General features: G+C 45.5%; 5 protein-coding genes and 2 pseudogenes across 16 annotated transcripts; 2 read left to right on the forward strand and 5 right to left on the reverse strand.

Annotated features, from left to right (window-relative positions):
• Positions 1–898: 898 nt before the first annotated feature.
• On the reverse strand, positions 899–6,881 carry CBD108 (beta-defensin 108B). Its single transcript, XM_038560518.1, has 2 exons — positions 6,551–6,881; positions 899–1,200 (listed from the first exon to the last, which is right to left on the reverse strand). The coding sequence occupies exons 1-2, from the start codon at positions 6,606–6,608 to the stop codon at positions 1,040–1,042; spliced, it is 219 nt and encodes a 72-aa protein (XP_038416446.1). The 5' UTR covers positions 6,609–6,881; the 3' UTR covers positions 899–1,039.
• Positions 6,882–7,682: 801 nt separating this feature from the next.
• Positions 7,683–17,453, reverse strand: LOC119877108 (annotated as a pseudogene).
• A 95-nt stretch (positions 17,454–17,548) lies between these two features.
• LOC482938 (zinc finger protein 705A) lies at positions 17,549–46,275 on the forward strand. Of its 3 annotated transcripts, XM_038560520.1 has the most exons (9): positions 17,550–17,738; positions 29,012–29,293; positions 29,550–29,620; positions 30,158–30,163; positions 41,127–41,213; positions 42,952–43,078; positions 43,767–43,862; positions 44,380–44,462; positions 44,835–46,275. In XM_038560520.1, exons 5-9 carry the CDS (start codon positions 41,202–41,204, stop codon positions 45,483–45,485), a joined length of 969 nt encoding a protein of 322 aa, XP_038416448.1. In that variant the 5' UTR covers positions 17,550–17,738; positions 29,012–29,293; positions 29,550–29,620; positions 30,158–30,163; positions 41,127–41,201; the 3' UTR covers positions 45,486–46,275. The 3 variants fall into 3 exon arrangements, with proteins under 3 accessions (XP_038416449.1, XP_038416448.1, XP_038416447.1); XM_038560521.1 differs by lacking the exon at positions 30,158–30,163 and having other exon boundaries at positions 17,549–17,738; positions 44,838–46,275; XM_038560519.1 differs by lacking the exon at positions 30,158–30,163.
• A 15,681-nt stretch (positions 46,276–61,956) lies between these two features.
• LOC100686569 (proteasome subunit alpha type-6-like) lies at positions 61,957–62,936 on the reverse strand. The gene is given in 2 exon segments (XM_038559240.1): positions 61,957–62,523; positions 62,526–62,936. Coding segments are annotated over 2 exon segments (738 nt in total). The 5' UTR covers positions 62,866–62,936; the 3' UTR covers positions 61,957–62,125.
• Positions 62,937–71,100: 8,164 nt separating this feature from the next.
• LOC102153584 (zinc finger protein 705A-like) lies at positions 71,101–91,312 on the reverse strand. 10 transcript variants are annotated; one of them, XM_038560524.1, is made up of 7 exons: positions 91,239–91,293; positions 87,475–87,505; positions 84,244–84,329; positions 82,855–82,981; positions 82,050–82,145; positions 79,730–79,826; positions 71,101–71,250 (listed from the first exon to the last, which is right to left on the reverse strand). In XM_038560524.1, the coding sequence occupies exons 3-7, from the start codon at positions 84,253–84,255 to the stop codon at positions 71,211–71,213; spliced, it is 372 nt and encodes a 123-aa protein (XP_038416452.1). In that variant the 5' UTR covers positions 84,256–84,329; positions 87,475–87,505; positions 91,239–91,293; the 3' UTR covers positions 71,101–71,210. The 10 variants fall into 10 exon arrangements, with proteins under 10 accessions (XP_038416452.1, XP_038416456.1, XP_038416457.1 ...); XM_038560528.1 differs by lacking the exons at positions 87,475–87,505; positions 91,239–91,293 and adding exons at positions 81,704–81,771; positions 90,754–90,848 and having other exon boundaries at positions 79,752–79,826; XM_038560529.1 differs by lacking the exons at positions 87,475–87,505; positions 91,239–91,293 and adding exons at positions 81,704–81,771; positions 90,754–90,848.
• A 26,001-nt stretch (positions 91,313–117,313) lies between these two features.
• Positions 117,314–118,921, reverse strand: LOC119877067 (ubiquitin carboxyl-terminal hydrolase 17-like protein 6). Its single transcript, XM_038559203.1, has one exon. The coding sequence runs from the start codon at positions 118,919–118,921 to the stop codon at positions 117,314–117,316; it is 1,608 nt and encodes a 535-aa protein (XP_038415131.1).
• A 20,042-nt stretch (positions 118,922–138,963) lies between these two features.
• Positions 138,964–140,571, forward strand: LOC119877068 (annotated as a pseudogene).
• The last annotated feature ends 3,058 nt before the right edge of the window (positions 140,572–143,629 follow it).

The raw sequence follows: 143,629 nt of genomic DNA on the forward strand, positions 1-143,629 counted from the left end.
ACACTTATATCACATTTTCTTCAGCCATCCGTCCCTGGAACCTGTGAATAATGTCACCTCCTATGGCAAAGTAGTTTGAGGTGGAAGGTGGAATTGAGGATGCTAATCAGCTGATCGTAAAATAGGGATAATATCTTGGATTACCCAGGTGGGCCCAATGTAATGACAAGGCTCCTAAAAAAATGGAAGAGAGAGGCAGAATGTAAGTTTTGAATGTGAGGATGTGAGAAGGATGCAAGCCTGTTAAATGGGTGAAGCATGATTGCCTGTGATAGTTCCCATTGCTGTCCCAACCATGGAGGAAGGGAACCATAGAGCTTCCAGAAAGGAATTAAGTCCTGCTGATATCTTGATCTTAACCCATTGAGATCCATGTCATTGGATCTTTGGTTAAATTCTAACCTACAGAACTATTCAAATAATGAACTGTCTTGCTTTAAGTCACAAAATCTGTGGTGATTTGTTACAGCAGGCATTGGAAGCCATGCAGTGCTTTACAGGATGTAAGGAAAAGCCAAAAGACCATGCCCAGTGAAAGGTGGTAACTTGAGAAATTCCATAGATCTCAGCCAGGAATACAAGGATGGGCCAGAGTGCTACCTTCAGAAAGGATGTAGAAGAGACTATTTGGTATCTGGGTGGGTGTTGCTCTGTCTACAAATTCAGATTTCTGGTAGAGTCTGACTGGTGTGGGGAAATCCAATTGTGTGAGTTCCTGGACATCGCCCCTTTGTCAGGGAGGGAGACCCCACAAGGCTGCAAGGAATGAGGTAGTGCATTTTCCCGTTGGAAGGCCATTAGTGTCCTCAGATGAAGTGGCTGGGGGAGCTTGTCCAGACCCAGTAGAAAGATGGGAACCAAACAGTAATGGAGTGAAAATGACTTTTTAAAATAGGTCTTGTGTTTGCTAGTTTTGCTTTATTATTTATTCAGGTCTCAATAGGAATCCCTTTGAGAAGACAGAAAAAGAGACGGAGAGAGAGCACACAGAATAGAGAATAAAACATCTAAAGAAACACAAAGCTTCAAAAAGAGTTGATCATTCCTTGGGTGTAGTAGGCTCGATGATGGACTCGAACACCATGGGCCGGCAGCATGCGTGGCCATTTAAACACCTCCCGGCTTGGATTTCCGTTTCCAGGCAAAACTCCTGGCAAGAGCCATTTGGATGCGCACAGATCTCCTTGAATCTGCCCCTGGCTACACGGAAAAGAGGGTTATTGTAACTATGTCTCCGTAAATTTTTATTGAATTACTGGGTAGGAGGAGTGTCTGGAAACAATCTTGGGCAGATTTTGTCATTGTTGTTGTTATTTAATTCCTTAAACCAACACTTAAAAAAATATGCCTTCACTCCAAATTTGGATTTGGGGCATTCTTTTTTTTAAAAAAGATTTATTTATTCATGATATATATATGATATATATATGATATATATATATCATATATATATGTAGAGAGAGAGAGAGACACAGGCAGAGTGGGAGAAGCAGGCTCCATGCCGGGAACCCGACACGGGACTCAATCCCGGGACCCCAGGATCGTGCCCTGGGCCAAAGGTAGGTGCCAAACTGCTGAGCCACCCGGGGATCCCCGGATTTGGGGCATTCTTGAAAATCAGGCACTATCTGGGGCATCTGGGTAAGAAAGCCTCCACCGGGATGACCTGCCTCCTTCAGGTCTCTGGGGACTGTGCTGATGCCAGTCTTTCCTCCTCATCTCCTATCACTGATGGCAGAGATAGGTTTTCTTCAGTTTCAGTCTTGTGCTGCTAATTTTCCTAAAGCAGAAGAAACTTTTTAGAGAAATCTTTCTGTGTATACCTTTGAAAAGTGGAAGAAAATAGAGATCTAAAAAGCGAAGATGCTTCAGGGAAATTGTTAGTGAGGTTATCTTCCTGGAGGCAGACAACACTCCCACATATAAAATATGAAGAAAGTGTCCCAGTCACGTCAGATACTTCACTCACCCCTTGCCCGTCTGAACTGGCCTTTCAGGTTGCAAGCCTGCTCTCAAAAGTGGTTCTTCGTAAGGGCTAAACAAATATAGCTGTTAAAAACGTCGAATAATATTTGATTTGTGTTTTACTGCTTACTGTTGTGGGGTGAGCTACATACGATGGGGTGCTCAGTTTCAAAAGGGGGGCACACTTTCAAGTCGTCTTCATATGTAATAAAGTGGACCTTTTCCATGACAACTTCTTAAGCTCTTGGCTGACATTAAGAGAAGTACCCACAACCAGCACTTCTAGGTGTTTGTATTGGGAAACACAAAGGCCAATTCTTTTTTTAAAGATTTTATTTAGCTATTTGACAAAGAGAGAGTGAGAGAACACAAGCAGGGGGAGGGGCAGAGGGAGAAGGAGAAGCAGGCTCCCCATGGAGCAGGGAGCCGGAATGCAGGGCTTCATTCCAGGACCCTGAGATCATGACCTGAGCCAAAGGCAGATGCTTAGCTGACAGCGTCACCCAGTTGTCCCATAAAGGCCAGTTCTTGAAGACCTTCAGATCAGTAGAGGGCATTATATAAATTCAGTAAATGCCTATTGAATGGATTGAACTGAAATTCAAATGCATTCAGTTGAATTCAACTTTTCAAGATTCACAAGGCCATTGTTTAATAGATGTGAGGATCTACATCAGATTTTTACCCAAAATGTGAACTGGGAAATAATTTTAAGGGTACCTTTTTTTTCCCTTGGGTTTTCTTTAAGGATTTATTTGTTTGTTTGTTTGTTTGCTTATTTATTTATTTATTTATTTATTTATTTATTTATTTAATTATTTATTTATTTATTTATTGTGAGAGACAAAGAGAGCATGAGTGAGGGGAGTTGCAGGGGTAGAGGGAGAGAATATCTAGCAGACTCCCTGCTGAGCCCAGAGCCCAACTCAGGGCTTGATCTCATGACTCTGAGATCCTGACCTGAGCCAAGAGTCAGAGGCTAAACTGACTGAGCGCCCCCAGGTGTTTCTGTTTCAAGTCAATGATCATCCTAAGTGTTGAGCACTATGCAGAAAGGAGCTGCAATCTAAGTTTTTCAATCCCTAGACTGTACATCTCTCCATTTTATCTATAAATTAACTCAACTACTATATACACAGGCCCCATTACTGTGGCTAAAACTGGCCCATTGGCACTAGGATCATAGGAAAGGAGTATATTATAGAGGATGAACCAGTGACATGAGTTGTCTTATGTGATAAATCACTGTTGAACACCCCATCATTCTTGGACTTCTTCCATTCTCTGATGGTGTGGTTTCCTGTTTGACCTCACTTTTTAATGATGAGTTCTCTGGGCACAAGAATCACAGCTTATTCTTCCCTGTACATACCAGAACCTGACTGAAGCCTTGGTACATAATGGGCATTCAGTCAGTGAGTGGAAAATCATGAAGACACGGCTCCTGCTCATCCTGTAACATGTTTGTATGGGAATTGGCTGTTACTGTCAGTGCACATGTCTTGGCATTAGGTGTGCAATTTTGCTGCAGTCGACTACTGAGCATTAAATTTTTACATCACAAAGGAGCTTTGTAAAGGATGACACACCATCACTCGGGTGTAAGAATCCAAGTCCTATTCAGGGCATTTTTCTTACTTTTCATTTTTATTAGTTCTTTGCTAGTGAATCGTTTATATTGCGCAATGTCGTATCTAGCTCTTTGCTTCCAAAACATAAGCTGGAGTTACAATGAACATAAGAGATGATCCGATCTCATGAATTATCCTACAGATGAGGAAATGAGGCAAGGGGAAAGGGAGCAACTTATCCAAGCTCACCTAATGCTTTTGTGATGGAGGGGAATGGGAGACGTCTGTGGCCTCAGTTCCATTGAATCCCCCCCCTCTTGTTCCCACTCTGTATCCCCCTCTGTTACCCTGGCTTCCAAAAGAAAAGCTTTAGTCCCACTGCAAATGACACCTAAGGGCAGCAGGAAAAGCCACCACACCCCCTTGCCCCACCACATAGACGTGTCCTATAGTCCCGTATTCCAGTACAGTGGATTACTGGAAATGTTTTTTGCCTCTTGCTTTTCTAACCATCACATTACTTTCCCTTACTTTGGTTCAGTGACAGTGAAAACAATAACAACAACAACAAAAATGAATCCATTTTCAAAGTTTGGAAGACTTGGTTAAAAGCATTCATTTCCTGACGAGAAGGACTTTCCTCCGTCCAACCCATATGGTTAGTGAGGATACCACTTAGTAGGTACTTATCAGAAGGGTCTTTAGCAAAGCCATGTAGACACTTATCTTTTAAGTTGAAGTCACCAGGGGCTCCTGGATGGCTCAGTTGGCTAAGTATCTGCCTTTGGCTCACTTCATGATCTCAGGGTCCTAGGATCGAGCCCTGAGTTGGGCTCCCTGCTCAGTGGGAAGCCTGCTTCTCCCATCCTTCTGTTGCTCCCCAGCTTGTGCTCATGCGCTGTCTCTGTCAAATAAATGAATATAACCTTTAAAAAAAAAATGAAGTCACCAGCTTACGTGCTCCTTTTAATATCATTGGATATGGCATCACCTTTCACCGCTCTCTAGAGTCAGAAAAAAGGAAGCAGCACAATGGAGCCTTAGGGTGGAGGTGAAGACCATGCCCTGAGTGACAGGTAGCTCATTCTGTCAGCTTGGGGGAGGCACTCACTTTTCAGGGCTTTGATTTTTCCTCTGTAGAATATGAAAAATAGACTAGATCATCAAGACCTTTTTGAATCTTATCAACAACAGTGAATGATTTTATGGTATCTGACCTCTCATAGCTTCTGTGCTCATTGAAACAAAGATAAATGTTCTTTTTGTTTTGTTAAAAAATACTCTTGCATTTGTTTAAAAAATACTTATTCTTCTCTTTAAATAAGAGAAAGCATTTTGAAGTTCATTCATAAGGGGCTCAGTGAGGCTCCTACATATTAGCTCTTCCCAGCGGCATGGGGTCGCTTAACCTCAGCCCTGAAGTACAGTCCCAGACTGTTGTTCACCCTAAAACTCTTGTGAGTGTGGGTTAGTGGGTATACAGAATATTACTAAAGGAAAGATGTGGATGAAAGCCTTGATAGACAGCTTCAAACACTCTCAGTATTGAGCTGCCCCATGATTTTCCTCCAGACCCCCTATGCCTCCACAGCTTAGGGCCTGAAGCATTCAAACATTGCATTGCTTTGGGCTTTTGTCTTTCTTTTTGGTCATGTCTTATTCCTCTCCTAAATCTCACTTAGGAAATCTCTCCTTCATCGGTGCCAGGGCTCTCTTTTGGGGACGTGGCGACTCTCCCCTGAGCAGTACAGTAACCAAGCTTGGGAGTCAAGGGCCATCACAGCTTTCTTTGTATGCCTGCTTCCTGGTAAGGGCGTCCCTGACTGTGGGTGTCTAACTGCACTCGTTTCCCACGCCTAGACTCTCCACACCGGAAACTCTTCCCCCCCTGCTTCCACCAGATTAGGTCTCCAGAAGTCAAATTGTAAGCAACTCCCCAGTTGCACCCTCCCCACAAATCTGAAGTATGCCCTACCCATGAGCAGCAAGCAATCCTTTAAGATCCAGAGTTAGCTAGACAGTTGGGATTCACCAAGAACAGGCAGGCCCCCCACTATATTTTCTGGTGGAAATTTTGGGAAGCATCCTTTTGCAAACACCATAAAGCATAGCAACCACAGTTCCTTCACCTATACGAGGACGGTCCACTTCCATACATCTATGCCTGCTTTTTAATAATCCCTTCCTCATCCCTGAGGCCCTGAATTCTCAAGAACAGAGAAGAAGACATTCTACATGATGTAGAGCAAGAAGATGCTTCTTCCTCCTTGCCCCACATGTCCCAAGTTCTGCAAATGTAATGACCCATTCTGGGTGTCTTGTTACTCCCCTGGGTGAAAGTGAGGAGGGCCCCACCCATTGCACATCTGTGCAGGTCACCCTACTACACCTGTTTGACCCCTGTCTGCATGCTGACCGCAGGAGGACACACTCTGCTACCGGGTCATTTCTGACGTCTGTGTTTAAGTTCTACTGTAGAAGACTAAAATGTTGCAAAGAATGAAGAAAAGCCAGGGGCTGCGATGGAGCCTTGAAGGGCAGAGTCCAGCGCAGGAGACCAACGGTCCAAAGGAGCAAAGGATTGGGCATGTTGTAGACTGGAGTAAGCCTTACAAGGAGGTCCCCTTGCCAGTCCCTCTGCTGGGGACCCTCCAGCTCTGGCATGGCTCTTATGCCAGTACCTTGAAGACTAACTTTTTCTACAATAAGTGGAGGATGTTGGAAACCAAGATTTACTAGAAAAATGCCCCATTTGCTTTTGGTTATCTAGATCTGGACACTGCAGGTCCGCTTGCCTAAATCCATCTTGGGTGAGGGAGCAAACACCTGTGACCTCACTTCACCCCCCGCCGAGAGCCCCGCGGGAGCTGCTCACTGATGAGCCAGGCATCCGCAGGGCTGGGCCCCAGGCCTCCGACTTCCTAGGGCCTCCTGCTGGGGCCGGCTCCTCCGGGTGGCCCGGAAGGTCTCGGGCCCGCACTCTACCAGGGCTTGGGCAGAGCTGCTCCGGTTACCTGCAAGGACTCGGCTCAGAAAGAAGAGCAGGGCGAGGAGCAGGCCCGCCGGCCTCATGGCTGCAGGAGGAGGAGCTCGGCTGCTCTGCAGAGGCAGACACGGCTTCCCGGCCGCTCTGGGGGCTGTCGCCGGGCTCGTCTGGGTGCCAGGTGCCCTTTGTCCCTCATTAGGGATGTTCGGGAACAGCGTGTGTCCTACGCACACACCGTGGCCTCCAGGAGGAAACCGAGGCCCCTGCTCTGTGGGCGCCAGTTCGGGCCAGGAGAGCGAGCCAAATGGGAACGAGAGCTGCGGCCCCTCCGGCCGCGCATCAGAGCGCACGGCCCGCGCTACCTGGATCGGGCACGGGAAAGCAGCCCGTCCGGTTAGTGGCCACACCTGTAGGGGCGCCCTCCCAGGCTTTACGGGTCACTGGGCACCACGTCCCCCCCCCCCCCCGCCCCCGGCGCCCTCTGGAGCCAAGGAGCAGCTTCCGTGGGCGGGGGGAGGGGAGAGCATCCCTGTGCGGCCTCCGCCTCTGCGAACGTTCGGGAGTCCCCCGGGGGGTGCAGCACCCACTGGCTCCTGCCCGCGCGGACGGCGCTACGCGGCCTCGGGCGCCCCCCTGAGACTTGGGGCGCTCCTCTGCATCACCTCGGGGCCCGGGGAGGCCGGACCCGCCGATGCCTCCTTGCCGGGGGCGGGGGGGAGTGGTCCCAGGCCCTCCGGAGCTTCCGCGAAACCTTCCAAGTCACCCTCGCACTGCGGCAGCTGCCGCTGCTGCCAAAGGAGGCGCACGGCGGGGCGCCCGGGGCGCAGGGGTCCCGGAGACGGCCACGGCCCTGCCAGCGCGCAACCAGGGCGGCCGCTGCCTGAAGGGCACCGGGAGGGCGAGGGGCCGCCAGAGCCACGCAGGGTTTCGGAGCCCCAAGGCCCGGAGGCCCCGCGCGGCCGGCCGGGGAGCAAGAGGACCGCTTTGGGGACCCCTGGGCCCGAGCCCCGCCCGCCGTCCCCCGCCCCACTGAGGCTGCTGCGTGTGCTGCGGCGGGCAGGCCGGGCTGCAGCCTCCGCTCGATGCTCTTCTCCTTAAGGGGTCCCTGCGCCGGACTCTGTTTGCCAGCACCCCCCCCAACCCCAAGGGTCACCCTCCTGTGGCTCACGTTTGCAACCATGGGACACACCGCATGGTGCGTCCTGCGACTCCGACCCCAGCCCACCCCCAGCTGCTCGGTGCTTTTCCTTCACTCAGAGGGAAGTGTCTAACCCAAGTGTCACCGCAAAGATGAAAGCCATGGAGGCAAAGCTGAAAATGATGTTTTTTTTTTTTTTTTTTTGCATTTCAAAGAATTTATTTTACAATAGAAAAGTAGACCTTTGAACCAGCCAAGTTCAAAGTTAGAAGAAGGGACAACTTCAGTTCTGGATAATGCACCTGGATTTCATTCAGAACCACTGACCATGTGAGCAACCTCCCAGCTGGTCTCTGCGGAGGGTGGTCCCTCAATTTCAACACCTTTTCCGGTGACTGTGGCAATTTGAAACCGGTTATGGGGCGGGCACCTCGATAATACAGCACTCGCAAGCGGCGGTCCCCTAGCCCTCGGGCCTCAGTCTGGCTCAGGACTGGCTGCTTCTCCAGAACTTCTCGCAGCAGAGGCTGAGCCAAGTATGTACCATAACCCGTGGCCAGCGAAGGGGCCTCAGAAGCTACAGCCAAGCCTGTCCACATAACCGAGGAGGCTCTCTCTGTCAGCGTAGCCCCCAGGGACCCTGGTGTTCCACGGGGGCTTCATCTTGGAGCAACGGCTGTCCATGGCCCTCTAGGGCTATAGCTGTGTCCGTCTCCCAACAGCTCATCAATCACCATCCGGCCACATGTACATCTTATGTATATAAGCTCCATTTCCTTAGCTTAATATTACTTATCCTTATTAAAATCGCCAATATTTCTGTTATTCTGTTCATTAGCATGGTAGTTTTGATTGCCATTCATCATTAACCTTTATGATCACCTTTCTAACCTTGGATCATTTCTGGGGCGGTCATGCAACACTGAGCAGAGGTTCCCTATTTATAAAGGCTGCAAGATTTACTGAAGGGGATTACAGACACACATCTACAAGCTGCTCCCCTGTTCTCATTCTACTGCCAGGGTGTCCTTGTCCCAGCTGAGCCTCTGAAGAATGCAGAAAAACCCTCGAGGACCCAGTAACCAGATTTGCGAGCCTGTAAGCCCCAATGAGGGTCTCCTTGGCACCTCAAAGTCACCACAAAATTCTCTAAATCCCCTCAGGGGCACAGGATCCGTGACTGCAAGCAATAGCGAGTCACGGGGTGACAACCATGGCATTCCTGAGACTCTTCTGCAGGCACAGAGGGTATCTGGCAGGACGACTCTGGAGCTGCTGAGCTCCTGAAAATGTACAAGTGCCCCTCAGGGTGCCAGCAACCTCTTGTTCTGGCGGTGAAGACCCATCACAAAATTCTAAGTCTCCTCAAGGTCCTGGGTGCGGCCCTACTGTCCTGGCAAGGCTAGACAAGCATGTGCCTCCTTAGAATTTGGTATCGGCTCAGAGCCCAGAAGCTGCCATTGCCAACACCCGAGGCACTCAGTGTGTCCTCGGCCTGCCTGAGCCTCTGGAAACATTCTAAGTACCTTCAGGTGTTCTGGAAATGCTGGTCCTGCACAGGAAGGCATGCAGCTCCTGACCATTCAGCATGAGCAAGGGCAGTGTTGAGTGGGGCAGGGAGTCCTTGAACCACTCGTGGTGGCCTGTCGCCCCCTGCTGGACCAGGAACCACCGCTGTGGACACCTTCCTATAGCCCCCTAGGCTGAGTTGCCCCTGCCGACCCCCAAACGAGACCCCCAGGGTTCTGTGGGGGGAAAGCTGGCAGAAGGGCATCCAGGCAGCGATGGCTGAGGCGATGCTGGGGCTGAAAGCAGGTACAGCTGAGGCTTCTACAAAGGGGGTGTCGATCTGGATCTGGAGTCCTGCCTTCCCTGTGTGGAGCCCAGCCACACCACCCAGGGGGTGAAACTTCTGAAATCCGGTGGGTGTGGAATGATGGGCAGACTCAGGACTAAAGTCCCTCCATCTCCTTTACAACATCCACCTGGAGTTTGTGCAAGCGTTCTCACATTCACCTTTGTCCTCCTCCTCCTCTGGTCTCTATTCTCCTCTGCTGCTACTTTCAGCCTTAATTGTTTTTTTCTTTATGCAGACCTTGGACCCTGGCATCAAAATATCCCATTAGGCAAGAATTGGTCCCTTGCCAATCATGTGTTTCATGAGTACAGGGGATTCCCCATTAGCTAACTTTATTACTATAAACATTATGTTATCATTTGTTAGTCATTATTACAAATATTTTCTTAGTAATAATATTCATCTTTCTTTTTAAAGATTTTATTTATTCATTCATTTATTTATTTATTTACTTATTTACTTATTTGAGAGAGACACAGTGTGAGAGAAAGAGTACTAACAGGATGGAGGCAGAGGGAGAAGCAGGTCCCCACTGAGCAGGGAGCCCACCATGGGGCTCGATCCCAGGACCCTGAAATCATGACCTGAGCTGAAGGCAGACACTCAACTGACTGAACCACCCAGGTTCCCTCATCCCTTTTTCTTATTATGGATTATTCTTCTGCTGTTGACTTATACATCACTGTGGGCTTCCCGCAGGACTTAGAAAGCCCTGCGGTGGCTCAGGTGGGCAGATGGACATTTCTGTGCCTTCCAGCATGGTAACAGGATTTCTGGGCCACTGAAGGCACTGGGGATGTTTCCAGCAGCTCTGGTGATCTTAAGACGTCCTCATTACGCCTGGGTTTTTGTCAGTGCTGTCTCCCTGGCTCTGAGCTGAGGGAAGTGGAAGATACTAAGGCTGCCGGGACGCTGTAACTTAGAACATTTCTATAAGGTCCAGTTGCCCCTATGCCTCCAGTTTGGGCAGTGGCAATCCCTGGCCTCCAAAATGACCGAAACTAGTGAGACAGGCTGCTGTGGCACCTTCCGCGGGCAGTCATCACAGGTTTCTGTGTCCTCACAGCATCACTGAAACACTTTGGTTTTACCCCTGTCCTTCACTGGCAGACAGCAAGAGGGGTTACCAGACCCCTACGGTGCCTCAGAATATTTTTAAGTGGATCTGACTGGCCAAAGGTGTCCTTGTTAGGACTTGCAGGCTGCCAAAAGCCATCGCTAGGCCCCTAAAGGGACATGTAAATTTTTCCAAAGTCTCATCAAGAGGGCATAGGGTGCCTTTCTAGGTGTGACTTCATTACCTCAGGTCAAGGCCGTGGAATCATTCAGGAGCTCCTCCTGTGAAAGGACAATCGCTGGTACAACAGGATCCTCACAGCAGCTGTGCACCTGCGTCTGTTGGTGACACTCACAGTCATCTCTGGCAACCAGACACCCTTCATGATACAGAAAATATATTCGTTGCTGTAAAAGAGAACCTCCATCATAATGGTAATGACAGTGGTCACAATAAAAACTGGTGAATATCAACAAGAATGATGATCATTGTCTATTGACGCTATTGGCAATGATACTAAACCTATGGACTTGGGACAGAGAACAGATTCCCCTTAGTGAATAACAGGTACAAGTATTGGGCCTCATGGGGTAGTTTAGAGTCCCAGAAGGCAAAGATGAAGAGCCAGAATGATAAGAAAATCCGCTTGGAGGTGGGCATGTGTAAACACAAGGACTCCTGAGTGAGCCTCGCATTACAAGGCTTACGGGGAACCTTTAAGGTACCCCTAGTCCTGGGTCTCCATGCCAGCCAATACCTGGTAGCTTTCAGGAGAGGAGACAGCTGGCTGTTGTGGCAGGGTTCCTCCCAACAAGGGAGGTCTCCAGACTCAGCACCTGGCACCCAGAAGCACAGATTATGACAAAGAAGCAGCCGCCAGTATTGTGTCATCCCAAACCATCTGGCTGCTCTTCTACTGTCTGCACTTCCAGGACCTTCAGGACTGATGTATCTGGGTACTTGTATCTCCTCCAAGAGCTGCTGGAGGGGGTCACCCTTCATTCTCTCCTACCTGTGAGAGTGGAAATGGCTGAAACCAGTGGTTCCCAGGCTTCCTAGAAGATTCTGTGTTTGCTCCAACAGGCCAGTCACCCTTTCAGTGCCTTTTCGTGTTACTCCAGCTATCCCTGGACATTGGAGAAGACTTAGGAAATTTCTAGAAGCTCAGGAATTCTGGGAGGCTGTGTGCATCTTTTGCCATGGGTTCTTGAACAGATTTTGAAAATTCTGCAGAGGCTCTGGTGAGTAGGGAGGCCCTTTCCTGCCATGCCAGTGACAAAGCAGGGGCTCCTGGTTGCTGAGCTGATTTTTAAAGAAACCGTAAATCTCAGTTGGTAACAAAAGCCATTCAAGAGCCATTGCTGCCAGTGGGAGGGGTTTGTAATCCTGAGTTTACTTAGAAAATCTTTAGGTGGCCAGTTGGTGCAAGGAAGTCTTCTCTGGGGGCTGCAGGTGTGCATATAGAGTTTCTGGCATTTGGGGGAGGTGTCTAATACTTTCCAGAGCCTAAGATAAGACCAGGGTGTCCTTTCCAAGTCTCCCCTGCTGGTATGAGTAGGTCCCTGCATCCAGAGGAAGCTTGGAATAGTTCAGGAGACCCATCCTTTGAATTAGCATCAGGCGGTACACAGGGAGCCCGGAGGTCCTGGGTGTGTGCATGTCTTCGGGTTCCCTTTGGATAGTCTTCAGTAGACTGGATAGACTTCACAAACTGAGAAACTTTATACAACATCATATATCAACAATCACACAAAAGATCCGTGATAGGAACCATAATAATAGTGAATGACAACAGTAACAGTCACAATGATGATCTTAACGACACAAATATTAATCACTTTCATGAAGATAATATTAAAGTAAAGCGATGGAGATTGAGAATGGATTTCTCGGAGTATACAACAATGTACCGACATAGAGGTTCACGGTATAGTTTGGAGACAGAGTCCTAGGACTGCACCATGAAATGTGGTCTGTGATGGCAAGGGAAGGCAGTAGCGGGGAAAAGAAAAGAAGCCACATGAGGCTACCAGTGAAAGTAGGGCCCTGTGTGCCAGCTCTGGAACACACGGCTACCAAGCATTGGTAAGAGACACTGGTCCAGGTCCTGCCTACCACAGGCACTCAGAAGCTTTCAGTAGTTCTGTCACATGGATGGCTGGGTAGGGCTCCCAACCAGGAATTAGTGACCAGACCCCTGCTGTCCCCTCCAGCCTCAGAAGCCCCGCCTACACAGGGCATGGAGCCCCCAGCTCTACGTCAGATCTCACCTCCTGGCTAGCCTTCTGCCATTTAGTTTCCCTGAAACCCATTATGTTAACAGTATCATCATACCATGCGTTCACCAAAGCCTGTTGGAAGGCATGATCCTTGGTACTACCTCACTAGCAGGGGGCCAAACAGGCCAGCACCTGCGGTTCTAGGACTACCATACAGGACATAGAAAATTCTGAGTTTGCTCAGACTGGCAGAGAGCCCTCTCTGGGACTTGCAGTTGAGCTCCAGGCCTGCATGCCTAAGGTACTTAGAAAATTTCCAGAGGTTCATGCAGTCCTAGGACACAAATGCATACAGTGGTGGCCCTGAGAGCTCAAAAATGAACTTAGAAAAATCTGCAGTTTCTGGAAGAAGGTAAAGAACACTGCTGCCCATTCAGAGAGAAAGGAATGGTTTCATTGCCTGAAAGAGATTCCTACATCAAAGTTCTTGAGTCGGAGGAACATGTGGAAAAAAGACACACCAAACGAATAGGCCTTAGACCAAGGGAAATTCCTCCAGAAAAGTACTGGCCAAAGCCTGAATCCATCCTCAGGAGACTAGAATCCCCTCTGCTTTTCAATGCTGTCATGATTTGCTAGTCAAAATACAGAATAGGAAATCCTGAACAGGAAAACCACCTGCTCAGCCATTCAACCAGGGATATCCCTGCTCAGGTGGAAATGCACATTGGCAAAGTCCCATGTCTGGGAGAGTGCCAGGGGTTAACAAGAGGAATAATAAGAAGGGTTAAGAGGTCTCTGGATGTATCCCAGTAATCTCTGTACAAGTGTTTATACATGAACATGCACACACATATCATTCATGGATGATGAAGACAGATTTATTTTTGCATACACTCATGCCAGTAGGTAGTCGAGACAACATTCCAGGGTGAACCCATATACAGGAAATATTTTGTGACATGGTCTGGAGTAGGCTAGGCATGTGGGGGAGGGGGAACTGTCTTTCTGCGTGTGTTCATGGGACATTGTACTCAGTGTGCATTAGTGTACACTGGGCTTTGGGTTGTAGGCCTCTATTGCAAGATTTCTGGAGAGGACTGAGCCTATTGCTGGGTCTGAGGACTTGCCAGTTGTGGTGTCTGGAAAGTTAGGTGATGATGGGCATGGGATGTTTGTTTTTGCAATAGGAGACCCATGTTCAGCGACTTTGAAGACTTCAGTGTGGAATATATTCCCATGATATGACAGGTAGGGGTTTTGTTTTCATGTTTTCTACTGGTATTGAGTTAATTTAAGTTAAATTTTTGGCAGGTTGTCAAAGTAAGTTCAGCAGCCTGTTTTTAAGGAGCAATGGGCTGGGCCAGCTACATAGCTTTTAGCATGTTTATTACACACCTGTGGTTTGGATGGAGGGTATATGGGATAAGTATGTGCATCCGGGACTGCAGGCATATGTATATTTTGCCTGGCCTTGGTTAGATTTGGGATTTTGTATTTGGAGACGAGTCTGTTTGGAGACGAGTCTGTTTATTTGCATCCAGAAATAAGAGTGTTTGTGTTCTACATGCAGATGGTATTGAATTCATAGACTTCCGTGGTTAGAAAGAACGTAGATAAATTGTGCTTTAGAAAATTATTACAGGTCAATAGATCCTCTGCCTTAATAATGGAGGTTTTTATGGAGATATCAATGCATCAGGAATTTTTTCCTGTGTTCTAGGCTACACAATATTAATATCTTATAAAATTGCCTCAAATGCCACTAACAAAAAAATTATCTGCTACCTTTCATTAAATGAATAGCAAAGATGATTACTGAGGGCTCCCCTCTGACATATACACTTACTGTCCCTGCTGGTACACGTGCTGTCAGGGGCATCCCAAGGGACCAGGAACACATTGTGCTGGCCAGGATGGCCCAGAGAGGGCATCCTTGGCCCTCCAGAATCACTACACTTTTCCAAATATATTCATGGATGTAGGAACTGCTCTTGTCCTCCTGAAAAGGCTGGAGAGGGTGAACATGCAGTCAGAAGCTTCCTCACAATTATCTACATCAGCTTAGAGCCCAGCGCTCCTCAGAAAGCTTTAAGACATAAGGACTTCAGAGTCTATGAGGATGAGGGGCTGGCTCCTAGGAGGCTGGAATGAGGGAGCTGTCATGAACCCGGAGCTCCACCATTCATTGTCAGATCTCAGGAAGACCATTTGGAAGGACTGGCCTGGAACATGGCTGGAGAGTGCATTTTCATCACAAACACATGGTCTGTGTGCCTCTGGGTTGTGCTTTCTTCACTTTCAACATGCATGTTTAGAGTATTAATATATATATCCACACAGGAACTTATTTTTACCATGAAAAAAATGAGATAAATGATGTTTGAGCATTCCAAAGATCTCAGCAGAATTTCAGGACAAAAGGCTAAGAAAAAGTCTCAACACCAGGGGACACCATAATTACAAACTTCACACTTTCTACCCCCTCGTGTGGTCAACTCCCCAGGAAGGGGAATCAGAATCTCCAAGCTCAAGCTCCTTCATTCCACCCTCCTAAACCCAAGAGAGAAACTGCTTCATTCCCCAATAGCTCCCAGGTTTGGCTCACAGCACAAATCTGCTCTCAACTGGAGGCTCCTTCAGATGTCAGGATATTCAGGGCCCTCAATAGTCACATGTACAGGAACCAGAGACCCCCCCGCCCCCCAAGGTGGGAGGGCATCATCCCAGGGATGATGGAGACACAGGTTCTCTTACACACATGCATTCCACTCTAGAGGGGCCGTCTACCCATCAGGCCATCAGAGTGACCCTATTCCAAATGCCATCCTATAGTCAATGATTATTTTTGGCTGCATCAGTTCCTGAAAAAGCAACTCGTTCTTCAGTTAAGGCATTTTCCTATGGAATGACTGGAAAATACCTTTTCATTGTAATAATAACAAAAACATAGATAGAAATAATTAGGGATCCCTGGGTGGCTCAGCAGTTTAGTTCCTGCCTTCGGCCCAGGGCGTGATCCTGGAGACCCAGGATCGAGTCCCACATCCAGCTCCCTGCATGGAGCCTGCATCTCCCTCTACCTGTGTCTGCCTCTCTCTCTCTGTCTTCCATGAATAAATAAATATTAAAAAAAATTATACTCCAATACACACTTTCTTTTCACTCTTCAGCTTTCATTGGACCTAATTCTCAGCCAGGCAAACATGGTTTAGAGATGTGGGCAGACCTTAGTCTACTAAGACGCCATCTTATCTTACGAGCTCGTTTTTTCGTAGAGAACTTCCAAACAATACACATCCTCCATGCACTCCATTATCACATCAGTCGACTTTCAGCCCCCTAAGCATGCTATGTGCAAACGCTTAAGATTTGATGGAGAAGGTGGGTTGGAGGCTGGATGGTTTACACTGGCAGGACTGTATCACTTGACTTCTACCTAAAGAGAGAGGCGAGAGGTTCAGGTACCTGGATTCCTTGACCCCAAATCATATACAGCCCTCCTTAATGTGTGTCCAGCTCCCCACAGATCGGAGACAAGCGAGGTGAGATCACCCAGGTTAAGTGATCTCTGCGCTGAGAGACCCAGAGGCCCTGTGGGAAAGGCTCCCCCCCCACTCCCTCCACAAGAACCGCACAGCGTTTAGTGCTCTCTGCCTACGAGAACATTCCCTTTCCAGAATTTACCTCCATGGGTCCCGACATTCAATATTTACAAGCAAATGTGAAAGTCGGAGAAATCTGTGTTAGGTTATTGGAAAACCAGAAGACGACTTCTTTTGGATTCATCTTTGAGAAAATTCTGCTGCATGAATAGTTGTGATTTAGTCTTGCCGAGTCTCCTCCAGCAGGAACTTGAGAATCTACAAAGGAGAGAGAAAAGGAGATTTTTTTTTTCCACTCACACATTCCCCGTTAATATTTATTAAGGGTATACGAGATGCGACTGAAATTTGAAAATCCAGTGCTTTTTAGTGTTCTTGTCAGAGAACACACACGGAAGGAATGAAAACCCAAGACTTCTCCCACACTTGACACAAAACATTCGGAAACAGAAAACAAAAACAGAAGATTAAATAAAAATCTGACTTTTTCGGGCAGCCCGGGTGGCTCAGCGGTTTAGCACCACCTTGGGCCCAGGGGGCGTGATCCTGGGGACCCGGGATCGAGTCCCAAGTCGGGCTCCTTGCATGGAGCCTGCCTCTCTCTCTCTCTCTGTCTGTGCCTGTCATGAATGAATAAATAAAATATTCAAAAAAATCTGACTTTTTTCAAAACTAAAAACGCTCGTTCAGGTGGCTCCCGAATAAAGATAGCGAAAAACGTGAAATTTAGTAACTCGGGCACCTGGCGATGTCAGGCACGTCCTTCTCAAAGGCACGTGAACGTCTCCATCTTCCGCAGATGTTGTGCCTCGGCGGTCCGTCCTCACCGCCCCAGCCGGGGCCGCCCAGGCCAGTTCGGAGTCCACACTCGCCCCACAGAAAAGGGCACCAGCATTTCACGTGGGGGATGCAGGCATCCCGACGCCCCCATCTCCGCACCGAGGTCCCCGCGCCCCCCGCACCCGCAGGTCACCCCGCACACCCACCTGGACGCTAAAGCGCCGCGCCGGGCTCTGCGTGCGGAAGTAGGTAGGCGCAGACCGGAAGCGCCCCGGGGGGGCGTGGCGAAGGCACGCGCACGCGCAGCACACCCCTCTCCGCCCAGGCCCCGCCCCACCCGAGCTCGCCGTTTCCGGCCGACCCGGAAGCAGATTTCCCGGACGGAAGGGCGTCCTCGCTGGAGGCTCAGCGCTTGTGGCTGCAGCTCGCACGTGGATGCCCCCAGCGTTGCGTCCTCCACGCCCGGAGCGCGGGGCCTCGCGAGCCTTCCAGCCCCCCCAGCTCCGCCCGCCCCGCCCGCGGGGAGCCCCGCCCAGCCCTGGGTCCGCGTCTGCTTCCGGTAAGCTGGTTCCCAGGCCGGCCGCGCCCCGGGACCCCTCCCTCCGCGCCCCTCCTCGGGGAGCCCCGGTGACACCCCCGCCCCCCGCCCCGCCGGCTGTGCCTGCCCGCCTGCGCTCGCGTTCCTGACGAGCCCCCGAAAAGTGTGCACTTCCTGGGCAGGGGCATCTTCGGGGGGGCAGGGGGAGACCAGGGAGACCCCGGGACACTGGGCGGGGGGGCGGGGGGAGATCCGTTTAGGGAAGCGGGTCGGATGGGCCTGGACCGAGCAAGACGGTGTGTGTGACCCGGGCTGGAAGCCCTGTAAGAAAAGTGACTAAAGGGATGCGCAGGGCCGGGGTGGGGGGGGACCCCAAATTCATTTATTTTATTTTATTTTTGGAGTTTTGTTTTTGATTTCCAACTCCCCACTCCCTTTTTTAAAACGCTCTGTGTCCGATCCCGACGATGAGGTCCCCGGGGTTTTGCAGCCTGTTGTCCTGGACACCCCCTTCGGTGCTCCTGTCAGCAGCAGCGGGCCACTCTCGTCCGTGCGGCCTCGGTGAAGATGCTGCTACTCACTCCTCTTTAAATCAACAGCGGGAATTTAGTGTAAGCAGCTAGTCCACATCATCATCTTCCTCCCCTGCTGACGTCCTGCCCTAAGCGGACAGTGCAGTGTGTTTCCGTTCCCTTTGCCCTCCCCTCCCCGCCCCCGAGTGACCGAGGGGGAGCTCGAGTGCCCGGGGGGACTCTGGAGAGCGAGCCCATCCGTTCATCACTGAGGAAGTTACTCAGGTGGTTCCACTGCTGACCTTCTTTCATGTTCTCCAGTCCTACTAATTAGGTCTTCTTAATCTCATGTTTTGTTTTTGTTTTTGATAGTTTAATAGGATGTTCTGGAAAAGAAGAATAAAATATTTGAGATTGTGATTAAAAAAAAAAAAAGCATGAATGAGAAGCGCTCTTGCTCAGGAGTATGAGACACACGCTCTGTCGTTTGTGGGGTAGGGGTGTGGAGGGCAAACCCTGCCACGGGATCCCCTGTAGGCCCAGCCATCTCTGCGAAGATGGTGCTGTTCCCTCTACTGGCTTCACCTGCCCACCTCGACACACGCAGGGAGCCACAAGGCAGCTTGACATCTGGAAAGGATCCAGATGTTTTAAAGCAAGCATGGAACAAAAGCATCCCCCAGTAAGAGGAGGAGGCAGGAGGTGCTGTGACTCTGGGAAGGGAGCCTGGAGGGGGAGTCAGAGTGCTGTCTGCGCTTAGGGCTCCCCGAATGGAAGGCAGTCTGAGCAGCTCGGGGGCAGGAGGAGTGAAGTGTCTGTTCCGACTCTGTGCTCAGCAGGTCCCAGCAGAGACCGTGGGGTCCCTTCCAGAGGTCAGTCCACTTCATACACTCACTGCACCCCCAGATGCGTGGGCTCGCCTACAATAGGAGAGCGTTCTGAAACAACAGGCAGAAAAACCCACCTGTTGATTTTCACGTAGGTGTTGGATGTCCGAGTCCGCACTGTCGGTGAACAGCAGAGGACTGCCCTCCCCACGTGGCAAATTCCTCCCTGTGTGTGTGGCTGCAGTACAGGAAAGTGTTAGGTTGATTCCGAGCCCCTAAAGTCATCTCCACACTCAGGAGTGACTTGTCAAGACTGAGCTTGCCTGAGAAAGCAGCTTTTTGTGTGTCCTTTTTAATTTCTTGATTCTTCTTTCGAGACTTCATTGATTTCTGTCAATGTTTTGATTTCTGTCAATGATTTCTCTCAATTTCTGTCAATGTTTTGTTGTTTCATTACTTAATCTTCTAATCTTCTTTTAACTTTTACTAATTATCTTCTTGATCTGTAAAATTTGAATTGTCAGTTTCCTCTTGCTTCCTTTTACTCAAGGAAGTTCAACAGTTTATAAAGTTTATAAAGTTCAACAGTTGGTTCCTTCATTTCCAAGCCCTCTCTGATAAGTATACTTAAAGTTTATACATGTTTTTAAAGATCTATTTATTTGAGGGAACATGCATGCACTTGTGAGGGGAGAGGGGAGGGGCAGAGGGAGAGGAGAGAATCTAAAGCAGACTCTGCGGAATGCAGAGCCTGACTTGGAGCTCAGTCTCACAACCTGGAGATCATGACCTAAGCCTAAATCAAGACTCGGATGTTTAATTGACTGAGCCACCCAAGCAGGTGTTACTCAAGTTTGTACATTTTTTCGAGGTAATAGGCGTGGCCTTATCCCATGATTTTGACAGCTGTTTTTTCTAGAGGGTCGGACAGTCATAGGACATCCTTCCTGAGTCTGCCCTCTCAGCACAGACCTGTCAGAACAGGACATAGAACGTTCAGGAGACTTGTCCTTCAATTTATGTCAGCAAGAATGATGCCCATGAACTAATGGCGACCCCGCTCCCAAAAAAAGACTAGAGTGGGATGAGCTAGAGTGAGATGCGGAGAAATGCTGAAAGGACCCCACCTTCCCCCTGGATTAAAGGAGACAAGAAGGCAGCAGCTAGACATAAAAGTAGCCCAGTAACGCTTTCTTTCCTTTTTTTTTAATTCAAATTTCATATTGGAAAATAACAGCATAACATTTAAGTGCTAAGAGAATGGATCAAATGGAGGATAAAGTTGTTAGTTTATAAGTAATAACAAAATTCATGATATGGCAGGAAATGACAGGACCCAAACATAACGTTAGAGATTAAAAAAAAAAAAAAAAAACCTAGCTGAGATTAACAATAATTCCTCACCTGTTATGGGAAAGATGGCATAAACATGGGATGTGAGTCCAGGAATACTTTCATGGTTAAAAGCATCTACCTCCAAAATTACCTACCTCATTTGTGAAATAAGTTACCAACCATCTGATGAATTTAGAGGAAAGACAAGTCTATGGAAATTCATCTGTCATAGCAAAGGTTTGAAATAGCATTTATTTTACATGGAAGTTAGAATCGACATACAAAACCTAATAGAATTGCCAGGTATTTTTGAGAAATGACCAGAATGACTTGAGATACTGTGTTCCTTATTGGAATTATTTCAAGACCTAGAATTTTTTTTTTTAAGCCAGAAGATTTTATTTCTGCAGCCTCAGAAATGTCTAATTCAGTTGTGAATGAGATGCTGATGAAGCTATTTACTACACTGTGTTGTGTTAACATTTTATTTATTACCCATTAGCCAAAAAAATAAAGTATAAGGTTGACTTTCTATTTTAATAAATTATTTTTAAATTTACACTTTTAGTTAACATACTGTGCAATATTGGTTTCTCAAGTAGAATTCAGTGCTTCTTTACTAACATATAACACCCAGTGCTCATCATAACAAGTAACCTCCTTAATACTCATCACCCATCTAATCCATCCCTCACCCACTTCCCTCCATCAACCCTTTCTTCTCTATTGTTGAGCCTCTTATGGCTTGTTTCCCTCTCCTTTTTTTCCTTCCCATATGTTCATCTCTTTCTTAAATTCCACATATGAGTGAGATTATATGGCATTTATTTTTCTCTGATTTCATTTAGCATAATACATTCTAGTTCCATCCACCTTGTTGCAAGTGGCAAGATTCCTTGTTTTTTTTTTCTTTCTTTTTTGATAGCTGAGAAGTATTCCATTGTGTGTGTGTGTGTAATATATATATATTGTGTGTGTGTGTGTGTGTGTATATATATATATATATTACACATCTTTATCCACTCATCAGTTGATGGACATTTGTGCTCTCTCCAGTTTGGCTATTGTTGATAATGCTGCTGTAAACATTGGTGTGCATGTCCCCCTTCAGATCTGTAGTTTTGTATCCTTTGGGTAAATACCTAGTAGTGCAATTGCTGGATCATGAGGTAGTTCCATTTTTAACTTTATGAGGAACTGCCTCCATATTGTTCTCTAGAGTGGCTGTACCAGTTGGCATTCCCATCAACGTGCAAGCAGGTTCCTCTTTCTCCACATTCTCACCAATACCTGTTTCTTGTGTTGTTAATTTTAGCCACTCTGACAGATGTGAGGTGGTATTTCATGGTGGTTTTGATTTGTATTTCCCTGATGGTGAGTGATGTTGAGCATCTTTTCATATGTCTGTTAGCCATCTGGATGTCTTCTTTGGAAAAGTGTCTATTCATGTCTTCTGCCCATTTCTAAACTCAGTTGTTTTTTGGGTGTTAAGTTTGATACGGTTTTTGTAGATTTTGGATACTAACCCTTTATCCAATAGGTTGTTTGCAAATAATTTTCTTCCATTCTATATGCTTTTTTTAAGTTTTGTTGATTGTTATCTTCACTCTGCAGAAGCTTTTTATCTTGATGAAGTCCCAATAGTTCATTTTTGCTTTTCTTTCCCTTGTCTGTAATGACGTGTCTAAGTAAGAAGTTGCTGTGGCTGAGGTCAGAGGTTTCTGCCTGTGATCTTCTCGAAGAATTTGATGGTTTCCTGTCTCACATCAAGGTCTTTCATCCATGAAGAATTTGATGGTTTCCTGTCTCATATCAAGGTCTTTCATCCACTTTGAATTTATTTTTGTGTACAGTGTAAAAAGTGGCCCAGCAGTTTCATTCTTCTGTATGTTGCTACTTTCCCCAATACCATTTATTGAAGAGACTGTCTTTTTTACATTGGGTATTCTTTCTGCTTTGTAGAAGACGAGGTGACCATACAGTTGTGGGTCGACTTCTGGGTTCTCTCTTCTGTTCCATTGATCTGTGTGTCTGTTTTTGTGCCACGGCCATTACTGTGTTGATGATTACGGCTTTGTTATATAGCCTGAAAGCCACAATTCTAATGCCTCCAGCTTTGTTTCTCTTTTTCACAATTGCATTGGCTATTCAAGGTCTTTTGTGGTTCCATACAAATTTTAGGTTTGTTCTAACTCTGTAAAAAATGTTTGTGGTATTTTGATAGGGATTACATTAAATGTGTAGGTTGCTTTGGGTAGTATAGACATTTTAACAATGTTTGCTCTTCCAGTCTATGAGCATGTGCTCTTCCAATCCATGAGCATGGAATGTTTTTAAATTTTTTTGTGTCTCCCTCAATTTCTTTCATAAATGTTTTGTAGTTTTTAGGGTACAGATCTTTTACTTCTTTATTTAGATTTATTCTTAGGTATTCTGTTTTTGGTGCAATTGTAAATGCGATAGATTCCCTGATACCTTTTCCTGCTGTTTTGTTACTGGTGTATAGAAAGGCAACAGATTTCTGCACATTATTTTATAATCTGTGACTTTGCTGAATTCATGTATGAGTTGTAACATTGTGTGTGTGTGTGTGTGTGTGTGTGTGGTGGAGTCTTTCAGATTTTCTACATAGAGTATCACGTCCTCTGCAAATAGTGAAAGTTTGATTTCTTCCTTGCCAATTTGGATACCTTTTATTTCTTTTTATTTTCTGATTGCTGAGGCTATTACTTTCTTGCCAGTTTGAATACCTTTTATTTTTTGTTGTTGTTGCTGTCTGATTGCTGAGGCTACGATTTCCAATACTTTGTTAAATAGTAATGGTGAAACTGGACATCCTTGTCCTTTTCCTGGGAAACACCCCCAGTTTTTCCCCATTGAGAATGATGCTGTGGGTCTTTCGTATATGGCCTTTATGATGTTGAGGTATGTCTCAGCTGCTCCTTTGTTGAGGGATTTTAACAGAAATTGTCAAGTGCTTGATTTTGTCAAGTGCTTTTTCTGCATCTATTGACAGGATCATATGGTTTTTATCCTTTCCTTTATTAATATAGGGTATCAAGGGTATCACATTGATTTGCAAATATTGAACACCGCCTGCAGTCCAGGAATAAATCCCACTTGATCATGGTAAATAATTCTTTTAATGTACTGTTGAATTCAGTGTTAGTATTTTAGTGAGAATTTTTGTATCTTCATCAGTCATATTGGCCTGTAATTTTCCTTTTTAGTGGGATCTTTCTCTGGTTTTGGAGTCAAAGTAAGGCTGGCTTAGCTGGGTGTGTTCAGAAGTTTTCCTTCCATTTCTATTTTTTGGAACAGTTTGTAAAGGATAGGTATTAATTTTCTTTAGATATCTGGTAAATTCTTCTGGGAATCCATCCAGCCCTGGCCTTTTGTTGGGAAATTTTTTATTACTGATTCAATTTCTTTTCTGGTTCTGGGCCTATTCAAATTTCCTGTTTCTTCCTATTTCAGTTTTGTTAGTTTGTACGTTTCTGTGAAGTTATTCAGTTCTAGGTTACCCAGTTTGTTAGCATATGATCTTTCATACTATTCTGTTTGTATTTCTGTGGTGTTGGTTGTGACCTCTCCTCTCATTCATGGTTTTATCTTTTTGAGTCATTTTTCTTTTTGATAAGTCTAGACAGAGGTTTGAAGAACCAGCTCTTAGCTTCCTTGAGCCATTCTGGGCTTTTTTGTTTGTTTCTATATATCACTTTCAATCTGCAGGTGTCTTTAGGTCTAAAATGAGTCTCTTGTAGGAGCATATAGATGGGTCTTCTTCTTCTTCTTTTTTTTTTAATCCATTCTGATACCCGGTGTCTTTTGATTGATACATTCAATCCATTTACATTCAGAGTGATTATTGAGCGTTATGAATTTAGTGTCATTGTGTTACCAGTAGAGTTAGGGTTTCTAGTGATGTTCTGTGGTCCTTTATAGTCTTTGTTGCTTTTAGTCTTTTTTTTTTTTTTTCCTCCATTCAGAGAGTCCCCCTTAAAATTTCTTGCAGGGCTGGGTTGGTGGTTAGGAACTCCTTTCGTTGTTGTCTGGAAAACTCTGCCTTTCCTTCTATTCTGAATGACAGCCTTGCTGGATAAAGAATTCTTGGCTGCATATTTGTCCATTTATGTCCTTCCACTCCATTCTGGCCTACTAGTTCCTGTGGACAGATCCCTATGAACATGATCTATCTTGCCTTATAAGTTAAAGACCTTTCTTCTCTTGCTGCTTTTAGAATTCTGTCCTTGTCTGTGTATTTTGTGAATTCGACTATGATATGCTTTGATGATGGCTGGCTTTTGAATTTAATAGGAATTATCTGTAATTCTTGGATTTTGATGTCTGTGTCCTTCCCCAGATGAGACATTTTCAGCTATAATTTGTTCAAATAAGCCTTCTGATCCTTTATCTCTCTCTTGATCTTCTGGGATTCCTGTGATACAAATGTTATTATGTTTTAATAAGTTGCTGAGTTCCCTAAGTCTGCCTTCATGGTCCATTACCTTTCTTTACCTCCCCTTTCCAGCTTCATTATTTTCCATAATTTGATTTTCTGTATCAATGACTCACTCCTCTGCTTCATCCATCTTCCTTTTATGGCCTCCATTTGTGTTTGCATTTCAGTTATAGCATTTTAAATTTTGACCTGACTAGACTTTTTTTTTTTTTTTTTGTCCTGGCAATAAGGGATTCTCTAGTGTCTTCTATGTTTTCTTCAAGTTGAGCTACTTTCCTTATAATTGTTTTAAATTCGAGTTTAGATGTCTTACATATATATATATATATATATATATATATATATATATATATATATATAGATTAAATCCCTGGCTGTGAGTTCTTCTCGTGTTCTTTCTTTTGGGGTAAATTCTTCCAGCTTGTCATTTTGTCCAGAACAGAAAAGAAGAAAGAGAAAAAAGAATAGTAATAATTTAAAAAAAAGAAAAGAAAAAGAAAAACAAAACAAAGACCTAGATCATGGGCATGTTTTATTTTACTTGTGAAAAGAATCTAGATCCCAAAATAAAAAACAAAAAGTATACAAAAAAGTAGATATATTAAACTAAGAATTAAGGGGTGCCTGGGTGGCTTGGTTGGTTAAGTGTTTGCCTTCTGCTTAGGTCCTGGGATTGAGCCCCACATCAGGCTCCCTGTTCAGCAGGGAGTCTGCTTCTTTCTCTCCCTTGTGTGCACTCTCTCACTCTCTCTCTCAAATAAAATCTCAAGAAAAATAAGAATGAAAATAAAAATAAAAGCAGGAATTGGAAGATACAAGAAAATGAAAAAATAAATGTAAAAAGGCAGCTTGAGCCCCTTCCCCCTGGAGCTGAAGCTCTGCAACTCTCCATGATCAGTAAGTACAGTGGGACCTAGTAGAGGGTGCCATCCTCTGGGGGCAGGACGAGGTGTAGGGCTTCCCGCCTCCACTCTGTGGCGCTGTTTTGCTGCCTGAAGACTTTCAGCACTGATGGGCGGGATGCAGCTGGTGGTGCCCTGCTCTGTAGCCTCGGAGATGAAAGTCCAGGCCCCTGCTCTTCAGGGAGCCCTCCCAGAAGAGCAAGCAGTCCCCCTAGATGTGACCCCATTTCCATCTGAACCCTGGTTCCTGCATCCGATCCCTTTCATCTCAGGCATGTGAGCCAGTTTCCAAAGTCTAAATTGCAAGGACTCACTGTGGACCCTCGTTGGGGGCGGGGGGGGGGGGGTGCCCTTAGGTCCCAGGAAAGCGGTGGCATGAGCACCTGTAGCAGAAAGCGGGCGCTAGGACCCGCTGCTCTCGGCCAGCTCCCCGGCTCCTGTGTCTGCAGCAGCGCCGCACCTTGGCACCACCCCTTCTTCCAGCGACCCAGGGGATCTCAGACCACCCTGTCACTCCTGGGATTCCGCCCTCGCTCTGCCACCCGAGCACCTTCAAGCCAGGAGTGTCTCCACAGTGGCAGATTTCCAAAAGTTCTGATTTTGCCCCTACTGCTTCTAACACTTTGCAGGAGCCTCAGCGGGCAGGCTCTCTCCCTGCGCCGCATCCACAGCTGCACCTCTACCAAGCAACCTCTGCACCTCCTGCCTTCCAATAGGGCGTTTCTTTGCTGCTTGTAGACTTGCAGTTTTTGTTCTCTCAGACCTTTGATTGAGTTATTGGGTGTTCAGAATGATTTGAGAATTATCTCGCTGTGTTCCAGGGAGGAGGCAAGCTCAGGGTCCTCCTACTTCTCTGCCATCTTAACTCCTCCTCCAGTTAACTAATAAATTCTTGATGTATTATTGAAAGTACTCTGTCCAGTGCCCTAACACTCCTTTCTCCACACTAGTAACATAATTTATGCTTGTTGCATCATAATGTGTATTGCAGATTTTCATGCTTATTCAGCTTCCATCTTCTTGAGGTAGATGTTTACACCATTTATTTTAATCTTTAATCAAATACTTAAGATAAAATTTTCCATGAATATTGCTTTAAGTTTGTACCATTGGTACTTTTATATATTAAAAATTGTTCATAATGTACATTTAAAAAAATTGTTAATTTTATTTTAAAAGAGAAACTTTCCATTTAATTTTCAGTTGGCATTACATGTCTTCTGTGGTTGTCGTTATTTTCCAGTCTTATTTTATTGTGTATAGGGACTTTGCAGATTCCTTTTTTAAAAACGTGAGGTTTTCCTCCATCCTTGCACAAACCTTTTGTATGCAGGGGACCATGTGTGCTATAAAGGTATGATGCTTTCATATATAAAATTTACAGTAATTATAAACTTCATTCTATTTTCACCTTTTCTGAATAGCTTTGGATGTTAAAGATTACGAAAGGTTGGATTTGAAAGCTTTTTTCATTTATAGTATTAATTTGAAAGACAGATTTGGTTTTATACTTACTTCATATTTAAAGCTTATACTGGTACTCCGTGCCTTTGCTTTCCAATTTGTGTATTGCTAAAAAGGTAGGAGGCAAGAAGGCAAGACTATTTTGTTTATGCTACCTTGTAAACTATCTCCCTAGCACCTGGAATGGCCCATCACTGGTGTTGGGATTCTAGGAAGCTCACTTAATAACATCATTTTTCCAGATTGCAGTTCTGAAAGGGAAGGAAAGACAAGTGAATTGGTATAGATATCAGTCATTTTTTCATAGTATGGGTCCTTTTTTGTCCTTGGCACAGAGACTGTGTTAAGTTAAATTATTAACTGTTAGTTAAATTATTGCTAATTCATCTATGAGTTATATACTTACACACAGATTTTCTCTAAATGCATCTCTTGTGCTAGTTGAGGAAGAATTCACTTGGTTATAAGATTAAGGGTCACAGTTGGTTTCTCTGAAGATTTTGTAGGCTTTCTCCATGATCACATTTTGTACAGTGAATATTGTCTCATATCTCACTTGAGTTTTTATAATGATCCTCAAATCATTCTTCGTCTTTGAATTACAGACTCTTTGGGGGTAGTTTTGTTTTGTATTGCTTTATATATGTTTTTTCTAAACTGGGTTTCCACAAACTCACAAATTCCTTTTTGTATTACTTAATACTTCTTTATTATTGTTATACAATTTCCTTTGTAATCTTTACCAGTAACATGGATTTTATAGGTTGTGGGCTTATCTTTCACAGCTTTCAATAGTTATTACTTAATCCTCTTTTCTTTTGCTCATTTTAAGCCTGTCAGCAACATTGAGTGATTTTTAGCAGTATCTCTTTTCCTCTCTTGTACCTCTTGTACCTCCCAATATGGTCTCTTTTAGATGGTTTTTATATTATTTTTGGAAGTTCTGAGGCTTTGCCAAGTTGTTTTCCCTTCTTTCTATGTAATTGCTTTCATCCTTTTGATTCTGCTTTGAAGTCCTATTTTTAAGGTTTTTAATAATGTGTTGTCTGTCCGTTACTAAAAGTATTGGATACTTTTTAAAGTTTTTCTCCAAGGCAAAGGATTCTTTGAATATTAATATTCAATTACTTTTTCACTCCTACCTTTTCCTTTTACTGTTATTTTTTTCATGCCATTTTCATCGAATTGAATTCTCCTTAAACCCCATGAATTCATGGTGATAATTTGCAGAGAAATACGTGTCCGGGTCGTGCTATAGCAAGAACTCTTCCTGGCTCAAAATAATGACTGTTTAACACAGGACTTTTGGAAAGTTTGTGGGCCTAGTTGGGATTTTCCATAATTTAAGAATTATCAGCTGAGAAGCTACTTTTTATTTGTGGTTTGCATCCACTCATGACCTTCTTTGATTCCCACCACTTGAAACCATGGATAAAACAATGATACCTAGGTAAAGTCTTCCTTCCCACTCATAAGAATTTCCTGTTTCATATGTGTGGGGTTCCCTGGATATCTGTATATTTCCTTCGAAGAACAATTCTAAAGATTAAACATAATTTTACATTTCAATCCAAATTTACCTTGAAGGCAAAACCTAACATAAATCCCATGGCCAGTGCAGTAGTAGTTTCCCTAGATCCTCCTCTCTCCTTGGATTCTCCCATATGTTCTGGATAATCAGCTGGTAAACCATATTTATAGAGTATCTTTTGGGCATTGTGAAATGTCTTGGATATTGGCTACCTGTCCCCAGTTATCAGATCCTTGCATTAAAATGTGGTTTTTCTTTCAGATCTAAATCAAAGCTCTGTCCTCTCTACTGGGTGACTCATAGGAAAATAAAAGGATACAGTGCCCAGAATCCAGCTGTCACCTCTCCTGACATTTAAACAACTCTCCAGTTCCTCAGACCCCTAAACGCCTCCAAGAACGCAAAAGATTCAATTTTTTCATCACAGTACATGCATACAGTGGGCAAAAAGCAAAGCTTGGTAATCACCTTGGCATTGCCTAGCTCTGTGATGCTGAAGACATTCTCATTTCTATGCATTACAGAAGAGATTCAGACTTCCAGGTATGGACCAATGTTCTCACTATTCTGAAGGGCTCCCTCAAAGCTCAGGGAGGAGGCAGGTGAGGGGTATAAAGCCAGAGGGACCAGTCCAAGTGCCCTAAAAAGAAAAATACTGGTATAAGAGCTGAGGGTACAGTTGGAGCAGGGTATCCACCCACTTTCTGGCCTTGTAGCCATGGAGGAAGATAGGAAGGGGTCAGAGGTGAAATAGCGTTCATTAGTTTTGGAGATGAATATCCGTTTTCTTCCTCTGCAGAGTTTGTAAGCTTTGGAAGATGCTAGTTGAGCATTCTGCACTATGGAGACATGTACCTGACACCTTACAGGGTATGTATAGACTCTATTCTGGAAAATGTTTGAGAGTATCTGCTTTATATAGCAGTTCTTACACAGAACCTATTCTGGGCTCCTCAGAGGGTGTATATATGATGGCTCAGTGGAGCTCTGATATTGTTCATGAGCCCTGAATATCAAATCAAGTTGAAGGTGGTTGATTTTAGTCCTTTGATCATCAGAAATGTTTGGCTGTTGGAGAGAGAGGTCCCTGTTTTAAGGCATATCTTGTGGTGATACGTGGGATCAGGGTTCCAGTCATTGAGTGTGGGATGCTACTAAGCTGAGGCATAAATAGTTCTGAAATCATTCCAGCTTTAATTAAGTTGAGAAGATGTGCTCCCATCTGACTAAACTGTAATTCCATGTTGCATATTTGAGGAAACTCCCAGTCACCAAACTCCCCCGATTCCCGACATATCTGAAACTATACAACTCTAAAATTTCGAAGTCATGGATCTTTGAGGAAAGTGACTTCTCTTCATTATTCTTCCAACACAACCTTGGCTTGGACCCTGTTCCTGCCCTCAGTGACAGGTAGGTGGTGACTTTATCCAGGCCGAAGGCTCTGCATTTCTTTCCTGGAAGTGGTAGACATTTCCTTAAGTGTCAGATAAGGGGCTCATGATGGTCCTCTCAGAAGTTGATGGATTTCAGAACTCCTTCTCAGCAGATGGATTCCTAAGGGCAGTAGTTCAGCATCTTCAGGAGCTTTAGAAACTCAGTATGAGAGCAAATCGTCACAACTCAAGTATTGTCTCAATTAGAAAGGATGAATTCACTGCAGCCATCGGAGCCAAATATTCTTCCCACTGCTGAAGACTTCAATTCTACTTCATATACCTTCTGTTTGCTTCAGATGCCCAGACCCCAAACCCTCAAGCCCCTGGCATTCCATACCCCTGTGTCAGAAGAGAAGATGCCAAGAGCCTTCTGCAGGAAGTTCTGTGGTTCCCTTCAGTTCCAGCCCAAATTCATCCACTGAGGGGTAGAAGTGAAGCCACAAAATGACTCAGTCCCATTTCTTACCACCCTTACTTAACATACCCTGCATCCTTCTTATCCTTTTTCTCTTCTTGCCAAATGGTTACCCTCTGGGGTTCCTATTTTTCAGAGGCATTCAGAACCATGAGAAGATATAACTTATCATAAACTGTGGTCAGGGAAACAGGCTTTTGAGCCAGATAAATATGAGCCAGTAGTTCAAACAATGCATTATATGCTCTCTGGGTTTTGTCAGGTCACGTGAATCCTATCCAAGTTGGTTTCCTAAGAGGAAGAGTGAAGATGATAATGGCGAACTTGTAGGGGCTTCTGAATAAATGGCAAGAAGTAAATACCTATCACCTAATATGTGATCAATATGATGATGTATTTGGGCAGATAGTTTCTTAGATCACCCATGAGTTATCCATAGACTTTGTATAGAGCAAGGCTGGAAGATGTAACTGAGTTCATGAGAATCCTTAGGCTTATAGTCTTGGAATGGACATCTCTGCTGGAATGGGAGTTCTCAGTTAGGGACCACAGCGCTTTTTCATGTTAAAAACACTTTTCAAACAAATGTGTATGGTTTAGAAATCATAAAGCATGTTATTTTTAAGATAATGTTCTCCATGGAGGCAAGAAACCACATTCGGTGGTCCTGTTGGAAAGAGTCAGTGGCCTCTGTGCAGTAGTTAACGGACCTCTGAAACAAAGTCTAGATTTATACCATTTCCTGATTTCTTTGTATACTCTGTCAAAATTCAAGCTATCAAGGGCTTACCATCCAGTTTACAAAACTCTTGGATATTTTATAAGCAACTCTTAGAAGCCAGTGCATGCCAGGTCAAGCATAACTACTGGAGGGACTGAGGAATGTATTAAAATTAGTAACTCTCAGGATGCCTGGGTGGCTCAGCGGTTAAGTGTCTGCCTTCGGGTCAGGGAGTGATCCTGGAATCCTAGGATCGGGATTGAGTCCCACATCAGGCTCCCTGCATGGAGCCTGCTTCTTCCTCTGCCATATGTCTCTACCTCTCTCTCTCTCTCTCTCTCTCTCATGAATAAATAAAATCTTTAAAAAAAAATAAAATTAGTAACTCTCCTTTGTTGCCCCAGGGTAGGAGTATTGTGTGAGGTGGATTCAGCACATTTAAAGTTCATAGAATTTTGCCTGGTGTACATTAAAGCTCCAGTTAAGATTTATTGGTTGATAAACTTCCCAAGTGACTTGAAATATCTGGAATATGTGAGGGCCGATGCCCTCAATTTTCTTAATATGGTGTATATATGTGTATATATATATAGTGTATATATGTGTGTACACACACACACATACATATATGTATATTAAAGTATATTAAACTATTAAGGAATTACTGTAGCAGTGATATTGGCACAATAACTTATTTATTGAAATAACAGCAAGAACAAAATTCACATCTACTTAATTTAACCAGGGAAATTTGCTTTTCATAGAACTAACAGCCACAAAAGAACAGCATACCCATATAGATTTATGTTTTAAGTTTGGTTTCAGTAAAATTGTTTTTAAAAGTTATATTTGTATTGAGCTCTCTAGAGAATGTTCAAGCTTTTATATTTTCTTTTCTATAGAAAATGCTTTCAAGAGGAAAAGTCATCACTGTGTAATAATAAATCCTTAAATATTTCTGAATCTAAGAACAAAGCCCAAGATTTCCATGGTAAAACATTCAGGAGAATGTGCTCATGTTTTTCCAGCATTCCCTCTATAGCTGTCCCAGGTAGACCTGCCTCATCATTTGTACAGAGGAGCTCCACAGAACAGGGGGATAGGAGTCTCCTGTCACACTGTTGTATGACAGGGGACTGTCTGTGAACATGAATGTCAGAGAATTCATCAGCCTGTGCAAGCAAGATACCTCCACCAATCACCTAACCACTTTCTGAGGATCCTTGATTGACACCAGCCCTAGGACAGCTCTAGATCCCAGGAAGACCTCTGACCTTAAGTCCCTTAAGGTGTGTTCTGTAGAGGTTGATACTTAAATCAGTTTGCACACCAAATCCAATTCCATTGAATTGGAAGAGGGGAAAAAAAAAACAACCCACAACCCCCAAATTCTCAAAAGAGGACTTGATCCCAGCTCAAAAGGGGACCCTTGGATCCTGAACCTGCACTCTGGAGGCCTTCATTGTTAAACTGTTGGGGTTATAGTACAGAAAGTAGTTCCTTCCCTTTGTGTTTAGAAAGGGTAGTTTGCTTCTGGTAGAAGGGTGAGCAAGAATAGTGCCATCAGAGCACTAAGGTTTGGCCCTGCATTGATATATCTAAAACAGAGGGCTTTGTTTATATGGTAAATTACTCTTTCACTGCTTTTTTACATTCACTGAGTCTCTCTGTATGCCATACCATTTAAGGGGGACTCTAGTACAGTGATGAACCAAGACAGGTGTTACTCTTGCTCTCCTAAGTTCACACAGCTGTGGGGGTGGGGCAGTCAAGCTACCAGTTGCAGGGAGGTATCCTAAGTGTCCTGCTGGGAAAATGGGAAGGTTTGGCACCAACATTAGATTAAATGGTCAGGGAAGGTGATATGATATGTAAACAGATTCTTAAAACAGTACAGAAGTTTGAGAATGCCAAGTTGGGGGTGGGAGGGAGGGTCTAGTAGAAGGACTGTGCACAGGCCAGACAGTACAGCAACTGGCACACAGCCCACAGATAAGGCAAGTTCATAACACCTATGATTTCAGTTCAACCAAGGAGGAGTGAGTGATACTGAGGTGGTGAATCTGGCCATGTCTGATGGGGACCTGAGCCCATATTAAGAATTTGTCTTGAGCTTATTAGCTAGTCTATCACACTTTCCAGGGTTCTACTCCACATCACAATCCCTGGCCAGGTCCAATACTTGTCAAAAATGCAGACTCCTGGTGTCCATCCCAGACCAAAGGGAAGGACTGCTTGCTGGATCATCTTTCTGATTTCCACATTCTTCAGGGGATTCACCCCGTGAGGACTGTAACAGGTGTGAGTCAGGAGCCCCATAAGTTTGGTGCTGATGTTGACCTATTGTCTTCCTTATTGTAGCGCTGTGGCTATTTTCTTTAATTGTGGCCAAATATTGTATCCTGGAAATGTCAGCACTTTTAGTGTAGAATATAAGGTAACTTTTTTTAACTGCTTCCTCTGTGTTAACAGTTCACTGTTATTTACTGGGTTATATGTCTACAGAAGATCCATTTATCCAAAACACTATGAAAGACAGACACACATGTAAAACAACAGATTTATCCCAAACCCTCTGACCCTCATACTTCTGCCTTTGCTTAGCTGCAGTTTGCCTTTATTGCCCTAGATATAAGTAATGACAACAGTGATTCAAGTGTGAAAACTATACTCATGAACCCATTTTTGTCTCTCCACAGTCCGATGAAGGAGTCAGGGCCATCTCTCAATTTGTACATTACCCAGCATATAGGGGAGCCTGGCTGGGGCCCCAGCAGGCTGAGACCAGAGGCTTGGCCCTTGACGTCTGAACCATATGGCTCCAAGAGGACCTCGTTCAACATTATTTTGGCCTTAGGGCACCACCATTTGATGATAATGATAATGACAGCGATGATGATAGGATGACAATGCTTTCTAAATCAAATGCTTGTATTTAAAGTATACTGAAGTATTTCAAAAACAATTTGTTCTTTTATATCTAAATCTCCATTTATCTTAAGATATGTCCTAACTCTTTGAAAATTTTATTTTCAAAAACAAAGCACATCCTATTTATAGAGAAACCAGTAATGAAACTACATTTTTATTCTAGGAAGCCTTACTATTTTGAAGCTTGTAAGGTTTTACCTTCAGCATCATTCAGCTAAGTCTGATGAAAAGACCTATGCTAAGTTGTTTTTCTATTTCTTGCTAGTAAAATGTACACACTCTAGATACCTGAGTATATATTTTAAGTATAAATGTTTCTATTTATTTGGAGTCACCCTGATGCTTACAGTCTGAGGTATCAGATTTTGAAACTGTTTCTAGAATTTTAAAGTGAAAAATGATGGTACTCTCCAAAATTCTTTATTTCAGAACATGACAATAGATTCTTAACATAGGTTCAGGATCAAAACAGCATATACCCTCTAAACTCAGACTGTTGACTCCAAGGGTTTTTTTGATCAAGACAGTAACAAACTTTTTTCCCTTTGACATGCTCTGATTTTTGTTGTTTGTGGGGAGTGTGTGTGTGTGTGTGTGTGTGTGTGTGTGTGCAGTGTCCAGCAGTATCAGTCCTGCCTGAGACAGGAAAATTACATTCCTGGTTCTGTATGAGAAGGGTGTATAAAGCAACAAGAAACATTATCCCTCATTTTGTTTTAAATTACATACTAATGTTAATTGTTCTCAGAACTGGATTTTCTTCCTCAAAATTAAAAGTTTTTTTCTTTTGGATTTAATGAAGTATTGCTAGCTGAAGCCAGTTTGACATGGTGAGAGAGATGTCAGGCTGATGAAAGGTGTGCAGCCTGATTTAAAACCAAACCCTGAACCCTTTTAAAGAACAATAAAATGTATTTTACATGCTCTTAAAAAAAAAAAAAAAACTCATCTGAAAAATAAAGAGCAGGAGGGGTGCCTGGGTGGCTCACTCAGCTAAGGGACTAACCCCTGATTCCAGCTCAGATCCTGATCTCAGGGCCATGAAATTGAGCTCTGTGTCAGGCTCTGTGCTTAGCATGGGATCCTCTTGGGCCTCTCTCTCCCTCTCCTCCTTCCCCACTCCCCTGTTTGCTTGCTCACTGAAATAAAAAATAAAATATAAAATAAATAAAATAAAATAAAATAAAATAAATAAAATAAAAAATAAAATAAATAAAATAAAATAATAAAATTAAATAGGATAGAGCTCTTGCTTTAGCTTTTCTTTTTCTTCTTTTTTTTTTTTTTTTGAAGACTATTTATTTGGCAGAGAAAGTACAAGCAGGGGGAGCAGGAGAGGGAGAAGTGGACTCCCTGCTGAGTAGGGAGCCTGATGTGGGGCTCCATCCCAGGATCCTGGGATCATAACCCGAGCAGAAGGCTGACGCTTAACTGACTGAGCCACCCAGGTGCCCCTTGCTTTAGCGTCTCTCCAGTGTTTCTCATAACAACCAAAGTCCACCATTAAATGGTGAGGCCTCTTGGAAAAGAGATGAAAGTTGCTTTTGACACCTCTGAAAGGATGAAGAATTAAAGGATATAATATATTAGTTAAAGAAACAACTAGATCAATGAAGCACAATAGGGAGCTCAGAAGTATACCTACACAAATACGGATACTTGACAAGGGCAAAAGTAATAAAATATTTTCAACAATGAGGGGGGCAGGTAACAACTGGAAATACATATACAAAACAAAATTGAATCTAGACACAGACCTTATACTCCTAAAAAATTAACTAAATACATAACAGATCTAGACTATAAAACTCTTAGAAGAAAACATCTAGGTGACCTTGAGTTTAGCAATGACTTTTTAGCTGCAACACCAAAGGCAAGATCATCAAAGAAGTAACTGATAAGCTGACCTTGATTAAAATTAAAAACCTATGCTTTGCAAAAAATACTGTCAAGAAAATGAGAAGACAAGCCATAAGCTGAGAGAAAATATTTGCAAAACACCCATCTGATAAAGGACTTATTCGTAATATGTAAAATATTTTAAAACTCAACAATAAGACCAGCTGCATTAAAAAATGGGCAAGACATCTAAACAACCAGCTCACCAAAGAAGATACACAGATATAAAAGAATCATGAAAATATGCTCAACATCATACATCATCAGGGAAATACACAAAAATAAAAAATGAAATATCACTATATGCCATTAGAATGGGGAAAATCCAAAATACTGAGAGTGCCAAATGCTGGTAAGAATGTAGAGCACCAGGAACTCTAACCACTGCTGGTTGGAATGTAAACTGGTACAGCCACTTTGGAAGATTGTTTGGAAGGTTTTTACAAAATTGAACCTGTTCTTACCATGTGGTCTAGCAATCACACTTCTTGCTATTTATCCGCATGAGTTGAATACATATGTCCACATGAAAACCTGCATGTGAATATTTTATAGCAGCCTTATTCATAATTGCCAAGATGTGGAATCAACCAAAATGTCCTTCAGGGGGTGATGAATAAATAAACCATGGTATATCCAAACAATGGTATATTACTCAGTGGTAAAAAGAAATGAGCTATCAGACCACTGAAAACACATGGAGGAGCCTTAACCGCCTGTTACTAAGTAGAAGAAGCCAATCTGAAAATTACATATTATGTGACATTAACTATGACGCCAGGAAAACAATCAGTGGTGGCCAGGGGTTGAGGGGGTAGGCAGAGATGAATAGGTAGACCAGAGGATTTTTAGGTCAATTTTGAAAATACTCTGCTGATACCATAACAGTGGATACATGCCATCATACATTTTCTAAAGCCACTACAAGGTGTAGGTAGCATCATGAGTAAACGCTAACATTAACTAAGGACTTGGGGGAGATAATGATGTAGCAGTGAAAGTTCATCAGTTGTAATAAGTGTACCACTCTGGTGTGGGACTGATAGGGGAGGCCGTTCTTTGTGGAGACAGGAGGTCTATAGGAACTGTCTGTATTTTCTGTTCAGTTTGTGATGAACCTAAAACGACTCTAAAAAGTATCATTAGAGAAGAAGAAAGCGCATCATCTGTTTTCCTTAATTGCATCTCTATGATTTACTTAATTAGAAAAGATTTTTTAAGGCTTGCCTCAATTAGGTTTATATTGACTGGCATCCAGATTGACCAGAGTATGTTTTGTATGTGACTAATGAGGTTATCAACTACTTATAAAGATAGATCACTATCAGAAGGGTGATTTATCTGGAGTGAGAAAGAAACTCTGAGGTCCTTTGTGTGGTGGCTGCATCTTCAAAGAGTTGGCTTCCTTAGCTTTTCCATCTATTTGGGTGTGGGTAAGTACTGGGTAGAATTTTTAGCAGGAAAGACAGACTCCTGCATCTCAGGGAGGAATTTATAATCAGAAAGTGATGGTGTATCTGGCTGCAGGCACATGGGGCAGGTTTCCTTACTGTGGACATAGAATTTCTCTGTATTTATCATTCAAATGTAATGGTCACAAGGAAACTTGCTGAACTCTACCATTCATAGGTAGATTTTTCTGCATTTAAACCATTGAAATGACAGCACAAATAAATAAATAACCAATTCCGTGACTAGCCTGAAAGGATGTAATTCTATTTAAGTCAAGACAGAGAGCAAGAGAAACACATACTTTGGTTGGAGTTTAATAAAGTATATCTGTAATGGAGATTTAAACTGGAACTGGAGTAGAAGGAATGGGAAGATGGGGTGGGAAGTTTGTGGATGGGGGTGGAAACAATGATAATAATGCCCGGGTTAAAAATAATAGCAGTGTGCTTGTTGGCTTGGTAAAGGCATTTAAAATATCAATACTCAGAGGGAGCCAGCCATTGACTAAGATTCAGACAAAGGAATAATTTCTGTAGTTGGAGGAATGGAGTCACTGTCCTGAGAAACACTTCATTTTAGGTGTAAGTTTGCAAGCAGAAATATCACTCAGAAATGGAAATCCACACAAGAAACTGGATACTTTCAATTTAGAGACAGCAATAGTATAAACTGGAGCAACTGAAGAAATGTGTGAGCCTGCCAGAATATGGTATAAAAAAGCAAAGGAGCTCCCACTAAGTCTTGAGATACTCCAATAGGATTGAGGAATTTTTTGCAGAGGACATGGGAGAAGGAATGATTATGGAGGGAAGAAGTTCTGAAAAGGAGGTAAAGGTTTAACCTCTCTGTGTTTCCATGTAGGGATTTATTTCTGGAGAGACCATTAGTGATGTTAACAGTATGTATTTATAAAATAATCAGTGGTGGTCACTGTAGGTCAAAGGCAGAGGAGGATGTGAGCAAAGGACTACTGCACTTCTGGTTTGAATTTGAAGGGAGGAACTTAGGAATTTGAAGGTCAGGAACTGGGGATAAAATAGACCCTGAGGAAATTTGTGCTTCAAGTTACAAGAGATATAATGAACTTAAATGATGCAGGGGATTGATTGTGGAAAGATGGACAGGTTTTTGGGAAAGGAGATTTAATTTATAAATAGTAATGCAGTTCTCAACAAAACAGGAGAGAAATGAATTCACTTGGGAGACTCTGGATTTAGAGGTAGCATGACTTCTTTTTGATGGGAGAAAAGGAGGAACCAATGGATATGAATGTAGGAGTATCTGTAGATATTATCTGATGAAAAATTGAGTTAGTGTGTCACCTTATGTAATTCATCTCTCTCATAGACTGAATTTTGTGTTCTCAAAAGTCAAATGTTGAAGTCCCAACCCTTAGCGTGTATTTGGAGGGTGGGCCTTAAAACATAACTAAGGTGAGGTCATTAATCCAGTTGGCCCTAATCCAGTTTGACTAGTGTCTTTGCAAGAAGAGAGAATTAATGGCAGACACATGCAGGGGGGTTGCCATCTACAAGCTAAGTGGGGAGACCTTAGAAGAAACCAGCACTGGCAACATCTTCCTCTCATATCCAGCGGCCAGAATTGTGAGAATATACATTTCTGTTGGTTAAGCCCCTCAGTGAGTGGAACTTTGTTATAGTAGCTTGGCAAACTAGCACAGTATGTGTAGTAGGGAATAATCTTGTCATTTGAAAGATGAAAATATGTAGATGCAAAGGGCATGGAGAAGATTTGAAGTATTTATGGAGCGTGGAGGTACGATTTAGAGCTGCTAGACACATTTGGAAACCCCTTGGAGTAGCAGTTCTGTTTTTAGACAGGGGTCAACTTCTTAGCCATGTGTGCCAAATGCAGTCACAGAAAAGGCAGGTACGTGGAGTCACCTGCTGTTGAGATCTTGATGGGGAAATGTGGTTAACAGTCCAGGGAACATAAAAAGTGCTGGTTCTGGTAAGTGCCTGTTGAAATGACTAAGTGTGGATTAAACTGGGCAGGAAAAATGAAGAGGAGGAAAGCCTGATGTTTGAGAACTGGTCAGTATATAGAGCTTTCCATGTACAGAAAACTGAGTATGGGGTATAATTTCTGTGAAAAACTTAAAGGAGAAGAAGTTGTAATAATAGTAGGGCTTCTGATTAAGACAGATGTGCTGGGATATTCCAGGTAAAACCTAGGTGTGGTGCTTAATTTTAAGCTTAAGGAATTTGAGCATGGGAGATAGGCGGAGCAAAATTAAAATACAGATAGGTCATTTTCTATGTAACTTGGTTATTAAAAATTTTTGAACCACTTTTGTTCGTTTGTTATACTGGTAAATAAAATCACCAGATTTATTGTGAGGATTAAACAAATGAATACATGTAAATATCCACACAGTCACATTTGATACAAATGTCTTTTTTTCCTTTTTTCTGGACCTCAGGTACAAATGGGTGAGTTAATCCTACTTTTGTTTATGACCCATTATCATCATTTTCCCATGAAATACATTTAACTACTGGTATTTTAGGGGAGAATTTACAGTTTATAAATGCTTTATCACTGTGTGTCTCACACACATTTGTGTGTATATATGTAAATTTGCATGTACATATACATATGTGTTTGTGTATAATGAAATGCAGGGTTAGTGCAGGTAATAAAGATTAATATATAACAGGATTTCAAGGACTTCAGTTACCACTTTACTAAAATAATCTAGAGCAACTAGATTTCTTCCTGAACCACAGCCATTCTGAATTATCTGGCTGTTGTTGAAACATATCAAGTTTTATATGAAACTTGTTCATTTCTGAAGAATACCAGAGATGGTTTCAAGGTTTTTGGATATTTTAATGAGTAATAGAGGATAGTAAGTGACAGGAATATTATGATTCATATACTCCTGAACATTATGATGCAGGGGATTTTTAAGGACTAGACTTGCAGAATGAGTGCCACCAATACCTTCAAATGGAATAAATCCTTGAATTGCTTAACCTTATCATAAAACAGACTTTTTAGTTTTTTGGCATCAAGTCCATAGGGGACAGATCTGAGAATTGAGGGAGAGCAGGAAAGGAGTGTGGCTCCAGAAGGCTGTGGATGCTGGGGAACCACTGCTTGGATATGAGAAGGAAATCTGAGAACATCCACAGTATTTACCTACTGATGGAAACTAAAATCAACATGTGGCATGAGTCTGGGATTTCTATGCTTTGGAATCAGGGAGGGAATTAAAACTGGGTGCTGTGGGCTGATTAACCTATTTAACTCAATACCTTCAATGTTCTTACTTATAAAATACATTTATTTGTATGTTTTTTATTAGCAACTATAGGCCTAGTCTTCTTTTGACCATGGAAGAGGAAGCGAGTCCTCTGCATTTCTTGTAAACTGCACTGCATGTTTGTTGGTTAGGCTGGAGGTCACATCCAGTGAAGGTCTGGGGCTTCGTGACAAGTAAGACGGAAATTGTGCATAGGACTGGAATCTCATGGCATCTCTCTCCATCCTCAGCTTTGCCTGCTTAGTGCTCGGACTGTTTGTGAGTGAAAAAACAGAGAAAGCCACCTGACAACTGAGTTACTGACAATGCAGCCATTGGTGAGTAGCCTCTTTCTGTTGAAAAAGCACCCTAGTGCCATCAGATGGGGGAGTTTTTCCTATTGGCCTGAATGTTCAAGCGCAGTCAGGAAGTCTTCTGGGATTTAAGCTCCAGTGAGATGTCCCCAGGACTCTGGAATGGTTATAATGAGTCAGGAACTCCTCAATAACTAATAACCTTCCTAATATCACATTAATTTATTCCTAATTTTAAGCTTCCATTAAGCTTACGTATTTACAGAAAAGAAGTTGTTTGCCTTCCCTCAGTCCATATCCTTATTGGGAAATAATTCACCCATTAATCATGGTGTTGGCTCTAATGGTCCTTTCATAGAGGGCTGTGGTGAACAGATGAGCAAGGCGAACACTGGTCCAATAGGGAGGGGCATTCCCGTGTTACAGGTGCTGGGTAAGGGCTGTGGAGTATTGAAGGAAGCACAAGAGAAGTTGAGACCACAGAACACATGAGAAATCATTTATATTTTTTCCATTTTAAAGTTTTGATAGAATAAATTTGCACTTTTAAAAAATTCTTTAAAAGATAACTAAATTTTCATTATCATTCTTACCCCCAGTCATACGTTTTACCTTTTTGTAATTAACCTTCTTTTCATATTTGATAACTCCAATTACTGTATAGGGAATATTAACTCCATAATTGTGGTTATATATTCAGGAGGACATATAATAAAATTGAAGATCCTGTAGAAACCTTTTAAGAACTACATAAACCAAAACAAGTCAAGAGACTTCTGTTCCCTATAGCAAAGGAAGGAGACAGGTGATAACTGGTGTTTTAAAGTCCCAGAGAAAAGTAGGAGTTGGTGTCCTCATAACACGGAATAGTCATGCTAGGGCTGCTCTCATTACAGCCATCTCAGAGTTTCCTGGCCTGTGCTGCTGAACCTTCTGTTCTGACCTTATACCTTGTGAATATCTGAGTCTGCAGAGTTGAGCAACCCTACACTGTATATACCAAGTTTTGTATGAAACTTGTTCATTTCTGAAGAATGTTAGACATGGTTTCAACGTTCTTGGGAAGGAACAGACAAATGGCTGGTATTTAATACATGTTTACTTAGATAGGAAGAACTGCATGCATTAGTTCATCAGGTCTTTCAATACTCCTTATAGGTTATTAAAGGTTCATCTACAGGAATGGTGTCATGGTTTAAAAATGGCAAGTCATGGTTGTTATTTGCCTGATGATGAGTCTGTAAAGTTACTTGAAATTAATCAGAAAGGGAGTTTTAGTTATGAATTTTCAAATGCCAATTTTATAATCACATGTCTGAAATCAGAATTAACCAGTTTTTGTTTTAGACTTTCTTTTTATTTTATGTATTTATCTTGTAAGTAGGCCCCACAGCCAACATGGGGCCTAAAACTCATGACCCAGAGATTAGGAGTTACATATTCTACTGACTAAGCCAGCCAGGTGCCCCCATAATTAATCTGTTTTAAAAAAAAAAAAATTACAGGTTATATTATATCACACTTCATGTGATATTCCCTTATAATAAAGTTTTATTAATTCAGACTGTATCTCTGTGATGTATTTAAAAGGCAGATGCCAGTTTAGCACCGAGAATGAATCGACAGGAACCCCAGATTCAGTTTGGTCTTTCTACAAACCTAGCTCCTCCACCCTCTTCCTCAGTGCTGTCATCTTAACCCTCCTACACTGGACATTGGTAGGGAATGCTTTGTCTAAAACAGAATATCCATGATGTTTTAGGAATCAGTGACATTTGAAGATGTAGCTATAGACTTCTCCAAGGAAGAGTGGGCCCTGTTGGACATGTCCCAGCGAAAGCTGTTCAGAGATGTAATGCTGGAAAATATACGTCATCTGGTCTCTCTGGGTGAGTCTGCCAACATGTATACATATACGGATGGGTGGGTGGGCGGGCACGTAGCCAGTTAACAAGTATCTGGAACAACTTCTGCATACCCACTCCACTCTAGCCTGAACCTTTCATAGACCTTACCTGAAAGAAGGTTGTTTCTTTATATTTTACTACATCTAGCTTGTCACCCCATTAGAATATAATTTTAACCACAATTCAATGTCTTTGTTGCTACTCAGTCTCTCACACTCAGAGCAGAACTGGGAACTCAATAATAAAATGATTAAACATTTTCTGAATTATTATTCTGCTCTAGTTGCTATGCCAAGGGTTGAAACCAGACTAGTGACAATAACAGAACTTTGATTATTCTTGTAGAGCTTATTTGGTGTCTCTTAGAAAGTAATATTCAGCCCACTATGGAGAAATTTAATTTCTCCATTTCTGAAAAGACTGAGGATTCTGCATTGTGTCTGTGAATTTGGGCTTAGACATCAGCATCCAGAGGTCCTCACTATTTGGGATACACTATGTGGATTTCAGTTTTTTTCATTCAAGCTATTGTTGCCTGTACTGAACTTCAGTATTTTCCTCATTCCTCCTCAGTACCCTGTCCTGGGCTTGATGATTATAGTTTTTGTGAAGAAGAGGACTTTTCTTAGTGCAGAATTTAAAAATCCCTGTACCTTTTTTCAATGAACAGGGTATCAGCATTGCAAATCAGATGTAGTTTTCCAGTTGGAGCAAGGAGAAGAGCTGTGGAGTGAAGGAACTGGATTTCTCCAAGGCCAGAGTCCAGGTGAGCAGCAGGGGCCTGTGCTTCAGTATGAGGAGGTATCTACTTGGTAGTATGCTCTTGGAAATATCAACTGATGATTTTGTCAAATGAGTGATATTTTCTAAAATTTAGAGGATGGACACTGGGGCAAAATTATTCAGATGTTGTCATTATTCCTTGCATGTGTCAATGATGATTCATGTTTCCTCTCGCCAATGTCTTTTTTGGCTTTAGGAAAAGCATAGTCATGTACTTAATGAAGTTAAACTTTCAGGCAGTAACTCCTGCCCTAGTATTCTCCTTTGAAGGTTTACCTTCTCTTTCCTTATCCAACTTACCTTCGTTATAATATTGTCATAATTCAATCCTGAAAATCTTTGTCAATTAGGATTCCTAGAATATTCCTTAATTTGATATATTTACTCCATCAAAGTGCCAATTTTTAAAACATACTCATGTGGGTCTTGGTGCTTTTCAACATTTCATTCCCCTAATGCCATTCTAAATATTTTGTTTGTTTTTTTTCCAATTATCTTAGGCAGAGAAAGTGCCCTTAAAGAACAAGAAATGGTAGCCACACAACATATCAGCAGAAAGGACACATCTACAATCATACCAGCAGTAAGTTTCATGGGTAGTAACCCTGGTCATCCAAATGAAAAACCTAGAAATAGGATGTTAGTAATTGAGCACAACAGCGGCACTAAATGGCTGAGCCACCCAGGCTGCCTAACCTATATCTTAAAAGTAAAAGACAACTGCATAAACACTGATTATATGCCTAGTCTTTGAAACATATTGAAGTCTTCAAAATTAATCTTTAAGCTCTGTAGTTCAAATACTACAAAAGATAAAAATCTTATGCAAGTAATATGGGGGAAGATTTCAATTGGAGACTATCACTGAATGATTAGTTTAGGATTCCTATGTAGACAAATGAACATATGGATATATAGGCCAAGCTTTAACAACCTTTCATCTCTTTCCCAAAAGCAGAAATCTCATACTCCAGAGGATCCCTTTGAATACAGTGATTTGGAAGAAGATTTTACTCATAGCTTCATGTTGACTCAACATTTGTTAACTCACACAGAAAAGACACCTTTTATCAGTAAACAGTGTCCAAAATCTCTTAGTGACCAGTCATACCTTAATCACCATAAGCAAATTCACACTAGAGGTAAATCGTGTGAGTGCCACCTGTGTGGAAAAGCCTTTAGTAATTGCTCGAGCCTTAGGAGACACGAGATGACTCACACTGGAGAGAAACCGTATGAATGCCATATCTGTGGGAATGCCTTTATTCAAAGCTCTGACCTTAGAAAACACAATCTAACTCACACTGGAGAGAAACCATATGAATGTCACCTGTGTGGAAAAGCCTTCAGCCAGTCCTCCAACCTCAGACAGCACGAGAGAACACACACTGGAGAGCAACCATACGAATGTCATCTGTGTGGGAAAGCCTTCAGTAAATGTTCTGCCCTTCGACGCCATGAGAGAACTCACACTGGAGAAAAACCTTATGAATGTCATCTATGTGGGAAATCCTTCAGTCAGTGTTCTGCTCTGAGACGACATGAGGGAACGCACAATGGAGAGAAAATTATGAATGCCTTCAGTAAATATTCCGACCTTAGGTAACATGATATTATAAGCCTAAGGAATGTGGAAGAGACTTCAACCATAGCTTTAACACTTAAACACACCAAGGACTTGCACATTGAAGAAATTGTCTGTAATCAATGTAGAAGATCCTTCAGTCATTCTTACTCATTTGACATACACAAACTTACACAGAAGAAATTCCTTTACGTGTGACATTTATGCAGCAAAAGCATCCATCAGTGGTCTGACCATAGGTAACATGAGAGAACTCACTCTGTCAATATAAGGAATGGAGAGGTCTTCAGCACCAGCTCTCACCTTTAAACACACTATTGGGCCTGCACGGGGGAGAACCCCTAGATCTATAATCACTGTGAACAGTATGCCACAAGCACCAGGTGTAGTGTACACAGAAAACCCCAGTGAAGTCTGAATAAACACTAACACAGGATGTAAGGATGAATATTCTTGAGGAATAACCATTCATACTGCGGTGAAAAATCCTCAGAAACCCTTTGTTCATAAAGAAGCACTTGGGGCTGTACAAATCACTCAGTGTCAGTGATCACTCATTTCTCAGCCAATACTGAAGTTCTTATATGAAGAGATGGCAGTTGTGAAATCATTGTAGAGAATTCACATTAGAAAACCAAGTCTAGGGAAGAATCTCTAAAATTAGAGCCTCTAACTTTCAATTTAGCCAACAATTCAAGATTTTGAGAAAAATAACTATTCATGGGGAAAATGTGGCATATAAATGCAAAAAAAAAGTGATTCAAGCATATTGAATACAGAATTTTATAAGAAATAAAACTTTTTCAATACATTATTACTTGTAAATATTTAAACAATAAACCCTACTGCTGATAAATCTGTTGTTGAGGTTCTAGTTTTTTTTATACAGTCGTAAACACATGGGTTTGAGCCTGCATTCCTTGGTACGTGGATTAAGATGCAACAAGACTCTTGAGTCTCCCCTTTCTCCAATAGCCCTTTCCACACAGCTCAGCTCCCTCACTCCAATTTCCCACCAACATTAGTAGAGTCCTTCTGCACCTGGGTGGTGGTACAACAGAGACCTCCCCCCCCAACTGACAGGTTTCTCACTGTGCTATGACCCTCCTTGCAGGACCATGAGGCCAGTATCCCAGACATCTTGGTGTATATCATGAGGTTGTCTCCAGCCCTACTGGGCCCCTGGGCAACTTTGGTCTTCCCAGACCAAGAACATTACTTGGAGTTTTTCCATGAAGGTTCTGTGGGGGCAGAAGTTCATCCCACAATCACATCTTACATCTTAACTCAAGTGATTCCTGAATCACACACCTACCTGGTCCCCAAAAAGAGCCACTGCTGTGCACCCCCATAGCAGTCGTGCAAAGAAAATTCTAGAATGATAAAATCCCCTCACCTATCAGAAACCATATAAGCCCTTATCATTAACCTAATGTAGTCTTCTCCAAACAATGAAAATTCTCAAAAAGGCAGTCTTCCTGGCTTTGGTCCCAGGGCATGGAAATGGATTACTCTTCACCAAATCCCAATACCGGACCTAGACCTCAAGGAAAGAGGTTCTCTAGAGACAACTTGGCTAATTCATTCTCTTCCCAAACTGGCACAATCCCAGAATCTTAGCCTGAGGCCAATAAAATGAGCACATCTCTGGGTGGAACTGATATTTAAAGAAAATCTCCACAGTGATTCCACTGTGTAGGCAGGGTAAGTCAGGTCATGTGTGAGGACAATGAGCAATCAATATCCAGCGTCTTGGCGCCCTGGCTGGAGAGGCAGGCTCTGTGATCAGTCAGGGACACAGGGAGGTGTGAACAAGGGTTTAAGGGAACATATGAGTGATTAGAAGTTCAGACCCTGGGAAAAACACCATGGGTTCTAATTTGCACTGTCACAAGCCGATGAGATGTCATTAGTGAACCTTTTTGTGACTCATTTTCCTTAGTTCTAAAGTGGAAGTAGGCTTAGTGCCTTCATCATAACTCTTATGATGAAGAGTTTTTTCATTTTTTTTAAATCCCCCCCCCAAAAAAAATTCTGGAAATGAGTGGCACTGCATACACCAAGCTGTTATTACAGGTAATAGGTACTTTGTGTTTACAAGTAGTATTTTACAAATTAACTTGAGATGTGAATATACCACTGTCTTATTTTTACATTGAAATATTTCACAATCATCCTTAAAAATATAACCAGGATGTATTATAATATGTACTCTGCTTACAATATGTAATTTACTCCCATGCCACAGTTGATTTAATGTAGACTCCTGGGCCTCAACTAAACTTGAGACCCATCTGATAGCTCAGCCAGAAATCATACCCTCTGCTTCAGTGTGTCTCCTGGACTGAGGGGGCTGGTCCTGGAGCCTGCTGGGGGCGGGGTCTGTGCTAGTACCGTAGCCACTAAGATTGATGTAGACCCCCCTTCTCAGAAGAGGCCCTGTCCCAGGGGGTTTCATCTCCACCCACCCAGGGATGTGAATGTGCTGGGCAGCTATACTAAGATCAAGGGATTTTACAGCAGATAAAGGAAAATTCTAGGACTATAAGGGGACAGAATCACAACTAGCTTTGTTTGGGTGGCACACTGACAACATACCTGTACAGGGAAGTCCGCACAAGTTGACTCCTTCCAGAGGCAACAACTAAATGAAGTCTCTGTCACAGATGGGGAGTCTCTGGGTCAGAAGTACAGGGGGAGAGGGGGTTGGCTGGCAGCAGCTTGGAGACTTGTACAGTCTATAGTTTACATTTATGGCTAACACTGTGTGCAATGTCAGGGTATGCACAGCACGCAGGCCATAAACAGTTAAATATCTGCTAATTCGAGCTGTTTAAAACAATTCAGTGTAAAAATTTGAGTTTGGCACTGGCAGGCTTTTAAGGACTGGTCTGTAAAGATTAAGGCCTAGTCTGCTGTAAAGAAGTAAAAAATACAAAGTAAAAATACTGCGGCTCATTTATCAACTACCTGATAATTTCAATAGACTTTTCTTCATATTCCTTGGTTATTTCCTTAATCTGCTCAGATCCAATGTTGCAATCTTATTTTTCATTTCAGTTGTACTCTTCAGTTCCAGAATTTCTATATGATTCCATTTTATAATTTCAATCTCTTTACCGAAACTCTCCATTTGGTGAAACACTGTTCTTCTGGTTTCCTTCAATTATTTGAGCATCACTGAGATGCTAGTTTTTTAATTTTTTAATTTTTTACAAGATTTTATTTATTTAGTCATGAGAGACACACAGAGAGAGAGAGAAGCAGAGACACAGGCAGAGGGAGAAGCAGGCTCCATGCAGGGAGCCCGACGTGGGACTCCATCCCGGGTCTCCAACCAGGACCAGGCCCTGGGCCAAAGGCAGCACTTAAAACGCTGGGCCACCCGGCTGCCCAAGACACTAGTTTTAAAGCCTTTGTCTAGTAAGTCCAAAGTCTGTGCTTCCTCAGAGACCATGTCTTTCAATTTTCATTTCCCAAGAGTGGGGTATACTTTCTTGTTTCTTTATACAGCTCATCATTTTTTGTTGAATACTGGATATTTTAAATATTATACTGTGTCTCTGGAAATCAGATCCTCCTGCCTCCCCAGGGTTTGTTGCTACGTTATGAGGGCTGTCCTTGTTGAGTGACATTTCTCAGCTGTTTGTAATGGCTCTTTGTTGTGTGTGGCCCTGAAGTCTCTTCTGTTAGCCTAGTGGTCACCTTGTGATTTCAGAGAGAGCTCCTTAAATGCCGGGAGACAAACTACCACAAAGCACTCTGCTAGTCACTGCAGACGCCCCTGCGCCGGCGCTGTGCTCCACAGGGCGCAGGCAGGGAGTTAACGGTCTTCCCTTCCATTGCTGTTGCTCTGGTGCTGAAGGCAAACTCATGTGGTCCTCTCAAGGGTTTTCTAAGAATATGTCCAGCCACGGACATCAGCATGGCCCATGGATTGCCCAGTGCACAGGAGATTTTCAGTGTCCTTCATCCCTTGATTATGTCCCAGCATCTTCCTTCCCAGGTGTTTCGGTCTGCCTGCCTCTGGCCTCTCTGGTTGGCCCCTTGCCCAGACAGGTGTGGCTAGCATGTTCACTGACATGCTCTTGGCAGTGTCACCCAGGAGCTCCTAAAAGCTCTGAGGCAGTTGAAACAAAGGAAAGACCCTGAGTCTGCACCTCTTGGAGTCTCTGAGGTCAGAACACACAACCACAATTCTCTGCAAACAATGTAAGTGTTACATGGGCACCAGCACGCTGCACCTGCACCAGAACTGGGCCAGGGTCACGGCTTCCACAAAGCTGGGGAGTGTGGCATGGTAGGTGGGTAGGCAAAACACCGCGGTGCTGTTTACTGAAATTAAGCAGCTCTTTTTTTCCATTAAGCATACCCCCAATTATCTAAACTATCTATAGCTCATTCTCCAACTTATTCTTGCGATTTTTGTTTTCCTAGTTCAGTTCTGTTTTTCCTCTCATTTGAAGATTTTGACTTAAAACTCTTTAAAAAGCTCCCTGCTCAGTGGGGAACCTGCTTCTCCTACTGCTCTGCTTAGTTGTGCTCACTCTCTCTCTCTTTCTCTATCAAATAAATAAATAATGTTTTGAAAGAAATAAAAATAATAAATTAGATCATGTCCAGTTTGTTCTTTTGTATCAATAAATAATTCTTCTATTTTCTGACATTTCATATTTTGATTGTTTATATGAACATACCTTATAATCTAATGCATTTGTTTGTAATGAATGACTTTTACTATATGATAGTTTTGCTCTTACATATTCCAGTCATTCCAAGTTACTTAGCCCCTTCCTTCCTCTACCTACATTTTTAATGAAACTATTCTGTAACATTATTTTATCTTGGGATTCATCTACCTCCCAAGCGATTATTTTCAAATTTAAATTCATTAAGATTTACTATTTTTGCTATAAAACTCCATGGCATTTGACAAATGCATATTGGCCACCACTCAAGTATCATACAGAATGTTTCACTTATTCAATCTTCTCCTTTCACAGACCCCTGGTAGCTACTGATCTATTTAGCATTTCTATAGTTTTGCATCTTTTCCTAGATCATAAAGAGATAATATATTACGTATCATTTCAGACTGGCTTCTTCTACTTAGAAATATTCATGTAACATTCATCCATGTCTTCATGTGGCTTCATAGTTTAGTGTTTTCCATTGGTGGATAGTATTCCATGCCATGGTTATAAATTTTGGTTTTGGTTATATGGTCACCTACTGAAGGACATCTTGGTTCCTTCCAGTTTGGGGCCATGACGATAAAGCTACTATAAATATCCATGTGCTGCTTTTGGTGTAGCCATAAGTTTTTGGTCCAGATGGGTAAATATGTAGAAGTACAACTATTACAGGTATAATGAGACTATGTTTCCATTGTAAGAAACCTGCCAGACTCCTTTCTAAAGTGTCTGAGGCCTCTTCATTCCCATTAGAGGTCCTGGTGGTTCTTCATGCTGGTCAGCAAAATGTTTTGTCTTTTTTTTCTAAATGTTAGCCCCACCCTAATGTGCAGTAGTAAGTGGTATCTCATTTAATTTGCCTTTTCCTAATAGCAAGTGATGCCAAGGGTCATTTTGTATGTTAATCTGCTATGTATCTTCTACGGTGGTGTTTCTCTTCAGAGCTCTACTTATTTTTACCTTTTTTAACTTTCTTGTTAGGTTTTATGAGTCTTTACCATATTTTCCATACAGCTCCTTTTTTTCTGATATCCCTCCTGCCAACACCCTATTGTCTGCAGAAGTCTTTTTATTCTCTTAACAGAATCTCCTGCAGAGTAACATTTTAATTTTAATTTTGATGGAATTCACCATACCAATTTCTCTTTCATGGATCATGTTTTCGATGGTGTATATACAAAAGCTTACCTCTATACCCAAATTCAAGAAGACAATTTCTTATTTTTCTAGAATTTTTTTAAGTTTTGCATTTTTAAGTTTATGAAAGTAAGTTTTGATGTGTGGTGAAATTTGTGTGTTCATTTTCCCACATGGTCAAACAGCTGCTGCACTTGTTCCTGAACAGACTATCTATCCTTCACTGCACTACCTTTGCTCTGAAGGCAGAGGTCAGCTGATTTGGTCTATTTTTTAGGCTGTCAATTATGCTCCATTTATCTTTGTGTCTATTCTATCACCAATGCCATGCGCTATTCACTATATATAGCTTTGGGTTAATTTTTGGAGTTAGGAAGAGGGTGGGGGATCTTCAGCTTGTTCTTCCTAACTGTACCTTAGAAAGAGTTTTGAAAATCTACAAAATACCATGCTGGGATTTCTTTTCTTTTCTTTTTATTATTTTTAAAAGATTTTATTTGTTCATGAGAGACATAGAGAGAGGCAGAGAAACAGGCAAGGCAAAGGGAGAAGCAGGCTCCCCATGGGGTGCCTAATGCGGGACTCGATCCCAGGACCCTGGGATCATGACCTGAGCCAAAGGCAGACTCTCAACCACTGAGCCACCCACGTGTCCCCTTGCTGGGATTTTTATTCAGATGGCACTGAATCTACTGATACATCTGGGAAGACGTGTCATCTTAACAGCACTATAGCATACTTAACAATACTCGCCTATCATGAATAAGGAATAGCTCTCCATTTAGTAGGACTGTCTCTGATAACCTTCCACAATGTTTGTTTTCTGCATGCAAATGTGCACCTATTTTGTTACATTTAAAGTCTAAGGTTTCCACTTTTGCCTGTAGTCAGAATAAAAGATTATCAGGGGATTTAAAATTCCTTGGCAAAATAAAAGTGGCATCTGCCCAAAGAAAATTTTCTCCACTATTCACAAGAACCCACAGAGATGGCAAAGCAACTGTGAAACTGCATCATTACCGAGCCTGCTGTCAGCACACTCATGCACTCAGAACTTCACACCATCCCTCTGAACAGACTTGTTTTCAGACTCCCTTTTTCCGCAGCTGATAACCTTCTGTATTTTATAATCCGAGGACAGACCTTGTGTGACTTGGATGCCCAACAAGATGAATCTCTTCAAGACTCCCTCCTCTAACAAAGGCATTTCCCTTTAATGAAGCAAATAATTTAGACAGTCTTTATCTCAAACGGCCTCAAGCTACCAACATTCTCTCTGATTATTTACACTTAAAATAATTTCACGAGTTTTAATGCACCTACTGTGCAACATTTCAGTGCCCCCCCTTGCATTCACGTGGTAGGACACATGAGGTTAAGACATTAAGGAACATGTGTGCCCCAGGCCCAGGGTCTGCAAGTGGGTGGGGACTGTGTGCCCCAGGCCCAGGGTCTGCAGGAGGGTAGGGACTGTGTGCCCCAGGCCCGGTGTCTGTAGGGGGGTTGGGACTGCGTGCCCCTGGCCCACCGCCTGCAGAAGGGTTGGGACTCCGTGCCCCAGGCCCAGTGTCTGTAAGGAGGTCAGAACTGCGTGCCCCCTGCCCGCCTGTCACAGGGGGTCGGGACTGTGTGCCCCCTGCCCACCTGTAGCAGGGGGGTTGGGACTGCGTGCCCCCGGCCCAGCACTTGCAGGGGGTTGGGACTGGTGCCCCCGGCCAACCACCTGCAGGGGGATCAGGACTGCGTGCCCCTGCCCACGTGTCGCAAGTGGGTCCGACTGCGTGCGTGCCCCCCCCCGCCCACCGCCTGCAGGGGGGTTGGGGCTGAGTGCCCCTGGCCCACCTGTTGCAGGGGGGTTGGAACCGCGTGCCCCCTGCCTGTCACAGGGGGTCGGGACTGCGTGCCCCCGCCCACGTGTCGCAGGGGGGTCGGACCGCGTGCACCCTGCCCAGCACCTGCAGGGGGGTCGGACCGCATGCACCCTGCCCAGCACCTGCAGGGAGGTCGGACTGCGTGCCTCCTGCCCACCTGTCACAGGGGGTCGGGACTGCGTGCCCCCGCCCACGTGTCGCAGGGGGGTCGGACCGCGTGCACCCGGCCCAGCACCTGCAGGGAGTTGGGACTGGTGCCCCCGGCCAACCACCTGCAGGGGGGTCAGGACTGTGTGCCCCTGCCCACGTGTCGCAAGTGGGTCCGACTGCGTGCCCCCCGCCCACCGCCTGCAGGGGGGTTGGGGCTGAGTGCCCCTGGCCCACCTGTTGCAGGGGGGTCGGAACCGCGTGCTCCCTGCCCGCCTGCAACAGGGGGTCGGGACTGCGAGCCCCCGCCCATGTGTCGCAGGGGGTCGGACCGCGTGCACCCTGCCCAGCACCTGCAGGGGGGTCGGACTGCACCGGGCCCAGCACCTGCAGGGGGGTCGGACCGCGTGCACCCGGCCCAGCACCTGCAGGGGGGTCGGACTGCACCGGGCCCAGCACCTGCAGGGGGGTCGGACCGCGTGCACCCGGCCCAGCACCTGCAGGGGGGTCGGACTGCACCGGGCCCAGCACCTGCAGGGGGGTCGGACCGCGTGCACCCGGCCCAGCACCTGCAGGGGTCGGGACCGCGCGCCCCCGCCCGCCGCCCGTACGCGTCCGTGCCCTGCCGCAGCCGGCTCCCCAGACCCCACGCCGACTGCACGACCTCTCGGGGCCCTGCACGACGGGCGCCGCCCCCGACCCGGCCCGACGCCGCACGGGAGGGCGAGGGAGCACGTGCAGCTCCCTCCCTGCGGACGAAGGCCCGCCCCCGGCGGCCGGCAGCCCGTCCCGCAGTCGGGGCGCTCGCCGACGTCACCCACCGCAGGCGCGGCCCGTCCTGGTCCGCAGGGTGTCCTCCCCGCCGTCGGTCCGTCCGTCCGGAGCGAAGGCGGCCGCAGCTCTCATGCAGACGCGGCGTCGGGACGAGGGCGCGACGCGCATGCGCACCATGTGGGCCTGGGCGGCGGGGCGGCGCGCCCCCTGCCGGCCGCCGGGTGCAGCGCAGGGAGCTCGCGCTCCTCCCACGGGCGCCCCCCACCGGGGGGGCCTCCTGAATCACCCCAATTCAGTATCAAGATTTTTTTTTTAAAAAAAAAGATTGTATGAGTTTATTCATGAGAAACACAGGCAGAGGGAGAAGCAGGCTCCCTGCGGGGAGCCCGATGTCAGCATCCAGATTTATCAGTGCCACAATTTTGGAAATTTTCTAGGGGTAGAGCTTCCTGTAAAAAATAAATGAATGGATGAATAAAAATTGGAAACTCTAACTGACGTAGAACCGACTCTCCCATATACTGATGGAAAAGGATGGAGATCATATGAAGCAAAGTATAAGGCAACTATACAAAATCAACTGTTTACATACATGAAAGCAGTGAATGATTGGAAATTAAGATCTTAAAAATATCATTTACAGTAACACCAAGGAAGTGAGATCCTTAGAGATTCAATTTAACAAAACATGTAGAAAATCCGCATGTGGAAAAATAGGAAACCCTGGAAGGATAAACAGGATTTCAGTAAATGTAGAGACAGCCCATGTTGGTGACAGGCAAATTCAATATTGCTAACAGCGATATGTGCATGGATGATGGGGTAGAAATGAGTGCTGGTGCTCATGGTCAGTGTAGAGATAGAAACGATGCTTGGTTGCTTTGTGTGGTTCTGAGAGATTGGGTCTAAGGTTAGTCCCTGGGTGTCCAGCCGAGCCATGATGTAAGATCAGAGACCTGAGGAAAAGGAAATTTTATTTGAGAGAGAAGCCAATGGCTTCGCTTTGAGATATATTTCATGTTAGAGGCCTGTACCACATGCAAGTAGAAATTATACCTCACAAAGGAGATCTACACATGAGCTTTTGGACTTTTCTGTCATCGAGGTGACCACGGAAGAAATCAAAGAAATGCATGAGATTGCTAAGACAGTGCATGGTGAAAAGGCAAAACAAAGGCCAGTCTTGAGATGCTTCCCCTCCATCATTTGAGGAGCACCTCGTGAAACATGCTGGGAAGGAGTGACCATGGTCAGGAGCCTGGGGGGTCCTAGGAAGGTGAACTAATCCATATAGAGGTCATGGTCCAGTTTTCTTTGATGCCAAGGAAGATGAAGACCTAGAAATGATGGACTTAATTATGGGTAGCCACGATCTTATGAAGATTTATTAACAGAGAGACCGTCATTAATATGGAGAGATCTGTTATTAGGGAGGAAACCACTGGTGATGGTAATTAGGATGAGGGTCATGTCGGAAAGCTGCTTTCAGTCCTGTTATGACGGGAAGGGAAGAGATGCGGCTGGAACGGCAGGAAAGATGCACCGAAGCGATTGCCTTTCAAGGTGAAAGGTACTTTAGTGCGTTCAAGTGACAATAGCGATGGAGCAGAGGGGACATTAGCAATGGAGTCTTGATTCATCATCAGTGACCTAAGGTCTGAGAAAGTTAAAGAGCAACAAAGCCACGTGGTGAAACGTTGGACTTAGCTAAGGTAAATATGACTGTTCGGGGTAAAAACCAAAATTAAATGGAGGCATATTTGCACATTTTAAAAGTGAGCAAAATTTTGTTTCCCAGATTACCCATGTCACCTGTGTGACCCAACGAGGGGAGCCTAAGAACCATGACCCTCAGAAGGCCCAGAAGTCTGAAATAATCACGGAGCATGGAATAAACGACTCTTCTCGTTGCTGTGCTAGGAGGGCCAGATGTATTTTAAAGTGAGTCAGAGATGTGTGAGTGCAGCGTGAAGCCAGAACCCACGCGGTCACCTGGGTTGGTGTCAGATGGGGCCGTGGCGGGGGGAGCAGGGTCACTACAATCTGGGTCTGGGAATCCTTCAGCAGGTGCAGAGAAAGGTCAGAGGCCCAGGGTCATGCCGGGGCTTGGTCAGATAGGAGGTGAGTAACTGGGGGGGGGGGTGGGGTGGGGCGCCTGGGTGGCTCAGGTTAAGCTCCGTGGGGGTCCCACTTTCTCCCAGGGCCCTCCAGGATCCAGCCCCCAGCCCCACGCCCGCCCCCAGCAGCCTCAGGCTGGGGTGGCCCCGGGGTGTGCTGCAGGCCGGGTGCTCACTGCTCCTCGTGGTGGTGGTGGTGGTGGTGATGATGATGATGATGATGATGAGCGCAGTAGGAGGAAAGCGTGTTAAAGTCCACAACAGATGGAGAGCAGCCTTGGAAAGTCCACGAGCAGACAAATCCACTTGCTCAAGGATGAATAACTTAATCGAGCGGACTGTTAACTTGACTTGTTGTGTCTTGTTTCTCCTTATGAAATTCATAAGGAAAACTTCAGCTTTTCTCCAGGTTGGCATGTGCCAGTGAGTCACCAGGTCCCACTATTTAGACAAATGTAGTACAATCATCTATCACGATGGGGAACAGCCAGCGGCTTCCCTCCATCTAAGGCGCCCCTGCGCCTCATCCTGCGTTTGGCCGCCTTCTCTTGGGCTTCTGAGTGAACTTGCAGCTTGTGCACAATGAACTCCTGCTCGTTATTACTCGGGGATTCGCGGGGCTTAGTTCTATTGTTACTTCATTGTTCACATATCTAGGTATTATTGTATTTTATTGTACTAAATGCATATAACACAAAACGTTTTTATTATCCTCTCCTTTGTCTCCCGTTAAGATGCATTGATATTGGAAATAATTTTTACAATCTCTGTATTTTTTAAAGATTTTATTTATTTATTCATGAGAGAGGCAGAGACCCAGGCAGAGGGAGAAGCAGGCTCCCTGCGGGGAGCCCCATGTGGGACTCGATCCCAGGACCCCGGGGTCACACCCTGAGCCGAAGACAGATGCTCAACTGCTGAGCCACCCAGGCGTCCCCCAGTCTCTGTGTTTTGATCTAAATGTGTTCCTTCTCTCCTCTCTGTGCTTATATTTGTTCCTCTAACCATTAGCCCATGAGCTCACGAAATGCTATTTTTCTCCGACACATGCTAATTCTGTCATTTTCTTCACTCACCCCCACGCCCCCCACGTGGTGACTCCTTCAGGGAGTCCCTGGGAGGGGCCAGCAGGGTCCTCCTTTCTCCCACACCCCCAGGAACCAGGGGCTGGTAACGGTTCTCATCAGCCACCTGGAGCCAGAACCAAGGCGTCTTTCTGCCACCTGCTGGCCGTGGAGTCAGTAAGCACCGGGTGTGAGGGCTTTCGTTTGTCCTAATAATGGTAACCGTGGTGGAGTGACATCTGTTCAAAGTCAAAAGCAATTGGACGCCAGTGTTGAAAATTCCTGAGCGACAGCACCAGTTTCATCAAACACGCAAAGCTTGTTTACCGTATTTTCAAATACCAGCTGACTCTCTGGGTCATGTCCTTTTCTGCTTCTGAAAATCGTAAAGGAAAACTTCAAGTGTTTCTCAAGGTTCATATAAGGAATCAGTAACCGATTCCACATCAGGGAAGAAAGTCCTTATAACCAGTCACTGTGAAGGATAAAGTGTCATCCTTCTCCCAGTAGGTAAGCTGCATATCCCTGAGCACATCCCATGTCTGGAGGGCTTCAGGCTCAGACAGCTTTTCACGTGTGCAGAGTAAATTTCTACTAATTATTACTCAGCGATTCATCGGAGGTATGTCTGTTATTGCTTAATTTTTCACATATATTTATTATTTTTACTGTGTGCTCTATTACAGCTTCTTAACGTGGGTTCCTTACTCACTCCTTTGTGGCCTGCCCAGCTGCATTGCTATATGCCATTATTTTTATGGTCTTTGCGATTTATCACAAACCCTTTCCTGAATCCTCTTTGTCCTGATTTTTAGTCTTCCCGCTAGTCCACAATCCCATGGGAAATGCTATTTGATTCCAAAGAATCATGACTCTTATTTTTTTAAGATTTTATTTATGTATTTGAGGGATAGAGCAGAGTGAGAGTGAGCATGAGTGGGGGACACAGAGGGAGGGGGAGAAGCAGGCTCCCTGATGGGCAGGAAGCCTGATCCAGGACTTGATCCCAGGACCCCAGGATCATGACCTGAGCCGAAGGCAGATGCTCAACCGACTGAGCCACGCAGCCTCCCCAAGGGTCATACTTCCTGTGTGCCTTTTGCGCTCACCCCCCTCCCATGTGGTGACCTCCTCAGTGAATCCCCAGGAGGGACCAACTGCCCCCCTGTCCTCCTGTCAGATTCCAGCCTCCGACAGTCATTCTGATCAGCTCCCTGGAGCCCAAACCAGCAGTTGTTACTGTCACACGGGCCACACGCCAGGTGTGAAAGCATTTGTGTTCCTCTTGAGCGTGATAATAATGACGGAGCAATGAAATTCTGTCAAAGTAGTAATTGAAGTCTCAAAGAAATGGGGGCCAGCTTTGAAACTTCTCTGAGCAGGGAAAAACCAATTTTAGTAATTGGTTTAAAACCAATTTTAGTAATTGAAGCAAATTCAGATTTGCTTCTTTCTGAGATTCACAGGCCCCGTGTCATATTCTGTGTGTGCCTCTGTCGGTCATAGGCAACACTTGAACGGATTCCCAAGGTGGATGGAGACCAGGCAACCTGGATCCCATTCTTTGTCATTAGAGAATTCTAATATTACCACCAATCACCGTGAAGAGTAAACTGTCACTGCTTTGCCAATATATAGGCTGCTTATTAACAACAGGGTCCCTGAACCTCATCCCTTGTTTGATTTGGGTCTTCCTGGGTCACGCATTGTGTCTCTAGCATGGGCACAATCAAGTTTTACTGAGGACTCTTCGGTTATTCATTGGCTTTACTTTTGTTATTGCTGAATTTTTGACATATTTATGTATCGTGTTGTGTACTATTATACTAAAGGTATATGGCATGATTTTAAAAAATCACTTTTTCTCATTTGTTATGATGCATTTTTATAGGATCTTTGCAGTTTATGATAGGCCCTCCCCCCTCCCCCTTACCTGATTTTTATTCCCACCCCTACTAGCCGGTAAGGCTGTGCAAAATGCCATCCCACTCCAAAGACTCACGCTCCTTGCGTGCCTTTCCTCACCCTCTCTCCCTCCCCACAATGTGGTGGCTCCTTCCCTGAGTGCTTGTGCGGTGCCAGCAGCTGCTGCCCTTATACTGCGGGGCTCTGGTTCCTGCCAGACCTCCAGGTACTGGTCACCATCCTGGGCATCAGCCCCTTGGAGCCCAAACCCCGGGTCACAGCGCCACCTGCTGGCCCTGGGGCGCATCGGATGGGAGGGCTGCTGTGTTCACCTGCGGAGTCCTTCATTCTTTTATTATGATAATGATGTTAGTACTAAAGCCTGTTAACCTCGACACCAAAGGACACGGTGAGCTGGGGGCGCCTGGGTGGCTGAGTCGGTGAAGCCTCTGCCTTAGGCTCAGGTCATGACCCCGGGGTCCTGGGGTCCAGCCCCTGGTTAGGCTCCTTGCTCAGCTGGAGACCCTGCTTCTCCCTCCCCCTCTGCCTCTGCTGCTCCCCACCCCGCCTGTGCTCTGTCTCTCACTTTCTCTCTCTGTCAAAAAAAAAAAAAAAAAAAAAAGAATTCCCTGAGCAGATAAATAGTTTAGTGGAATAACCTAAACATCATTTAGCATAGTTTGTAAGGCGAATTCAAATAATTTCTTTCTTTCTTTCTTTCTTTCTTTCTTTCTTTCTTTCTTTCTTTCTTTCTTTCTTTCTTCTTTCTCTCTTTCTTTCTTTTTCTTTCTTTCTTCTTTCTTTCTTCTTTCTTTCTTCTTTCTTTCTTTCTTTCTTTCTTTCTTCTTTCTTCTTTTCTTCTTTTTTTTGTATGCCTCTGGAAATAAAAAACAAAACTAAAAGGTGACCAGTAAGAAATTCCCAACCATTTGAGAAAATTCTAATAGAATAACTAATCACCGTGAAAAGTAAGCAGCCTCGGCCTTCCCGCTGTATAACCTGGTTAAACACAATACACCCCCAAGCCTCGATCCCCATGTGGTTGCTATGCTCCTGGGCCACTGTCTTTTTGGCGCGTGTACAATGAACTTTATCTAATTAGTACTTCACTGATTTGTTGGCTTTCCTTTTCCTTCTCTTATCGATGAATTTCTGATTTAGTAATATTTTAATAGTATTATATTGAAGGTACACAACATGCCTTCTTATTACTCACTATGCTTCTTTACCTGCTAAGAAACAGGGTTATAGGCTGTCTTTTTTTCTTTTTTTAGGATTTTATTTACCTGAGAGAGAAAAGAGAGAGCAGGAGCTGGGAGAGGAGCAGAGGGAGAGGAAGAAGCATGTGGGACTCCATCCCAGGACCCCGGGATCATGACCTGAGCCGAAGGCAGATGCTTTACTGACTGAGACCCCAGGCACCCCTGAAATTTTATTTAAATAACCCCTAGTCATGTTTTTATTTAATAATAACAAAAAAATAAAGAAACGTTTTTAAAAATTCCCTTAGTTTAGAGCACAATTCCTAGTTTGGCCCCAGGAGGGCAGTAGAACAAAACTAAGACCGCTTTCCACGAAGTCTTCAACTGATTAAGATTTTCACGTCATTGTTTCTCCTTTACCAGGAGAGTGGAGTGTTTAATTGTGACGTTAGTGTCTGATCGTATTATAAGCTTGGCACCTCCGCAGGAGTCTTATTTGGAGGGTGTCTGTGGGAGACGAAGAGGTGCGGAGCCTCTCTGAACGCTCCCAGTACAGAAGTCCCCTGAAATGGCACGTGGTCGGGGGGAGGGACATTAGGAAGCCCTGGTCCCGGCCACCTGGAGGAGGAAAATCGGGATCTGAGGAGTCAGGATCTTGAGGAAATCCCTGGGGTCCGAGCTCTGGGCTTCCACAGTCCCCTGGCGCTGCCCCCCCAGCTGCGGCCTCTGCCCGGGGCCATGCAGACACCCCCGGCAAGGAGGCGGAGGGCAGTGCTGTCCTCTGGACACTGGCCCAACCTGGACACATGGGTCTGCAGGTTGGGGGCAGAGCGCCCACCACAGGTCTGGGCACAGTGAGTGGCTGCAGGGCCAGAGGTGTTTGGGACAGTGCACACCCCTCGAGTGTCTGAGGATACAATTTATCACCAGATTCATCAAAGGCCCGTTAGGCCTAAACTCAGTTGAGGTGCAGCTTAAGGCAAATGGTGCCCCGGCTGAGCAGAGAGGAGCCTTGCCTAGTGGGGATCAGCCGAGGTCTTGTCTCAGTGTTCAGTTGTCCTGGAGACAGGGGGGCTCATGTCCCCAGATCTGAAACTGCTGAGACCCCACCGAAGAGGGAGAAGGACTCATGTGCTTGTTTCTGCCCCATGACTTAAGACACTGGTGTCTTCTCCTTCCTCCTCTTGGGACATTCTTTTTGGGGATCCCTGGGACACCATGTAAGAAGCCTGAGCACTCGGAGACCAGCCCCAGGGAGAAACCGTGTGCAGGAGTCACCAGAGTGGCAGAGCCATTGAACTCTGCCACTCCCAAGGCACCAAAGACAGCAGCTGGGTGAAGGCATCCTGGACTTCTGAAAGCTGCCCAGACGTCCCCGAGTACCAGTGAGTCTCCCCAGTTCAGACCCACGAGCGCAGTCGGCCAGGCGAACCTCTCTGTTCTTAGAAGTATCCTCGGTGAGGTGGGTGATTGAACACAGCCAGCGTTTGTCAAATACACAGAGACGGATGTGCAAATTACAACCCACAATATCATAGGACATTCTATGGGCAATTTGATGTCAAAATAAGATTATGTACATTTTTTTTCCAAAAGCACTGTTTTTATTTATACAGAGTCCTAACCACTTCACAGTGGCAGGAGGAGTGGGAGAGGTTCCTTTTTCAATCCAGGGGCCTCCATGATGTTGGTCTGTTGCTACCAGACACAGGCAAGTGGCGTCATGGATTTGGTAAACTAACTACAATGTTTAGTCTCTCTCTGCTAGGGCAACAAGGTGAGCGTCAATCTCTGCTTCTGAAAGAATCCTGAATTTAGGATTTTCAACTGTAACTACTCCAACTTCTATTTCTGAAGGTTTGAAATCAATTGATAGAACAGTTGATAGGCATGTAATTGCAGTTTCCACTGTCTGTTCAAATGTCCAATCAAATTTATTCTTCACTTTTTTTTCAAGGAAGCTGGTTGACTCCGTTTGTTTAACTCCTGCTGCAGTGGCTTTAAACCCACAGTAGTAACCTGCAGGATCACACTTGTACACCTGAGGGCCTTGTTCTTCATCTATACCAATTAAAATCATACAACAACCGAGAGGCCTCATTTCAGCATTCTGTGTGTAGACCTGAGAAATATCAGCAATTCTTTTGCCAGCATGTCCACAGGAATCTCATACCCATACTTGTATTTCCAATTAGCTGCCTCATAGCGTGCCCTCTGTACCTGGGATCTGCTGTCAGCTGTCATTCCTGTCATCACACAGCCAATGTTTTCAGTTATCTTGAATAAGTGAGTCACTGTGCTGGAATCCAATAATTTGTCAGGTACTTTCTTCTGTGTGACAATTACTGCACAGTCTTTCCCTCTGACAGCTACCGATGTAAGGCCACCCTGGTTAATAGCCTTAAAAGCATATTCTACTCGGTAGAGCCGGCCCTCAGGTGAAAAAATGGTAATGTGACGGTCAAACCCAGCGCTGGAACCACGGGACATGTTGGCGAACCCACTACTTCAAGCACTGTCTCTGAGCCCCGTAGCTCCCACACCAGGCGTACAAATCCCCCCAGAAGTTCTATGTGCATTTTTTAATGTCCCCTATTTTGGGGGACTCCAGCATTACACATTTAATTTGCAAAGACTCTCTAACAATATAATGAAAAAAAAAAAACCTAGGAACAACAACAACAAAAAGATGTGCAAATTACATCTGATTATTTGTGTCAAAGCGGCATTTGTATCACGGACACTTTAGTATTAGAAATAAATCTTATTAAAAGATATGGGAGATGGCTTAATACCAAGCTCCTATAGAAATTAATATATATTCACAGAGATAGACTCATGGGTGTCTGTGTCGATCATCTGGTTAGAACATTTCCATAAATTGTCATGAGAATTGTTTGCCGATGATCATGTCTTAGCAGTTGGAATGAGAAGTCAAGTGGCATGAGGAAATGTCAATGTTGGCATTACGCTCATTTCACAGTAATGTTTCTGATAAGAGAGCGTCTTTGTCCTACTTACCACCTGGAGCAGGAATTGGGGAAGAGCCATAGAGGAAAGGAGGCTCTGGCAGGTCCATCTTCCCCTGAATGTGGTCCCCTGACTGCCCAACCACGCCCCATCAGAGAAGCAGAGGGAACACCAACGGTCCTTGCATGATGCAAGACCCTAGAACCCCAGACCCCTTGGTAAAGCGGCTCCGTTCCTGGCTTGACAGGACCATCTCATGTTAACTAAGGGATTAAATACATAAGGAACCGTTGGCACCAACATCTTCCCTCCATCCTGTAACAAAACCCCAGGACTGATGCCCCTCACCCCATATGTCTCCATATTTTAACAGCCAGACATCTGAGGCTCCATGGTCAGTCGCAGACATGAAGACTCATCTCCACAAATGTATGTGGCCCTAATCTGAGCCACCTCCCATCCTGCCTGCCACCTTGGCCTCCGTGCCTTCTTATCTCCTCCTACGAGCAGTTATGGAGGGCTTCTGTGTGAGAGACGTGACAATTACTGTCATTTCCCTTTTACCAGCAGAACTATGTAATCTCAAGGGTTTGCAGTCCCTGTTGCAGTAGTCAACAAATTATAATATATTTAATGGATCCATTAAATGAAATGGAAAGTAGCTAGAACTTGAATAAAAACTTGAGGGAACGCCTGGGGGGGCTCAGAGGTTGAGCATCTGCCTTTGGTTTGGGGCATAATCCCAGGTCCAAGGACTGAGTCCCACACTGGGCTCCCTGCAGGGAGCCTGCTTCTCCCTCTGCCTATGTGTCTGCCTCTCTTTCTGCATTTCTCATGAATAAATAAAATCTTAAAAAAAAATAAAAACTTGAAACAAAAAATCACATCTGATTATAAATTGACTTAAAATTCATTTGCAATTGCCAAAAAGTATATACGTTTGGTAAGTCGGTATTATGATGGATGTGGCAGTTTTCTATTTTGGGGACACTGAATTGTGTCAAATTAATTGTTGGAGAATTGCTTGTAGACAATGTATTGTGTTGAGTAGTCAGGATGGAGGTGGCCTTCTAGAGCCTGAGTATAGATGCAATTCATCCCTCTATGATATTACTGCGAACTACATTTATTCTTACTACCAAATTTGTAACGTGCAGAAACTAGAAGCAAATAATACAAAGCTATGTATGTTGACGCATATGTAGGTATAGTATGGGATTTCACTGGCCCAAAGGACTGTTTCCTGACACCCTTGGAATCAAGGAAGCTTGTCTCTGGTTGTATTAAATTCTACTTCAGCATCATTTAGTGATATTTTTTTTCTGGTACCAATTTTCCCCCAGAAAACTGGTTTCCACCATGTGTATGTATTATTGGTACAGGAAGACTCAGCTCTGGGCTCTGTTGCACTGTATTTAGTGCTTGGATCTGCGGATAATTAATGGATCTTTCTATGCCTTTTTTCTTTACCAAAGAAAGTAGGAAAAGGATGAGGTCATTGGCCTTAAACTTATTTTTCAAAGAGACTGTGCTCTTAAAGGAGGTGAATATCAATAGTCGAGCTCACAAAGGTGGGTCTATGTGGTCACCGCAGGCCCTGTGTTGGTCACCCACTGGAAGATGTTCTCTTCCTGCAGCCATATTTTGTCACTTTTAAAACTGTATCTTTTTTTTTTTAACATTTTGAAAAGATTTATTTATTTCAGGGGTGAGAGGAGATAGGCAGAGAGAGGGAGAGAGATGGAGAAAGACAAACTGGAGCAGATTCCCCACTGAGCGCAGAGCCTGATGCAGGGCTCAATCTCATGACCCTGAGATCACAACTTGAGCTGAAACCAAGAGTCGGGCACTCAACTGACTGCGCCACCCAGGTGGTCCTCAACTATATATGTACACGCAGTGATTACATATAAATTGGGTCACAGACATGTTTATTCATTTGTTATCTAATATCATCCTGAATTGATCAAATACAGTCAGAAAACCGCTTGGCAAAGTTGGCAAAAAATCAAGTTTGTTTTTTAAAAATTCTATGCATATATTATATATGTATTTTTTCTAGTTGCCTTTCCTGATTCTACTCAGTCATTGTTTAAATAACTGAGACACCTTCATGCTAAACCTAAATTATGAGTTCTTGTCTTTGTGATAATGAAATAATAGGTAACATTTTCAAGGTGTAGAGTGACATGTGGCATCTCTAAATGTCACGCTTCACTTGGAAAGTTATTTGCCATAAAAAATCCATTTTAAACTATGCTTTAAAAATTTCTTTTATTCAGATAGTAACAGAATGTCTTGAAGATCTTCATTGTTTGGAGGAGAAAAGAAGAATGAATCTAAAAAGGGTTAAAAATGAAAGGAACAGACAAATTGGATTACAGATTTTCCTGTTTTCAACAATTTCTTCCCATAGGATTTTAAAAATGCACTGTAAACATAAATGTAATAAAAATATTTGGGTATTCATAGGGACCCTGGGTTATCACTTATTAAAACCCAGGAGTATGCGAAGAAGTAAGTTTTTAATCATCTTCACTCTTTCTTGGTATTTATTTGGCCTCCACCAATGGCCACGTGTTCAGTCAACACATACAACCATCTGGTCTCAAAGTCTCCTCGTTAGGACAATGCCTGAGTCAACAATGCACAGACCCAACACAGGAAAAGGATTTCTGCGTTAAAGAAATGATGATGTGGGTGAGAGAAAAGGGAGAGCGGTGCAGAGACCTAAGTCAAGTGTGGAAGCCAGAAACAGAATGGGGAGACCACAGGCTCTCTTCCCCAGCAATGAGGCAGGATCTCCAGTTACTGAGCGACTACAGTCTAGCAGAGAAATTACTGAAAAAATTCAGAGAAATTCCTTATTTCGGGAAGAACATTATTCCTTATTTCGGGAAGAACAACAAAACAGAAGTAATTCCTTATTTCGGGAAGAACAATAAAACAGAAAATACTAACCTTTTAACCATCAAACCTTTTTGAAAGTACTAATTTCACAATAAATTTTATCAAATCCCTTAAAACTGCCTTTTACCAGGGTGGGCTTTTATCCAACACGAACAATCACACTGCTCCTTGGTAGAAGAGGAGGCAGCCAGGAAAAGACCCTGGTTCACCTCTGGAGGCCCAGGTAGGGGAGAAAAGCCAGGGGGGAGGCTGCTTCAGTGCCTGGCTCCTGTTCATATGGATGTGCATCTGGAGACACTGGGGCCAGTTCTGTGGGTCCTCCTGGTCCCCTGACAATCTTCAGGGCCGTCAGAGTGTGCAGCTGGCTAGATCTACTTTATATCCAGAGACCCGACAGCCCTGCCTCATACCGCTTGGGAATTCTTTCAAGCATTCTGAAAACTTGTTTCCACTTCTTCAAAAAATTTTTGTTGAAATTGAGACACTTGATGTACGTTTGCAACCTGAATCCACCGCAACTCGCGACCAGTTTAAGCAGCAGACGTGACCAGTACCTGCCACTCGACCCCTGGGCACCCCATTGGTCTATATCACCCCAAAGGTAGCCCTTCCCACCACTTCTGAGAGCACGGATTAATTCTGTCTGTTAAGTTTGGAATTCGCAGAGCATGTGCCCTTTTGTGTGTGGCTTCACGTTATGTCCGTTAAATTTGTTCTAATCACTGGTTGATTTGTAGATGAATTCACATTGCTGCTTCATACTCTGCTGACTGTTCACATTTGCATACCCATTTTTTCTTAGCGGGCATGATGTGAATATTGTAGCGAATATTCTTGTGCATGTCTTTTGGAGACCATATGGAAGAAGTTTTGTTGGAACTGAACCAGGAATAAATATGCTAAATCATAAGGACACGCTTATGTAGATCTTTAAACTTCCAAACCACTTGCCCACACGGTCCCACAGCACACACTCTGTCTCAGATGAGCGCCCCAACACTTGCACCAAACACTATGCTATCAAATTTAAGTGGTTTGTTGGATTGATTGATTGATGGACAGATTTTGTTATTGGAGTTAACAGGACACAGCACCTCTCAGTTGTCTGGAGGCGGACATAAACCATGACTTCTTTGCTGGGTTGTAGGTCAGGGCTTCTCTGACCTTCACTGTGGAAAGGGGATCTCACGCTTTCTCAGGGTGCCCCACCCCTTTGTCCTTCACAAACAATAGATATCCTCCATCCATGTGTCCTTCAATTTGTAGATAAGTCTTTTCTCTCTCCTGTTTTTTAATAACTGTGGTAAAATATGTATAACAAAACTTACCATCTTGATCATTTTTAAGTGTATAATTCAGTGGCAATGCCGCCGAAGTACATTCACACTGTTGGGCAACCATCACCACTCTCCAATTCCAGAACTTTATCATCATCCCAGACTCCCAAAGGCCCCCTGCCTCCGGGAACCTCTAGTCTACTTTCCGCGTCTGTGAATTTGACTACTTACCTCGGGTAAGTGGAATCATACAGTATTCCTCCTTCCATGGTTGGCTGACTTCACTTAGCGAAATGTCTTCAAGGTTTACCCAGGTTCTAACTAACTTAGGTCAGAATTTCATCTCTTTTGGGGGCTGCATAGTTTTCCACTGCACGTACATACATTTTGTTTATCCATTCATCCGTGGTTGACAGACATTTGGGTTGTTTCTACCTTTTAGCTGCAGACAATGTTGCTATGAACGTTGCTGTGTAAGTGTCTGAGTCCCCGCTTTCAATTATTTGGGGTATATACCTAGGAGTGGAATTGTTGGGCTCATGTGTTAATTCCACATTTAATCTTTTGAGGAAAAATAAAACAAAAAACAAACAAAAAAAACCTTTTGAGGACTGCTGAACTGCTTTCCACTGGGGAAGTGTCATACCATTTTACAACCCCATGGGCAATGCCCATATCCTCAACAGCATTTATTATTTGTTTAACATTAGCCATCCTAATGGGTGTCAAGTGGTATCTCACAGTCGTTTTAATTTGCACGTCACTCAGGACTAGTGATGTTGAGCATTTCTTCAGTTATTGGCTGTTTGTACATCTTCTTTGGAGAAATGTCTGTTCAAGGCCTCTGCCCGATTTTTAAGTGGTTCATTTGTTTCCATCTGCTACTTCTTATTCTTTTTTTAAATTAATTTATTTATGATAGAGAGAGAGAGAGAGAGAGAGGCAGAGACATAGGCAGAGGGAGAAGCAGGCTCCATGCACCGGGAGCCCGATGTGGGACTCGATCCCGGGTCTCCAGGATCACGCCCTGGGCCAAAGGCAGGCGCTAAACTGCTGCGCCACCCAGGGATCCCCCATCTGTTACTTTTTAAATTTGAGACATAAACCACAGTGACTTTTATGCAGGATTTTTAAAAAATACATCCCTAATGATGTCCTTTTCCTGGGTCTGGACCTTATGCTGCTTCTGGGGTGAAGTCTGGGCTATGCAAGCAGGGGCTAGGGGGGCTCCCTCTGCAGCCTCCTCATTGACCGCTCTGCCCCACACTCCATGCTGCAGGTCTTCTCGCAGACTCCATGCTGGTGTCCATGCTCCTCCACCTTTGCAGAGATCACCTTCCCTTCTCTTCTCGTTGCCCATCTTGATCCAATTAGCTTCTAATCATGCTTTGAGAATCTGCTGAGGACCATTTCTTCAAATCATTCTTCCAAACTCTTTAAGCCGACCTCTGGTCGTACTCCTGCCTTTGCCGCATGTGGTGGATGTCTCTGCCATCCACCTCCTGATGACAGAGCTCCCTGTGTCGGTCTCCCACGCAGGGCATGCTCGCCCATTGAGAGTAAGTGTGGGCCTCTGTCATCTGCATACAGAAATACCTAGCACAAAAAAGGAGCTCAGTATTTGCCTAACAGAAATGAACTTTTGATTTATATTAACTTACGACCACCAGAAAGGCTTTTCTATTTTGGCTACCAATAATGAATGGCAGTGCCTGCGCTGGCAATTATTCTTCTGTGGCCAGGCCTGGGGGTGGGGTGCAGGGCAGTGGCAGAGGGCCAAGGGTAATGATGGTCAAGGTGTGGCTTGGGAGTCAGGGGTGGGGAACAGGGCAGGGGAGGATGCTCTGGTGTTGGGGACGCTCAGAGCAGTGGCAGCTCAGGTTCCGTACATGCACGTCACATCCCAGTCCTGGGAACAGGGCACAGCAGCAACAGGAGCCCCTGAGGGCATGTCTCACAGCTGTGACAATTGTCAGCTGCAGTCAACTGTGATGAAGACTGCAGGAGACCTAGAAGCAAATGCCACAAATGTCCCCAGTGGTAGGCTTGTTCTTCCTTTCCCATGTGGGGTGGAACTCCTCTGGGGCCCCCTCCTACTGCTGAACTGTTCTGGACTCATGAATGGGGCTACCCTGCTAAAACACTTCCTGAACTTTTCATGCCACCATCCTTGGGTTTTGAGCCCTGCAAGGTTTTTGCTGCTTCTTTGTCATAGTGTAAAGCTTTTTCAGAGCTTTGTCAGTTTGTAGTTATTTGTTGTTTTTGTGGGAGAAATGGACACTGGGACCTCCTAGCTCTCCATCTTGCATATGTCACCCCTCAGTGTTTTCTTTCTAGAGTTTTTTTTTTTTTTTTTGGCCATACTCAAGAGATGGGCAGAGTCATACAAAAAGTTAAACCTAGTCATTTTACCTCCAAAATAAAAACCCAGAAGAATTCCAAAGGAAAACTTTTTTCCAATCTTGCCATATGTATTAAAGCATCTCTTAGAGGCAGTTGCTGATGTGACAGCAAAACAACAAAGACTCTCTCCCAGAGCCTAGCACAATGAATCTGTGTGAGGCATCCGGTTTCTAGGTTTCACCACATGTTACTGGGGAGCTGTCTGCAGGGAATGAAAACTTCCCTGAGAGTTGTTGCTGCCTTAGAATCTCTGTAAAATGTGGTTGGTTCATCACAGAAAGGCCCTAGCAGACTGACTAGTTTCAGGGTTGTGGCCACCTCAGGAGCCCTGAGAGCTGCCTGACTCCTCTTCCCAGCAGCCCACATCATCTCCCTTAGTGCCATAGCTAAGGCCGTGGGAGGATAGGCAGTGGACACCCTTAAAGACGTAGCTGACTTGTAAATTCAACGACGACAGGTTAAGAATATTTAGCTCACAGACGTTCTGTACTCTTGTTGCACTTCGTTACTGTGCATCATGATCCTCTGTCACCTAGCTCTGGGTCCTCTGATGACACACAGAAACCAACGCTGTTTACTGTCTCATCACCTCACAGTACAGTTGCATATGAACAAAACCTCCCCAATAAGAAAATGTGTCCTCAAATCCTCTGAAGATTTCCTCTGCAAGACCTGTTAAGACCTGGAGATTCTTAAAATCTAAACATGTCAGATGTTGAATGACAGGTACCAGTCTCCAAAACTGTTCTGGTGTTCCCAACTCAGAGAAAAAGCCATTTGAGTACACGAGTTTCCCTCACCCACTGCTCAGTGACTCTCATCACAGTACCCAGCCCAGTAGTAGTCTGAGTACATCAGCCTGAACTATGGCAAGAACAATCACCCAGTTTCTAGTCTTTTCCATGGAGGAAGGCAGTCCTTGGCTGATTAATATTGACATTATATTTAAAATGCAAAGGCATCCCTTACTCAGCTTATAAGTTCCTGAAGATAAATTCCACAGCTGTTCTTTAGGGGAAAACTATAGCCCAGAGAAAGGTCACCAACTAGTGATTCACAACTACACGTTTATGGAAGAGTTCTGAAAAGCATCTCTGGAGTAAACGAGAACTGTAGGTAATCCACACCAATCCATACCATTTAGTGAAGAGAATATTCTTAGGGATTTTCAAATTTAAAAATTGTTTTAATTAAAATATTAAGAATCAAATATGACTGGGGTGAAACAAAGTTACAATTCCTCCTGCAGCACCCAGGCAGTGGGAACCTCAGATTTCAGAACAGCAGGATTCCATGGCAGGCTGACCAGTCATGTCTGAAATTCAAAAGAAAAACCAATGAGAAGATTTTGGTAGAACTAAACTATGATAAAACATCTAATATTAAAATGGAAGGGTGAATCTGAATAATAATATAATAACTGCAATATTATTTATATAGTAGTGATAACATTCAATTATAACAAAATATTCTAATGGTAAACATAGAAGTATGTTTCAATAACACTATACATAATCTATGCTTATACTATACTACTAGATTATTCAGTAATTACTAAAACAATTGCACTTTATTAATATCAAATTATGAAGTACTCTTAATGTATTCTACATTACTAATTTCTGTTAGTTTGATATAACACATAATACCAATACAATTTTAATGGAATGCTAAATTTCTCAAAAATATCTATATAGAAGTTATGTGAGACATTGTTTGGCCAACAAAGAAAGTGATGTTCTTAAAGTCTTGGCATTTTCTGGTTCACTTTTCATGGTCATGAATATTCCATACAAAATGATTTTCATGGAAGGAAGCTTTCACTTTTCAAGTATTTTTTCAGAGCAGCTTTAGGTTTATAGCAAAATTGAAGGGACGGTACAGAGATTTCCCCTCTACTGCCTGCCTCTGCACACACACAGCCTCCTCGGCTATCAGCATCCCTCACCAGAGGGTAGGGTTTTTGTTTTTGTTTTTTACCAAGGACAGACCCACATGACACATCATCATCACCCAAAGCCCACAGTTACCTCAGGGTTCACTCTGCTGTTGTACATTCTGTGGGTTTGGACAAATGTTTAACAACATAAACCCATAATTATAGCATCATTCAGAATATTTTAACTGCCCTAAGAATCCACTGTGCTGATTAACTTTTTAAAAACTGTATTTTCAAAAGAATGAAATATCTGGAAGTTATAGTTTAATGTCTCTTCATTTTCCACATAATAAAACGATTACTATTCACTCTATATTTATGAAGAGTTCCTAATACTAGTTGAAGTTCTCACTTGAAATGTTAAGTGGTGCACACTATGGCACACTGTAAATGTATCATTTTCTGGTAGAGAGTGTTTTATTTGAATATTCAAGATACTATCTACTATTTTCATCAACATTTGGCCCATGCCATAAAAATATTTTTGTGTTTATACTATTTCAAATTTCATAATAATTGCTTATACTTAAATATAATTTTATGTAATTACTCAATTTTGTTGTGGAAAAGTTTCCCTAAACATTCACAGTTCTGTAGTGCATGAATGAGCCCAGTATGAAATGTGGCCAGATGACAGACCCTAAGAAGTTTAAAATAGAATTATTTTATTCTTTCTGACTGGAACATAAGAATCCACATATTACCACACGAATCACCAATGGACATCATACATAAATTAAGATACATTTATATTTTTCCACTATCCTAGTTCTCTAAAAAATTGCTAACCTGTAATATATTCTAAAATATAATAATTCCTACTCAAAAGTGACAATAACAAAATGCCATCATGTTCCTGTATTATGCTACAGGATCATTCAATAGGATTTAGTAATTACTCATATTCTCCTGAATCAAAAACCTAGAGAAGTTCAGGAAACAGAAAGGAGATTTGTCTACCTAAAGGAGAAAATTACCATTGATCCCCTCAAAGCAGGTAAAAACTAGCTTCACAAAGGTAAACATAAACCTTTGAAACAACTTTTCTCTAGGAGACACAGCCCCCAAGCTCAGAGAAGAGCGACTCTGAAGCCAACTGAGCATCCCAAGTATGTGACCTGAACCTGTCCCCAAGCACCCTCGCTCACGGGCCCTGCCCAGGCCGAGCCCATGGGCAGTGTCATTTCATTTGGCCACATCATGTACAGTTTACACCATTGATTTTCAGAGGAAAAGCCAAGGGTTTGAGTTTTTATATTTTTAAGTTTTTATTTCAACTACTTTTCACTGTCATGAACATTCCATACAAAATAATTTTCATGGAGAAATTGTTCACTTACTATTGGGCATATTCTCCAATGTGGCACAGGGAAGTCACTGTGACACCTGAGTGTGGCTCGCTGTTCAGTCTTTCTCCCACCCTCTCCAAGACAGCATCTGGCAGTGAGGGAGTCTCAACACTTTCCAGCCTTAAAATCGTCCAGGGCTGGCATTTGGCAGCTGGGACTGAGTTGGGTGCAGAGAGAGCTGGAGGGCAGGGAGCACCGGACAGCTGTTCTCAATACAAAGGGAACGTGAGGGACCAACTGAGCAGATCCTGAGGAGGGATCATCCCTAACGAGAAAGGACCAAGGCTCAGGGGCCACCTGGCACCGGCTATCCCTCCGCTGAAGGTCATTGTAACCCCAGGCCCAGCTCCTTCCTCCTGCACTCAGGCTCACGTGGCTCCATTGTTTTCAGTCAGATTTTTATTCCCCTTCTGGTTTTACCATAAACCTACAGTCCAGAAAAAATACCCCAATCCTCCAGTTCACCTCTGCTCCTACTTCTCTTTAAATTGAAGAAAGAGGATAAAGGCAAACCACGTCACCCACGGACCCGTGTGGTACCCTCTGCTAGGTCGTGGTGTGCTCCTGGGGAGCCGCAACGATGACACAGAACATCAACATCACTTAAAACCATCATATGACCCTGATGGATCAGCAGACAGACCATTCTACCCACTTATCATGTCTGGACACGACAAAGTATGAACATCATCCAAGCCACAAAGTACCACCACTCCCCACTCCCAGCCTTTGTAAGACTGTTTCTTTACAAATGACACTTGTCTTATTCTATTCATGCCTCCGCAGAGATTTCCTAAGACACTAACCAATTAGCCCTGCTTTCTGACAGCGAATAATCTAAATCGAATCACTGCTTCTTTTAACTCACTCCCCAAAATAATTAACACAAGTGAAAATGAGGCCCTTCTACCACCTTTTTAAAAAAGTATTTATTTATTCATGGTGGGGGGTGGGGCAGGCAGAGACACAGGCAGAGGGAGTAGCAGGCCCCATGCAGTGAGCCCCACGTAGCACTCAATCCCAGGACCCCGGGATCACGCTCAACCGCTGAGCCACTCAGGTGTCCCCTTTCTAACACCTTCTTAATGAAATATTCCAAAGTCTCATTTTGAAGTTTGTCTCTAGATGAAAGGAGTAATGAATCCAATTTTTGTTCAATCGCAGGTGCATTCCGGGTAGTCTTTGGCGGGAGGTCGTTAACAGCTAGGTATAAAATGTGAACATACGCAGGTATACAAAGGCACACACACCTTCACAAACCTGAACCTGTGTTCTCAATGTTTAAATGCAATATCCCAGCGCAAATCGATACACTGAGCTGTAAGTCCCAGTGAGCACTGGTACACAGTGGAGCCAGGACACACTGCTGGTCGTGGACATGTGTGAGCACAAATACAGGGAATGAGGAAGACAATATGCCATCATTGGTTGGCACCCTGGAGTGACAGGAGCAAAGAAAAGGTGTTTTCAGATGTGTCTGTCCCTCAGGTCCCCATCCACTAAGGCACTAGGCCGTGAGGCAGATGCCAAGGCATCACAGTGTTGGGAGACAGAGAGGAAACTGCTCTTTTGGGGCTGTGGCCCCTGCTCATGAGTCTTCAGTCCCTGTGCTCAGTCCTCCGTTACATTTTCTGCCAACTCTCAATGAGGGGCAATTCCAACTGCAGCCATGGTGTCTGGGATGGGGTTCTAACAGAGCCAAAAAGGGAACCTCGAGGCAGATGCTCGTGGTTGAGGTGACAGATGGATCAGAGTCACATTTCTACTGAACTGTTGTTACACCGACTTGCTTGCGTCCATATTATATTTCTGCAAAAACAGATGTGCACCTTCCACAAGAAAGCAGCCAAAAGGTGCCTCACGACTGCTTCTACATTTAGTAGCAAATCATGTAAAAGATGCTGATGTTTCAAACATCTTCCATCCAAATTCCACATGTCATGATACTACGACCGTCCTCTCTGGTGATGTGTTGCCCCTCTGGCCAACAACCAAAACAAGCAGGCAAATAAAAGTTCAGGGTTGCCTCCTATTTTACTCATTTCATTTCTGAGTTGGGAGTTCCTAGAGAAAAAGTCAGAAATGAGATTTGAAATCAGAAATGATTTCAAGAAGAGAGAAGTTAACTCTTTAGGGAGCTAGTGGATCCCACTCTTGGAGTTAGGAGGGGGGGAAGGCTGCACGTAGAGGAGCCTACACTGCTGCTCCGACGTTCCCGGGCCCTAAATCCATGGGCGACCTGTGGGCTCCACTGCTTTCTTCGGCAGCCATGGGGACATTTCATATCCTGTTGCGCTCTCCCAGCTCCAAGATCATCTCCTTCCATAAGAAAGCATGTGTCATCCCATGATTCTTGTTCTTTAGCTGGTGTCCTCTTTTTCAACTGAGGTAGAATTCACATTCCATAAAATTCACTCTTTCAACTGTGTTTCTAGTATATCCACAAGGCTCTATTAGCATCACCACGAATTACAGAACATTTCTGTCACCCTCCAAGAAGCTCTGTGCCCATCAGCAGTCATTCGCTCTTCCTCCCCTCCTCCCAGTCCCTGACAACCACTCATCTACTCTGCCTCTGTGCGCCTAACTGGACGTCTCACATGAACCAAGTACCTGGTGTGTATCTTTTGTGTCTGGCCTCTTCCACTTAATATGATGCTTTCAAGGTTCATCAATGTTAAGAGCACAGATTCAGCATTTCATTCTTGTTTTAATAGTTGAGTAACTTTTCATTGTATGACCATGGCACATTTTACTGATTCATTCCTCAATTTATGGGTATTAAGGGTGTCTCCACTTTTTTGACTATTATGAAAATTGCTAAGAACACTCACATGTACATTTTTGTGTGAGCATGTTCTCAATTATGGATATATCCATAGAAATGGAATTGCTGAGTATATGGTAACTCTTATCCTTTTGAGGAGGGACTGCCAGGCTGCCTTCCACATCAGCTGCACCACTTTACATTTCTACCTGGAGCGCATGAGAGTTCCGGCTTTTTCACGTCCTCTCAAACACTCACCATCTGTCTTGCAGCAGCCATCCTAGTAGCAGTGTGAAGGTATCTCATTGTAGTTCTGATTCATGTTTCCTGAATAACTAATGATTTTGAGCATCTTTTTGTATTCTTACTGATCACTTTTCAACTGGAAAAAGATCTTTTCAAGGTTTTTGCCTGCTTTTAAATTTGGATTATTATTTAGACAATTTTTGAGTTGTAAGAATTATGAATTCTGGATACCACACTCTCATCAGATCTTTGATTTGCCATTATTTTTTTTTAAGATTTATTTATTCATGTGAGATAGAGAGAGAGAGAGAGAGAGAGAGAGGCAGGCAGGCAGGCAGGCAGAGACACAGGCAGAGGGAGAAGCAGGCTCCATGCTGGGAGCCCGACGTGGGACTCGATCCTAGGACTCCAGGATCGTGCCCTGGACCAAAGGCAGGTGCTAAACCGCTGAGCCACCCAGGGATCCCCTGCCATTATTTTCTCCCATCGTGTGGGATGTCTTTCAACTTTGTTAGTGTCCTTTGAAGCACAAGCATTTTCACTTCAATGAACCCAATTTATCAATTTTTTTCTTTGGCTGCATGTGCTTTTGATATTGCCTAATCATAGATTTTACTGTTTTTAGTAATCTGTACACCCAATGTGGAGCTCATGACCCTGGGATTAAGTCACATGCTCTTCTGACTGAACTAGCCAGGTGTCCCCAAGAACACCAACATTTGTCTTTGTTTTCTTCTAAGAGTTTGTGACATTAGCTCTTATATTTAGCTAATTCACCCATTTGGGTTTTTTTTTTTTATGTTAGGTTAGGTAGGGGTACAATTTCTTTTCTTTGTATATGGGATGCTTAGTTGCTCCTGTATCATTTGTTAGAGTAACTATTATATCTTATACTGAATATTCTTGAAACATTTGTCAAAAATAAATTGACTATGAGGATTTATTCCTGAACTCTTGCTTCTAGTCCACTTAAAAGGAAGTCTATTATTCTAGTGCTAGAGTCGTGATTAATGTGCTTTGTGGTAATACTTCAAAGAGAGACATGTGAGTAGTCAATTTTTCCTTTCAAGATTGTTTTGTTTATTCTGGGTCCTTGCATTTCCATGTACATTTTAGGGCCAGTTGGATTTGTGATAAAGATAACACTCAATCTGTAGGTAAATCTGGGAGAACTGCCATCTAATATTAAATCTCCTATTCCATAATAACTTTCATGGCGTTTCAGAATTTTCTTTTTATAGTAGACTTTATTTCTTTCAAAATATTTTGTTTTCAGAGTAGAGATCTACTTATACTTATGTTAAATATATCCTAAGTATTTTATTTCTTTTGGTGCTAATATAAATGCTATTAAATTTTCCAATCTCTAGGATCCAATTTTGGATCAAAGATTGCTTTTAATGATCTTGCTACTTTCCTGTGCTCTAGAACATTTTTCAGCTTTGTCTTCAAGGAAATTGTCATTTTTGTAGAGTTATAGAGTATGAGCCAGTTTACCACAATTTCTCAAAATGGTGTTTCCTTCTGTTTTCTTATGGTGAGATTTAGTTTACATGTTATTCTCATTCTTTTTATTTTCATTTTTCAGGAACACTACACAAGTGACATTTGGTCTTTCTCAGTGATTTATACCAGTAGCTACACAGTATCAATACTTCACATGATTTTTTTTCATTGATGGTGTAAATTTCAATTACATGCTTAAAGTGTTTACTTAACACACTAACCTTTTTCACTATGGTAGTTTTAAGTGGTGATCTTTTTCCTACCATTCTGTTTTTAGTCACTATTCTACTATAAACAGAGTTTCATTTCCCTCCACATATAGAGGCACGTATGTGCTTGAATATGTGAATCTTTCAATGTGCTAAAAAAAAACCCATTATTTTTATTATGTTGCTGATGTGGTTCTCCCCAATAGGGGGCCCCTTTGATCTGCCCCATTTCCTTTTCACTGGTCCAACCCTCCCTTTTTTTGAGTACTTTCTTACTTTGCAGAAGATACCTACTTTCCATCCTCAATACCGATCCTGTATTTGCCTGCCTCAATCAACTCTTTCTCCAAGGAAGCCTAGTTCCTAACACACATAGTGAAAATTTAGAAACTAGTATTTGAGTGATTTGTCATTGTGACTGAGGTATCCCTGCTTCTAGGCCCTTTCAGGGGACAGGGTCAGGAAGCACATAGCAGGTCTGCACACATGCACAAGAATACATATCATTGATTCATTTTAATTAAGTCTAATTCCAATCCAATGCCCTAAGACATATCTTCTTCCTCAAATATTTGTGTCTCCTTTTTCCATTATCAGGTAAAACTTTGGCTGAACAACCTAAATATTTAATCACATAATCATAAAACACATAAAAAACCTTCCAAAACTGCTACATTCACACCACTGGAAAAAAAAATCAAATAGGCATAAAGATAATTTGCAAGTATTTCTGTATTTTACTTGAGTGTATATAGTAAAAACACCATGTTCAAAAATTACTTGAATTTATTTTATTTCATGATTATGCTAGTTATTTGATGTTAGGCTCCTTTGTTTTTCTTTTTTTTTTTTTTTTGGCTCCTTTGTTTTTCAATTTTTTTCCACTCATCCTTGTTGACCTTAATTTCATGGAGTATACCAAAAAAAAGTGTCCTCCTCCTACCATCTACTCAATATTCCTCTCCACCCCCTATAGGTTACTTTTATTGGTTTTCCTCTCTTCACATATTCAGGGCCAGCAGCAGACTGTCTCTGGCTTCACGTTTCTCTGACATCTTCTGTCTCTGACCTGCAGATCCTCTTCAAAATGGCTTGCCTTATTAGGTTATGCTTATTCTGGGAAAACTCCCTTGTTACTATCTCGTAATCAACCAGTTAGAAACCTTAAGACATCTGCAAAACCCCTTCCCCATTGCCATATAATGAGGAGAATGATATTACACCACATTCAAAGGTCCAGAAGCAAAAGGAGAAATTTATACAGGTATGAACCCAAGGGAGCATAATCTTGGGGACAAATTAGCAAAATTACCCAGAGTCTGAGGTTCTAATTTATATGCAATAACTGTGTGGGGGTTTAAAGAAAGCGCTAGAGGAGAAGAAAAAGACTTACATTCTACCCAGACCCTCTACCACTGTCCCTCCCAATCTCTCACCTCAGATAGGACTCCTGTGCTCTCTCAGTATACCCCATATTCTTCTATCCCATCCTTTAACCTACCTGGACCCTCTTCCTGAGGCCTGTGCACATTCTGGGTCACCAGTACGTGTCACAAAGCCCTGCTCTTCCCCTGCTCAGGTCACTTTCAGTATCGTGGCCTCTCTATGACCTTGAGTCCACCTCCAGATGCCCTCTTCTGCATCCTCATGAAGTAACTTGGCTCCCATGGCTTTCCCTCCTTTCTGCTTTTGTTGAACCCTACAGTCACCAAATGCTCCCTTTAATCTATCCCAGCTCCAACAGCACCTGGTGCCTCAGGTGCCAGCCATGTACTTGCCTCTTCACCCACTTGTACTCACTTCTCCCTCTGCCGTGGTCTCCTGGCTTTCCATCCCCTCTTTCCCTCGACTTGTTCAAGATAGGACTGCTTGTCGCTGTACAACAAGGAAAACACCAACAGTCCAGATATTTTAAAAAGAGAAGTATTATTTTAACAATGGACAAATTCACAAATCAAATGTTTATTCTTCTATGTTTGTATTAATTTTTACCATGTATGTATATTTTTAAACACTGATACAATTAAATCATATTATTTTGTATCACAACCTTCCAGTTTATCTAGGTTATTTTGTGATTGACTCAAATCTCTGTAATTATGGCTAACGCTACATAAAAATATAAACTGAAAAACAGACTTTTGAGGAAATACTTTTACTGATTTCAAGTACTAATCTAATTGAAATAATTTATTCCAATGTTTTATTGTTACAAGTCCTTCACAAAACATTCCTGATCACAGCACAAATCTCTGTTTTCATCTTACATTGTTTAGCAAAGTCCAACACTCTGATGAAGTGTGGGTTTCAGGACTCTCGACAGAGCCTGTAGTCTCTGCTGTAGAGTTTGCTCTTGGTGTTTAAGGATAGATGATAAATGATGGCACACTGTGAAGGCACAGGACTGTACACATAAAATTTCTCCCCCTGTACACAGGACTGTACACATACAATTGAGCTCTCTGGTGTGTGTCAAAGTCTGAAGTCAGTTCTTCCCTACATTTAGAATATGGGTTCTTTCATATGAACTAAGGTCAGAGATTAATGGTTTCCATTCTATGTGATTATTTTAACAGAAAAGTAAGACATTTATCTAGCATTCTGGACACACTGATTTCATATACTGGGCTCCTCTCAAGTATAAAATTGCTCACGCTGTTTAAAGCTGGAGTTTTGGCCAAGAAATTCCTATGACTTTTCTTCAGTGTGATTTCTTTAATGTTGACTAAAGGAGGAAGGACGATAGAAACCTTTTCCCACATTTATCACAGATGTAGGATTTCCTCCCTGTGACTTCTTATGTGTGAATGTAAATTAGCATTTTTTAAAATTAGCATTTCGGCTGAAGTGTTTCCCAAATTCATTACATTTACAGGGTTTCTCTCTGGTGTGTGTTCTTTGGTGTATACCTAGCTGAGGGCTCTGATGGACTCCTTTCCTACATTCATTACATTTATAGGATTTCTCTCCTGTATGAGTTCTCTAATATAAATAGAGCTAAGTGCTGTGAAGAAATCCTTTCCCACATCCCTTACACTTAAAAGGTTTCTTTCCTGTGTGGATTCTTTGCTGTGAGTAAACAATAGCCTTCTGGCTGAAGCATTTCCCGCATTCATTACATTTGTAGGGTTTTTCTCCAGTGTGTGTCCTTTTGTGTATGGAAAGGTGAGTGCTCTGGTGGAATTCCTTACATGTACAGGGTTCCCTTCCCCATGTGACTTAGCACACACTGAATCACTGTGGATCTGTAAGTGAAAACTTCCCGATATTCATCATATTCATAAGCATCCTTTCCAGTGTGAAATCTTTGCTGTTCGAAGATGTGAGGCTGTTAAAGAATTTCTCATATACATTCATTAATTCTTTTCTCTACACGACTCCTATGTTGATCATGCAGTGAACATCTCCTGTTAACATCTTCACTGTTATTTACATATGCCATGCATGTTATTTTCTACAAGAGATTTCCTTTTTCATAACATCTCAACTGCAGGACTATCAGATTTACATGAAGCATTTCATTAGTTTCAAAGACTAGATGCATGAGCCATGTTTATGTGGCTGTCCTTTTATAAGAATCCAGGTAGTGGCTTGGTGCAACACCTTAATTTTCTCCCTAAATTCAAACCACCCAAAGCTTTCTGCTGGGGGAGTGTTTATACCCAACTGAAATTGGTCATGTGCTGCATTCTAAAATCTGTTAGCTCCCATGTCTTTACTGTTAAGGGAGGGTTCACGCCCCGAAAACTTACCACTGACATGCAATCAGATGAGTCCTTTCTGCAGATGTCTTCTTGTCTCTTAAGACTACTTTTCCTATCTGAAATAATATAAACAAAACGAACTGCTACTGTGCACGAGAGCATGGAAACTGTTGAAAATGCAAGGCCTGTGTGCATTTCAAATACTGACCCTTACAGAGGGGAAAGATGTGAAAAGAAGGAATGTATCAGTGAGTTGAAATGTATTTCAGGAAAGTGAAAATGATAAAGTGTTTTCAGGATTGAAATAAGATGTCTGCTGCTGACATGTCCCTGATCCTGTTCTCCTCATAACAGGATCTTCCTGGTGTTGTGCATACACAAGCCTGGAGCTCACCTGGACTCAGGCCTTGGGGAAATCCTCTTCCCTCTCTCCACAGCTCCACTCCTTGTTCCAACTGGGAAATCACATCTGATTTGCAAAGTTGATACCCTGTTTGTGGGGAGGAAAAGGCATATCAATTTTAGATTCTGTGCAGAGAAATATCAATGATCTTTAATCTCAGGGTAGGATACCAAGGAAGAACAAGGACCAGTGAAGCAGAGCCCAAGGAGGAACACTTTGAACACTGAAAATACCAAGGTCCTTCAGCACAGCAGGAAGAAGATCCTGACACTGGGCCAACATGGGGAGATTTTCTGGCTACTGATATGTAGGACCCAGGTCAAAAATAGAGCGAAGAATCTTAGTGTTTTTAACAAAGGAAAAATTTTTTGTTCCTACAGTAGCATGAAATTAACTTTTTAAAAAACTAAGTACACACAAGCTGCACCTCAACTGATTTCTTTCCAGAAAGAGATAATAGATATTATTTTCATAAATGGGTATTTAACCAGTTGAGTGTGGAGAGCAGAATAGTTACTTAGTAATGCTTAGTGCTTTCATTCACTTAAAATATTCACTGAATTTCCAGTACATTACTGGGCATCAGAAGTCCCAAAGCAGGACAGACATGAAAGAGGAGTCAGGAAAAGTATATATTATTTTGGGGTGACAAAATATGTGTACATCAGTAAATAAATAAATAATGTTCAAGTAGTTTTAAGAACCGTAAAAGAATCTGAATAAAGGCTTAGAGGGAAGGGGGATATGAGAAAGCTGGATACTTGCTGAATAACTACACCAGTGTTGGCAGACTCACCCACGGAGACCAGATGACTGATGTTCTCCAGCATCACATCTCGGTACAGCTTTCTCTGGGACGTGTCCAGGAGGGCCCACTCTTCCTGGGTGAAGTCTACAGCTATATCCTTGAAGGTCACTGATTCCTAAAACATCAGACATGTTGATGCAGTTGGGGCCTTCCCTGCCAAGGGCCATGGAGGTGTACTGGACGTGATAGTGCTGTACACAGAAAGGTCATGCTGTGTCCAGGGTCCCAGTCCAATGCTTCTCTATGCTGCCTTGTCATGTATCTTTCACACATATTCACAGAAATATAAACACACTTTGCAAACATGACTTCATGATAAACAATTATCTCATGAGGTGTGCTGGAAATACCTGGGACATGGCACTGCCCTACTTTCCGCAGGACTGAGTGGGGGCTCCTACATGACATGGATAAGCAAATGAGGCCTCGCTCATCTCTACATGCCACACACGTTCATGATAAAGTGTAAGATGTACAATCCGGAAGCAGAACCCCAGGGGCCATAAGACTGCTGTAGGTAAGGAATGTCCTAGCCTGCCCGTCCATTTCAATCTTCTCAGGCACTTCTGAGCATTGCTTATCACTGTCCCTCCTGTAATGTCACCCCATCTATATGCTAATGTGTACTGGAAGCTTCTCAACTGAACCTGATCCTTCCAGTCCTGCAAAATTTGCTACAGGACCCTCGGTTTTATTCTATTATAATCCTTCTCAATGTACAGCCCAAATTAGAAATATATTACTCACCAGACATTTGTTTTCAAATTTGAACGAATTTTTAACAATGGACAAATTCACAAAGACAGTACTTGGGTTGTTGGGAATGAGTGGTAAGAAGAATTTTTCTTTAAGTTATTAAAGTGCTCAAACATATTCCATAAAAACTTTAGTAAGTTAAAAACTGGAGAAAATAAATCAATGATTCCTCATTTCTCTCTTGCTCCCCACCCCCAGTCTCAATGCTGTAGGGCCCTCCTCTGCAGCATCTGAAACCCTGGATGGACCGAACTCACCTGAAGGAACCTCTGCTTCCCCACAGGTGGTAAGCTCCCACTTACTCTCATTTCTGTCACCTGTGTTCACCATAGGCCTAAGCCCACTGCAGACACTAAGCTGGTTAAGCAGTGAGTCACTTCTCAGCTGGGATCATGGGATGGATAAGAAGAAATAACTTTTCTGCAAGGACATCTTTAAGGGATGGGGAACACAGTAGAGTAAAACTGGGTATCAGATTATTTCTCGATCAAACCTGACCTGCCACAGCCCTCCCTGAGTCCTGGTGAAGTGTGACTGGCAATAATATTTCATAGGGGCACAAACAATCTGCTCAGTCCCTGGCAAACCAGGTATCCATGAGGAAGAGCAAGTCCTACTCACCTGTGCTTGCATTGTCTAGAACTCAGTTGCCCCTTTCTTCCTGTGTATTCTCACCAAGGGACAGTCCAATAACTAAGCAGACAAAGCTGAGGAAAGAGAAAGAACCCATGAGACTTGTCTTTTCCAATATTCCTAAATATGCTCATCTTCAATCTGCAGATCTCCCCCCACTCACAGTCCAACTCACATGTACCTGCAGAGTAAACAAGGACAAACAGGGAGGGGACTCCCCTCTCCAAGAATCAAAGACTTCAATAAGAAGTCTTTGCCTGTTATGCACGTAAAGAAGATATAATATCGCCATTAAAGAGCTAGCAAAAGCACAGGTATGTCTAGTTTAATTAGACTTGGTCTTTAGAGGTTCTACTTATTTCCATCTCTGACCCAAATCTTAGGAGAACCTGAGTCCTGTCACATGGAGATTCTTGTATCCATAACTCAGGACAGCATTTTGGAATTTCCTATTTTATCATTCTTAGTGAGGTCCACTGGCATTGTTTTCAACACCCATCTCAGCTCATGAGTGCCCATGTTCTCCCTCAAGCAACAGCTGCCCTCAGTTACTGTGGCTCCTCCACATGTAGGATTCAGGCAGTGTTAGTGCCTCAACCCAACTGTATATGTCATGGCCTTGGATATGTGGCCAAGCAACTATGGCATCTCTTTAAAGGTGGGCTGGAACATTTTAAAGACCCAAATCCTGCTCAAGTATTCAGTGATTCTCATCATGCAAGCTAGCACATACAACCTCGTGCATGGGAAAGAGGCAGGAGGATGTATGTCATAATACTACATAGTAGGGATTGCTGCATAATCCCCACAGAGAAGACAGGCTTATAAAATGTAGAGGGAAGGGGTTTAGTTTTAGAGTTAATTTATTGACTTCTTGGGGTCTGGAGTTTTAGTCATTTTTATCAACAAGATGATCTCTGCATTTCATAATTTAAGTATATAAAATAATTTGTTACCCCTACAGAACTACCTCAAACAATGTTTATAAATAAATACACTGCATCAACAAACACTGATGTCAAGAATAGGATATGATTAAAACCCACTAACCTTGAGGACCTGGAAAAAGAAAACTACTACTGATACTAATTTAAACTCTATAAGTAGAGTTTACATACATGTTGACATACATTCTACTTAATATTCAATAATAATCCTGTTTTTATGGATTACTCACACATTTAACAAGTAATTTGCACAAGTTCAGAAAATTTTATTTATGACATAACTACATGGTTAAAAACTGACAGCAAGAATTTAAAATTAGTTTTGCCTATCTCTGTCAAATAACTAAAGGATTTCATCTTGAAGGACACTAGACACCAGAACCAGTTTTACCTGACTACATCTACAGTCAGATCCATGACCAGAGACTCCTCCCTCAAAACATCCTCCTTGCAGCCTTTCCTACAATATCTCCCCATGTCTAGGATCTCTTATGGGGAGATCTCCAGTTCAGGACTCTAATTTCCAAAATCAGCCCCCACATGTAATTTCTTTTTTTTTTAAGATTTTATTTATTTATTCACAAGACACACACACACACAGAGAGAAAGAGGGAGGGAGGGAGGGAGGGAGGGAGGGAGAGAGGCAGAGACACAGGCAGAGGGAGAAGTAGGCTCCATGCAGGGAGCCCAACGCGGGACTGATCCCAGGTCTCCAGGATCACGCCCTGGGCTGAAGGCGGCGCTAAACCGCTGAGCCCCTGAGTTGCCCCGCACATCTAATTTCTGCTGATCAGCATAACATACATTTGCTTATTTCAACTTATACATACCGAGACCAACAATTCTAATGCCCCTTAGTCATTTCCAAAATCTGCTAATCTTAGATGATGCCAACAGCTCACCTTCCCTTGGCTGCACCGTCACAGCTCAGAATTAGGTATTGAGCTATTCTAATTACAAGCTCACAAACCTCCCAAAAGCTTTTTCTTAATATCTGGCATCCTACTTTGGCTTAACAAATCACTCTGCTATGCTTCATTAATAAGTTAATATTTCCTATGCCTTTCCAGTTCTCTAATCTCACAAATTCTCACCTTTTCCTTTAGCTTTCAAAAACGGTTTCACTTCCTACTACAGAGATGACCCTGATAATTTGAAGAAATACTTCAGCTCCCTGGCAGGAAACCTACAATTATTCCTGATTTCCAACCTATCAGTATATCTGCTCTTGTAAAAACTGAAAAGTAATCTCTATTCCTAATTAAATCCAGCTTCTTCAATTCTATCTTCTCCTTTCCTCCTCCTTCAAATATTTTGTTATTGATTATAAGACAAATTTCTTTTACCAGTAACCCCTTCATCATTTCCCTATTCATCTCCTTTAACTCAATTAGTCTCTCCATTCTTCTAAGAAAAACCTGCTCTAAATCAATTTACATCTAGTTGCTGACACATGACCTTTTCCCTTCAAAATGAACCTGAATAGTACGTACTTATTTACAATTTCTTCACATTCCCTTACTTTGACTTAACAAAAACCACTTATAATTTCCACATTAATAAATCTTGTTAAGATTAGTTATTTCCCCATAATTAAATCCAGCGAGTGTTTCTTGGCCTTTTACTTGGAGCCAAAGCAGTATTGGCACATGATATTCATTTGGGAACTTTTTTCCTGTAGGCTTTTCCTATAGATCAGTTTTGTAATTGCCTTTCAAAGAGTCTAATCACTCCTTCCAGGAGTTCTTTGCAAGGCCCTCCTCAAACAACAGTTGATAGATCTCAAGGTTCAATTTTTAAAAAAGATTTTATTTATTCATGAGACAGAGAGAGAAAGAGGGGGGGGGAAGCCGGCTCCATGCAGGGAGCCCGACATGGGACTCAATCCCGGGTCCCCAGGATCGGGCCCTGGGCTGAAAGCAGCGCTAAACCACTGAGCCACCTGGGCTGTCCCTCAAAGTTCAATTATACCTTTTTTAAAAAAATATTTTATCCATCTATTCATGAGAGACACAGAGAGAGAGGCAGAGACATAGGCAGAGGGAGAAGCAGGCTCCCCATAGGGTGGGGGGGTGGGGAGAGCCTCGATGTGGGACTTGATTCCAGGATCATGACCTGAGCCAAAGGCAGATGCTCAACCACTGAGTCACTGAGGTGCCCCCAATTGTACCTCTTTTATCTCCTCTTACAATAGACTACCTTGGAAATCTCACTACACTCACTTGCTTCTATTTCTTCCACTGCTGTCTGTAAACCATAACTGAAAACATACCTAGATTCCTTTTCTGTACTGGAATCTCCACCTGCATGTAAAAGGAAAGAGACTTCAAAACAAAGCCATTAACTCTTCTTCCACAATAAAAAGTTCTTCCCTTCTGGTCTTTCAAGTCTGATAATGGTTCCACAAGATGTCCAAGGATTAATCTTTGACATTACTTTTCAGAACCATGCAATTAAGCACCACTGTTATCTCTACACTTATCACTATTATCTTTCATTTCCTCCCTGATATCTACACATATATGGCCACTTCATACTCATCAAGTTTCAGTCTGAGATTAAATGCCATACTTCAAAGATCCCTCCTTTAAATGATTACCTAGGTTGTTCCTTCTCACCTCGTTGCCTTGAGTAGAACCTCACTTTTTTTTCTTCAGATTATTCATCTAATTTCTCACTAAGAATTTATGTATTTCTTTGTTCCTTTCTTTATTGACAAGACTATCTGCAATAAAACCACCTGGTTGAACAATTAACTCTTAATTTCGGCTCCGGTCATGATCTCAGTGTTGTAAGACAGCCCCACATCTGGCTCTGTGCTGGGGGTGGGCCCTGGTTAAGATTCTCTCTATCCCTCTGCCTCTCCTAAGAGAAAAATTATCATTATAGAAAAAAAATCTGCATCTACGTGATCATTTTGCAATATATACAGATATCGAATTATATTGTACATCTGAAATCAATATATTTTTACCCTATTTAGTAAAAAAAAAAAAAAAGGTGTCAGAGGAAGGCAAAAAAAATGAATTTTAGTTTTGGCTCATCTCTAACTACTTGTCTTTGATTAAATTTCTAATCTCAAAATGTATCCTTGTTTTCTCCTTACTAGTCAGAACAGGTTATTTTTGCAAGCCTGGGAAGCCCCCTTTTCACCTCAAAAGCTCTTCTGCAGACCCTTCCTGGATGTTGCTGGCACCCAAGAGACAAGTCTTCCCCATTCCCTGGGCTCAGAGGCTGCACAGCTGATCCATAGTTGCTGTGAGAAGTAGCTAATTCAGGAAGCTGCTCTTCACTAATGCCTTCCTACCGAGCGAGCACCTTTGAGCCTTGTTCCTCTCTTGTTGCCATATTTGAACTTGTTTTAAAAAAACACTGAGCTAGAAACACACTGGTGACATTTTTGAAATTAAAAAGGGGGCTGGGCATGAGAGAAGAGCTGTTTCTTCTCAAACCTAGAATATAGTCAAGAAACAGAACACTTTGAGGGTCATACATGTTTTGACACAATCGAAAAAGCCTGCATCTCTCCGAGGACATTCATCTATGTCTTATGGGCTCTAAGTCAAGACCATAAAGATTTTAAAAACATTAGGACCCCTCAGGGACCTGGGTGGTGAAACTGGTTAAGCCTCGGACTCTTAGTTTCGGCTCAGGTCATGACCTTGGGGTCATAAGATGGGGCTCTGCACTCAGCACTAAGTCTGTTTTTCCCTCTCCCTCTGCTCCTTCTCCTCCCCTCCATAAATAAAAATAGGTCTTAACATGCATATTTTAAAAATTATAAAATTAGGACCCCTGGGGGACCCAAGTGGTGAAGCTGGTTAAGCCTTGGACTCTTGGTTTCAGCTCAGATCATGACCTTGGAGTCAGATCTGGCTCTGTGCTCAGCATTGAGTCTGCTTGTCCCTCTCCCTCTGTTCCTTCCCCTCCTCCCCATAAGTAAAAATAAAATACCAAAAAAATATTTTTTAAAAATGATAAATTAGGACCTTTCACGATACTTGAGCCATAATTTATAAGTCATTTGAGTATAAGCAGAACGTGTTTTAACAGAAGATGGAGAATGTAGACGTCACAGGGCATCTCTGCGATAAGTAAGCCAATGTGAAGGCTCGCACCCTCACCGGGAGCACCGCTGGGAACATGGCCGGGAGCACCACTGGGAACATGGCATGGAGCATGGCCGGGAGCACTACTGGGAGCACTGCCGGGAGCACTGCCGAGAACACCAATGAGAGCACCACCAATGAGAGCACTGCTGGAAACACCACCGGGAGTACCACCGGGAGTACCACCGGGGGAGTACCACCAGGAGCACTACCGGGGGCACCACTGAGAGTACACCTGGGAGCATGGCTGGGAGCTTAGCTGGGGCACCGCTGGAAGCACCGCCAGGAGCACGGTAGGGGGCACAGCCGGGAGCATCACTGGGAGCACTATCTGGAGCACCACCAGGAACACAGCCGGGAGCTCGGCCAGGAGCACCGGTGGAAGCACTGCCAGGAGCACGGTAGGGAGCACAGCTGGGAGCAGTACTGGGAGCAGGGCAGGGAGCACTACCGGGAGCTTAGCTGGGAGCACTACTGGGAGCACAGCAAGGGGCACCGCCCAGTGCTTGGCTGGAAGCACCGCGGGAGTACAGCCAGGAGCACCACCAGGTGCTTGGCTGGGGCACAGCCGGGAGCACCACCGGGAACATGGCCAGGAGTACCACCAGGAGCTCAGCCAGGGGCACAGCCAGGAGCACCGCTGGGAGCATCACGAGGAGCTCCGGCAGGGGCACAGCCAGGAGCACCACCGGGAGCACCACCAGGAGCTCGGCCGGGGGCACAGCCGGGAGCACCTGAGGAGCTCGGCCAGGGGCACAGCCGGGGGCATGACCGGGAGCACCGCCAGGATTTAGGCCGGGAGCACCGCCGGGAGCACGACCGGGAGCACCACCAGGAGCTTGGTCGGGGGCACAGCCGGGAACACCTGAGGAGCTCGGCCAGGGGCACAGCCGGGGGCATGACCGGGAGCACCGCCAGGATTTAGGCCGGGAGCACCACCAGGAGCTTGGCCGGGGGCACCGCCGGGAGCACGACCGGGAGCACCACCAGGAGCACCGCCAGGAGCACCGCCGGGAGCACTAGCAGGAGCATCGCTGAGAGCACCCCCGGCAGCATGACCGGGAGCACCACCAGGAGCTTGGTCGGGAGCACCGCAGGGAGCACCACTGGGAGCATCGCCGGGAGCTCGGCTGGGAGCACCAGCAGGAGCTCAGCAGGGAGCACGCCCGGGAGCACCGCCACCCCTCCGAGTCCCCGCTTCCGCCCTGCCGGGAACCTAGCTGCGAGGGTCCCCTCCGGGTCCCTGGGATGCCGCCCCCGCCCGTCGCCCGCAGCGCTGCTCGCCCTCCCGGCGCACAGGGCATCCCTCCCTCAGGACCCGACAGGCCGCGCTCCACACACCCGCCACCCTCCCCCGCGGCCTGGGGGCGCACTCCCTACTGAACTGACTCGGCCCGAACCAAACGCTGCCGTTTCACACGCGGCCGCGACCCTCCGCACACCTGCCTTCCCGCCTTCCAGCACCGCCTCGCCGCTCCCGCTTCCCGCGACCACCCGCCCGCCAAGGCGACGACCCCCGAGCCGGGAGCGCAGCGACGCACGCACGGCCCCTTCCGCCCGCCGCCGGAAGTGCCCCCTTCCCGCCCGCCGGGCGGCCCCAACACCCCGACTTCCCGGGCCCTCCTGCGCCCCCGCCCACGCGGTTCCGTCTCACGGCTGCTGCATTAGGTCCGGTGCCCCGCCCCCCGCCCGCCGCCGCCGCGACCAAGCCGCCCAAATGCACACCCACGGGCGCCGCCCGCCACCACCTCGCCGCGGGCCCCTGCACGACGGGCCGCGCCGCCCCCGACCCGGCTCGACGCCACCCGGGAGGGCGAGGGAGCACGTGCGGCGGCCGAGACCCAGTTCTCCCTCCCTGCGGACGAAGGCCCGCCCTCGGCGGCCGGCAGCCCCTCCCGCAGTCGGGGCGCTCGCGGACGGCACCCACCGCAGGCGCGGCCCCGGTCGGTCCCCGGGGAAGGTGGCTCCCGCTCTCGCGCAGACGCGGCGGCGAGGGCCGGGACGCAGTGCGCATGCGCGCCACGTGGGCCCGGGCGGCGGGACGGCGCGCCCCCTGCCGGCCGCCGGGTGCAGCGCAGGGAGCTCCGAGTCGCGGGGTCCCGGGTGCGATCCTGGCAGGTGTCCTCGCAGGGGGACCGGGAGGCGAGAGCCCAGGGAGGAGGGGCGGCAAGGGGCCCGTGTAGCCGTCACAGATGGAGGCTCCTAGGAACTCCTGCGCTAACAGGAATGAGGACGGTTCCCTACCGACATGCAGGCCTGTGCCCCGTAGTGATGAGCGGGTGGCGGGACGCTCCCCCGTGTGCAGGCTCAGGTGAGGGCCCGCGCGCTGCTGCACCTGTCAGCCCGGAGGCCGAGCAGCCTCCTCTGCGGCAGTGAGTGCGCTCAGGGATTTGGTTCATCATGTTCCCCAATAAAAAAAACAAACTGTCCTCCCCACCCCTGAGACACAGGCAACCCCCTGGTTCATCACTGATCCACTCTCACCCTGGATGGTCCAATCAGCGCTAGGGCTGAACAGGGTCAGGAACCTGACTCCAGGGGATCGCTGGCAACTTCGCCATCCTCTTAGAGGACTAGGAGCCACGGGGATCCCTTCTCCCAAAGAAACCCAAACCGAAGTCCTACATCTGGCATCCCAAACCTCCCTTCTCCCTCCAGCCTCCGTGCAAGTTTCATGGAAGCGCTTGCCTCATTTTGGGGGGTGGCTCACCCTTGACTATGTATGGAGCGTCTTCCTTTTTTTTTTTTTTTTTTTTTTTTTTTTTTTTTTTAAGAATATACTCCTTCACATGTGTGCCCCTTATTAAAGGAATCATAAGGAAAGAAGGACTGGTCATCGGGGTGTTCGGATGGAGGGGCCAAGAGGACCTGGGATCTCCAAGGTCAAGTTGAAAAGTCTTCTGGATTACCCAGGGTGAGAATGGGGGTGGCAGGATACACCAGGCCTTGGTGGTTTCTCAGACAACAGGGAAGGCTCCTACCTGGTCTAGGGCTGAGGACCCGCCTCCTTCCTGAGGCCCCATCAGAGGCCCACGGGGATTGAGGCAGGGGTGTTTCCGGTTGTGGTGATTATGAGACTCGGGTATTGTTCAGGTGAGGCATGTAGAGGCCTGTGGGGATGCCTCAGGTCAAGATTTAAGAGATTGTACTTTGGAGCCTGGGGCTGTTATTTGGCACCTGAATTGGTTCCTCCTTGCCGTGGATGATGCTTCCAGTCCGGTATGGGGCTACACGAGAAGGCGGGAGCAGAAGTTCTCTGATTCCGGAGCATATCCAGAAATACCGCAAAGGCTCCAGAGGGTGAGAACCTCCTCTCTGGCGTCCTGTGCTTGCTCCATCTACTCCTGGGTCCTTAGGGTCTTAGAACAATTTTTATTGAGCCTGGTGGGCCACCCAGGGATGCCTTCCCTGGGTCTTGCAGGCAGTCACAAAGGGTTGTTGGAACCAGAGGTGACTCATAATATTTCCCAGAGGCTCAGGCATGCCAGCGTTAACCAGAGTAAAACTCCTACTTAATCGAAGGGGACAAAAAAGAGACAGTGTCTTGCACTGCAGGTAGGAGCATGAGGGTGCTATGTTGGGTTTTGCAACCAGCGAAACCTATTCACGTTGAAAATACAAGCAAGCCCACCGTTTAGAAACACCATCTGTAGACTCTCCCTCAAAGTAACAAACCTCTTATTAAGTAAAGGAAGATATTCATGTTGACATCACTGCAGGAGGCAGAGAAAGGATCCAAGCATTTTAGCCAAGCAGAGCAGGTGGTGTAACAATTTGAGGCTCATTTTGCATGACGACAATCAATTCAGTGAGTTAGGTCTCAGCTCCTAACTCTGGGAAATGAACAAGGGGTAGTGGAAGGGCAGGTGGGCGGGCGTGGGGGTGACTGGGTGATGGGCACTGAGGGGGGCACTTGTCAGGATGAGCACTGGGTGTTATACGTTGGCAAATCAAACTCTAATAAAAAATATACAAAAAATTTTAAAAACAACAACAGAAAAGTAAACCCTATCACTGATGCTAATAAAAAAAAAAAGAGAATTATGTCACAGGCAGAGGACCCAAAGAACATTTCAGCCTGTGATTCTTTTCATTATTTTCATAAGATTATGTATCATGAAATTAAGAATCTTAATGATTTGGGGGTGTAGAGTTCAGTGGTATTAAGTACATTCATCCTGTTGTGCAAGCATCACCACCATCCAACTCCTGAACTCTTTTCATTTGCTAAACTGGAACTCTCCCCATTGAACACACCCCATTTCCTCTCTCCACCCCATCCCCTGATGACCACCGTACATCATTCTGTCACTGTGAATCTGACTTGTTTAAGAAGAATCACACAGTATTTTTCTTTTTGTGAATGGCTTATTACACTTAGCATAATGTCCTTTAGGTTCATCGATGTTCTGGAATCTGTACATCATAATCTCCTTCCTTTGTAAGCCTGAGTAATACTCTATTATATGGATATATCTCATTTTGCTTATCAATTTATCTGGAGCCTATGGTTTTAGCTTAAAAACATAATATGAAAAAAAATAAAAACATGAATGGATGCTTCTAAAAGTGTGGAGGTTTCTTGAATGAGTTGGTTCTACCCCTGTGAATGATGACAAATTGTTAGCCTTGGTGAGATGGAGAGGGATCAGGAGAGGCGAGGAGGATATAAGTCTACCATCTCTATGGAAATATATCACTTTGTAAAACCAAAACCAAAACAAAGCAAAAAAACATAATCAGATATTTTTTTAGAGAATCAGGCTGGCAAAGGAAATCTTCCTCAGGACTCCCCTATCATCACAGACCCCGTCACTGTCTCTAGAGGGGGACATGCAATATTAAAGGGGCTCATCAGAGTAATACACTCAAACTCATACACTGGGGACTTGAAGCAGTGTGTAAATTATGAATTGTAGGTCTGTTGGAGAACCCTCCATAATCATTTTCCAAAAAATCTGACCTGTTTCATGAAAAGAGAGGCTACACAATGTTATATGGCATCAACAACAAAAATAATCCATGATAAAAATTTATTGATAAAAATAATGAATTACAATAGTCCTCATGAATAATATTAATTCCACTACTATTAATATGGGGCATAATGATAAATCAGGAGGTTGGGTATAGAATCCTCTAAGTGAATGATAAAGGGACTGTGCTGGGCCTTACAGGGTGGAGAGTTTAAAGCCCTGTGTGTGCACATGACATCTGTAACAGGAGGCAGAGATGAACAACAGGACGGAAAAAGCCAGCCAGAAGGAGGGTCTAGGCCAACTTGGGAAATTGCATGCAGACCCCTTGAGGGAGAGCCCGTGGGGCAGAGGGGGTGCAGCAGGACAGCCACCCGATTTCAGGAGCTTGATCCGTCTGCAGGCCAGGCAGGACTCCATGTCCACACCTGCACAGAAAGCCCAGCGTCAAGTGGACATTCAAGCTGCCATTTCTATTCCCACCCTCTCTGCCCAACATCCCTTCTGTTTCTTTTCCACTTAGACCCTGGAGCTCCAGACTTCTCAGTTCACATCTCCAAGGTCACTTAAAATATTTGCAGAGGATCAGATGGGCCTGGGCTGTAGGAGGGTGTCACCCATGATACTCCCATACTAGCAGGGAGGACATTGCCTTCTGAGTGGTTGCCAGGCTCCCTTGGAAGACGGAGAAAAGTCGTGGGATGTGCAGGATGGGCGTTCACAATCTCTGTGCCTTCTGGTACTGCACCAGCAGCCTCTCCTGTGTACCTGAGGGGACTTAGATCTCCAGAGTTTCGGGCTGGCCTAGGGAGCCTTTTCTGTACCTCCATTGTTAGCTACAGTGGCTCTAGGATTCCAGATCAGATCAACTCATGTGGATGTTCATATGGAAAGAGACACCAGCTCCCACCTTTCCAAGAAGGCAAGAGTGACTATGGGGGCCCCTGATGTGACTCATGTTGTGGCAGTTCTGTTCATCCAAGGACAACTTTCCGGGACTTCCAGGCTGGCACAAGCAGCCAGTGGGCCCTAGAGGGAATTTTGAATTTTAACAGAGGCATATGGGTAAAGGATGTCCTTCAGGAGGCTCCTGTGGTATCGAGGGCTGGTCCTGCTTCTGGAGGCTGACTTGGAATATTTCAAGATGCTCCTGAGCAAAATAAATATCATGTAGTACAGAAGGTATTGCTTTCCTGTGGACAAACTCTACTGAAGGTTGTATATCAAACAACTGCGGAAACAATTCATGGCAAGAAAATAATGAAAATAATGACGAATAACAAGAACAATCACAAAAATGATCATAGTTAGGGAACTGTAATTGCTAATGATAATCATAACCTAAGGAGATGGGAGATCAGAAGGCAGGTTTCCCTAAGTGAGGGGCACAGGAATATCATTTTTCATTTTTTATCTTTTAAATTTTTTTAAAAGAATTTATTTATTTATTCACAGAGGCCCAGAGAGAGAGAGAGAGAGAGAGGCAGAGACACAGGCAGAGGAAGAAGCAGGCTCTATGCAGGGAGCCCAACATGGGACTCAATCCCGGGTCTCCAGGATCAGGCCCTGGGCCGCAGGCGGCGCTAAACAGCTGCACCACCGGGGCTGCCCAGGAATATCATTTTTCGTGGGGTAGTTGGAGTCACTGTTCTAGATTCAACAATGAAATATGTTCCATGAGGGCAAAGCCTGTTTGCAAGAAAAAAAAGAAGCCCAACCCAGTGGTGGGCATTAGATCTAGTGTGCCAACTATGGGAGAAGGACCTTGTGGGCAAAGGTAGAAGGACCTTGGTCCAGGGCCCTGAAAGACCCCACCTTCTAGGAGCAAGGACAGCTGGTTGACAGGGTGTGGCTTATGTAAGGAAAGACAGGGGACCCAATCCACACCCGGTATGCAGGAGCCCCACCGAACCAACATTGAGCACCTAGTGTTCTTTTATCCTTTGTATGCTAGCTGCCCCTCTGCCATCCGTTTTTTCTTTGCCAGGCCCATCAGCTTCAGACATCTCGATGCCCCTGTATGGGCCAGTTATTACCGAACTTATTCCTCTCTGACCTGCAGGGTGGGACACGAAATGGTAGGATCCATACATAAGCTTCCTGGAGGACTTTGTCAACAGAGGCAGAGTTTGACTCAGCTGCAAAGAGCCACCTGCCTCAAGGCAACTGCTCCCCAGAGTGACCGACAGGCAATGATTATTCACAGAGGCCACTCGGCTTCAATTTAGGACAAGGGTATGGGTCCTGCGAGTTCTCCAGCACCCTGTGTGGTGGGCTGATGCCGTGAGTGTGCACAGTGGTCAGACGTCTCCCTCTGCCTGTGTTTCTTCCTCCCCACCCTTTCCAACCATGTTCGCCTTGAGATCACTGCCTAGGAAACACCCAGCACCCTGAACTCCATCTCCTCTGCAGTCGGGGACAACAGAGGAAAGACTCCAGGGAAGAGAGGGCTTGCACACAAGAGGAATCAAATTCTACTGAGGCTGAAACTAACATAAAGACTGATGACACTCTGTGTGACAGTTTTTTGTTGATTAGAACATTTGAATTGTGAGCAAGAAAGAGGTCCACAAATTAATTGGGACCAAAAAATCAGATGGGTGTGGGCTGAGGAGAAAAGTTGAAGGGGACCTTACCTCTTCTTGGATTGCAAAGAAGATAAGAGAGAAGTAGGCGGAAATACATGGAGATTGAAGCATTTTTGTTTTTCTTCTTTTTTTTTTTGTTGTTGGTGTTCAATTTGCCAACATACAGAATAACACCCAGTGCTCATCCCATCAAATGCCCCCCTCAGTGCCTGTCACACAGTCACGCATACCCCCCACCCTCCTCCCCTTCTACCACCCCTAGTTCATTTCCCAGAGTCAGGAGTCTTTGTGTTCTATCTCCCTTTCTGATTTTTCCCACACATTTCTTCTCCCTTCCCTTATATTCCCTTTCACTATTATTTATATTCCCCAAATGAATGAGAACATATAATGTTTGTCCTTCTCTGACTGACTTACTTCACTCAGCATAATACCCTCCAGTTCCATCCACGTCGAAGCAAATGATGGGTGTTTCTTGTTTCTAATGGCTGAGGAATATCCCACTGTATACAGAGACCACAGCTTCTTTATCCATTATCTGTCGATGGACACCGAGGCTCCTTCCACAGTTTGGCTATTGTGGACATTGCTGCTAGAAACATCGGGGTGCAGGTGTCCTGGCGTTTCATTGCATCTGCATCTTTGGGGTAAATCCCCAACAGTGCAATTGCTGGGTCGTAGGGCAGGTCTATTTTTAACTGTTTGAGGAACCTCCACACAGTTTTCCAGAGTGGCTGCACCAGGTCACATTCCCACCAACAGTGTAAGAGGGTTCCCTTTTCTCCACATCCTCTCCAACATTTGTGGTTTCCTGCCTTGTTAATGTTCCCCATTCTCACTGGTGTGAGGTGGGATCTCATTGTGGTTTTGATTTGTATTTCCCTGATGGCAAGTGATGCGGAGCAGTTTCTCATGTGCATGTTGGTCATGTCTGTGTCTTCTGTGGAGAAATGTCTGTTCATGTCTCTGCCCTTTTCATGACTGGATTGTTTGTTTCTTTGCTTTTGAGTTTAATAAGTTCTTTATAGATCTTGGATACTAGCCCTTTATCTGGCGTGTCATTTGCAAATATCTTCTCCCATTCTGTAGGTTGTCTTTCAGTTTTGCTGTGCAGAAGCTTCTTATCTTGATGAAGTCCCAACAGTTCACTTTTGCTTTTGTTTCTCTTGCCTTCATGGATGTATCTTGCAAGAAGTTGCTGTGGCCAAGTTTGAAAAGGGTGTTGCTGTGTTCTCCTCTAGGATTTTGATGGAATCTTGTCTCACATTTAGATCTTTCATCCATTTTGAGTTTATCTTTGTGTCTGGTGAAAGAGAGTGGTCTAGTTTCATTCTTCTGCATGTGGATGTCCAATGTTCCCAGCACCACTTATTGAAGAGACTGTCTTTTTTCCAGTGGATAGTCTTTCCTGCTTTGTGGAATATTAGTTGACCATAGAGTTGAGGGTCCACTTCTGGATTCTCTCTTCTGTTCCATTGATCTATGTGTCTGTCTGTGCCAGAACCACACTGTCTTGATGACCACAGCTTTGTAGTACAACCTGAAATCTGGCATTGTGATGCCCCCGGATATGGTTTTCTTTTTTAATGTCCCCCTGGCTATTTGGGGTCTTTTCTGATTCCACACAAATCTTAAGATGATTCCTTCCAACTCTCTGAAGAAAGTCCATGGTATTTTGATAGGGATTGCAATTAATGTGTAAATTGCCCTGGGTAACATTGGCATTTTCACAATATTAATTTTTCCAATCCATGAGCATGGAATATTTTTCCATCTCTCTGTGTCTTCCTCCATTTCTTTCAGAAGCGTTCTGTAGTTTTTAGGGGATAGATCCTTTACCTCTTTGGTGAGGTTAATTCCTAGGTATCTTATGCATTTGGGTGCAATTGTAAATGGGATTGACTCCTTAACTTCTCTGTCTTCAGCCTCATTGTTAGTGTATAGAAATGCCACTGACTTCTGGGATTGATTTTATATCCCGCCACACTGCCGAATTGCTGTAGTTCTAGCAATCTTGGGGTGGAGTCGTTTGAGATTTCTATGCACAGTATAATGTCATCTGCTGCCCCACCTCTTGTCAGGTGTACGGCTCAGTGGGAGTTGTTTATCCTGTGAGGCCCATGCGCAGTCCCAGGTACAGGGTGACACCAGGAGGGACAACAACAGTGCCGGCGGCCAGCTGTCCAGCCCTGGCGTCAGCTCCCACATTAACCATCGTAGCTCCCAGTGCGCAGGGGCCTGGGTACTCTGGGGTGGGGGCACTGACCTGCACAGCTCCTTGGCCCAGCGGCAGGAGCGACCTGGCTGTCCTGTGTCCTCCTGGCCTCTGCCTGCCCCAGGGGAGCACCGGATCCTGGGTTGTGTCCCCCAGTGCACTGGGCCCCGGGGCTTGCAACACTGTGAATGGACCTAAAGTACCATGATGTGAAATTTAGAAGCATCAGAGTAAATTTTGCGCAGTTAACTTATCCTTTATCAAAAATAAAATACATAAGCCCTTATGGAAGGTTTATGAAAATCATAAAATACAGGAACAGCGCAATGACGGGGAGGGGAAGGCTCCATTGGGCTGCAGCCACCATGAGCCCCGCGGCAGGAGCTGGGGCTGGCTCCCGAGGTGGTTCACGGGGTTGCTCCACGCCCAGGCCGGTTGCTTCATTGAGTTAGGAGGCTGCTCAGGCACATCTACGACCTCGAGAGCAGGGGGTGGCGTCTGCTCCTCCCCCAGGGATCCCAGGGGTGCAGGGGGCTCCTCCAGGGCAGAGCAGTGAACTAGAGCAGTGACCACTATCTGCAGGGGCTTCGCCTCCCCAGTGGGCACCTCAGCGCGGGCTGAGCCCTCAGCTCCAGCAGCCAGGACGGCCTCGATCCCCGCAGGCCTGACGGGGCAGCAGGCCCCACGGTCGGAGCTGGGGCGCACTCCTGAGCTGCTTCAAGGGTGTTTTCCTCGGGCCGAAGCTGTAGCTCCAAGAAGACAAAGTATCACCATCAGGACGGACTGCCCACGTCCCTCCCAAGTCAAGGCCACTCTTCCCACCGCTCCACGTGTGTGAGGGCAAGAGCCCTGGGAGGTGTCCCCAGGCTGCAGCCCGTGGGGTGGGGTGTGAGCCCACCGCCTGCTCCTGACCCAGCTGAACAGAAGCTGGATCTGCGGGCACCCCCTGTCCTCAGCTTGGCCACCCCCAGACCTCCTCACCCCCAGCCTCTGGCTCCACTGCATGGAGGCGTCTGAATTGCTTGAGGTAACGCAGGGCACAGAGTTCCACGTCTGAGCCTGGCATGTGCTGCCTTAGGAATTGCAGAAGTTTTATAAGGGAGGGAAATTCTGGGAGCTGACAAAAGTCATCCCGGTAATAATCCAGCCATATTTCCAGCATGCAGGAGATGGCCCTGTGGAGGGACAGGTGGGCACAGGCGTCAGAAGACAGGGCACCCTCACTCACAGGTGTCCTGAGGAGAGCCCTGCAGGACCCGGGGCTCCGACCTCCCTTGCAGGATGTTGGAGGCAAGTCCTGTCCTTGTCCCCCTGCCACCTGGCGGTCCTGCCTGCCACGGACCTGAAGAGGGGCTGGGATGCAGCCTTTGTTCCGGGGAGCCCACGCCCAGTGGGGTGACCATCACTGTCTCTCCTGGGGAAGCGGGGCTCCCTCCTCAGCCTGGTCCCTGCCCACCTGCCCCTTGAGTCCACTGGTAGGCGTCGGGGGATGGGGGGTGTCTGGCCTGTTATTGCCCTCACTGCACACACTGTCGCTCTGGGAAGCTCCAAGGCAGGAGGGCTCGGGTTCTGTGTCCTGCCAGGCCTTGCCAGGAGCCACCTGGGACAGCCACCTTCCCTCCTGTGGCTCTGCGCTGCCTTCCTCCCGAGGGGCCCCCAGGGGTGTCCTTCCACTGACTCTAATATCCCATCTCCCACGAGGCGGGGCCGCCTGGTCCGGGAGCCCTCATCGGCCCGTCCTGAGCACCTGCTGTGCCCCCGGGTCAAGGTGCCACCAGATTGGGGAATGCGATGCTCCCCACCCCCACTGATCTGGGCCCCAGGTGTGGGGCAGAGAGAGGGTTGGGGGGCATGGAGAAGGTCTCCTTCAGGGGTCCCAGTGCCTCCCACCAAGCCCGCACCCCATCCTGGTTCTCCTGCCCTCTTTTCCAGAAGGGGCCTTAGACCTTTACCCTGTCACAGGAATTGCAGATGTGTGGGGTGAGGGTGCAGCCCCCCCACCCCACAGCCCCCTCGCTGCCCTCCTGGAGAGGGAAGGCCCTCCTGCAGGAGCCGGAGTCACTCACAGTTTCCAGCACTGCAGGACCATGTCATTATTACCCCATGCATCTACGATGCACCCATACCTAGAGGAGGGCGGGGACATCCCATGAATAATCCTCTGGACGCCACCTCTCATCATGGGGGCTGTCACCCTCTGACCCCTGACTAGGCTGGAGCCCGGGGGGCCGTCAGCTCTGTGCGTGGGGCCACGGGCAGCTCCCGGGGAAGCGCCCGCACCTGCTGGGGCCTCCTGAAGGCTTGAGCATGAAAGGGCTCGGCGAGGCCCATGGCCCACTATCCGAGTGGGCCCGGGGCGCCCCGGGGTCCCCCTGTCTGGTTGCCCCAGGACACAGACCCCCGATGGACTCTTAAAACTCCCTTTCAATGGGGAAACAGGCTGCTCAGGACCCTGGTGATGGGGGGGAGGAGGCACAGGCCTGGTCACGGGGAGGAGGACGGCTGCTGAGCACAGGCACAGCCCCTCTGGCCGACCCGCCACAGGCCAGGCCCTGGGGCTGCCCTCCAGGACCCCGCTATGCCCTGGGTGACCCTGCTCCAGGCAGGGGAGCAGCCCGAGGCCGGGAAGCTCACACCATCCCCAGCCTCCCCACCAGCAGGTGGCCCAGCCCTGGGCTGCGGAGGGGCAGGTGCTCACTCGGTGAACAGCAGGTCCAGCACCTCGTCCGTGGTGGCGAATCCACGATAGTCGTCTAAGAAGCTGCAAATGGAGATGACGTCCCTGTGCTGCAAGGCGAGCAGCAGTTGTCGGACTTTGTGCTCCAGCAGCTCCGTCCGACTGGACTTCATCGGGGCGATCCGATGCCCCTTCCCGGCCGAGGCCCCTGCACCCTGAGGTGGGACAGAGGGGACGTGCAGCCTGCAGGGAGCCACCGGGAGGCCTGAGAATCTATTTGCAGAAGAGAAAATTGACATTCCACATGGAAGAGTAGCCTTTGCCATAGTGCATGGATTTCCCTAAGGAACGTGCAAGGTATGTTTTGGGGGTGGGTCCCCGGCCCCAGGGGCAAGAGAGGCAGCTTGCTGTGGACCCAAGAATTCCCATGCAGAGCAGCTGAGCAAGTGCTGATTCCCCACATGAGTCCAGGAGGGGCCACGTCCTCAGGTCCGCAGTCACCCCGTCAGGGAGCAGTGCGGTGGAGGACAAGGGTCCAAGGCCAGGAGCTGGCTCATTTGGTCTCAGTGTCTTCTGAGGATGAGGACACCTGTAGGTCACCGTGGAGGACACTCCAGGGGCCACAGACATAGGCTCCGTCCGACAGGTGGGGGGCAGGAGGGCCCTGAGCAGGGCCTGGCTTCCCGGGAGAAAGGAATGAGGGAGCTGCGAGGAACCGGGAGCTCCAGCAGCTTCTGTCCAATCTGGTGAAGACCATTCTCAGGGGCTGAGTGGGGCCCGCGCAGAGGGCGGCCGTGGGGGCTCGGTGCACGGCTGCAGCATCTCCAGGTGAGGTGTGGCAGGTGTGGGCTGGGGGCCCTTGCTCGGATGGAGGGCAGGTGTCTTCCTGGTCTGCGGGGGCCCGGCTGTGCATCCACAGGCACGTCTGCTTCCTGGAGGACACAGACACCCCAAAATCCCCACATGGGCTTCCTCGATGCCTAGAGTGTGCTGGGAGGGCCTCCATTGCGGTTTCTTTTGGAGGTTCAGGGTCCTGTCTAGGGGCATCTGGGCACATTTCTTGCCTGGAGTCTGGAGGAGCATTTGGGAATTGTCTGCCAATGCGTTGCTGACCGCGGGACGGGTGTTCTCCTCAGGATAATTGGGTGGTGCCTGGGTGTGTCCCAGCCCATGGCCCTGGGAGCCAGCCTGGGGACCCTTGAGGGACACTCTGCAGGGCCTCTTGGCTCTCTGCTGCACAACCAGGCTATCAGCCCTGACACAGGGTTGGCGAGCCGGCTGAGGGGTGTCAGCGATCGGCACTTCCTGGGCACCAGGAGGTCCACCAGGTGGGCTGAGGCTAACTTTAGGGCTACTCAGAGGAGATGTGGAATGGGACTGGACAGTCTCATCAGGGGTCTCAGTACGTGCCTTCATTGGCAGGGAAGGCTCAGGGATTAAAAATTTCAGGTAAAAATGGAGATATCATATAGAGATTCCTACACAAGTTTTTTATTGAACTCCATGGGTACAGAATCAATATCCTAAAACATTGTGGCTTCAGAGATGACACTTTTATTCTCTTAGTGTCCAGGGACGACAAGTGAACATCAGGAATTCAGCAGGGCCCCAGGGCTTGTGAAGCCCAGTCACTGACCAAGGCCTGGCAAAATGTTCCTGTTTCTCTTGGCCTCTGGTCAGTAAAGAAGACAAATAGACTTAGGTTTCCACCTTTCCTAAGACTTATACGATTTCCTAAACTTCATTATTCTTCACTATTCTATCCTGCACAAAGATGCCTCCTTTTCCAATGCAAAGGATCATGGTCACAAGTAGGAATGAATTGTCGTGACGACTCAAAAATGTTTCAGCAGACACTACCAATTCTGTGGGCGGAAGAAGCCATAATGACACTTTCAAGCCACAAGCTAACAAGGTGCCCTCCTACCTGCATCTACACCTGACAAGCCCACAATGTGGAAAAAGGCACAAGCCTACAACATATTCCAACTGAATCAAGAGAATATAAAGGATATTGGGGTGGAATTCCCTGAGGAACAGTTAAAATGAGGCAGATAAACACTGGATTGAGGATAGAGACTCTTGTAGGAAAGGGAGTTTCAAAGGAATGTTTCCCAAAATCATTAAACCAGCCAGAGAATTTCTCTTGTGGTGGACCCGGGCCACACCTAGGCAGAAACTGGTATTCATCAAAACCTTCACAATCTTTGTAGATTGGGATCATAGTCCAGAGAGATAGAAGTGTAGAAGCCAAGCAATGGATGCCATATTCCCAAATGATTGGTTACAGCTACAAACATTCTGGCTGGTGAGGAGAACGAGTTCCTATGTGATACCTGCGCTCCTTTGGGAGAGTGATCTTCCCTGTCCTAGAGCACTGACGTCTAACACTCCTTGGCTCGCTTGAGGTTACTGAGGAAGAAAAAGGACATTCATAGAGATATCCATTGAACATAGAAACTGATCAAATTCTGTTCAGAAAGGAGCAGGGGCAGTTAGGGAGGTTGAGAAAGACCTGAAGGTGCTGTCTGATGAGAGAGTCAAGATTAGGACCTGGGCTGGCCTGAAAGGTCTCTATGAGAAAGGGACCACACCCAAATCCCTTAATCCAATCAAGCGATTATAGCCAATTGGAAGATCTTGCTCTTTACATTTCAGTTTTTAACTGAAAGTTAGTTGACAAAATGGATATAACATCTTGAATAACCTCAAACCCTGACCCAATTTTTAATACCATTAGGTCTAAATTCAGCAGAAGTGTTGGTAAAATACCAATGGTTCAGAAAACATGAGTCCTGAGGTTAATTCCCACGCTAAAATGTACCAATATAATTTCACTTGCAGAAATTCCAATCTCCACCAAATCCACATGGACTCACACCTCCATTCACATAGACACACACACACAGGCACACACACGGAGTCATAGGAATCGCTCTCATGAGGGCATCATTAGCCTGTTGAAGCTGCTGAGTGGCTCAATCCCTGCAGCGGCTAAGAAGATTGGGTGGATGTCTTTCAAGTGGCTGAAACATCACGTGACCTTGGGGCAGTATAAAAGTCCGGAAGCAACGGAAGTGGCCATTCCTGACCATCCCTCTCTCCCACGGGACACCCAGTCTCCTGCAGTGGAGTCTGTCCAGGACCTTTCTCAGCCTCTCCTGATGGGCGTGAGGACCACAAGTGCACTTCAGGTGAGTTTTCAGGCCACTGGTCCGACCTTCCCTGACAGAGCAATGGGACAGTGAGGAAATGATGGAGGGATTGGCCCTTCCTCCAAGGGTTAAGGACTCTTTCTGGTCTAACATGTTCTGAGGACAGAGACTGAAGCCAAGGCATGGCTGTGAATGCCCTGGGCACCGGGAGGTTCCAATGCCAGTGGAATGGGGCCTCAGGTGTCACATTGGTGTGGGGTGGTGGACGAGCAGGGACATAAGGCCCGTAAATGTCTCAGTGGGCCCTGCAGGCCTAGAGAAGACACAGGATCAGGGCGCCTGGGCAGCTCCATTGTTTCAGGGACTGACTTGGGTCGGGACATGATCTCAGGGTCTGGAGATGGATCCAGGCCCTCACTGGGTTTCTGATAACTGAGTGTCTGCTTCTCCCTCTGTCCTTCCTACAGCTCAGGTGATCACTCTCCATTACACACGCACACACTCTCTCTCGTAAATAACTTACATTTTTTTTCACAAAAGAATTTACTGGTTCCCACAAGCTGAAAATACATATATATATTTGTCAATTTGGTGGGGCTGTATTGGGGACATTGCCAAGAACACATGAAATGGAAGTGTTCATAGTCTCAGGTGGGCAGCTCCCCATGGAGTAGAGGATAATGTGTTTCCAAAGTGACTTTGGACTTAATCATGGCTTTCCCGGTGGGGCATTCAGATATTAGAGAGGGAAGTCCACTTTCCTAAAGCCTGTTCACTTTGAGTCCTCCATGGTGGATCCCTCTGGACCTCAACTGGGAGAGGTTCTGTCCCTGATTTTGCTTCCAAAGGGATTTTGGAGAAACTTAATGATAGTGTCATCAAGGGTCCTTCAATGCAGAATGAACAACATTCCTTCTTGGTGGCATCCATCAGAGCAGGGATGTGGCTTGGCCAGGAGGGCATAGACCGGAAGGAGGAAAGAGAAGTGACAGGGGGAAATGTGTGTTTGGCAAGACTGTCCTGAAGCTCGCTAAGACCTCCTTGGGAAGATGATACAGTGAGGACGCCTAGGTCAGGTGAATAGGACTCTCTTGTTTCTTTTCCCTCAGGCTACCGGAAACCCATCCCCGAAGCAGACTGACTTGTCCCTCCAGGACATGGGACACATGGTGGCCCGTCACTCCCAGCTTGGGCCCGACATTCCCTTGAGACCCCAGAAAGGCAAGAGGCCACAGACAGCAGGACTGGCCCTCGGAGTTCCCAGTCCAGAGGAGGAGGATCCCAGGGTGAGTGGGGAGGCTGGCATGGGTTTTGAAGCAGGAGCTCTGCCAGGAGTCTTGATACAGGCTAGGCTCACAGATCATTGACCAGACCCTGTTGTCATCCTGACATGGGCTGGAATCCCAGCAGTCTACACATTGGGACACTCAGAGGCTCTGAGCATCAGCCTCAGGGCACCATAAGATCAGATCCAGGCTGGTGTTTGTCCCGAATCTTAATGATGTTTCCACCTGTCTTCAACCTGACACCTCCACTCCCTCTATACCTTCCCTCCCTTCCACAGGACGGGGAGTAAGCATCCAGAGGTCTTCATTATACTGACACCTCACTAGCCAGATAGAATGTCCCCTGTCCTCATCCCATGTGCCACTTCATGAGGACGGCCTCCCATTCGTGTGCTTGGCAGGTTCACTGGCATTTGAGTGGATGCACTGACCCCTGCCCCTTCCTTCCCCAGGTAAAGTGCAGGGACTGTGGGGCCTTTGGACACAAGGCATCAAGCACCAGATGCCCCATAAAACACTGGGGCACAACCCTCATTCCTGTGGCCTTGGGCTCCAGGAGGCTGAAGGAGAATGTGGAGCCGGGGAGTCAGCGGGACCCAAGACACCAGGCTAGGCTGTTGGACCAGGCTGAGAGGGAGAAGACAGAGAGACGAAGGTGAGGAATGGGGCTTGTGACCCGAACGCCAGGGCTGATACGACAGGCCCCGAATCCGTGTGCATGCACAGTGTGCAGGGCGGCTGCGGGCAGAGCCAGGCTGGGCGAGGCAGGCAGAGGAGCTCCCAGGCTAACAGGGTCCACATTTGGGTGATGGAGCTGTCCCTGCTGATTTGGTGTGGGGTTTGTGGCTGGAGCAGTGTCCCTGAACCAGTGAATGTATGGAGCTTGGCACATGCCAAGGCAGACCCTTTCTGAGTCTGCATGTAAGAAACTGCCTGGATGACCTGTTCAGCTCCCTGTAGTTAGGACGAGGGGCAGAGGTGGGTGTAGAGTGGCTGCGGAGGGAAAGGACCAGGTTGGCCCAAGCCCCGAGCAGGTGTCCGGCTGGAAGCCAGGGAAGGGAGTTCCTTCTTCTTTCCATGCTTTGATTTCTCATGCAGGCAAGAAGCCGAGCAGAGGAAGGCCCTGCTCCACAGGTTCCCCAGGAGACCCCGGGAGGGGCAGAAGCGCACCTGGAAGGAAGACACGGAATCTTGTGACTATGTGAGGGTGAGTGTGCGCTGCTTCCCGGGCTGTGCTAGGGGAACTTCTTCCCGGGCTGTGCTTGGGGACTCGCTAGGCTCCATGGGCCTCCTGAGGTTGGCGGGGCTCCACTTCCTCTCTGACCAGTGGCAGTTGAGTAGGGTGGATTTGCACCCTTTTTTCCCTTGGTGCCCATGATGTTGCCTTATGCCTCGTATGTGTGGGAACCGTGGCTGGTTGGCGTGTGAAGGTCATTGGTGGGCACTCCTGGACCACATACCATCCTCAAGGAACAGTCCTGTGTCCTTCATGACACGTTACCCCCCTGCCCATCCCCACTCAGTAGCTCCCACCATGACTCTCCAGCAGCAGGACTCCTATCACCTCATGAGCAGAGAGGATGGAAGAGCTGGTCCAATGGAGGAAGCATCGCTGTGAGGCAGGACTTTCCGTGTCCCCCCACCATGTTAAAGGGCATCAACAACATCCTGTCATTCTCCGGGAGGATCCAAACATCCTTTGTTCCAGAGCAGCCCTGCAGCTGCATTCCCTACTTCTAGGTCAACAGATTCCATCTCTTTCTTTCCCTGTTCCGGGGCAGGAGGTGGTTACTAAGATCGTGGGCATTTATTGGTTTCTTTCTTTCCTGAATGTTCATTTTGCCTTGGTGCTGAGGCCAAACTCATGGTGTTGTGTCTTTTCTTTTCCCACAGCGTCCACACATGCCGATGCCTGTCTACACCACCAGGAGGCCTTCTATCCCTGAGCCTGCACTGCTGAAGAAGCCACGTACTGAGAACCCAGACATAAGACTCTGGTCCCATTCCACATCTCCTCTGATTAGCCCTAAAGTTAGACTCAGGCCCCTTGGTGGACTTCCTGGTGCCCAGGAAGTGCCAATCGCTGACAACCTTCAGCCGACTCGCCAACCCTGTGTCAGGGCTGATAGCCTGGTTGTGCAGCAGAGAGCCAAGAGGCCCAGCAGAGACTCCCTCGAGGGTCCCCAGGCTGGCTCCCAGGGCCATGGGCTGGGACACACCCAGGCACCACCCAAGTATCCTGAGGAGAACACCCGTCCCACTGTCAGCAACATATTGGCAGACAATTGCCAAAAGCCCCTCCAGACTCCAGGCAAGAAATGTGCCCAGATGCCCCTAGACAGGTCCCAGAACTCCCGAAAAAAACTGGGATGGAGGCCCTCCCAGCACACCTCCAGGATCATTGAGGAAGCCCCTGTGGGGATTTCCGGGAGTCTGTGTCCTCCAGGAAGCAGACATGCCCGTGGATGCACAGCCGGGCCCCTGCACCCCAGGAAGACACCTTCCCTCCGGCCAAGCAAGGGCCCCCAGCCCACACCTGCCACACCTCACCTGGAGACGCTGCAGACGTGCACTGAGCCCACATGGCTGCCCTATGCGCGGGCCCCCACTCAGCCCCTGAGAATGGTCTTCACCAGATTGGACAGAAGCTGCTGGAGCTCCCGGTTCCTCGCAGCTCCCTCATTCCTTCCTCCCGAGAAGCCAGGCCCTGCTCAGGGCCCTCCTGCCCCCCACATGTCGGATGGAGCCTATGTCTGTGGCCCCTGGAGTGTCCTCCACGGTGACCTACAGGTGTCCTCATCCTCAGAAGACACTGAGAGCGAATGAGCCAGCTCCTGGCCTCGGACACTGTCCTCCACCCCACTGCACCCTCACGGGGAGACTGCGGACCTCAGGACGTGGCCACTCCTGGACTCATGTGGGGAATCAGCACTTGCTCAGCTGCTTTGCATGGAAATTCCCGGGTCAACAGCGTGATGCCTCTCATGCTCCTGGGGCCGTGCACAGACACCGAACCCCAAAGACACACCTTGCACTTTTCTTTAGGAAATCCGTGTGCTGTGGCAAAGGCTACTCTTCCCTCTGGAATGTCAATTTTCTCTTCTGCAAATAGATTCTCCAAGAAATGAAGGGAATTTTGAATGAGCACTTGTCACTACAATGGAAATAGAAACTCAGACTTTAAGCTGTCATTGGCGTACACATGTCTGCATTTGGGTTTTCAGCTTCGAACAGACCCTGTGGGCTCTGCAAATGGACATTGTGTTTTCTCCTGAGATGAGTTTTCTAGACTGTGGTGGTAGCTTTGTGGACTCTGTCATGGGCAATAGTTCATCTGCGCATTTCAATTATTCTCAGCCATAATTTAGAATTGTGTGTAGTGTTTGATTACCCTTAAAAATGTTAGCACTGATGAATAGTGTTTATGTGTTTCTTTTGATTTGGTTTCTGGGTTTTTTTAATCTCAGCAATTCTTTTTTTTACGTCCTTTTTTTAAAAATTTTTTATTGGTGTTCAATTAACCAACATACAGAATAACACCCAGTGCTCATCCCGTCAAGTGCCCCCCTCAGTGCCCATCACCCATTCACCCCTAACCCCTTCCCTTCTCCCCTTCCACCACCCGTAGTTCCTTTTCCAGAGTTAGGAGTCTTTTTCACCCATCCCTTATATTCCCTTTCACTGTTATTTAATTCCCCAAATGAATGAAAACATACACTGTTTGTCATTCTCCGATTAACTTACTTCACTCAGCATAATACCTTCCAGTTCCATCCACGTTGAAGCAAATGGTGGGTATTTGTTGTTTCTAATGGCTGAGGAATATTCCATTGTGTCTCAGCAATTCTGAAACTCTCTATAGTTAATTTAATTCCTCCAGCCTTAATTAACTGAGAGGAGACAACAGCTTGATAGTTTTGGGGGATATGTAGACTTTGAGGGTCTCCTGCACACCCACTCTCCTTGGTGAAGTACTGCACAGTGAACATTGACCATGTGCACCCTGCGAGGGAGCCCTGTGTACTGTATGGGCCCTGGGTCACAGGTTGGTCTTTAATGGGATGAGTGGGTGGTTTCCCTCTATACATATTCTGGATCCATCTTTAATGTTGGATCATGATGCCTCCTTTCTGAGACCTGGGCAAGGAGATTTTTTACCCTCCTGATGATTTCCTAAGGAGGCAATGGTTGACAAGTCGTCCAAATAGCACGAGACCAAGGCCATGGTGTCTCTCTCTCTCTCCTCTCTCTCTCTCTCTCTCTCTCTCTCATTGTTCTCTCTCTGTCTCTCTTCCTCAGGGATATCTCTGATACGGGCCCATGGAAACAAAACAATACAACACCATGCCAAATGAAACCAAACCACACCAAGCACTTTCATACTTGTATTTAGAGAATTTCTTTTTTTTAATTTTTTTTTGGAAAAACAACTGACTGCACTTTTCTCAATCCAGAGCATCTGTTTAAGGGTGTTCCCTCTCTCTGTGCAGATGCCTGTAGGTGGAGGGTAGAGGAGCTCCTCTATGAGCACACTAGGGTTTAAAAAGTCAGATGGCAGTAGAAAAGCCACAGTGTGCAATCCTTCTCCTGCCCCCAAGCCCTAAGTAACTCCCATTCATGCAATCATTATGTGACCCAGGTCAGAGTCTGGCCCCTTGAGCCTCAAGCCCCTGTCTCATCCCATGAATGCCGCCCTATTGCTATCTCATGGCTTCTTAGGAAAATGCAGCTTCTTGGGCACTCATGGGAAGTGTGCAGTAATAGAAATGTTCCCTACTTTCTGGAAGCCTCAGAAGATCCCAGAGGTCCAAGGGTGCGAAGGCCTATCATCATGAGGGGATGCTGGGATTGGAACTAGCAAAGTAGCCTAAGAATTCTTGGACTTGCAGGAATATAGGGCGCAAGGGTGAGGATGCAAGCAGGCTTGAGCAAAGGGCCTTAATGCTGGGCTCTCTAGCAGAATTGGGACTTCATGTGCAATTGAGAGGATTCCGTCCATGTGCACAGGGAGACCAGGGAGAAAGGCTAGCGGAAGAAGGTCTGAGCAGTCCTGTGCTCTCCCCTCTAGTCACCTGACATGTCTTTTGCTTCCCTGCCATCCAAAAACCAAACAAAACCAAACAAACCAAAGCAAACGCAACCAAACAGGGCCAAATCTATCTTCCCAAAGCAAAATCCACTCTCATCCAGATATGGAGAGGTCAGATTTATCTGAACAAACTGGTATAGGTTATGGATATTAGTAATAGATGTATTTAGCACAGTTGGATGAACATTGGGTGAATCAGCCCCTGCTTCAGCCTTGCGGAAAAATGGGGCCACTTGAAGGTGAAAGGATTAGAAGCAGTGAGAGGTAGCTTTGAGTGTGGAAATGATGCTGAGGACCTGGGGTCAGTGTGAGCATGTCTGACCATGTCCTCATGCATCCCTCATCCCATTGCTTATCTTCTCTTTATATTGCAAGACCATTTGTCCAAACCAGCATGGGTGGAGTGCTGGGAGCAATGTGTTTGGTCATATACAACCAGCACCGATTTGAAAACCCAGGGCACCTACTCAAAGAAATGACAAACTACCGTGTAAGTCGATGACCTGCAGCCTTGTATGGCGACAGACTTCTTTTCAGGAAACTATGGACACAAAATATATATTGAGAAGTCAACCCATAAACCCGGCGTTTGATAATATTTGGAAATGCAAAGAGGCAATGAAATGCTTATATTTCAGGAGTTAAATGCATCCTGCCTGATTAGATCATGTTGATTGAATCACAGCCCCTTCACAATCCACCCCCACCTTTGACTGAAGAGCAGGTGCCTGGCAAGGACCCATCTCCCGCAGGGAATTGCTCCATATCCCAGCAACTCTAACCTGTCCAGAACACTTTACTGTCATCTGTCTGTGTGACAATCTCCTGACAAAGAGGTGTGCACAGGATTTCAGATCACTTCCACTCCAATTTTGGTCCTTGGGTGACACCTCAGAAAGACATTCTCCACTGAATGAATGTGGGTTTTGAGGTTAACTAATGGGTGCTATGTAACAATTATATTTCTTTGGGGCAAGATGGACTAATGCATTGTTGAAAGGTAATTAATGCGTGGTTATGCTGATTCCTATGATTTGGGTGGCCGTTCTCATGTTGTTTTAAACTTTGGTCACATATACATGCATTTAATGTTTCATTTCCTTTCAGAATGAATTATAACATTCACGAATCACAGTTATTAGAAAAATAATGTGACAGTTTGAATTTTGCAGAGAAAATATCAGGGTTTTTAAAATCTTTATTTATTCATCAGACAGATTGAGATAGAGAGCTAAGCGGATAGATCTGTGCCAGTTGGAGAGTGAGACGGAGCCTCACACTGAGCAGGGATCCAGACTGTGCATGGCAGACCCCAAAACCAAACCACATTGTTGGAAAATTCTTTAAATTGTCTATGAGTTGGGAGGTGGATCGGACACGAGAGAGCATGTCAGTGTAGCAAAGTGCAAAGGACTCAGTGCTTCCCACACCCTGAAATACTGAGTAACACCGGGCTCCCTGGATCTAATCGACTTGGATGTGGGGACATAGATGCCAAGACATGAACACGTTTCATTGTTTGTTTCTGTTTAAGATTTATTTGTTTATTTGTTTGAGACAGGGAGAGACCAGAGAGAGACCACAGAGTAGCAGAGAGAGGGGGGCCAACAAAGAGAGGGAGAGAGATTCTCAGGGAGACTCCCCAGTGGCCGTGCTGCTGGATTCGGGGCTCCCTCCCACATTCCTGAGACCCACATGTCTGGCATTATTTTTCATTTCCAGGTAAGAAGCATGAGACAGCAAGGCCCTCAAGCAGACATTATCTAGGACACTCCAAGGGCAAAAGCAGCCACATTGGAAGGAATTGGCAGCATCGGATTCCCTCCTGACGGCGGGGCTCTTCCTTATCCACCACCGTCTCCCGTCTCTGCACCCAGAGTGTCTTCACTCCATGCTCTTCCTCCGTGAGGGATTTCTTAAAATTCCATTCTCTCCCTGAGTTCCCTTCCTTGCTTATGGAGTCTTCAGGTTCCATGTGTCCTTCAATTCTTTGCTTCTGTGTGATCGCTGGCATGTGAGCCCCAACATGCTAGAGCCACCATGTGGAACTGATTTACTGAGATGTCTCCACATGGAAAAATCCCTAATGCAACAAAATGTATTGATTCCATATATATTCCAAATCATGTATCACGCAGAGTATCACTAAAAATTTTAAAGACAGCTATGGTTTTCTTTTTAATATTCCCCTGGCTATTCAGGGTCTTTTCTATTTCCACACAAATCTTAAGATGATTTGTTCCAAATCACTAAAGAAAGTCCTCAGTGTTTTGATAGGGATTGCATTAAATGTGTGAATCGCCCTGGGTACCCTTGACATTTTCATAATATTACTTCTTCCAATCCTTGAGCTTGGAATATTTTTCCATCTCTTTGTGTCTCCCTCCATTTCCTTAAAAGTGTTCTGTAGGTTTTAGGGTATAGATCCTTTACCTCTTTGGGTAGGTTAATTCCTAGGTATCTTATGTTGAATAGCAGGGTTGAGAGTGGCCATCCCTGCCTTGTTCCTGATCTTAGGGGAAAGGCTCCCACTGTTTCCCCATTGAGAATGATGTTTGCTGAGGGGTTTCCGTAGATGGCTTTTAAGATGCTGAGGAATGTTCCTCTATCCCTACACTCTGAAGACAGGATTAGCTCGGTCCACTGCCAGAAGAGTGAATGTAATGGCTTCTTCTAAAAAACGAAAACACTGTATTGAAACCTTCTCATCTAGCCCTCTGGTAACAGGAGGCTAATGTAGTTTATGTCCGCTTATCACCACAGGGATGGGGCTCTTTTCCCTTTAAAATGAGCACTTTTAATAATATCACCATGGAATGGATTGTTCTCATCTCCATGCCTTTACTGTGCTTGATTTCTATGAAGTGGAGAGGCAGAGCTAAGATGTGGTCCATCTGTGGTGTCTTCTATTGGAGCAGCTGGTAATGGGATGATGCACACCTCACGGGAGGAGGCAATCTCCCTAGAAGCTGTTTCCTGTCTCCTGCCTGAGCTCAAACCTGCCATGAGACACATGCCCTAGGATATCTCCTGTGAAAAGTCCTGACTTTGTTTTCTCCTGCTGGAAAACACAAAAGCTCATGAAGGGGAGTCAGGTAATCCTTCTGCTTACATTCACCCACCATAGCCAGGAACCTACCCTACTTGTCAAGCTCACAGATCATTGATTGGATGTGGCCTCCCAGATTAAACCTCCATATACTGCCATGGAATCTACCCTTGGGGTTGTCCCCAAAACCCAGTTTCAGCACAGATCCCTACTGTGAAAACAATTCCAGCCTGACATCCTGCCACAGGTTAATGGAGCCAGGACTCAACACATTGTAACCTGAAAACAGGTAGGAGGTCCACCTAGAACTCCATCCAGGATTGGCAATTCCAGTTTCCCAGGAAAGAACTTGTGAATCTGGGGTTTCCTGGATGGCTCAGCGGTTTGGCGCTTGCCTTTGGCCCAGGGTGCGATCCTGGAAACCCTGGATCGAGTTCCACCTCAGGGTCCGGGCATGGAGCCTGCTTCTCCCTCCTCCTGTGTCTCTGCCCCCCTCTCTCTCTGTCTATCATAAATAAAAAAAATAAATCTTAAAAAAAAGAACTCGTGAATCTGTTCTGTGGGAGACTCTGCAGATTCTTTAGTCTGTCCTCATGACTAATAGATCTTGATAAATAGAGACACCCCTTGAATGGATACCTGGACAGGATGAGCATTGACGTCCAGACACCTAACCAAAGAATTCATCTGCTGACTGTCCAGCCTCCACAGTCCGACCTCACAGTGTGTTATCCAACCATCTCCCATCATCCCTCTTAGGGGTCTCCTCTAGCCTTGGACAGAGATGGTGTGCTTCTGGTTCAATCTACTCCCTCCCCCTTAAGTTCTCATACAAGCATCTTCCTGGTCAGAGATCTCATAATTGAAGAGACCCTGAAGAATAATGTCCCTATGTCCCATTGCATTTCTTCTTAAATGGCTGCTGGCGCTTCCCCTGTATAGAGCCAGTGAGTAGGAGTGAGAAATTCCCATGGGGGGAGGATATGAATTTGAGCTGCAGGTGACCTAGAGGTGGCTGTGGAATTCCACTCAGGGGAAGCAGGCAAAGAAGCCTCTGTGAGGAGCCAGCCTGGAAATAAAATAACTATTTCAAGATTCTGAAATACTGGGGAGAAAAAGCCTGCACACCAAATCATATGTGGGAATTTTTTATTAAGAATAAAAAACCACACCACTTCCTAATAACATTTTAGAGCAAAAACAAACAAAGCAGATGCAATATTCTGCATAACAATTTCAGAGAAATAATATCAAGTACAGAAAATGTCTTCTAGGAGAAAACATGGTGTAATTTGCAGAACTCTGGATGGGATCTTTTTCTAAATCAGAAATTCAGACATTTATAAAACAATTTCAGATTAACTTGTTAATTTCTGTTTACAACCAATTTACAAATTGCCAGGATGATTTCCCTACATTTGTTAGAAAATAGATTTCACTAACACAAACTTGACATTCCGGATTGGGAATCAAGTTTTGACATTCCTATAGATTTACCTAAAGAAAAACTGTAGCATCTGTGTAGTGGGGGGAGTGTATGTGTAGGCGCAGGACACCCAGCACGTTGTGGACTTGACCGTTTCCATCCAGTTCAGCGGAGGAATTGCTGGTTCACCACAACAGTCCAGGTGGGGACATATCCTCATTCCAACAGACACCTCCTCAGGGTCCTCTGCTGTGGAGGACAAGTCCCCGAGTCCATGAGCTGTCTCATTCCCTATGACAGTCTTCAGAGGACGGGGATACCTGCAGGTCCTCTTAGGGAACTCTTGGCAAGACATGCACGCAGGTTCCCTCACTTTTTATGATGCAATAAACTGTATTGGTCAAAAGAAACACAATTCCCAGACATGAAAGAAACTCTGACACTTTATATCTCTAATCTGTCTTTGGTACATGAAAATCTACAAAAAAGGGTGATTTCTTCTGCACAGATCCTACTGTCCCTTACTTTCCAGTAAGGGTGGCATGTCCAAGTTTGGATACAGAGTGAAAATAACATTATGATGTGATGTTACAACTGTACATCTACGGTGCACACTCAGAGGCGTTTGGTGGTCTTGCAATAATTTCCATTCTACAAAGAACTTGTCAAACTCCTCTGTAAGAAATGAAATGATAACACAGAACAACTATAACATGACCTCAAAAAGCTTTTGCTAGATTCATGAACTTGGCACTGTTTTCCAGAGGTATCAACCCAGGTCCAAATTTGATTTTGAACTGGTCTGAAATCCAGAGTCCACTGCTTCTGGGTCAGGAGGTGCCACAGAGCAGATGGTAGCAAAATAGTCGTAAAAAGTTATGTTCAGTGGGAGGCTGGGCATTTCCCTTTGGAATAAGAGTCCTTGTTAGTTTGCTTCTCTTCAGTCTTAATGTGGGAGAGAGTTATGGGAACATAATAAAATCATTGTGTTCAATCAGGCTGGATGCAGTTATTGCCCCAAAAGTAAGCACTTAATTTCCTTCCTACAATTTCCAAGCAATGACCAAGACACATCGCTAGCAAGACCCAACACATACTTATGTGTTCAGACAAAATTCTTTCAATATAAATAGAAGAAAAGCATTGGGAAGTGGGGAGCATGAGGAGAGGGTCAAACATACTCACTTCAACCCCAGGTCCTCAGCATCATATCCACTCTCAACCCTGACTGCTCACTGCCTCTTACCTGCAAGTGGCCCCCACTCTCCCCGAGGCTTAAGGAGAGGCAGGTTCCTGGATAGACCCCATATGAAATCCACACTATCCCAATATAAGATCATGACAAAGACCCAGGTTTAAATATCAGTGTCCTCTAGTTTCAGTTGAAGGCCATATCCCATTAACACACCAGATAGATGGTTCTTCCATACATACAGAACACACACTTCACACAACACAAAATAATTCCAGTATGGGACTGTGTTCGGGTTTGGAGTGAGTGACGCTGTGTGTGTGGGTGTGTGCGCCCATGTGCACCAAAGTTAGGAGACACATCCCTGGACTGCTTCCCCAGACCTCTGTCCCTTCTTGCTCGTCCTCTTGGTAGGTCGGGCTCTCCCTGGCACACGCGGGACTTTGGCCACGTCCCCGGCCACCTGAGGTGGGAGCATCCCAGCTGCAGTGGTGAGCAGGTCGACGGTCTGTTGAGGATGATTCTTCGGCATCTCAGGTCTGTATTTGGAGTGGTGAAGGATGACTGCGTTCGCAGGAAGAGCAATTTCTCTTCCCTTGACATTGAGTTCAGGCTTAGGGCGGTTGCATTCTTGGAGGCATCTCCACTGGTCTAATGTCATTTGTTGTCTGGAGGTCTCTTCCCCACGCTCCTCCAACTCAGGATGGTTCACGGAGGGATCGGTTGCCGGCTCTCCTGAGGCCTCACCCACCACCGTGGGGTCTGCCTCGGGAGATGCGAGTCCTCCCTCCTCGACTGACTCCCTCCCAAGGTCTCTCTCCAGATCAGTCTTCTGCATATAAAAGAGGACATAGGCAGGTTGGCGCAGCGCGCAAGTCACATCACAGGCGCTGACCTTAGCATCATCCATTTTATACCACTGGCCATTTCCTGCCTTTACGAAACAGAAGTAATGTCCGCTGTGGCAACTCCTCCCAGCGTGCACCAGCACGGCATAGAGCACATAAACCAAGGGTCCTGCCCTCTGCTCAGACAGGTAGTGTTGCATGTCAAGGCGCTCAGGATATTGCACCTCCTTAGTCATTTTGTTGCCTGTCAAGTCTGAGAATCGTCTCAAGACCAGGATGAGGACCTTCGGGGAAGTGTGCAAAGTCAACACCTTGGACGCAGGCACCTTCTCCAGACACTTACTACAATGGTAGGCATTTTCACCTTCCAGCAGTTCGGGCTTCATCAACTGCTCCAAAGCTTGGCTGATGCTGTGAGCAGCTCCGATGTCCAGGCTGATGTCCAGGTAAGGTTCCAGAGTGCTCGAAATGCCTTGGCAGTGGAGACACTGGATTTGAGACCTCCAGTACCCCCCAAAGAGTTGCTGGATGAGGGTGCTGTCCTGAGGACACTCAGGGTCTGAGAGCTTGTCCTCAGGCAAGCATGATTGCTGCATTGCATCCAGAATGAACATGAGATACTCATGGGCATCTTCCTGCTTGTGTCTGTGGAAGGCGGCGAGCAGGAGTGGCAGGGGCCGGAGCACACGTCCAGGATGGCAGAGAACCCGCGTCAGGTGAGCCTGCAGGGTACACAGCATGCAGGATGTCTGCCTCCTACAGGTGGTCCCGTGCTGCTGGGAGAGCATGTAGCTGGCGAGGGGCTCTGTGTAGGTCAGACACTGTAGGGTCGCATTCACATAGCAAGTGTTGCCCATGTTCTGAAGTCCGGCTCCCACGTGGGAAAAGCTCCTCCAACTCAGAGGCGTCTTGGTGGGAGGCAGCCCTGCTGATGCGGGAGCCAACGGGTCAGTCGGGGAGGAGAGAGTCTTTGATGCAGGGGATGTCGTCTCGGGCACAGAGGGTCCTCCGTGGACTTCAGCACCGCCTCTCCTTGACCAGCATGACTGGGGTTTGGGAGAGGCGCTGAACTGAGGCTCCTCTGAGGGGTGGAGGTGGGCAGCCTCCATGTCTGCAGAAACAGTGTCCACAAGATACATTCAACCAGGAGCTTCGGGTCTCAAAGTGATGCTCCTCTCACTGTGCCAGTTTCCAAATGGCAGATAATGACCCTCAACTCCACCTTTTATGCCTTTTGGGCCCTGGGATAAGGCACAAAGTCCTCTAATCCACTCTAATTGCTAGATTGGATTATGGGATTTGGGTGTGGTCCCTCTCTGAGGGAGACCATTCAGGTCAGCCCAGCTCCTATTCTTGCCTCCCACAACAGGCAACTTTCAGATTATTCTCAACCTCCTCAACTGTCCCTGCACCTTTCTCAACAGAATTTGTTCAGAGTTTCTATGTTCAGAGGAAACCTTTTTGAATGTCCTTTCCTTTGAGTAACCCCAAGCAAGCCAAGGAGTGTTAGACGTTAGTGCTCTAGGACAGGGAAGATCACTTTCCCAAAGGAGCTCAGGTATCACATAGCAACTCGTTCTCCTCACCAGCAGAATGTTTGTAGCTGAAACCAATTATTTGGGAATATGGCATCCATTGCTTGGCTTCTACACTTCCATCTCTCTGGACTATGATCCCAATCTACAAAGATTGTGAATGTTTTGATGAATACCAGTTTCTGCCTAGGTGTGGCCCGGGTCCACCACAACAGGAATTCTCTCACTGGATTAATGATTTTGGGAAACATTCCTTTGAAACTCCCTTTCCTACAAGAGTCAATATCCTAAATCCAATGTCTCATTTTACCTGTACAAGACCGCGGGACCTTGAACACAAGGCACCAAGCACCAGATGCCCCGTAACACACTGGGGCGCAACCCTCCTTCCCCCTGCCTTGGGCTCCAGGAGGCTGAAGGAGAATGTGGAACCAGGGAGTCAGCAGGACCAGCGGCAACAGGCTGTGCTGTTGAACCAGGCTGAGAGGGAGAAGGCAGGGAGACGAAGGTGAGGAATGGGTTCGGTGACCCGAACGCCAAGGCTGATATGACAGACCCCGAGTCCGTGTGCATGCACAGTGTGCAGGGCGGCTGCGGGCAGAGCCAGGCTGGGCGAGGCAGCCAGAGGAGCTCCCAGGCTAAGAGGGTCCACATTTGGGTGATGGAGCTGTCCCTGCTGATTTGGTGTGGGGTTTGTGGCTGGACAAGTGTCCCTGTACCAGTGAATGTATGGAGCTTGGCACATGCCAAGGCAGACCCTTTCTGACTCTGCATGTAAGAAACTGCCTGGATGACCTGTTCAGCTCCCTGTAGTTAGGACGAGGGGCAGAGGTGGGCGTAGAGTGGCTGAGGCGGGAAAGGACCAGGTTGGCCCAAACCCCGAGCAGGTGTCCGGCTGGAAGCCAGGGAAGGGAGTTCCTTCTCCTTTCCCTGCTTTGATTTCTGGTGCAGGCAAGAAGCCGAGCAGAGGAAGGCCCTGCTCCACAGGTTCCCCAGGAGACCCCGGGAGGGGCAGAAGCACACCTGGAAGGAAGACATGGAATCTTGTGACTATGTGATGGTGAGTGTGCGCTGCTTCCCGGGCTGTGCCCTTGGGGACTCTATGGGCTCCATGGGCCTCCTGGGGGAAGCGGGGCTCCACTTCCTCTCTGACCAGTGGCAGTTGAGCAGGGTGGACTTTGCACCCATTTTTTCCTTGGTGCCTAAGATGCTTTGTATGGTGTGAACAGTGGCTGGTTGACATGTGAAGGTCATTGGCGGGCACTCCTGGAGCACATACCATCCTCAGAGAAGAACAGGCCTCAGTCCTTCATGACAGATTACCCCCAACCCATCCCCACTCAGGAGCTCCCACTATGACTCTGCAGCAGGAGGACTCCCATTGCCTCCAGAGCAGAGTGGATGGAAGAGCCGGTCCAATGGAGCAAGGATGGATGTGTCGCCGGACCTTCTGAAGTCAAAAGTGCATCAACATCCTGTCATGCATTTGTTCTGGAACCACCCTGGAGCCGGATTCCCCACTCCTAGGTGAAAAGTTGCCATTTCTGTCTTTCCGTGGTCTGGGGAGGTTGCAGAGTTCTTGGGAATTTGTTGGTCTCTTTCTTGCACAAATGTTCATTTTGCTTTGGTGCCGAGGCCAAACTCATGGTGTCCTGTGTTTTTTCTTTTCACACAGCATCCACACATGCCGATGCCCGTCTACACCACCAGGAGGCCTTCTATCCCAGAGCTTGCCCTGCTGATGGAACCACGTGAAGACAACCTAGTCGTGAGTGTCCAGTCCCATTCCACATCTCGTCTCAGAAGCCCTAAAGTTAGCCTCAGCCCACCTGGTGGACCTCCTGTGCCCAGGAAGTGCCGATCGCTGACACCCCTCAGCCGGCTCGCCAACCCTGTGTCAGGGCTGATAGCCTGGTTGTGCAGCAGAGAGCCAAGAGGCCCTGGAGAGTATCCTTCGAGGGTCACCAGGCTGGCTCCCAGGGCCATGGGCTGGGACACACCCAGGCACCACCCAAGTATTCCTGAGGAGAACACCCGTCCCACTGTCAGCAACACATTGGCAGAGAATTCCCAAATGCCCCTCCAGACTCCAGGCAAGAAATGTGCCCAGATGCCCCTAGACAGGTCCCAGGACCCCCGAAAGAAAGTGCAATGGAGCCCCAGCCAGCACACCCGCAGGAGCATCCAGGGAGCCCCTGTGGGGATTTCAGGGAGTCTTTGCCCTCCAGGAAGCAGACGTGCCCGTGGATGCACAGCCGGGCCCCCGCAGACCAGGAAGACACCCGCCCTCCGGCCAAGCAAGGGCCCCCAGCCCACACCTGCCACACTTCACCTGGGAACACTGCAGCCGTGCACCGAGCCCCCACGGCCGCCCTCTGCGCAGGCCCCCACTCAGCCCCCAAGAATGGTTTTCACCAGATTGGACAGAAGCTGCTGGAGCTCCCTGTTCCTCGCAGCTCCCTCATTCCTTCCTCCCGAGAAGCCAGGCCCTGCTCAGGGCCCTCCTGCCCCCCACACGTCGGATGGAGCCTGTGTCTGTGGCCCCTGGAGTGTCCTCCACAGTGACCTACAGGTGTCCTCATCCTCAGAAGACACTGAGAGCGAATGAGCCAGCTCCTGGCCTCGGACATTGTCCTCCACCCCACTGCACCCTCATGGGGTGACTGCGGACCTCAGGACGTGGCCCCTCCTGGACTCATGTGGGGAATCAGCACTTGCTCAGCTGCTTTGCATGGGAATTCCCGGGTCCACAGCCTGCTGCCTCTCATGCTGCTGGGGCCGTGCACAGACACTGAACCCCAAAGACACACCTTGCAGTTATCTTAAGGAAATCCGTGTGCTGTGGCAAAGGCTACTCTTCCCTCTGGAATGTCTATTTTCTCTTCAGCAAATAGATTCTCCTAGAAATGGACGGAATTTCGAATGAGAACTTGTCACTCCAATGGAAATAGAAACTCAGACTTTAAGCTCTCATTGGCGTACACATGTCTGCATTTGGGTTTTCAGCTTCGAACAGCCCCTGTGGGCCCTGCAAATGGACATTGTGTTTTCTCCTGAGATGAGTTTTTCTTCTGTCAATGGTAGTAGCTTACTGGGAACTGTGATTGTCGACATTTAACCCTTGCAGTTCGTTTATTGTTTAGTGTTAATTTAGAATTGTGTGTAGAGTTTTATTTCCCTTAATAAAATATTAGCACTGATGAATAGCGTGCAAGGCTCTCTTTTGATCTTGTTTTGTGGGGTTTTTATTGCTCAGCATTTCTGAACCTCTCCATAGTTATATTAATTCCTGCAGCCATAATTACTTGAGAGGAGACAGCAGCTTGATAGGTTCAGGGGATACGTAGACATTGAGGGTCTCCTGCACACCCAGTGTTCTGCGTGAAGTACTACCCAGGCAACATCGATCCCTGAGCATCCAGCGTGGGTTCCATGTGCCCCACAAGGGGCCGCGGTCGCACATGGTCTGCAATGGGATGAGTTGACGGTTGCCCTCTATACATATCCCGAACTCACTTCAATGCTGGATCATCATACGTCTTTTCTGAGGCCTGGGCATGGAGATTTTTCACCCTCCAGATGATTTCCCAAGGAGGCAGTGTTTGACAAGTGGGCACGTAGTGGTCCAATAGCTCGAGACCCTGGACCGGTTGCTTCCCTCTGACTCTCTCTTTCTCTGTCCCTCATACTCAGGCAAATCTCTGATGTGGGATCATGGAAATAAAACCATACAACAGCATGTGAAACCAAACCAAATGAAACCAAATCAAATGACCCCAAACCAAACCAAACCAAAGCACATCCATAGTCGTGATAAGAGAATTTCTTTTTTTAGGGGAAACAACTGACTGCTCTTTCCTCACTCCAGGGTACCTGTTTAAGGGTGTTCCCTCTCTCTGTGCAGATGCCTGTAGGTGGAGGGTAGAGGAGCTCCTCCATGAGCACACTGGGCTTTTAAAAGTCAGAGGGCAGTACAGAAGTCATGATGTGGGATCCTTCTCCCATACCCAAGCCCTAAGGAACTCCCACTCAGGCAATCATTATGTGACCCGGATCACAGTCTGGTTCCTTGAGCCACAGACCCTGGCCTCATCCCATGAATACTGCCCTATTGCTATCTCATGGCCTCTGAGGAAAATGCAGCTTCCTGGGCTCTCATGGGATGTGTGCAGTAATAGAAATGTTCCCTACTTCTTGGAAGCCTATGAAGATCCCAGAGGTCCAAGGGTGGGAAGGCCTATCCTCACAGGGCATGTATCCTGGATGACCTTCTCCCACCTGTGCTACCCACACCTGAGCAAGTCCACCCACCTGTTTCCGTTCCATACGGGAGGTCACAGGAAGGAGCCTTGCATCATGAGCTGAGGCCAGTAGAGGACTACACTGGGCAGCCCAAGTTGTTCCTAGGCTTCCAGGAGGACCCCACTTTGTGCAGTTGCTCAGGCTGGCAGGTGTGCATTTGCTAGAGCTGCAGAGGCACGATGAATATTGACAGAAGGTCTGGGGACGTGTATTCCCACCTTGCAACTCTAATGTTGCCACAGCTGGACACTGCCTGCTGAGGAAAGGTGAAAAATCCTTCCTGTGCTGTGCTTCCAATGCTCTGCAGTCCTGCTCATCCCCTGTGCAGCCCCTGCACCTGGGGAAACCATGGCTTTCATTGGAAGCCTGGAGGCCCTACTGGGAGGTAAATATTGGTTTGGAAAAGAGTAGATCAGGTTGTGACCCTCTAAGTGCCATTAAGTTTCTGATAATATTGCCCTGAGAGTAATGGGTCCTCCTGCTACACCCCTGGCCAGGACCTTCCAAGCAGGGAAGGAGGGCTGAGGAATAGCTCTCACGAGCAATGTTACTCCCTATCTATTTCTCCATCGACTGTGTGTCCATCTATCGCTGAAGAGCCTCCCTGTCATCCAGCTCTCCTGCATTATCTCTCCATCATACACCTAGAAATTTCTCATTCCTCACAATGCACATATTCACTTTCACATAATAGGAGATGAGATGACTTTCCTGCCGCTCTGCACCAGATTTCACAGAAACTACTAAGGCAGGACTGTCTTGGCCCAGTACATGGTAGTTTTTAAACGTAACTGTCTTGTGTTTTCAAATGACTTAGCCTGTGAATAAATCCATTGAAAATGACATTGGCACAGGCATGTTAACTCCTCTCTCTCCTAGAAAGTCCTGCCTGCAAGGCTGCTGCTTCCTGGTGAATAGCTCCATGTCCAAGAGAAGAGAAAAAGCGAATACAGGAGCCCCCGTTTGGACAAACACGACAATGTCCTCCAGTAACCTGGTCATGAACATGTCTGCACGTGGCCTGGCCCAGAGCCTGATCCTTTGTCCTCCTGAGCGCTTGCCCCATGGCCCATAGCCTTCCCCATCGCTGTGACAGTCAGCACACACGAGCTGCACTGGAGCTTCAGTTCTGTGAAAGCAAGCGTTCCAGAAGACATAGGACAACCACTCCCTTCTGGACTCATCTAAATAGCACATGAGATAGTTAACATACGTGTCAACATAGATATCATTAAATTTGGAATACTTTGTGTGGAGTCAGTCTTCTTGGATGTGTAACTCATGAATCGAAGGGTGAGGAAAAGAATGGTTTTCTGAAATAGCTGCAGTTTTGAAACACCTGACCCAGGGTCACAGGGCACAGAGGGTCCCATTCGGGAGCAAATCCACAACCCCAGACTCAGAATCACAACAGGAGTCCAGACGTAGACCTTCTGCCTCCGACCTTCTTCCATGCAGACCTTCCTCCCTGGGAAACACTCACAGTCAAACACACACACACACACACACACACAAACACACACACACACAAATAAAATAATATTGTTGAATTGGAAAGACAAATAGTTTTCCAGACGTTTTCTTATCCCATCACTTTTTGCTACAATGTTGTTCCACATTATGGAGCAAACAACTCATATCTAACACATATTACAGAAGAGGACAAGTGGTTAGTTACTTGGATGTGTCTGTGGATTACTCTGGAAAGAGAAATGATGCAACATGTTAATACATCTTTTTTTTTTTTTGAGGAGCATAATTAACACTCATCTGATAACGCATAATTTTCTCTTGACAAATTTCAGCAAGAACAGCATTCTATTTTAACATTAATCCTTTCAAACATGACTCCATGTGTTTGATGGAAACCGGAAGGACAAGGAGATACTTGCCTTCCCTAAATGCATCTTTTCTACTCATGATATTAAATGAGATATTAAATTGTCTGACCATAGTCACATCAATGCTCTTATAAAAAGAAGTGTTATTTCTGTGAGTGAATATTTCCTTTAGAAATGTGGGTGTTTAGGATGACTGCAAAGGGCAAGACCAAATTCACTGACTTGGCATCAGTAATTGCTCAAATATTGGTCCATGTGAGGGCACCTTCTGGTGTGCCCACAACCAGTGTCACCCTGCCAGTGATTGTGTTGTTATTATCCAAAGCCTTGACTGAGCTGCATATACATGTGGGAAGAAAATTTCCTGGAAAACCTCGAGATTGTAATACCATTGCCTGAGCTTCCTCCAAATCTTTCACCTGAGCTCAGAGCCCAGGGTCCAGCAGTTTTCAAAGTGGCGTCCCCGCGGGGAATTCGAAGTCCCCAGATATTCTGTAATTACCCACTGTCCCCTTAGGGCCCTAGGAAATGCTCACACTGCAGCCCAAGCCATGGAGGTGCAGACCTCCCTCCTTGGGCACCTGCACAGTGTCAAAGCCTCCTGGAAGCTTAGGAAATGAGTCTGGTTGCCAACGTCGCCCCTGCTGCTCCAAGGGTTCCTTGCACGATGCCCCGTGGTGATGTCCCTGGACAGCATGAAGCCAAGAGGGTGGACTTCCTGAGGTGTGGGTGGAGCGCACTGCAGAAACTCCCGTGGGAGCTGCGAGCAGCAATCATGCAGGGAGCTGCGAGGATGCTAATGAATGTCCTCATGAGACCACTTCAGTCACTATGAGCGTGGGCATGTGTGTGTGTCTCTGTGACCAGAGATAGGGAAATAGCAATTGGCTTCTCCTCAGAATTGAAAGAGGTCAGGTGACTGTGCACACACCTTGCAGCAGCTGAAGGAAGACAACCATAACACTGCCACAGACCCAAATTCCATCTGCAGGAAAGATACCTTTAAAAAGGGAAGATAGAATAAACATATATTCAGGGCAAAGAAAATTGAAAGTATTTTTCTCTAGGAGAGATTCCCTACAGTAACTATAAAAGGAAATTCTTCAGGCTGAAGGGAAATACCAGAAGGAAATGTGGTTTTCAAGGAAAATGCAAAACATCAGAAAAGATAAATATCAGTGTAAGTACTTAAAAAAATACATTGTCTTTTAATTTATTTGAAATTGATGTGACTTCTTAAAGCAAAATCTGTAACATTGCCTTGTGGGTTTATACTGTATGTGGATGTGATACATACAAAAAAATATAGCAGAAAGACTATGAGAATAGGAAGAAATAGGTCTACCTATATGATTACAAGCCTTCCAAATTTTAAGGAGAATGGATTAACATCAACCCTAAGTTGGATGTGTATTGATAATACCAGTGAAGCCATTAATTATAATACATATATTATAATGCAAATTTTGACAAAAATATCCCAGTAATCGGAAGAAGATAAGAGAGAGAGAACAGAGGGACAAAATCAAGGAGAACAAAGACGTCAAAAATACTCAATTGATAGACCAATATCCTACTAATCTATCATTAATTACATAAAAAGGTTAAGGGACTGAATATTCTCCTTAAACAACAGAGGTAATCCTATGGATTAAATAGGAAGACAAAGCTACATGTTATCCATAAAGGAATTTTCTCTCCAAACATTTTTTTTCCTTTGAGATAATTATAGACTCACAATAAGTTCCAAAAATGGTACAGAGAGGTCTTAGGCACCCATCACCCAGCCTACTGCAATGGGGACATTGTCCATAATTGTGAATTGTCAAAGCTAGGAAATAAAGTGGCAGAGTAACCTCAGATCACAAATTATAAGGAAAGCATTAAATATAAAAAGACAAAGAAAGCCTGAAAACACATGAATGGAAAAACATAAACTAAGAAAATATCTAGAGTAAGGAGGCTGGAGTGCCAATATTCATTTCAGATAAAAAAGAAAGTTATCAAATGGAGAGTGGGATGCTGCATAACACTTTTACACAATAACTGGATGGATTAAAATGGGGAAACACAGTTCTACAATGAGAGCAGAAGATTCTGATGTCATTCTTTCCAGCAAAGGGTAGAACCAAATTTAACAAACACAGGTTTGATGTAAACAACACTACCACCACGTTGAGTGAATTGGTATTTATGGAATACAACCCAAAATGACTGCAAAACACACATACACACCTTTTTCAAGTACAGTATGACACATTCATCAACACAGATCACTTGCTGGGCTATAAGACACATATACTTTTGTTGAACTATTGATTTCTCTCTTCAGTGTGTCAGTTCCCACTTCATGTATTTCGTGGCTCTTGTTAGGTTTGTACACGCTTATAATGGTCATGTGTTCTTAAGCGGTTGACGTGTCTACCACTATACAGGGTTCTCTTGTCTCTGGCTCCATCATATTTTTCCATCCTTCTACTTTTGACCTCTTCATTTCATTGAATCCAGCGTGTCCCTTTCACACAGGCACACAGCATATAGTTGGATCTTTAAAAAAAAAATTTAAAAACCATTCTCTTAGACTCTAACTGGAATATTTAATTCATTTGCATTTAATACCATAATTGATGAGGTAGGATTTACATCCACCATTTGCTATTATAGTTTTCTTTTTTATTATTATGCATTTATTTATCTATGGGAGGGTCGGAGAGAGAGAGAGAGAGCTAAAGTGGAGGGTGGGGAGGGACAGTGGGAGAGAGAGAATTCCAATAAGGCTCTGTGTTGGGCTCAGATTCACAATCCTGAGATCATGACCTGAGCCAAAATCAAGAGTCAGAAGCTTAACCAGCTAAGCCACCAGATGCCCCTGCTATTTATTTCCTAAATTTCTCCTCCACCCACCTTTCCTGCATTACTGACTTCTTTTGTGTTAAACAGATATTTCCTGAGGTACCATTTGAATTTCCTTGTCAAATATCAGTGACTCTTGATCCTGTCATATTTTCTATACTCTCACATCTATTCAGTGAATCTTTTTCAGGTATTTTAACTTTCAATATCAATATTTCTTTCTATTTTCTGTTCTCTACTGATAATTCCCTTGTTTAATTAATTATGGCACTATGTATGTTTATGTCGTAAATGAATTTGCAATTAATTTTAAACAACTAGATTCCAATGGTGAACAAAGCATTATTCTGTATAGCTTGGTTTTCTCCTCTTTCTTTTGTGCTGTTAGACAGAAGTAGGAGTTTTGAAGTACGAGAGACACTTTGGGTGGCCCTGAAGGAGAAAGCTGCCATTTTATGGAAAGAGCCACAGGTCAGGGAATGCCAGGCAGCTTCTGTGTGCTCAGCATAATACCTGGCCGACATCCTCCAAGAAGACAGCAACCCACTGCAGCCCAACAACCACAGGTGACACAATTTTTCCCAACAGCCCCAGGGGGATGCAAGGGGATCTCTTGCCTCAGATTAGATCAAAGTCCCAGCTGACCCCATGCTGTCAGTCTCCTGAAACCCTGAGCACGGGGTCCAGATACACCATGCCTGGACTTTGGACCCACAGACCTGCGAGAGAGGGTGTGCTGCTTTAAGCAGGTAACTTTTGTGGTACTTTGTGACACACTGAAATAAATGAGTCCAGCAGTCTTCCAAGGTAGATCTCTTTGGGGGAGCACATTTATGTGTTCTTGCAAGGTTTCTGTTGGTTCGTGGCATTGCACAGTTTTGTGAATGGTTGATGTTCTTTCTAGTTGATCTTATGAATTTCCCTCCACCCAAGCAATGTATCCAAAAATGACTTACTACTGAGTCCCTTTGATTGAGCAGGTCACATTATTTGGGAATACTCCCTTTAGGATGGTTTCAGCTCAGTGATCTTTTTTTTTAAATTTTTATTTATTCAATCATGAGAGACAGAGAGAGAGAGAGGCAGAGAAACAGGCAGAGGGAGAAGTAGGCTCCATCCAGGGAGCCCGACGTGGGACTCAGTCCCGTATTTCCAGGATCATGCCCTGGGCCAAAGGCTGAACCAAACCGCTGAGCCACCCGGGCCACCCAGCCCAGTGATCTTGTGTGGTATTCACTTGGTCCATGGGAGCCATGCCCCTTTTGCCCTACCTAATATCATAAGTGTAGTGACCCCATGGCTGATCTTTCTGTCCTGCCACCGTGGACAACTCCAGCCAGAGTTCTTCACCTGTCAACACGTTCAGGTATAGAACCACAGTGCGGCATGTTGAATTTCCCAAGTAGCCTCTTGAAGCTCACCTCAATCCTGAGTGGGTTGTGTGGATTGTGTATAAAAGTGCTGTCTTCCTCACCCGTCCCCCTTGAGAGCCACAGTGAGGTCCCAATCCCAGCTCACTAACACATTTTCCAAGGAAATTTGTCCTCTGCCTTCTCTAGCTTTCTTTTATACTCTCAAGGCATAGACACAAGGTTAAGTGTCTCAGAGCACATTTTGTGGTCAACTTCTTTGCTTTTCCTATCCCTGGGGTTCAGTACTTCAATTGGGAATATGAAAGAAGATGATTCTTAACGTTTTGTCCTCTGCCATTTGGGAATTCAGCACAAACTGATCAATCTTGTTCTACAGACACTGCCATTCCCTTTCCGTTATTGTGAGGGGGTTTTGAAATGGACCCCGCATCAAGAAAGGACAATACAGAGGAGGGGCAAGGTGACGGGAGAGGAGGGTCTCCAAATCACCTGTCTCCACCAAATTACCTAGAAAACCTTCAATTTATCCTGAAAATCTATGAATTCGGCCTGAGAATTAAAAAGAGAACACCTGGAATGCTACAGTGAGAAGAGTTTGTGCTTCTATCAAGGTAGGAAGACGGGGAAAAAGAAATAAAGAAACAAAGGCCTCCAAGGGGGAGGGGCCCCGCGAGGAGCCGGGCTGAGGCCGGGGCGAGTGTCCCCAGGACAGGAGAGCCCCGTCCCGGAGGAGCAGGAGCTGCACCAACCTTCCTGGGCGGAAAGGGGCTCGCAGGGAGGTGGGGCAGGACCCAGGAGGGCGGGGATGCCCTCGGGCTCCCGGGGACACTAACAGACACCTGCGCCCCGGGATAGTGCGCCGAGCTCCCTAAGGGCTGCAGCACGCACGGGGGGACCCGGAGCAGCTCGGGGGGGGGGGTCGGGGGCGGCTCCGCAGAGGGGGCTGCGTGGCCCCGGGATCGTGAATCCAACAGCGCAGGCTCCGGAGCACAGGGCGCCGGGACACAGCCCAGGATCCGGCCTCCCCCCGGGACAGACAGAGGCCGGGAGGGCCCAGGACAGCGAGGACGCTCCTGCCCCGAGCTGAGCAGATCAGTGGCCCTGCCCGGAGCCTCCAGGCCCTGCAGACGCAGAGCTCCGGAGTTCCTGCGGGGGCTGAATCCAGGTTTCCAGAGCTGACCCCGCCACTGGGGTTGTTGTTCCTGGGACCTCACGGGGTAAACAACCCCCACTGAGCCCTGCACCAGGCAGGGGCACAGCAGCTCCCCCAACTGCTAACACCTGAAAATCAGCACAGCAGGCCCCTCCCCCAGAAGACCAGCTAGACTGACTGACAACTTCCAGGGGAAGCCAAGGGACTTAAAGTACACAGAATCAGAAGATACTCCCCCGTGGTTCTTTTTTTTGTTTTGTTTTGCTTTTTGATTTGTTTCCTTCCCCCACCCCCCTTTTTTCTCCTTTCTTTCTTTTTCTTTCTCTTTTTCTTCTTTTTTTTTCGTTTTTTTTTCTTCCTTTTTTTTCTCTTTCTCTTTTCTTTCCTTCTTTCTCTCCTCTCTTTTTCTCCTTTTCCCAATACAACTTGCTTTTGGCCACTCTGCACTGAGCAAAATGACTAGAAGGAAAACCTCACCTCAAAAGAAAGAATCAGAAACAGTCCTCTCTCCCACAGAGTTACAAAATCTGGATTACAATTCAATGTCAGAAAGCCAATTCAGAAGCACTATTATACAGCTACTGGTGGCTCTAGAAAAAAGCATAAAGGACTCAAGAGACTTCATGACTGCAGAATTTAGAGCCAATCAGGCAGAAATTAAAAATCAATTGAATGAGATGCAATCCAAACTAGAAGTCCTAACGACGAGGGTTAACGAGGTGGAAGAATGAGTGAGTGACATAGAAGACAAGTTGATAGCAAAGAGGGAAACTGAGGAAAAAAGACACAAACAATTAAAAGACCATGAAGATAGATTAAGGGAAATAAACGACAGCCTGAGGAAGAAAAACCTACGTTTAATTGGTGTTCCCAAGGGTGCCGAAAGGGCCAGAGGGCCAGAATATGTATTTGAACAAATTCTAGCTGAAAACTTTCCTAATCTGGGAAGGGAAGCAGGCATTCAGATCCAGGAAATAGAGAGATCCCCCCTAAAATCAATAAAAACCGTTCAACACCTCGACATTTAATAGTGAAGCTTGCAAATTCCAAAGATAAAGAGAAGATCCTTAAAGCAGCAAGAGACAAGAAATCCCTGACTTTTATGGGGAGGAGTATTAGGGTAACAGCAGACCTCTCCACAGAGACCTGGCAGGCCAGAAAGGGCTGGCAGGATATATTCAGGGTCCTAAATGAGAAGAACATGCAAACAAGAATCCTTTATCCAGCAAGGCTCTCATTCAAAATGGAAGGAGAGATAAAGAGCTTCCAAGACAGGCAGCAACTAAAAGAATATGTGACCTCCAAACCAGCTCTGCAAGAAATTTTAAGGGGGACTCTTAAAATTCCCCTTTAAGAAGAAGTTCAGTGGAACAATCCACAAAAACAAGGACTGAATAGTTATCATGATGACACTAAATTCATATCTCTCAATAGTAACTCTGAATGTGAACGGGCTTAATGACCCCATCAAAAGGCACAGGGTTTCAGACTGGATAAAAAAGCAGGACCCATCTATTTGCTGTCTACAAGAGACTCATTTTAGACAGAAGGACACCTACAGCCTGAAAATAAAAGGTTGGAGAACCATTTACCATTCGAATGGTCCTCAAAAGAAAGCAGGGGTAGCCATCCTTATATCAGATAAACTAAAATTTACCCCAAAGACTGTAGTGAGAGATGAAGAGGGACACTATATCATACTTAAAGGATCTATCCAACAAGAGGACTTAACAATCCTCAATATATATGCCCCGAATGTGGGAGCTGCCAAATATATAAATCAATTATTAACCAAAGTGAAGAAATACTTAGATAAAAATACACTTATACTTGGTGACTTCAATCTAGCTCTTTCTATACTCGATAGGTCTTCTAAGCACAACATCTCCAAAGAAACGAGAGCTTTAAATGATACACTGGACCAGATGGATTTCACAGATATCTACAGAACTTTACATCCAAACTCAACTGAATACACATTCTTCTCAAGCGCACATGGAACTTTCTCCAGAATAGACCACATATTGGGTCACAAATCGGGTCTGAACCGATACCAAAAGATTGGGATTGTCCCCTGCATATTCTCAGACCATAATGCCTTGAAATTAGAACTAAATCACAACAAGAAGTTTGGAAGGACCTCAAACACGTGGAGGTTAAGGACCATCCTGCTCAAAGATGAAAGGTCAACCAGGAAATTAAGGAAGAATTAAAAAGATTCATGGAAACTAATGAGAATGAAGATACAACCATCCAAAATCTTTGGGATGCAGCTAAAGCAGTCCTAAGGGGGAAATACATCACAATACAAGCATCCGTTCAAAAACTGGAAAGAACTCAAATACAAAAGCTAACCTTACACATAAAGGAGCTAGAGAAAAAACAGCAAATAGATCCTACACCCAAGAGAAGAAGGGAGTTAATAAAGATTCGAGCAGAACTCAATGAAATCGAGACCAGAAGAACTGTGGAACAGATCAACAGAACCAAGAGTTGGTTCTTTGAAAGAATTAATAAGATAGATAAACCATTAGCCAGTCTTATTAAAAAGAAGAGAGAGAAGACTCAAATTAATAAAATCATGAATGAGAAAGGAGAGATCAGCACCAACACCAAGGAAATACAAACGATTTTAAAAACATATTATGAACAGCTATACGCCAATAAATTAGGCAATCTAGGAGAAATCGACGCATTCCTGGAAAGCCACAAACTACCAAAACTGGAACAGGAAGAAATAGAAAACCTTAACAGGACAATAACCAGGGAGGAAATTGAAGCAGTCATCAAAAACCTCCCAAGACACAAGAGTCCAGGGCCAGATGGCTTCCCAGGGGAATTCTATCAAACGTTTAAAGAAGAAACCATACCTATTCTCCTAAAGCTGTTTGGAAAGATAGAAAGAGATGGAGTACTTCCAAATTCGTTATATGAGGCCAGCATCACCTTAATTCCAAAACCAGACAAAGACCCCAACAAAAAGGAGAATTACAGACCAATATCCCTAATGAACATGGATGCAAAAATTCTCAACAAGATACTGGCCAATAGGATCCAACAGTACATTAAGAAAATTATTCACCATGACCAAGTAGGATTTATCCCTGGGACACAAGGCTGGTTCAACACCCGTAAAACAATCAATGTGATTCATCATATCAGCAAGAGAAAAACCAAGAACCATATGATCCTCTCATTAGATGCAGAGAAAGCATTTGACAAAATACAGCATCCATTTCTGATCAAAACTCTTCAGAGTGTAGGGATAGAGGGAACATTCCTCGACATCTAAAAAGCCATCTATGAAAAGCCCACAGCAAATATCATTCTCAATGGGGAAGCACTGGGAGCCTTTCCCCTAAGATCAGGAACAAGACAGGGATGTCCACTCTCACCAGTGCTATTCAACATAGTACTGGAAGTCCTAGCCTCAGCAATCAGACAACAAAAAGACATTAAAGGCATTCAAATTCGCAAAGAAGAAGTCAAACTCTCCCTCTTCGCCGATGACATAATACTCTACATAGGAAACCCAAAAGTCTCCACCCCAAGATTGCTAGAACTCATACAGCAATTCGGTAGCGTGGCAGGATACAAAATCAATGCCCAGAAATCAGTGGCATTTCTATACACTAACAATGAGACTGAAGAAAGAGAAATTAAGGAGTCAATCCCATTTACAATTGCACCCAAAAGCATAAAATACCTAGAAATAAACCTAACCAAAGATGTAAAGGATCTATACCCTCAAAACCATAGAACACTTCTGAAAGAAATTGAGGAAGACACAAAGAGATGGAAAAATATTCCATGCTCATGGATTGGCAGAATTAATATTGTGAAAATGTCAATGTTACCCAGGGCAATATACACGTTTAATGCAATCCCTATCAAAATACCATGGCCTTTCTTCAGAGTTAGAACAAATTATTTTAAGATTTGTGTGGAAGCAGAAAAGACACCGAATAGCCAGGGGAATTTTAAAAAAGAAAACCATATCTGGGGGCATCACAATGCCAGATTTCAGGTTGTACTACAAAGCTGTGGTCATCAAGACGGTGTGGTACTGGCACAAAAACAGACACATAGATCAGTGGAACAAAATAGAGAATCCAGAAGTGGACCCAGAACTTTATGGTCAACTAATATTCGATAAAGGAGGAAAGACTATCCATTGGAAGAAAGACAGTCTCTTCAATAAATGGTGCTGGGAAAATTGGACATCCACATGCAGAAGAATGAAAGTAGACCACTCCCTTTCACCATACACAAAGATAAACTCAAAATGGATGAAAGATCTAAATGTGAGACAAGATTCCATCAAAATCCTAGAGAAGAACACAGGCAACACCCTTTTTGAACTCGGCCATAGTAACTTCTTGCAAGATACATCCACGAAGGCAAAAAAAACAAAAGCAAAAATGAACTATTGGGACTTCATCAAGATAAGAAGCTTTTGCACAGCAAAGGATACAGTCAACAAAACTAAAAGACAACCTACAGAATGGGAGAAGATATTTGCAAATGACATATCAGATAAAGGGCTAGTTTCCAAGATCTCTAAAGAACTTATTAAACTCAACACCAAAGAAACAAACAATGCAATCATGAAATGGGCAAAAGTCATGAAGAGAAATCTCACAGAGGAAGACATAGACATGGCCAACACGCATATGAGAAAATGCTCTGCATCACTTGCCATCAGGGAAATACAAATCAAAACCACAATGAGATACCACCTCACACCAGTGAGAATGGGGCAAATTAACAAGGCAGGAAACAACAAATGTTGGAGAGGATGCAGAGAAAAGGGAACCCTCTTACACTGTTGGTGGGAATGTGAACTGGTGCAGCCACTCTGGAAAACTGTGTGGAGGTTCCTCAAACAGTTAAAAATATACCTGCCCTACGACCCAGCAATGCACTGTTGGGGATTTACCCCAAAGATACAAATGCAATGAAACGCCGGGACACCTGCACCCCGATGTTTATAGCAGCAATGGCCACGATAGCCAAACTGTGGAAGGAGCCTTGGTGTCCAACGAATGATGAATGGATAAAGAAGATGTGGTTTATGTATACAATGGAATATTACTCAGCTATTAGAAATGACAAATACCCACCATTTGCTTCAACGTGGATGGAACTGGAGGGTATTATGCTGAATGAAGTAAGTCAATCGGAGAAGGACAAACATTATATGTTCTCATTCATTTGGGGAATATAAATAATAGTGAAAGGGAATATAAGGGAAGGGAGAAGAAATGTGTGGGAAATATCAGAAAGGGAGACAGAACGTAAAGACTGCTAACTCTGGGAAACGAACTAGGGGTGGTAGAAGGTGAGGAGGGTGGGGGGTGGGATTAAATGGGTGACGGCATTGGGGGTTATTCTGTATGTTAGTAAATTGAACACCAATAAAAAATAAATTAAAAAAAAAGAAAAAGCACATGTCACGTGAGCAGCTGTATGGGAGCTCAGATTCCCTGCACAACTTACACAGTGTCCCTACTGGGTATTCACTTCCTTCTGCCATAGTCATTTCTAGGATATCTAGAAGCAGAGTATGTCTTCCTGGGATGGAGGCAGTCTACTTTCTAATTTCAATAACATTCCTTCCCAATGTGTGATTGTTTTCATGTCTCCAAATTAATAGTTTCAGATATATAACAAAAGGTAAAGATGGTGCTGTTTATACTGTAGGCAGGTCAACGATAGGCCACATGCAACGATAGACCACAGCCATGTGGCTGTGGAGTTTCAAGATTTTAGGTGCAAAGATAAAAGAAACCTGAGGCTGATCCATTCTGTAAGAAATATCAATGAATAGTGGGTTTAATTCTGGAATTCAGGGTGATGTGGACAACGAGTTTTTCTTTAGAACAAAGATTAAGCTGAAGAGAGTAAAGGTATTTTGAGATAAATGATTGAAAAAAGTTTTTGGTGACAGATGTTCTCAAGAGAAATAATACAAAGAACTGGCAGTCACTCCCAAAGGGAACTTGTTCTTGGAAAATACAGCTTTGAGGAGGAGAAAGAACACATATTGCTGTCGTATACCTGAGATAATGCCATGCTGAAGAAACACTGAACCTGTTCGTACCCCAGTTAGGACTCAGACCAACAGAAAGGAATTGCACAGCCTTAGATTTCTGCTCAAAGTAAGAGGAAATTTTTAATAGAGTCCAAAGTTGAACTGGGGATATTGTAACAGACTACTGAAGTTCATCAGGCATCTAGCCAATCAACTGACATGGAATACTCATAAGGTGTTTAAATACTTAATTGAGGCAGATAATAAGAATGAGAATGATGATTAAAAAAACAATGATAAGCAGACAATAATAATATTGTACTTTCTCAGGCACAGAGGATGTGCCTGGCTTTGTTTAAGCAGATTATAGAAAGAGAGGGATTGTTAAACCTTCCCAAACAGTTATTTCTCATGTCAAACAATGAGTAATGGGATCTCTGGACAACACGAGGAGACTCAGCAAAAGACATCATTCCTAGGCCCCATATCTCTGTATGATTGCTCAATTTAGAGCTAATGGCAATAAAAATGGGGTCATAGTTTGACGATATTCATGATGTAATATTCATTTTGTCAATTAAAACTTTCAGTTAAACACGGAGATATCATAAAGAGCATCCTACACAAAAATTTTTTTAGACTCCATGGTTTCAGAATAAATATCCTAAAACATGGTGGCATAAGAGATGACACTTTTATTCTCTCAGTGTCCAGGGACGACAAGTGAACATCAAGTATTCAGCAGGGCCCCAGGGCTTGTGCAGCCCAGTCACTGACCAAGGCCTTGCAAAATTTCTCTTGGCCTCTGTTTAGTAAAGAAGACAAATGGACTTAGGTTTTAACCTTTCCTAAGGCTTATTCAAATTCATAAACTGGAAATGGTCATGGTCACAGTAGGAATTAATTGTCTTGTTGAATCAAAAATCTTTCAGCAGAGACTACCAATTCTGTAATCAGAATAAGCCATAATGACACTTCCAAACCACGAGCTAACCCCGTGCCTACCTCCCTGCATCTACAACTGCCAAAACCATAATGTGTAAAAAAGGTGCAAGCCTACGACATACTCCAATTAAGTCAAAAGTATATAAAGAATATTGGTGTAGAATTACCTGAGGAAAAATTAAAATTAGGCATAATAACACTGGATTTAAGATATAGACCTGTCAGGGATCCTTGGGTGGCGCAGCAGTTTGGTGCCTGCCTTTGGCCCAGGGCACGATCCTGGTGACCCGGGATCGAATCCCATGTCGGGCTCCCGGTGCATGGAGCCTGCTTCTCCCTCTGCCTGTGTTTCTGTGCCTCTCTCTCTCTCTTTCATGAATAAATAAAAAAAAAAAAAAAAAGATATAGACCTGTCAGAAAGGAGCTTTAAAGGAATGTTTCCCAAAAGCATAAAACCATCCAGAGGATTTCACTTGTTGTAGACCCGAGACACACCTAGACAGACAATGATATTCATTAAGACCTTCATCATCTTTGTATATTGGATTCATAGTAGACAGAGATGAAGGTGTAGAAGCAAAGCATGGACACCATATTCCCAAATAATTGGTTACAGCTACAAACATTCTGGCTGGTGAGGATAAGGTGTTCCTATGTGATACCTGAGCTCTTTTGGGAGAATGATCTTCCCTGTCTTAGAGCACTAATGTCTAACTCTCCTTGGCTCACTTGAGGTTACTCAAAAAGAAAAAGGACACTCATTAAGATTTCCACTGAACATAGAAACACTGAAGAAAGTCTGTTAGACATAGGTAGGGGCAGTTAGGGAGGTTGAGAAAGATCTGAAGGTGCTGTCTGTTGTGGGAGGCAAGATTAGGAGCTGGGCTGACCTGAATGGTCTCCGTCAGGGAGGGACCACACCCAAATCCCGTAATCCAATCAAGCAATTAGAGTGGATTAGAGGACTTTGTGCCTTATCCCAGGGCCCAAAAGCCATGAAAGGTGGAGGCGAGGGTCACTATCTGACATTTGGAAACTGGCACAGTGAGAGGAGCATCCCTTTGCAACCCAAAGCTCCTGGTTGAATGTATCTTGTGGACACTGTTTCTGCAGACATGGAGGCTGCCCACCTCCACCCCTCAGAGGAGCCTCAGTTCAGCGCCTCTCCCAAACCCCAGTTATGCTGGTCAAGGAGAGGCGGTGCTGAAGTCCTCGGAAGACCCTCTGTGCCCGAGAGGGCATCCCCTGCATCAAAGACGCTCTCCTCCCTGACTAACCCGTTGGCTCCCGCATCAGCAGGGCTGCCTCCCACTAAGACGCCTCTGAGTTGGAAGAGCCTTTCCCAGGTGGGAGCCGGGCTTCAGAACATGGGCAACACTTGCTATGTGAATGCGACCCTACAGTGTCTGACCTACACAGAGCCCCTCGCCAGCTACATGCTGTCCCAGCAGCACGGAACCACCTGTAGGAAGCAGACATCCTGCATGCTGTGTACCCTGCAGGCTCACCTGACGCGGGTTCTCTGCCATCCTGGACGTGTGCTCCGGCCCCTGCCACTCCTGCTCGCCGCCTTCCACAGACACAAGCAGGAAGATGCCCATGAGTATCTCATGTTCATTCTGGATGCAATGCAGCAAGCGTGCTTGCCTGAGGACAAGCTCTCAGACCCTGAGCGTCCTCAGGACAGCACCCTCATCCAGCAACTCTTTGGAGGGTACTGGAGGTCTCAAATCCAGTGTCTCCACTGCCAAGGCATTTCGAGCACTCTGGAATCTTACCTGGACATCAGCCTGGACATCGCGCCTGCTCACAGCGTCAGCCAAGCTTTGGAGCAGTTGGTGAAGCCCGAACTGCTGGAAGGTGAAAATGCCTACCATTGTAGTAAGTGTCTGAAGAAGGTGCCTGCGTCCAAGGTGTAGACTTTGCACACTTCCCCGAAGGTCCTCATCCTGGTCTTGAGACGATTCTCAGACTTGACAGGCAACAAAATGACTAAGGAGGTGCAATATCCTGAGCGCCTTGACATGCAACACTGCCTGTCTGAGCAGAGGGCAGGACCCTTGGTTTATGTGCTCTATGCCGTGCTGGTGCACGCTGGGAGGAGTTGCCACAGCGGACATTACTTCTGTTTCATAAAGGCAGGAAATGGCCAGTGGTATAAAATGGATGATGCTAAGGTTAGCGCCTGTGATGTGATTTGTGCGCTGCGCCAACCTGCCTATGTCCTCTTTTATATGCAGAAGACTGATCTGGAGAGAGACCTTGGGAGGGAGTCAGTCGAGGAGGGAGGACTCGCATCTCCCGAGGCAGACCCCACGGTGGTGGGTGAGGCCTCAGGAGAGCCGGCAACGGATCCCTCCGTGAACCATCCTGAGTTGGAGGAGCGGGGGGAAGAGACCTCCAGACAACAAATGACATTAGACCAGTGGAGATGCCTCCAGGAACGCAACCGCCCTAAGCCTGAACTCAATGTCAGGAGAAGAGAAATTGCTCTTCCTGTGAACGCAGTCATCCTTCACCACTCCAAATACAGACCTGAGATGCCGAAGAATCATCCTCAACAGACTGTCGACCTGCTCACCACTGCAGCTGGGATGCTCCCACCTCAGGTGGCCGGGGACGTGGCCAAAGTCCCGCGTGTGCCAGGAAGAGCCAGACCTACCAAGAGGATGAGCAAGAAGGGACAGAGGTCTGGGGAAGGAGTCCAGGGATGTGTCTCCTAACTTTGGTGCACATGGGCACACACACCCATACACACAGCGTCACTCACTCACTCCAAACCCGAACACAGTCCCTACTGGAAATATTTTGTGTTGTGTGAAGTGTGTGTTCTATATGTATGGAAGAACCATCTATCTGGTGTGTTCATGGGATAAGGCCTTCAACTGAAACTTGAGGACACTGATATTTAAACCTGTTTCATTGTCATGATCTTTTATTGGGATAGTGTGGATTTCATATGGGGTCTATCCAGGAACATGCCGGTCCTTCAGCCTTGGGGAGAGTGGGGGCCACTTGCAGTTGAGAGGCAGTGAGCAGTCAGGGTTGACAGTGGATATGATGCAGAGGACCTGGGGTTGAAGTCAGTATGTTTGACCCTCTCGTCATGCTCCCCACTTCCGAATGCTTTTCTTCTATTTATATTGAAAGAATATTTCTCTGAACATAAGAGTGTATTGGGTCTTGCTAGCGATGTGTCTTGGTCATTGCTTGGAAATTGTGAGATGGAAATTAAGTGCTTATTTTCCGGCGATAACTGCATCCAGACCTGATTGAACCACAGTGATTTTATTATGTTCCCTTCACTCTCTCCCACATTAAGACTGAAGAGAAGCAAACTAACAAGGACTCTTATTCCAAAGGGAAATGCCCAGCCTCCCACTGAACATAACTTTTTATGACTATTTTGCTACCGTCTGCTCTTGGCGTCTCTTGACCCAGAAGAAGTGGACTCTGGATTTCAGACCAGTTCAAATTCAAATTTGGACCTGGGTTGATACCTTGGAAAACAGTGCCAAGTTCATGAGTCTAGCAAAAGCGTTTTGAGGTCAGGTTATATGTGTTCTGTGTTATCATTGCATTTCTTACAGAGGAGTTTGACAAGTTCATTGTAGAATGGAAATTATTGCATGACCAGCACACGCCTCTGAGTGTGACCATAGATGTGCAGTTGTAACATCACATCATAATGTTATTTTCACTCTGTATTCAAACTTGGACATGCCACCCTTACTGGAGAGTAAGGGACAATAGGATCTGTGCAGAAGAAATCAGTTTTTTTTGGAGATTTTCATGTACCTAAGACAGATTAGAGATCTAAGGTGTCAGGGTTTCTTTCATGTCTGGGAATTGTGTTTCTTATGGCCAATACAGTTTATTCTGTCGTAAAGAGTGAGGGAGCCTGTGTGCATGTCTTGCCAAGAGTTCCGTAAGAGGACCTGCAGGTATCCCAGTCCTCTGAAGACTGTCATAGGGATTGAGACAGCTCATGGACTCGGGGACTTGTCCTCCACAGCAGAGGACCCTGAGGAGGTGTCTGTGGGAATGAGGATATGTCCCCACCTGGACTGATGTGGTGAACCAGCAATTCCTCCACTGAACTGCATGGAAACGGTCAAGTCACAACGTGCTGGGTGTCCTGCTTTTGTGCCCCTACCCATACACTTCCACCACTACACAGATGCTGCAGTTTTTCTTTAGGTAAATCTATAGGAATGTGAAAGCGTGCTTCCCAATCGGAATGTCAAGTTTGTCTTAGTGAAATCCATTTTCTAACAAATGTAGGGAAATCATCCTGGCAATTGTAAATTGGTTGTAAACAGAAATTAACAAGTTAATCTGAAATTGTTTTATAAATGTCTGAATTTCTGATTTAGAAAAAGATCCCATCCAGAGTTCTGCAAATTACACCATGTTTTCTCCTAGAAGACATTTTCTGTACTTGTTGATATTATTTCTCTGAAATTGTTATGCAGAATATTGCATCTGCTTTATTTGTTTTTGTTCTAAAATGTTATTAGGAAGTGGTGTGGTTTTTTATTCTTAATAAAAAATTCCCACATATGATTTGGTGTGCAGGCTTTTGCTCCCCAGTAGTTCAGAACCTTGAAACAGTTGTTTTATTTCCAGGCTGGCTCCTCACAGAGGCTTCTTTGCCTGTTTCCCCTGAGTGGAATTCCACAGCCACCTCTAGGTCACCTGCAGCTCAAATTTATATCCTCCCCCATGGGAATTTCTCACTCCTACTCACTGGCTCAATATAGGGGAAGCGACAGCAGCCATTTAAGAGGAAATGGCAATGGGACATAGGGACATTATTCTTCAGGGTCTTCTTCAATTATGAGATCTCTGACCAGGAAGATGCTTGTATGAGAAATTAAGGGGGAGGGAGTAGATTGAACGAGAAGTCACACCATCTCTGTCCAAGGCTAGCAGAGACCCCTAGGAAGGATGACGGGAGATGTTTGGATAACACACTGTGGGGACTGTGGAGGCTGGCAGTGTCAGCAGATTGATTCTCTGGTTAGGTGTCTGGACGTCAATGCTCATCCTGTCCAGGTATCCATTAGTCACTCGAGGGGGTGTCTCTCTATATCAAGGTCTATTAGTCATGAGGACAGACCAAGAATCTGCAGAGCCTCCCACAGACCAGATTCATGAGTTCTTTTTCTTTTAAAGATCGATTTATTCATTTATTTATTTATGATAGACAGAGAGAGAGAGAGGGGCAGAGACACAGGAGGAGGAAGAAGCAGGCTCCATGCCCGGAGCCTGACGTGGGACTCGATCCCCGGTTTCCAAGATCACGCCCTGGGCCAAAGGCAGGTGCCAAACCACTGAGCCACTCAGGGATCCACAGATTCGTGAGTTATTTCCTGAGAAACTGGAATTGCCAATCCTGGATGGAGTTCTAGGGGGACCTCATAACTGTTTCCAGGTTACAATGTGTTGAGACCTGGCTCCATCAACCTGTGGCAAAATGTCAGGCTGGAATTGTTTTCACAATAGAAATCTGGGCTGCAATTGGATTTTGGGGACAGCCCCAAGGGTAGATTCCATGGCAGTATATGGAGGTTTAATCTGGGGAGGCCACATCCAATCAATGATCTGTGAGCTTGACAAGGAGGGTAGGTTCCTGGCCATGGTGGGTGAATGTAAGCAGAAGGATTACCTGACTCCCCTTCATGAGCTTTTGTGTTGTCCAGCAGGAGAAAACAAAGTCAGGACTTTTCACAGGTGATATATTAGGGCATGTGTCTCGTGGCAGGTTTGAGCTCAGGC

The sequence above is a fragment of the Canis lupus genome, chromosome 16 (genome assembly GCF_011100685.1).
Source record: "Canis lupus familiaris isolate Mischka breed German Shepherd chromosome 16, alternate assembly UU_Cfam_GSD_1.0, whole genome shotgun sequence".
NCBI classification, from domain to species: Eukaryota; Metazoa; Chordata; class Mammalia; order Carnivora; family Canidae; genus Canis; species Canis lupus.

What these genes read in the sequence shown, in the direction of transcription:
- CBD108 (XM_038560518.1), bottom strand. Translation starts at nt 6,608, where the DNA reads ATGAGGCCGGCGGGCCTGCTCCTCGCCCTGCTCTTCTTTCTGAGCCGA. An exon ending in TCTGAGCCGAGTCCTTGCAG is followed by an intron (nt 1,201 to 6,550) that starts GTAACCGGAGCA and finishes TTTTCCGTGTAG; the next exon opens with CCAGGGGCAGATTCAAGGAG.
- LOC482938 (XM_038560520.1), top strand. An exon ending in ACGTCATCTGGTCTCTCTGG is followed by an intron (nt 43,079 to 43,766) that starts GTGAGTCTGCCA and finishes TTCAATGAACAG; the next exon opens with GGTATCAGCATTGCAAATCA. An exon ending in CATCTACAATCATACCAGCA is followed by an intron (nt 44,463 to 44,834) that starts GTAAGTTTCATG and finishes CTTTCCCAAAAG; the next exon opens with CAGAAATCTCATACTCCAGA.
- LOC102153584 (XM_038560523.1), bottom strand. An exon ending in CAGTCATCTGGTCTCCGTGG is followed by an intron (nt 82,146 to 82,854) that starts GTGAGTCTGCCA and finishes CCCCACAAACAG; the next exon opens with GGTATCAACTTTGCAAATCA. An exon ending in GAGTACAAGTGGGTGAAGAG is followed by an intron (nt 71,251 to 79,729) that starts GCAAGTACATGG and finishes TTTGAATTTCAG; the next exon opens with ACATGACTGGTCAGCCTGCC.
- LOC119877067 (XM_038559203.1), bottom strand. Translation starts at nt 118,921, where the DNA reads ATGGAGGCTGCCCACCTCCACCCCTCAGAGGAGCCTCAGTTCAGCGCC.